The sequence below is a fragment of the Seriola aureovittata genome, chromosome 19 (genome assembly GCF_021018895.1).
Source record: "Seriola aureovittata isolate HTS-2021-v1 ecotype China chromosome 19, ASM2101889v1, whole genome shotgun sequence".
NCBI classification, from domain to species: Eukaryota; Metazoa; Chordata; class Actinopteri; order Carangiformes; family Carangidae; genus Seriola; species Seriola aureovittata.
This window is the reverse complement of record NC_079382.1, coordinates 411,584-547,027: the sequence shown is the minus strand read 5'-3', so window position 1 is coordinate 547,027 and position 135,444 is coordinate 411,584. Positions and strand designations below refer to the sequence as shown.

The 135,444-nt window shown below is 42.0% G+C and overlaps 5 protein-coding genes and 1 long non-coding RNA gene across 8 annotated transcripts; 3 read left to right on the top strand and 3 right to left on the bottom strand.

The window, feature by feature from the left end:
- Window positions 1-32,672: 32,672 nt before the first annotated feature.
- Window positions 32,673-40,315, bottom strand: zfp36l1b (zinc finger protein 36, C3H type-like 1b). The gene is made up of 2 exons (XM_056363397.1): window positions 40,157-40,315; window positions 32,673-36,293 (listed from the first exon to the last, which is right to left on the bottom strand). The coding sequence occupies exons 1-2, from the start codon at window positions 40,208-40,210 to the stop codon at window positions 35,277-35,279; spliced, it is 1,071 nt and encodes a 356-aa protein (XP_056219372.1). The 5' UTR covers window positions 40,211-40,315; the 3' UTR covers window positions 32,673-35,276.
- Window positions 40,316-47,239: 6,924 nt separating this feature from the next.
- On the bottom strand, window positions 47,240-51,019 carry ptger2b (prostaglandin E receptor 2b (subtype EP2)). Its single transcript, XM_056404672.1, has 2 exons — window positions 49,642-51,019; window positions 47,240-49,096 (listed from the first exon to the last, which is right to left on the bottom strand). The coding sequence occupies exons 1-2, from the start codon at window positions 50,515-50,517 to the stop codon at window positions 48,833-48,835; spliced, it is 1,140 nt and encodes a 379-aa protein (XP_056260647.1). The 5' UTR covers window positions 50,518-51,019; the 3' UTR covers window positions 47,240-48,832.
- Window positions 51,020-62,767: 11,748 nt separating this feature from the next.
- On the top strand, window positions 62,768-64,892 carry LOC130160621 (uncharacterized). The gene is made up of 3 exons (XR_008826036.1): window positions 62,768-62,882; window positions 63,514-63,583; window positions 63,679-64,892. It is a non-coding gene; the product is annotated as an uncharacterized LOC130160621 (long non-coding RNA).
- Window positions 64,893-71,506: 6,614 nt separating this feature from the next.
- psmc6 (proteasome 26S subunit, ATPase 6) lies at window positions 71,507-81,871 on the top strand. The gene is made up of 14 exons (XM_056363308.1): window positions 71,507-71,637; window positions 72,007-72,086; window positions 72,628-72,667; window positions 73,215-73,267; window positions 73,970-74,037; window positions 74,839-74,953; window positions 75,196-75,283; window positions 75,517-75,578; window positions 75,658-75,781; window positions 76,759-76,820; window positions 77,850-77,970; window positions 78,058-78,138; window positions 81,350-81,421; window positions 81,514-81,871. Exons 1-14 carry the CDS (start codon window positions 71,553-71,555, stop codon window positions 81,630-81,632), a joined length of 1,170 nt encoding a protein of 389 aa, XP_056219283.1. The 5' UTR covers window positions 71,507-71,552; the 3' UTR covers window positions 81,633-81,871.
- A 4,364-nt stretch (window positions 81,872-86,235) lies between these two features.
- cgrrf1 (cell growth regulator with ring finger domain 1) lies at window positions 86,236-93,159 on the bottom strand. 3 transcript variants are annotated; one of them, XM_056405207.1, is made up of 6 exons: window positions 92,975-93,159; window positions 92,040-92,176; window positions 91,503-91,680; window positions 89,973-90,120; window positions 89,538-89,645; window positions 86,236-87,733 (listed from the first exon to the last, which is right to left on the bottom strand). In XM_056405207.1, exons 1-6 carry the CDS (start codon window positions 92,998-93,000, stop codon window positions 87,416-87,418), a joined length of 915 nt encoding a protein of 304 aa, XP_056261182.1. In that variant the 5' UTR covers window positions 93,001-93,159; the 3' UTR covers window positions 86,236-87,415. The 3 variants fall into 3 exon arrangements, with proteins under 3 accessions (XP_056261182.1, XP_056261180.1, XP_056261181.1); XM_056405205.1 differs by having other exon boundaries at window positions 92,897-93,158; XM_056405206.1 differs by having other exon boundaries at window positions 89,973-90,114; window positions 92,897-93,158.
- A 305-nt stretch (window positions 93,160-93,464) lies between these two features.
- Window positions 93,465-125,762, top strand: ddhd1b (DDHD domain containing 1b). The gene is made up of 13 exons (XM_056405203.1): window positions 93,465-94,540; window positions 95,286-95,462; window positions 95,804-95,932; window positions 96,562-96,709; window positions 96,798-96,907; window positions 98,649-98,755; window positions 99,072-99,328; window positions 100,106-100,181; window positions 102,051-102,200; window positions 102,376-102,440; window positions 102,661-102,839; window positions 120,133-120,390; window positions 121,952-125,762. The coding sequence occupies exons 1-13, from the start codon at window positions 93,808-93,810 to the stop codon at window positions 122,134-122,136; spliced, it is 2,574 nt and encodes an 857-aa protein (XP_056261178.1). The 5' UTR covers window positions 93,465-93,807; the 3' UTR covers window positions 122,137-125,762.
- Window positions 125,763-135,444: the final 9,682 nt, after the last annotated feature.

Here is a 135,444-nt window from a genome sequence, read left to right as displayed (position 1 = left end):
GACGGCCATGAAACTGCCGTATGCTGCTGGGTCCATATATGGTCGGTTTGTTCTGTCACGGTGCAGGTAAGGCTAGACCCAAATTAGGGGTGGGCGGATCGATTTAAATATCGATAGTATTGATACTAACGTTGGTATTGGGTATTGATCGATACTTGTGTGATGAGATCGATCCTTAAGTTTCAGTTTATCTTCTGTAGAACTCCAGGCATTTACAGAGTGACCGACTGGCCGTACAACACCGCTCTTCTCTCTCTTCACTCATGCTCAATTAGCCCCTCCCCTTTCCTCCGCTCCCCGGCCTCCACTGCTACACTCACTCACTGCCTGTGGCTGCATGATGGCAAAGTGGAAAATGAGCGCCGTTTGGAGCTTTTTTACAGTTACAAACCAAACCACTGCAACCTGCAATGTTCGCAAGAAAGAAATTAGGTACTGTGGCAACACCACAAATTTACATAAGCATATTAAAACACACCCCAACCAGAACTCTGAGCTGCAGAGCAAACGAAAGGAGGAAGAGAGGGTAAAAGACCGCCAGCACCGAGACAGAGATCCCTTGCAGAGGCTTTTCAGCATGGGCAACAGTATCCAGGTAGTTAATAGTGAAGTGAAAGTAAGATTAAGTCATCTCCAGCATTAGATAGACTAATGTTATTTTTCAGTGTAATTGGTCATCACAGTAATTTAGCAGACTGATTAGACTATTCAGACAGTCACATAGGGAATATATTCAGCCAGTTGAAATAAAACTAAATTAATTACTTCACTGGAACTGAAAAATAGATATGCTACCTACAAAAAGATATAGCTATGCCTCAAACCTGAAATATGAATATGGCTGAATAAATCTTTTATGTTAATAACCATCCAATACACAATAACAACCAATAATAACAACCAATAACCATCCATGGTATATGTATATGTATATTTTTATCTGTATATATGGAGGATGTATATAGTGTATTATTATGTATACAGTGTATTTATGTATATAGTGTATTTATGTCATGTCTTCTATATTTTATATCTATTTTCTTTGTACTCTTTTTCATATCTGTCTTACTGTGGAGCTGCTGTGACAGTTAAATTTCCCTGAAGCGGGATTAATAAAGTTTATCTTATCTTATCTTATGTTAACTGTCAAAGGAACATTAGTATTCCTATGTTTAGGCTAAGCACATGGTTACAGGTTATAAGGTTATGACTCAATAATTTTTTATTTCACCTAGGGGATTCCCAAAGAGCTATGGATATCACAAAGAGTCTTGCTGAAATGATCGTTAAGGATATACAACCTGTGTCTGTGGTTGAAGATGAAGGTTTTAGGAATTTTGTAAAGACACTCGATCATCGCTACAAGATTCCAAGTAGGAAAACTTTAATGGAAGAGAAAATACCAGCACTGTATGAAGAGTGTCGCTCAAAAGTGAGAAAAGTTCTGGATGCTGCAAACAGTCTTGTCCTCACAACTGATATGTGGACATCGAGAGCCACAGAGGCTTATTTAACTGTCTCATGCCATGTCATTGATGAGAACTGGCAAATGCAAGCATATGTCTTACAAACCAGTAGTTTTTCAGGAAAACACAGTGCTGACAACATTTGCTCAGAACTAAAAAGAATCACTGATGAATGGGGCATAACTGCCAAAGTTCATGCTGTAATCACAGATAATGGTGCCAATATGGTTGCTGCTGTACACAAAGCAGGTTGGGCACATTATCCATGTTTTGCGCACACCTTGAACTTAGTGGTAAAAGACTCCATTAAGGCTCTCCCTGATCTCTTTGACATCCAGCGGAAATGCAGTGCTATTGTAGCTTTCTTTCACCACAGCACAAGAGCAGCAGAGCGGCTCAAAGAAATTCAGAAACAACTGAAGTTACCAGAACACAAACTGATACAGTCAGTGGAACTCTGTCTTCTACATGTTTGAGAGACTATTTGAGCAAAAGGAAGCTGTTACTACAGTACTGTGTCTTTGTGGAAAGAGCTCACTGTGCTTGAGTGAGGAAGATTGGTCCATGGTTAGTCTCTCCATTGATGCCCTGAGACCATTCGAAGAAGTCACAAAAGAGATATCAACAGAGAAACATGCCTCAGTTTCAAAAGTGATACCCCTGGTTACATTACTTCGGAGATCAACTGCAACTCATGAGAGCCAAGGTATCAAGCTAGCTGCTGAGCTGTCATCACAATGCCAGCACCGTTTCAGAGCCATTGAAACCTTTTAAGGTCTTGCTGTCAGCACATTCCTGGACACAAGATTTAAAAACCTCGGGTTCCGTGACATGGCAAATGTTGAAGCTGTGAAAAAACGACTGATCACTGAAATGCAGTCAGTGAACCAGACCTCAGTGTCAGCTCCTGAACCAAGCACAAGCTCTGCCACCAGCTCTGTCTCAGTAGCTGCCCTGCGATATGGGCAGAATTTGACTCCCAAGTCCTTGCATCCCAGGAACATCGCACACCTGGAACTGATGCCTTTATTGAAATGCGCCGGTACTCAGAAGAGAAGCCAATACCACGGTATGGAGACCTACTTCTTTGGTGGAAAACAAATGAGCCAACATTCCCCTCTCTGAGCAAGCTTGCCAAAAAACACCTGACAGTAATTGCAACATCTGTACCAGCAGAAAGGATTTTCTCCAAGGCAGGTCAGTTAGTAAGTGAGAGGAGAAGTTCAATAAAAGGGAAAAATGTAAACATGTTATTGTTTCTGAACAAAAACCTATAAAGCTGTAGCTCTCAACAAGGGGACAGTTTCCCAAAATGGGACCCTCAGGGGATAATTTGTAGGACACAGGAGGGCTAAAAGACAGAGAGCCAGTAGGAGTATTTTCTTTTGTTTATATTTGCACAACTTAATTAGTACATTTAAGAGTTAATTAAGACATTTAGAGTTTGTTCATTTCAAATGCAGATTGCCACCCCAAAAGGGAAATTTAAGTTTTAAGTTTTCTATAGGCCTAAACATTTCTGAGTTACTTAATAAAAGTATTTTTATTTGCCTGAAAACTTTGTCCTGTGTTTTATTATCATCATAAACATGATTAATTAAAGGAAAACTTACAAAATAATCATGAAAATTCAAGTTTTCATTCAAATTTGCATATTGATGATGCATTCACTTAATAAATTATGATACATTGCTCCCCCTACACAAAAGTACATGGTAGTAGTAAAAAGTATCGGTATTGGTATCGGTATCGGCAATACTGGTCCTGTATTTACTTGGTATTGGATCGATACCAAATTTTGCAGTATCGCACGGCCCTAACCCAAATGCAGCCAACACAGGGGAATGAGGTGCAAAAAGTTTATTAACTTAAGAACTTACAAAAACTGGTGAACCAACAGAACAGGAAACCAAAGCACGAGGGCACACAAAGAACAACCGGAGACACGGGATACCACAGCCGACAGAACAGGCAACATGAACAGCTCGAGGACAAACCAGACATGAACAGGTCGAGGACAAACCAGAGATGAACAGATGGAGGAAAAACAAGAGATGAACAGATCGAGGAAAAACCAGAGATGAACAGACGAACTGACACAGACAAAGGGGAGCACAAAGACTGTATAGACACAAGGGAGGCAAAGGTGACTGAACACAGGTGAAACACATTAGGGCGGGCCAGGCAATCACCACACGGAGAAACAGGACCAAGACAGGAAGTAAACACATTGAGACACACAATGAAAACCAACTACAAAATAAAACAGGAAGTGACAAAAGTCCAAACAAACTAACAAAAAGTGTCTGCCATGGCAAACCATGACATTGACCTTAAACCTCTGACTTTTATGTTAAATCACTGGCTCAGTTCAACACTTTACACAACAACACATAACATTTATTGATTCTTTTTTAAATGTTGATGAACATTAGGGTAAATGCAATGATGTACACTAAAAGCCAAAGGCTTAAGGTCTCAGATGGTTTTTATGTCTATGTTTATTTCATGTCTTTATCTGCTGCAGAAGATTGATTGCTGAAGATTTATTCACACTCCTCATCATATAACATCAAATATTTCTAACATTGTGATTTGTGATGGTACTTCACTGTACAGCTGTGAGCAGGGCGTTGTTTCATTCAGACCTTCTTCACCCCTCAGAGTCAAACAGCTGCTGCCTGTGTCAGGACTGGACTCACTGGTCAGGACTAGGATCACTGGTCAGGACTGGACTCACTGGTCATGACTGGACTCACTGGTCAGGACTAGGATCACTGGTCAGGACTGGACTCACTGGTCAGGACTAGGATCACTGGTCAGGACTGGACTCACTGGTCATGACTGGACTCACTGGTCAGGACTAGGATCACTGGTCAGGACTGGACTCACTGGTCAGGACTAGGATCACTGGTCAGGACTGGACTCACTGGTCATGACTGGACTCACTGGTCAGTCAAAATATATAATCATCTGACTGCAAACAGAATCTAACTGTGTGAAGCAGTCCGCCGTTATAATAGCAATACGCCACGGTGCAGCACAGCTTTTAAAGGGAATGGGAGATGACGCTTTGATCGGTTTATTGGATGTTAAGCGCAAAACACTCCCATGAATAATTAAGAGACAAAGTACAACCCTTTTAAACCATGCGTCTGGAGCAGAGACGTAAAAATAGCAAAAAAGTCATGGACATGCCCTAAACACACTTGCACCACATGACCATGAGCTTTAGACTGTTTTGCGGCTAAGACCACTGAAAAATCAAACAAAATACATTTTCCATAATGGATTTCACCTTCCTGACCCTAAACTTCAGTGAATCACAAAGCATTTCATCAGTCAGTGTACACTGTTAAACTGCACCCACAGCCCTCTTTGCTCTGCTGCTTTTGTAAAGAAGTGCCCCCCCGACGACTCGTTCTCCTCTCTTCTCCCTCTCTCAGTCTTGTTGTTCATCTTCCAGTCTCATGATTTCCTCCTCTGCCCTCTGCTCCTTTTTATCATTTTAACATGCTGCCAGTCACAGAAACTCACAGTGAGTGAAAGCTGAAGCTCCCAGACAGCAAGAGGAGAGAGCTGGCAGCAGCTCAGGTGGTCAGTGGTGAGGGAGAATACACTGACAGACTGCCTGACTCATAAATTCACATCAGACAGTGATGTTAGTTTATGAGTCAGGCAGTCTGTCAATAATGCCACACAACAAAAATGAGCCATGATCTACCAGAAACGTCAGACAGGCGATCTGGATACTACCTGCAGTATGGAACAGACCAGAAGTCAGATGCACAAAGTAGATTCATGACTAAAACTCTGAGGAAAAGAACGTGTATGGATATTTCTGGTTTTGTGCGTACACAGAGTAATGAAGCCGTGTGTACACATGGTTCTGCTTTATAAATCTCAGTCATTGAGAAATTCGAGCCTCATTTCCACTCCCACAATTAGCTATAACTGGATGAAGACACTCCCTTAGTCTCCACCATCAGACACAGAGAAGAAATAGAGAGAAATAAACAATTTCACTGATTTTGAAACTGAGGGAAAAACATGCATCAGTTTACTTTAGTATAATCACTCTGATGTAAAGTCCTGTTTTACTCTGAACTTCATTTATTGGGACCAGAGAGTCTTAATGAGGCTCCAGAGGCTCTGACACTGTGATCAGTAAATATTCAAATAGTATCAAAAAGTTACAGAATGACTCACAATAAATAACAAGGATATTAAATGATGATGAATGAGCACAAACACAATTATTTCTGTTTATCAATTGTAGACTTGTTAATGCTGTGCAAATTGTAAAACTTGATGATAATGAATGAAGCTCTGTGAAGCCGGTTATTTTATTTTATGTTAAATTACGTGTCTCTTATTTTGGATTTTCACTTTAACTTGGATCACTTTGGAAAACTGTGTGTACACATGGTCAAAGGAATGTGTGAGGTGACACAGTCTGTGTTTATAAAGACCAAGTTATGTGTGGGGAAATGGTCGTACAGAAAGACGTTGTCCAACAGATAAAGCACCAAATAAACCAAATAATAAATGAACACAGCGCTCAGTGATCAAAACTTAAGATTCGAAGATCAGGATTCTCTAAACAATGCAAGAGCAGTGTCTGTAGCAGCCTTGACCTGAGGATGCGATGTCAAAGACTGTGTGCTCTATCTTAATGATCTAAAGCACATTGTATGAAGTGTGTGGCGCAAGTGCATTTAGGGCGTGTCCATGTCAATATTGCTATTTTTAAAAAAAAACATCTCTACGCCAGCCGCATGGTTCAAAAGGCTGCACCATGGCATATTGCTATTACAACGGCGCAGTGTTTCACACAGTTAGATTCTATTTGCGGTCAGTTGATTATATATTGTGACTGACCAGTGAGTCCAGTCCTGGCACACACATGCAGCAGCTCTTTGACTCTGAGGGGCAAAGAAGGGCTGAGCAAATCGACGTGCTGCATACAGCTCTGAAGTGAAGTAACGGCATCTTTATATGATGAGAAGTGTAAATCTTCAGTTCGTCATGAAACTGTGGTGACAAATTCAGGTGATGAATGTGGAACACTGTGAAGGATTTACCAGGTAGTAAGAAAGAACGCTTCTCTGCAGTCTCATGCAAGAGACATGACCCATGATAGATAGATAGATAATGTCACAAAGAAGCTCCGACCTTCTGAGGCTGTATTCTAATGTTCCATCTGACTTATCCCAACACCTAAGAGCATTTTCAGCTCACTCTGCTTGTGTGTAACAGACAGTGTGTATGAGCTCTGTGAGCCTGTGTATGTTGGGAGCCCTTAAAATAACAATTAAAATACTGCAACACTGACTTAAGACCGGGTTTTTGCTGGTCAATCATGCAATCACTTTCCACTGTCTCAAGACAGCAATGCACCAACAACGCTCCTGACCTCACCTCGTTTTAAGACCAACACACCCAAGGGTGCACAGATAGGCGCAAGTGTATTTGCTATTTAAACAACATGGGTCCTGGACGGAAAAATTACAACTGTGTCAGTCTGAAACGAACAAATGCAGTTGCGTTGTTCTTTGCACCAGGTGTAAGATAGGGCCCTGTGCCTTCCTGCTCAGGCCACACACTTCAGGTGGCATCACCTGTTCTGAACTCCCAAAGGCCCATCCACTGCAGATACCAGCCACTAGATAGGGTTGAATCAAACAAAGGGACACACATGACTTCATGATATTCATCACATATAATTGTCTTTTTAGTTCCTACATCTGCTGCGGCATGAATCTCAGGATAGTTTGGACTTTGGACTTTGGAATGCTCTCTTTTCTGGGGATGGAAGGATTCACTCACCCGTGGCTTTGTGACAATGCTATCAAAGCAGCACCTTTGCGTGTCCCAATATGAGCAGCAAACAAACTACTCAGCTCAACTACAGTGGACACAGGAAGCGGAAGGAGCCTTCCAAGCGCTAAAAGGAGACTTGCAATCTGCCCCTGCACCGGGAAATCCTGACTACTCCAAGCCATTTCATTTATATGTTGCAGAAAAATCTGGTTTTGCAAGTGCAGTATTGATGCAAGTTACAACAACAGGCAAGCAGCCATTAGCTTACTACAGCACCAGACAACATTGAGTCAGGACTGCCACCCTGTTATCAGGGATTGGCAGTAGTGGCCTTTGCTTTTCAAAAGGCTTCTGCGTTGAAAATGGGACACAAAGTGTTCCTATATACATCTCACCAATTACATGCCTTGCTCACAAGCCCAAGGTTTGTTCTAACCCAAGCCAGAAAAGAGGCCGGTGGACAGGAACTAAAGTAAGCGGGCAAGGGAAGGAGCTGGGGATCACGCAGAGCAGGAGAGCACCAACTGATGGCCCAGCGCCAGCGTCGCAGACGGAGCACTTCTGGAGGGTCGACCAGGAGGCCGGCGTTGCAGGCCGAGCCACTCTGGAGAGCAACCAGCAGACTGGCTTCACAGGCGGAGCCCCTCTGGTGGGCGACCAGGAGGCCGACATTGCAGGTGGAACCCCTCTGGAAGGCGACCAGGAGTTGACCGGGTTGGTGACTGGGGAACAAGAGCAGGAGGTGGCCAGACCACCAACAGGAGTAGACTGGAAACCAGAAGCTGGTGTGGACCGGACCGCTGACAGGATTCAAGGAGGAAGTGTCAGCCAGGCCAGTGTCAGCTGGGCTGCCGATGGGACACGAGGAGTATGTGTAATGTCGACCAAGACCCCTGACGCTGGAACAGCTGATGCATCAGCCAGGGTGATCGGCGGAGGCTCATAGTGACAGAGCAGCAAAGGCTCTGGATAGCTGGGCAGCTGGGGCTGTGGCTCGGGCTTTAAGCTGGAGGCCAGGGACTGTGGCTTGGACTAGAAGCTGGAGACCTGGGACTGTGGTTTGGGCTAGAAGCTGAAGACCTGAGGCTGAGGCTTGGGCTGGAAGCTGGAGACGCAGGGCTGGTAGCTGGAGTCCTGGGGCTGAGGCTCCATGACCTGCATTTCTCTCCAGGGGCTCCGACCCCTAGATACCTCCCAGGAGAGGCTAGCCGGGTTCACCTTAAAGGAGACAGTTCAGGGTCCTCCGGATCCGGATCTGATAGGGAGTTGGCCAACATGCAAAGAAGCCTGGGGACCGACAGGGGTGCTGGCTGTGAGGATTGAGGCTTGGGCTGATAACTGGAAACCAAGGGCTGGTAGCAAGGAACCTGGGGCTGGGGCTGGGGCTGAGGCTGACTTTCCTTGTGGTGAGGGGAGTCATGATGTCCTTGTGGTCTTCTGTGGCCACCACGGAACCCTGGAAAAATAGCCAGACAAGTTCCCTTGAAAGGGACTGCTAATGGTCCTCCTGGTCAGAGTCAGATAGCAGGGGCAAAGGGGTCTGGACAATTTTGGCTCACTGTTAGCCAGATGAAAAAAAAATAGGAAGCTGGCATAGGCTGCTGGGTCCATTTCCTGGTCAGTTCGTTCTGTCACGTTTTATGTTAGTTGGACCCAAAAGCAGACAAAACACAAATACTGGAAGGTGGAGTGGAATGACTGAAAACACGAGGAGCAGAGGAATAAGGGATGCAAGGAAACATCAAAAATCCAAACAGAAGTTCCTAGGAGTAAAACAGGATGAAATGACCCAGACAGAGGGGAGCACAGAGACTAAATAGACACAAGGGAGGCAAAGGTGATTGAACACAAGTGAAACACATTAGGCGGGGCAGACAATCAAACGGGAGGGAAACAGGATGAAGACTGGAAGTAAAAACATCATGTGACACACAAGGATAGTAACTACAAAATAAAACAGGAAATTACAATGACCAAACTAATAAGGTCCAAATATAATACAAAAGCTGAAACATAAATTGTCCGTCAAACCATGACACTTCTTTAGAGCTGATGGCACTCCAGTAACAAATGGCAAACATGTCTTTGCATTGTTGGATGCAATGCACCCCCCAAAGCCTATTGCCATTTGTGTCCAGCACATTAGAAACAGACACATTAATCGCCAAAGGTAATAACTTGGGAGATGAAGCTGCAAAGCATGCAGCTGTTCACTCTGCTTGGTAGCTGAAGCTTGTGAGCCTCAACCCTATCTTCACTTATATTGGCACAAGAGAGGACTGATCTGTTTGATAAGTCGATGTGGTTAAAAAGCATGGCTATCGGGGCGTCGTGTGGCGTAGTGGTCTAAGCAGGCGCCCCATGTGTAGAGGCTACAGTCCTCGCTGCAGTCGGCCCCGGTTCTAATCCCGCATCGGACGGCCTTTCGCTGCATGTCATTCCCCCTCTCTCTGCCTCCCCGTTTCCTGTCTCTCTACGCTGCACTGTCCAATAAAAAGCCCAAAAAATATACTTTAAAAAAAAAAAAAAGCGTGGCTATCAAAGTCACACATATGGTGCCCAAAAAAAGAGTTGTGGAGAAGTTCTCATGGTCATTTTGTGTTACCTGTTTCATTGTTGCATTTTGCTATAAGAAATGTGCATGGTTCTGACCATTACGCAAGGGGGAAGGTTATCAAATGCCTCCAAGCAGTCTGGTGGCCGCCATTTTTGGCAGCCATAGTTGTGAAGTGTGTGCACAATATAACACAAGGAAAGCTTTTTCAGCTCCAATTGCGAACATTCCTCAGCCAGGTGGTTCTTTTAGGCAACTAATGATAGATTATGTGGACATGATAACAAGAATAGGGAGAAAGAGATACATCTTGGTTGTGGTTGATAGATTCAATAGATGGATTTGAAGCAAACAGACAATGGATCACAACTTGTAACACAAGCTATCAATATAACGTTCAAGATGCAAGGAATAAAGCAGAGGTTTGGATGTGTGTATCACCTTCAGTCACAGGTAACAGTGGAACAAGCTAATGGTACCCTGAAAGCAAAGCTAGCGAAGATAATGGCTGACAGCAACGGTAAACTTAACTGGATGTAGGCTTTATCACTGGCACTAATGTCTATGAGATCACAGACTAACACACCTAACACCTCACGAGATCTGCACAGGGCGACCAATGCCTGTGCCATATCTTAGAGGGCCGTATGAGGGACCACCGCTTGAACAATTAGAAAAAGAGTTAACCAGTTATGTATAGCATATAACTCAAAATCCATAAAGCCTAGATGAGACGTTAAGGTGTTCAAAAGAAAGTGGGACCAACCCAGGCGTGAAGGCCCCTTCAATGTCGTCTTTGCAACCCCAACAGCTCTAAAGGTTGAAGGTAAGAAACTTTGGTTGCATCTCAACCACTGCTGCAGAGCAGACGACCCAGAAAAAACACTTGAAGCCTACAGAATAAGGGCACATCCTGGACCAAAAGGTGACACCACCCGTCAGGAAGCTAGACGGTCCCAGAGACTGGCTGCCAGTCGGGCTAGCAGCAGCACACAAAGTAGTGGATCATTAGCAGCAAGACAGGAAGGTGAATCAGACACAGAAGATAAACTCAAAAGCCCAGCATAAAGTCAAGTAGGGCAGGAATCAGACACAGCAGCATAGAGAATCTTAAGGACAGAGATTTTGGAGATTAAGGGCCATAATTATGATTGCAATCTTGCTAGCATACAGTGTTTTAATACAAAGCTATGAGAGCCAGCCACAAAACAAGGACATGATAGTAATGTTCAAAGGCTCAAAATGCCAGTCCAAAACACTAACTACTAAATCAGTGAAACTCCATAAAAAACAGCATGTGCGTAAGAGTCTACAGGGAGGGTTACATGGAATGCTTGGAAAGCACCAAAAGAGAGAATAATATGTTTTACCAATGGATGCAGTATTCTGCTAGACAAGTTAGCATGCGGTCTTGTGTGACATGTTACAATACTAAAAGAATTCCCTTAATGAGGCCCTTCCCAGGTTCTGACTCAGAAGACTGTAATGTAAAAGAGACATGCTTTGCATACTGCTAAGAATCTGTCCCAGATACTTATCAGATGAACTTGAGTCATAGATACTACCTGTAGTCAACATGCTAGAAGGGTAAGTATTCCCATTTTGTACAGGACGTGGAAATATTACGATAGGAGCAATAAGACTAGATAAAACGGACCCCCGAGTACAGTGTCAACACAAGATGTTCCATGTATTACATGCAAGAAAATGGATGCTCCAAAGTGGAAAAAATATGCAACACAACTAGAAAGGCAGCTTTTCAATGTAAGCTGGTAGTAATGGACGATTGACGGTGAAGTAATGGACAGTTCTTATCTATGGAAGAGGATAGGGCAAAACAAAAATTGGGTATCCCATATCTCACAAAAGGATCACTACCACTGGCAGATGTGTTTTGGTTGTGCGATAACAATAAAAAGGTAAAAGTGGTACTACCAGGGAATTGCACAGGAATCTGCACACCAGTTATGCTGACAGGGCAAGTGACAGTACATGGTCCTCTATCACAAAATAAAAGTAGAACTGAAAGAAGTCTAAATTCTATATTGAAGACAGATGAACGCATTTATGTTGCCTGGAACCAGGAACCATACGGCATGCCCTCAGATAATCAGGCAGTAGGGGAAAACTGGATCATTTCAGGACAAGTAGTGGGGAGCATAGCACTACCGATTTTAGGTGCAATGACAAATGCACATTACATAGCAGCAGATGCATAAATTACCTATGGTACAATAAAAAATAAATAAATAATAAAATGGCAGAACATCCAAGGGTTTCCATTACTATTACCACCCTATGATATCTGCTTGGAGTTTGCAGCAAAAACTGCAGCAAAAACTGGCAAAATAGCACAATGTTATGCCATTAGGAATGACCATAGAATGTGGTTATGTAACACTTAGTTATGCCTATGATCTGATACAGCCCAGATGCTGTTTTTTCATGCCCTTGCTAACCAAAGGTGTGATAGAAGTTGCCACTTTAAGATTGGGACAGCCCAGACTATTTAGCACTCTCACAAAGAGAAGCAGTTTTCTGACTCAGATTCAGAGGAGGAGGAGTCCTACTCTCCAACCTCCCCTAGCCCAGGTCCTTCACTTATGTTTCCATGGTTAACACAGAATGATCCTGACCTGCAGCCCCAACCCATTGAGGATCCACTCCCACAGCCATCTACCAGTGCTGATGCTGATCCATCCATTGAAGTTGCAAACCCCAACACGGGCTGATATGACACCACAGGAGTTTCACCCCATGCTCACTGGCCACCCCGAGGAAGAGGCACAGGCACTGCGCAGCATGAGGAGTAAGGAGGTGAAACTGCGCTTCTACAGACAGTATCTGATGGACAAATGTTGTCGCTACCAGCAGCTATAACGACAGGTGCAGGAGTTAGCCCCGGAAAGGGATCTTTTTGAGAGTCTATCCAGACGTTCTTGAGTCCTACCGACGTCTGAACCGTGGATCATGCCAAACACCACTCACCATTGACTATATCATCTTGTGGACTTTCACAATTGCACACACATACCACACACGCAATAGCGTTGGAGGCATATATTATTATCTGCATACTTTTTAGTGTGAATGCTGCACCATTCACACTATTTTTATTCAAATCTTTATTATTATTATGTGCCTGCAATGCTATTGCCTTTATACTTTTTAACTGAATATAGCACCTGTTGGCATGTTGCTGTCAGATGCTGATAGTATATCGTTTGTGAATTTTAAAAGAGCAGTATTGGTCGAGAAATTTGGTCGAAAACCAGATTGGTGTGGTGATAATAAGTTATGGTCATTGAGATATTTAGATAATTGATTAAAGATTAGTTTTTCAAATATTTTTGTTATGCTGTTGATAATTGAAATGGGCCTATAATTGTTCATGTCTGTGGTATCACCTCCTTTATGAAGAGGAGTTACCCTGGCACATTTCCACAATCAAGGTGTGTCACAAGTAGCCAGTGATAAATTAAATAAATCAGCCAGTGGAAATGACAGTACATGAGAGTCAAGTTTAAAAAATTGAATCTCCAGACCATCTGGACCAGCACTGCATCCAGAACTTATCCCATCGATAACCTGCTGAACATCAATTGGAGTGATGGTTTTGAAGCAGAAGGATCTATATGTGTTCTGAGTCGGGGTAAAGTCAGAATGAAAAGAAAAAGAAGAGGAGCTGCCAATTGTGAAGAAGTGCTGACTGAAGGCCTCTGCAATTATTAAAGGTTCACTGACAGTTTCACTGTTTATTCTAATATGAGTAGTGGGGCTTTTTGTGGGCTTGTTGGTTATACAATTGATTCTTTTCCAGAATTGCTTTGGATTCTTAAAATCAGTTGATAAACAGTCCTTATAGTAATTTGCTTTGGCATTTCTAGTTTTGGTTTTACATTTATTCCTTAACTCTTTGCAAGCCTCCCAGTCAGCAGAATCCTTTGATATGCGGTATTTTTTCCATGCCTTGTCTCTTTGTTTGAATAAATGTATGAGATCTCCTTTGATCCAAGGTAGATGTCGACCCTTAACTTTAATTGATGTCCAAGGAGCATGTTTATCAATTATCTCGACAAATTCCTTATAAAAAGGTAATTCCATGCATCTTCAGCAGATGGAATTAAGTGAAATCTCTCTCAGTTTATATTTAATATATCTTGGATAAAGTGTTCAGGGTTAATGTTATTCAATTTCCTTACTTTGATTAATTTAGGAGGAAGATGAGGCATTTTAATTTTCCAGATACAAAAAAACAATAGAGTGGTCACTGAGAGAGTCAGGTAGTACCCCAGATTGTAGAATTCTGCCGGGATGGGAGACTAGAATCAAGTCGAGCAGGGAAGAGGAACTGGTACCAACTCTGGTGGGTTCAGTAATGAGTTGGTTTGATTTTATGCTGTTAAAGAGACTGCGATCTTTTTGAGAGGAATGAACTAGCCAATTGGAATTAAAGTCACCTAATGATTTTTTCACTACCACAGTCTAAGGAATTAATGGTGGACAGGATACAGTCAGTGGTTTCAGCAGAAGCAGATGGAGGTTTATAGATATTTCTTATGATTAGTCGTTTGTTTTCATGAAAAATTATTTTAATGAAGAGGCCTTCAAAGTGCAGGGGATTCTCACTTGGCAATATAAGTTCTGCAGTCAGATTTGAGGATATATACGTTAAGAGGCCCCCACCTCTTGAGCCCCTGTCTTTCCTAAATAGAGCATAGTTGTCAAGTTTGACTTCATCATCAGAAATATCATTGTTTAACCAAGTTTCAGAAAGAGTAATTACATGAGGTTTATTATAAGTGAGCCAGGCTCTCAATAAATCAATTTTAGGTGGCAAACTCCTAATGTTCAAATGAATGACAAGCAAACCTTTAGAAGAGTTCATTACTCCGAGATAACAGGATAAATATGCGCATGATGTGACAGCAGAAGTGCACACAGAGTATCATCGCAAATTGTAGTATGTAGCAGTCAGGGACAGGTGAGAGAGGCAGAAGGAGAGCAACACATACACATACACACACACACACACACACACACACACACACACACACACACACACATACACACACACATACAAGGACAGGGGAAGTACATAAGAACAGGCTGCAGCATTGAGGGGAAAAAGTAAAGAAAACTAAAATCAGAAAATAGAAAAGAAGTACACAGCTCAGTCTGCATGACCCCTTAAGCGAGCGTAACAAAATAAGAGGTCCAGGTTTATTAATGCTAAAGTAATAATATAATATAATAGGCCTCCATGAAATCATCTGATGACATGAATACAAGTAATAATAATAATAGCAATAATAATAATAATAACAACAATAATAATAATAACACTGGGTTACAAAAAATATTTTTTGCAAGTTGTCTATGTTTTTTCAACTGAATTAGGACCATTTTGCACTGCTGAATCCAAAAATGACATCCATTTTTCTCAATCAGGTCAGGTTTTTATGCTAATTTGATTTTGAAAAATCCGATCTTCTGACTAAATTGATTACATTTTTGTGACATTATCAGTTGATTTTTGTTAATATTTCTCATCCAAAAAAGGTTTTAGGAGAAAAAAAATCGTTTTCTAACAGAATGTATTAATTTAATGTTACAAACTTCAATTTCTGTAAATTGAATAATAGACATTGATAAAGGTAAGTACATGTAAATTGAACGTTACGTCGTCATTGTGCAAAATTCAGGGCATGAACTTCCGTTTCTTCGAACCCCTCGAATGCTCAGCAGCAGGGATGTCTCTCTTCAGAGTCCAACAGTAATCAGCCATCATGACTGCATCCCAGCGTCCCTGATACCTGGTCTCCATCTCTTTTATGTCCTGATGGAATCTCTCCCCCTGCTCATCACTCATTGATCCCAGATTCTCAGGAAACCGATCCATATGTGAGAATAAGTAATGCATTTTGATGCTCATGTTGCAAGGTTTCTGAAAGCAGTCAGCACATTGGTGACAAGTTCTGCATAGTTCCTGGCCTTGTTGTTGCCAAGAAAGTTCTTCACGACCAGAACAAAAGCCTTCCATGCTTCCAGTTCCACTTCGTTCATTGAGTTTTCAAACTCAGGATCTCTGATGAGCTGACGGATCTGAGGACCATCAAAGATGCCAGCTTTCAACTTCGGTAAAAGGTGATGCGAGCACTGTCAGAGATGAGGTTCTTTTCCTTCAATCTGGATGCCAATAGCTCGGCAGAGGACTTTGACAAGCTGAGATCGCGAACTAGATCATTTAGCTCCTTTTGGGAAAAAGGATGTGGAGCATCATCGTTAAGAACCACTTCTTCTTCTTCTTCTTCTTCTGGAACACTGGAGGAATCTTCGTCACTGATGTCAGGAAGTTCTCCAAAGACAGGTATTGGAATTTCATCACAGTAAGCTACAGGACGACGTGCTGATTCAAGATCAGGATAGTTGAGGCTGCTTCGGTTCTTTCTGTTGATCCCAGTCACATCAATAGCGCAGAAGTAGCAGTCAGTGACATGGTTTGTTGGCTCCCTCCAAACCATGGGAATTCCCAACTTCAGACAACTCTTGCCTTTGGTCCACTGACACAGATACTCAGTGAATGACTTGCATACCATATGTGGCGCCCAAGCTTTATCCTGGTCACCAAGTTTAATACCAAGATAAGCATGGTAAACACGCTTTATGAAACTTGTGACTAGATTCTTGTTATGAACAGTGGTGTATTCACCGCAGATGTAGCAGAATACGTCAGGCTTATTTTTGCATGATCTTCTAGTCGAAGCCATTTCATTCACTTGTAAAATATAAAAAAACAATTAGTCATAAGTTGGCACATGCAAAATCTTCAGAATTCGTTTATTGCAAGAAATATAAAAGAATTTTGCATCATATGACGTGAAAATACCTGTATATGTAAACAAAAACGTAAAAAAACAGATATGTAGCTTAGTTCAGAAAGTTGACCTGATTGAGCAAAACCAATGTGATTTTTGGATTCAGCACATCAAAATGATCCTAAATCAGCTAAAAAATCTTAAACAATAAATTTGGTGTTGACCAGTGTAATAATAATAAAAATAATAATAATAGTAATAGTGATAAGATAAAATAAGATCGACTGCGAATGCTTCATAATTTATTAATTCCAAGATTCAAAGTATTAACTGCCTATAACAAACTATTTATAGGTGTCCATCCTTTCTAGTTTAAGTGATCTGGAACAACCCAACTTTTAGTGGTCCGCCGTTTTACGTTTTCGCGTCACAATATACGGCAAACAGTAGTAAAGCAACAGCAACCCTTGCTGTGCCCAGCAACAATTTGCAAATAGAAAATAAAAAATAAGGCAGCAGCCACCAAAGCAGCGCCTAGGCCAGTGACAACAATGCAAACATGAAATAATGATTTCAATGTCGGTCCGGCGAGGAAATAATTACAAAACGGAGATGAACTAAATAATTCAAAGAGTTCATCAGCAAGCTGAGCATTGTGCTACTGTTAGCTCCACCTTTGATCACTAACTCATGGCGTATTTAAAGTCCCGGTCACGGAGTTTTTTCTTAACCGCATCAAACCCCCGGCGTCTCTGGACCAGACCAGCGCAGAAGTCCGGGTAGATGACAACTGGAACTCCTTTGTACTGAAGGGGCTCCTTCTTCTCCCTGGATAGTTTCATTATCTTTAGCTTGTCCTGAAAATAACGGAACATTACCAGGATCGGCCTGGGACCCTTGGCTCACCTGAACGATGACAGCGCTCGATCACCGGAGGAGTGGAGAAATTCACTTCACCTAGAAGCTGCGGGATCAGGTGTCTCATGAAGCCTAGGATACCTCTGGCCTCGGCCCTCTCAGGTATGCCGATGAATCGTAGGTTGGAGCGTCTGCTTCGGTTCTCAGCATCTTCAGCCCATAATTTCAGGTCAGTGTTTTCCTTTTCGAGCGCTTTTACACGTTTGACCAGGTCTGTTAAATCATCCTCATTTGAGCTGACTCTCTGCTCCAGCTCATTGACCTGCTCTCCAAGCATTTGAAGTGAGCCATCTATTTTGGTCAGACTGGCTCCAAGTGAGTCAATTTTATTGTCCATGTGTGAGATCATATCCAGCTTCATTTGCTGCATCATATCCAAAATACAAAGAAAAGAGTGTGGTCCAGTAACTAGTTGGTTTGAAGCTGAAAATGACTTTAGTTTACGTTTCTTGATAAACCACTAGTAGAACATTAACACCAAAAGAGTTTTAGAGTGGAGAAATATATCACAATGACCTCATTAAGAGAAAGGTTGGGCCAGCAGACTGCAGCTTGTAGCACACCCTCACACCACGGCAACCATTACCCAGCGATAGCCGAATGGATCATGTGTAAGAATGTCACTAATTAGTCCCAAAGGGGGGAAAACTTTCATTAACATGTACTCAACATTATCAATATGTACTCTGCATTACAAATATACTGAATATTAACCATATGAACTCAGTGTATCTGACAAAACAGATTTCAACTCTCCAGCTTTATCGCTAGTCTGCTGAGTAATGAATGAGTGGATCTGGCTGAGTCTTTTCTCCAGCTGTTGTGTTTTTTAATGTCACACATTAATATTTCTAACTCCAGTGGATTCAATTCGAGGCTCTGCTCTTTATTTACCCATTGCCATTGTGAATCATAGTATCAGTGCTCCATTGATGATGGCTGATTGATTGAACAGACTCTGATCAGCTGTTCTGGAACATCAGGGTTTATTAAACCTGCATTCTGAAACAGCAGCAGCAACAGCAGCTACTGGAAGAGCTGGTCTCAGGTGTGATGTCGTGTGAGGTGGGGGAGGTTTGAGGTGTGGGTGCGTCGTGTTAGAATTTCCTTATATTCAGTTTTCTAAAAACAGGCCAACTCACAAATATACAATTCAAACTCTCAAATTTACAGAACACAAACTCCGATTCTCTCTGTTCAACCTCATTCGTCATTCTGTCCCTCATTTCTTGAGTCTCTTCAATCCTCAATCAGCTCATTTGATTCAGCTGGGCAGCACTCATTATCCTGGCAGCCCTGCTGACTATGGGATGGAGTCTTTTGCTGGCAGCCATGATGGGTTATAGTCCTTGCTGCAGCCACCAGGAGGGAATGTATCTCCCTCTCTGACATCACACAGGTTATTAAATCCAAAGGTCTCAGTATGAAAACATGAAAAGTTAGTATGTGTAAATGTCACACAAGAAGAATGCAAATCTAGTCTGAGAATGGAATGAGATGAGATGTCTGTGGTGATAGCAGTTCATAAAATAACATGTGGACCATGTGGTCTGACTAACCACTGCATTGATCTCATGTCACTGGACAGCTTGTTACGGTGAAATGTCAGATGACGATTCAGCTCTTGGAAATTCAGACGTTTATTTCCAGTTTAATTGGAATAAGAGGGGAAGTTCAGCCACTTTAACCTTCAGTTCAGCTTCACCTTTAGTTTGTTGATTGTGGAAAGTGTCTTCATTAGGTGGCTCCCTAAGCGATGTCAGTATGGCCTCAGTGTACACTGGGAGGGGGCAGTGAGGCCTGTTTACAGATCAGCTGCTTCCGCACACAGCAGCCAGAATCAGCTGCTAATACTCATAACTGAACATTACCCATCAGTCCTGCAGGTCATTAACAAGCTCTGACAAGCCGTTACCATGGCACCCGTTCCCATCACTTACATTCCCATGGCCCGTAGCCTTCAGGGTAAGTTTGGCCACTTAGCTGAACAATGGTGTTATTTCTGGTGAGTCCTGCTGGTTTCTCTGACCACAGGACTCACACAGTCTGTTTGCCTGCTGCAAGAGCATGAAGCCACGGCATGCTGCTTGTGTGTGTGTGAGTTTGTGTGTTTGCTTTACAGTACATCATACAAGTCAAAAGGAGACCAAACTGTTCAATTAAGCTAAAACAGAAGCTCAAAGGTCAGGAGATTAGAGGCAGTAAAAACATCTACACCGTATTCAAAAGTAGGTCACAACAACTTCCCACGATCTTTTAGTGAAAAGAACGTCTTTGGATTGCACAGCATATGACCAGGAGGAAAGCAAAAAGGGTATGGATATCTCTTCACTTTTCCTCTTACTAACACCAAGCTGCAAAGTCCCTTACACACACACACACACACACACACACACACACACACACACACACACACACACACACACACACACACGGATCATTGCCCCAGGCCCAGACAGAGCTGTAGTTCGACTGACATGTCCTCGCAGGTCCACTGATGACCTGTCTCAGCTGTATCCTCTGTTCCGGTCAGGAGGTCCAACCTGAACCCGACTGCTCATACCAGACCCTTTGCTTACCTCTGGGCTGCACCTGTTCCTGGGGCAGAGAGGAGTTAGGCTGCACACTGTGGCAGCAACGGCAGGAAGGTGGTGCAGTGCAGTAGCCTAGATCAATCCCAGCTGTGCTTACAAGAGGCTGGAATTAAACTCTACGAACATTTATCAAACAGCAGACTGTTTTGGAAAGAAAATATAAAATATAGGTAATATGAGAAATATCAGTGGGTGTCCCAGAACTGTCTTTCTGGCTGCAGGGAGGCTCCTTTTTATGGATACTAGGGTATTTGCCAGGCCTTTGCCCTGACTAGGGCTGGGTTGTAAAAAATCTATTCTTCAATTAAAATCAATCTTCATTTGAATTGAATTATTCATTTGAATAAGTAATTGAATGTAAACTTGTCACCCTAGTAACAGTGGTTACATAACCTTTGAACAAGCCAAAACTCAACCGTGCGCATGCACATAGGTGCACTCCAGTACGTAAATAAACAGCACTACACCTCTACATGTGAGAGACAAAAACATGGCAGATGAGGTCCCAATGAAGTCAGCGGCAAGTCTAAAGGCAGATGTGATGACAAAGGCAAAGCTATATGCAAAATGTGAAGAAGAAGCTGTGTGTACCTGTTCATACGCCGTGTAGCTGGCGCACTGGGGTATGTTAACAACGCACATTATATCTATTCTTTCTTGAGATTTGTCTAAAATGTTTGTCATGTTAAATATAAAGTGCATTTATGTAACTGCTTTGTGTCCATTCGTAATGTAAGAATTTATGTTTTTAATGATGCACCAGGTTAGAGGAACAATTTACAGCATTAGTTCTCTGAGAATCTCATTCATATCCAAGAAAAACTGATGTTGTAACTGAAATATCTCTAACTGAATCAAATCGAATTGGGACCTTGTGAGTCAAAATCAAATCGAATCAGAATCTTGTGAATTGGGGATCGAATCAGGAATTGAAACGGGACCGTGTGAATCGGAATCGGATCGATTCACAATCAGTCGCCGGTGCAGTGGCCAGTGCCGGCCTTGACCAATTTGGTACACTAGGCAAAATTTTGGCTGGAACCCCCCTTGCATCACAGTCAGTTTCACTACCAGTGTTCATATACTCACACAGAATCTGTATAACTTTATCTTTGAGATTTTGTTGTTTTTTAAATAGAAAATAACCAACAAAATAAAAACCGTATTAGAAACAAGTGACATAAATTCAATTATAAATACAATATAAATAAGGCATTGCACAAACTAGTCAAGTCAATTCTTAATTGTGTAGCGCCAATTCACAACATACGTTATGTCAAGGCACTTTCCAAATAGAGCAGGTCTAAATGCCAAAATGACCTCACAATAATGGTTTTTAACCAAAATTGTCCTCACAATTATAGAAAACAAGAATACAAAGAACCACACATCTATACGCACACACAAGTACATGCAAATACACCGTGTTAATTTATCTTACAGTTGCTCTCATACCTGAGTTAAAAGGGTAAGAAATAATTAATTTAATTAGCCAATCAGAATCAGGACTGCCCATTTCTGCCCAGTAACACCTGCTCCTGAATTTGTATTGCAGTAAATGGGAGAGGTGGAGGCTACTCCCATCACCTCCTCAAAAACTGTAAAAGATGACAAAATGAAACCAAAACTGGGTGATGCAGGACAGAGTTCACAGTTAGCTCTGGTTAGTCAAGTCAAGTCAAGTTAAGTCAATTTCTATTTGTATAACGCCAATTCACAACATAAGTTATCTCAAGGCACTTTCCAAATTGGGCAGGTCTAGACCTTCTCTTTATAATATTATTTACAGAAACCCCAATTCCCACCAAGAGCAAACACTAGGCAACAGTGGCAAGGAAAGACCTCCTCTTAAAAGGCAGAAATCTTGAGCAGAACCCGACTCAGGGTGGGCGGCCATCATGGGGGCAGTAGGTGGTTTGCAGTTGCAGGTCCAGACTCTACAGCTCTGGAGGCGGGAGGACCTGCGGAGAGTAACAGGGGAGAGAGAGGCACAAAGCCTGGGCACTTCATGTGCTTAAGGGAAAAAGCAAACGGTTAGAATGATGCAGTGATATTCAGAAAGTTTACAGTGATCTCATTGGCAGAACAACCTGGACTACACTGTACTGAGTTTACTGATTTGTTGAGACTGAGGCCCATCCATCGGTGGTAAGATGGCAACAGGTCCAAACCCGAGTTTGTAAAAGAATAGGAAGCTAACTGAAAGTTAAGGCATAAAAATACATTTTAAGTTTAGAGGGGCCCTATAGGAAACGGCTCTGCAGCCAGCAGACGTCTTTTTAACTCTGGGAACAGACAGGTGCCCTAAATTCTGGAAACTGAGAGTACGAGATGGAGTATAAGGTTTAAGCAGATCAGACAGGTATGAAGGAGCAAGTCCATTTAGAACCTTGTGTGCCATCAAAAGCACCTAACAGTCTGATCTGATATGAGCAGGATGTCAATGAAGGGAGGCTAAAATCAGTGTAATATGGTCAAATTTTCTGGATTTAGTAACAATCTAGCTGCTGTATTCTGAACCATTTGAAGACTTTTAATATGAGCAAGTGGCAAGCCAGAAAACAAAACGTTACAATAATCAAGTCTTGATGAAACGAAAGCATGAATAAAGATTTCAGCATCAGTCTTAAACAGAAAAGACAGAATGTTACGTAGATGAAAAAAGGCAGTCTTGGTGATATCTTTAATGTGCTGATCAAAGGAGAAGGAAGAATTGAAAGTGACACCCAGCTTTTTGACTGTCAGACTATGAGAAAAATAACACAGTTATCAAGAGTTAATGTTAATTGATCAAACTAGTGTCTATGTCGGGTCAGGCCAATGACCAGCATCTCGGTTTTGTCTGAAATTAAGAGCAAAAAATTATGAGACATCCAGCTTTTCACAGAAGACAGACAGACCTCTAAATTCGTAATCCGAGAGGACTGATCAGCCTTTATAGGTACATATAACTGAGTATCATCAGCATAACAATGGAAATTAATTCCATGACTGCGAATAATTTGACCAAGAGGTGAAATATAGAGAGAGAAAAGCAGTGGGCCAAGAACAGAGCCCTGGGGTACTCCATGTTTCACAGCAGAGTATGTCGATATAGTCTTATTATAGGAGACCCCCACCTTGCTTAGTAGCTCGAGCATGTTTCACAGAGACCAATCATATCCAGCTTATGCTCAAGAATCAAGTAATTTATTAGTGATGCTTTGTTGGACAGTGATCTAATGTTCAGGAAACCAAAATTTGAGTGTTTTGTTAAGGCTGGAGTTGTCAGTAACAGGCTGATCAGTGAGGTAAATGAGGCCTTAATAGCAATAAGACATCTTTTTATCTTATTTCTAAAGAAAAATTTAGAGGGCCTGCGCACATGACGGAGTGAGGTTACAGTAGTGATTTTTTTTTGGAGTAATGTGTCAGATGCTTTGTGAGACACTTCATTGCCATAGGTTATAGGAATGGTGGACAATGTTTGGGGATTTGCATGTTTAAGAAACTTATTAATATGGCAGGGGAGGGAGACAGTCTCAATATTATAAATATGGCTATCAGGCAGATAGTCTATACTATGGGGATTCTCCTCCCTAGACTTAGATTCTAGACTAGTGGTTAAATAAGATATTAAAGAAACGAATGAAGACATTAAAAATGATTGCACACACAAAAAAATGTAACTGTAAATGCAATATGCATAATGTAGCTGCATAATGTGTTCTACAGCACACATGGGCAAGTTTTGTCTGGTGCTGACAGTCAAGTCAGCCAAGCGATTACATGGTTTTTGTCTCCATTTGGTAGGTGAATCTAGTACTGAAACACTTGATGAAACAGCTGTATTCACAGCATGTCTATATGTATTTTATATATAAGATATGTTTGAATTTTGTTATGTGTGTGTTTAGAACTTTTTATTTAGGGTTGGGGTGGAAAATTTGGAGATTTCACCTAGGAATGCTTCTACTAAAGTCTCTCTAGTTTTGCTCTGCTTCACCATATCAATATCAGTTTTGGGATATGTAATGTTCAGATGTTATAGTATGGTATAGTAGAGGTTTTGGGCTGGCCCTGCAGTATCATCTAGGCTGATGCTTACACCTCTTGATGAATCTCACAAGTGTTACCTGCCTTTTGACAAATTAAGAAGATTGAAGATTATACATGTAGCCATCAGCCTAGATGTTACCAGCTAGGAGTAAATGAAGATGGCACACAGCATAAATGAACAATTTCATTTCAGTTTAGTAAATCTGTGTGACTATTACAAGCCGGGCAAACGTTGGCTGACCAGATGTCAATAAAAATGTATGAAACAGCAAGCAGGTAAAAACAACACCTGAATAGGCATAACGTTAATATTTCTAAATTTCCCTGAGGAATTTAAGGTGGGAGTAACATTAACTGACATTAACTCTAGCTATTTATTGATAAGCAAACCACGTTACCATCTTCCATAATTAAACTAGCAAGTTAACGCTCTGCTCCAACAATGGTAACTACCAGTGCAACAGACTATTCATTTCATCACGTTACTGTACCTCTGTCTTTTTCCGTTTTTTCCTCCTCCCCCTTTCTTCTTTTTATTCCCTGGGCACCAGAGAGCTTTAGTAGTTTTAACATGATGAAAGATACAGTGTCTTTTCTGGGGTCACGTAAGATAACTTGCCCGTCCTCCCCAGAGAGCAGGTAAAGTGTAACTAGCCGGGGAGGGCGGACAGGGGGCGGCAGGAACCCAGAAAAAGGCCTCTCCATTTTTTATAGGCTTTGGTTTGTAGCTATGTTATTGTGTGGGCTTATGTTATATTTCAAAATTATAGTTGTAATAGTACAAGTAAATAGTAAAAGTTAAACATTTTGATTTTTTTTTCTTCCCCCATTTACGGTGCCCCCTATGTATGACAGCGCCTCTGGCATTCACCTATACTGCCTATGCCACTGCCCGGCGCTGTCAGTGGCAATACCCAGCCCTGACAGTGTCTGTATAGCTATCATCTGACAGCTTTAGTAGCGCTAACATTTGCTTGCCTGGCATTATCTTAATAACCTTTCAAAAGTTCAAATTTTGCACTTCAAACCTGATCAATGCAATCCTCCATACGAGCCACTGGATAACAAACAAGGTTTGGTGACTGCATTAACCTTCTTGATATCTGTACAAAACCTACCTGATCCATATCTTATCTGCCAGCAGACATGGCGAGGCCCAACTACAATATACTGGTTCTGCCATCCCATGTTCTAACATGTACTCTACTTCATTCTCCATCCGCTTTCGCTTTCCCGTAGGCATTCGGTAGGAACGTTGTCTCACAGGCTGATCATCACCTACATCAATGTCATGCTCAATTAAATTGGTGCATGATGTTGTGTCTGAGAAGAGAGAGAGATGAGAAGTGAGCAACTGCACCAGATCGGCCTGCTGAGTATCCAGCAGATAACTTAACTCACTGTCTAGATTCTTTAGTTACTCAGAATTCTTAAGTTTCCATGTAATAATAGGCTTAGATGGAACATCAAAATATTCTGCAGGCTCAATTGCAACTGTGGCTACTGGTCGTACTGTAGACTCCAATGTGAGACTGTCTCTGGAAAGTGAATCACCTTTTAACCTGCGAGGTAGTCTGAGCAGAATGATATGGCTTCAACAGGTTTACATGACACCGCTGTAATTTCTTCCTCCTGTCTGGTTTATATACTGAATAGTCCCTATCTGACATACTGCTTTTGACTGTGTAAGGGCCACTGAACTTTGCCTGGAATGGGTGTAAAAAAATCGTATTCTGTACTTTGTATACCCATGTTTTGCACTTCATATGGACTGACTTTGTATAACCCTGGACATGAATCTGTCCTCACACTGATAATCCTTATTTGGTACTGTGGATCTGTTCTTACATGTGCACTCCTTATCTGGTACTATCTGTTACAAACTTAGGGGCCTTTTTGTAGAACACGCAGCTGCTTTCTTTGACAGTTAGCTTCCATAATTGTTCACACACACATATCCTGACCATGCCTCCTTCTTCACTCTTCCTATAAAGTTCATTTACACTCTTTGTTTGATATCAGTCTGCAATTACACTCTGTGTGACTGTACACTGATCCTTTGCAAAGCTCTTATTAAAATATATAAAGGCAACTTGGTCATCTTGTCAACCGTTAATTTTCAGATTTCCATCATATGGGGAACCTACAATAGGAAACAAAGCCAAAACCTGATCCTCTAGTTCAAATAAACTGGTCTCTGATTTGCGGTCAAAAAGCTCTTTCATTTTCTCCTGCATACATCTAAGATTTTAATGAGCAATGGTACAAGCAATATGTAGTCGACAGCAAAAATCATTCACATAATTCAGCACATTTTCCGGCAGCTCAGCATTTTTCAACTCCTCCCTCAACACAGCTAGCAGACCCCGGAGTGTGGCCAACTACCAGTTCATTATGACTGAACGCTGTGCTCTCCTGTGACACTTCCTGTACTGCAAGTAGCAACCAAGGCAGGCCCTCTTCCCAATCCTGAGAGAGTTGGGTACAGTAAGAACGCAACATAGACTTCAAAGTTTGATGAAAACTGTCCAGGGCTCCTTGAGACTCAGGACGGTATGAACTGGCCACCTGATGTTTAACATTTAACTGTTTCACCAAAAAAAGGTGAAACACAAGGTGTGTAGTGTACATACGTGGCCTGGCATCAGTCACAAGCCATTAAGGAAGTTCATTATAAGGACACGCAGAGCTACGGACCCACAATTGACACTTTGCGACTCTTCCCACCATCAAACTATCAAATTGATAGGAAACAGAGACCATGGACCCTTATCTCACAAACAGACCATGTTGTTAGCATGTCCGAACGACACAGAACCAGACCAAAGGTCAAAGGGTCAGCTCCAGAGGATCAACCAGTGGACACCAGACAACTGGAGAACATAGGCTAAATCTCCAGTTTGTAACAATAAGACTTTGTCTAAAGATATTTGATTGTTTCTTGTATAGGACAAGTAACAACAAATGGACTGATTAACACTAAGGTGTGAATCCTGCTCTGTCTGTGCCATGCATGAACACACACACACACACACACACTAACCTCCCTTCCTCTGCCCCTCTCTAGATAAGAGGCATAAACTACAACCCACATTCCAATCCTGGGTAGTGACCAGCAGAACTCTCTTCACAGACACAGATCAAAGGATGAATGTAAAATTAAATATCTGACTGTTCTCTAACTCATGAGATGTTCCTATGCAATAGTTTAACCCCAAACTTCTATCCCATAGAATGTTTGAAATGTAACATGTAGATTTTAAGACAATGTCCTTCATGTGACCATACTGTCAGCATCCTTCACACAAGGTAACACACTACATGACCTCCAGAATGTCCATATTATTATTATCCCAGTCGAAGAACTCCTGTGTAATCCATATGTATAGACCATTAGCTTTGGGAAATGTTTATATTGTTGTTTGATCAATTAACCACTTATATCATAATTAATTCCAGGTTTGAAGGATGTAATATGAAATCAACACTCCTATTACTCCTCTCTGCTATTATTAGTGCAAGTAGTTTTATGTTATTTCATTTAATGTTTTGTGGTCATGGTGGAAGATGGATGTGCGAGTTTATAAGTAAACTCTAGATTTAAATTATTCTAAAGTTCAGTAGAAAATTACTCTCTTCTCCAAGTGGAAACACAGGAGAAGATGGGTGACGCCCCTGAAACATGTGCCAGCCCCCAGGGATAAAACAGTCGTGAACAATTCACACATTGCCTATTCAAAAGCCAAAACCAAGCTTAAGCCAATTCCAGGCCTAAGCCTAAATCAGAGTTCACAGACAAGAAGATGTGAGAAGCGAGAAACGATGCAGAAACTAGAAGCTGAGATCTTTGCTCAAAGCTCAGAGTCCCGGCTCAAAGCCCGGCTCTGTAGCCATGTAAACTCTTAGCTCTAAGCTGCTCGCCACAAACTCATGGCTCTTAGTCATTTTTGCACTTTCTGTGTCGTTTATTTTTCTTTGCCACAAGCTACAAGTAACATGATTTTTGTCTACATGTGCGATCTTTTATTTTTATAAGCCAAGTCAAGACCAACTGAACCAAAACAACAGAAGTGCCTCAGAGTAATTTTGTAACTTTTAATCATCATCAAGTTTTCCTTTTTGAAGATTTTGACAACTTTAGAGTTATCTGGTCAACGCCAGTCTCCTCTAAAGTTATCCAGCCAAAGTGAAGAGCATTAGAGTTTATTTCGCATCAACCCGCAAGAGACACCAGCAGATAACATCTGCACGACCTCCTGCAGAGAAGCCTAGCAGAAATCAAGAGTTCCCGAGACAGAAAGTCTCCTGGCAAACTCCACCAGAGCTGAACCGCTGAGACACCGGCAGAATGCGTCATCGTGATAACAGGACACAGCCTCCAGGAGAATCCACCTAGATCCCGCGTCTCCAGGGTTACCACGGCAACCACAGCCACCTGGGTTCCAGCCGAGGGTCTTCAGCTACAGTGCAACCCACAGTATGCCGGTCTTAACACTCTGCTCATGACTTGGTTGATGTTGAAATATAGCAATGTTTAATCATCAAACCTAATTCGTAGATGTAGCATCATTAGCTGTATAGCCATAGTGTATAGCCATAACATATTCTCTCCCACCATTGCCAACTCATCACACTGCTCATTTCATTATTATTTTCATCTTCATGATTATTACACCTTGCATTTACTCTGTATATAGTAGTTTAGTTAATAAACTCCTTTATTTACACCCAGTTGTTGTCCTGTTGTGTTCTTTTGATGTAGAGACTGGAGATCCATTGAATCGAGAAGTCACGGCTTCCGATATGAGATTGATAAATTTGGCAATGAAGTAATTCATTGATGTCCTCCTAGAGGACTGGTGCCCCATTTCAACAAGAGTAAATCATGTGATGTGCTCAACACAAGATTTCAAAATTTTGACGTGAATTAGTTTTTTTATTTTCTGGTAGACCTCAGCTTCCTCAGTCATAGATCACTGTCATAGTTACAGCATTTTTAGTTATCTACACTGGATTGTGGCTGTGGCTATAACTATGGCAACATAATTATAGCTATGGTTGTAGCTGTGGCTGTGACACATGAGCTCACTGAAGTAATACTGAAGACAAGCCGCGTTTGTGCAGGTGTAGTGACCGGGTCGTGTTGAAGTGGAGAAGCTGTTCCAGAACATCATGCCTGACAGAAGTGGCCTCAGATCATGGCTAAGCTTTCATAGGTCGTCTTATCTGCTGTGAACAGTAGCCACACAGACAGGGACTTTAGCTATCTTGGAGACTGGGCTGTGCCAGAAAGCCTCAGAGGGAATGCAATAAAAAAAATCCCACTGTGAGCTTTTGCAGGGTCAGTGAATAGGTTCTCTACAGATGGGTGGTGTGTGAGTTACTGTTCCACCATGATCCTTCAGAGCAGCTTCAGAGCTTCTTGTTTCAGACTCTCCTGGAGGATTTTGTGTGTTGCTGGTTGTGGTGGAGAGCGCTGCCTAACATGTGGCTCCCACAGGTGTTCAGATGTGGTGACGGTGAGGACCAGAACACGTGAATCATCCTCATCAGAACTGAAGGGAAGCAGCTGTGTTAACTGTTCAGTCTTTACTAACAATTTCAGAGAGGTGTTCATTTAATGTGTTTGTTCTTACATTTTACATTACATTTAAATTAGGGAGACTTTGTATCCAAAGAAACTTACTGACGCTTTAGTGCAGTAGGAGACCTTAGTACTACATCTGTTTATTTCAAGTGAAAGAGATCAAGTAAAGAAATGCAGTGAAAATGCACAGTAAGAGCTAGTTAGGCTACGTCCACACTACTATGTTTTCATTTTAAAACTGCGTTTTGAAACAAAAACGATCTCCGTCCAGACTCACACACCTGAAAACACATATATGAGCATTCACGTACACTGGGCATGAATGAGCCAGTGTAAACAGCACGCAGATTGTCTTCTCTGCTGTTGGTTAATTACAGTAAATCTTCTGAAGGAGGAACAGTGTCTACATCGTTTCCAATGGTCTCAGTTTCAGCCCATTAAGACTACAACACATCCTCAGAGTTTTCAAAATAAAATAAATCCAGCATCATTTCTGAAAGTCTGTTTTTTGTCCTAAAAACTCCAGAGTTGTGTGAACGGGAAACGGGAGGAAACGTAGCAAAACAGACGTGTTTTAATATGAAAATGTATGTGGAGGTTGCCTTAGACATGTTAGGGTGTTAGGAGAGGAGGTGCTCTCTGAAGAGATGAGTCTTCAGCAGATTGTTGAAGATAGAGAGGGACACCCCTGCTCGGATAGACTTTGGTAGACCAGAAGAGTCTGGACTGAGATTGTCTTGCGCGGAGGGGTGGTGATGACGGACCACATTCCTTGGAGGAACACGCTGACTGAGAAGGAGCATAAAGCTGAAAGATTGCGTTCAAGTAGATTGAGCAGTCACAGAAATCTCTCTATTCTTATGGCTGCAGTTTGCAGTGTTGTTGAATTGGTGAACATTACTGTCTTTGTAAGGATAGAATTTATGGCTAGGTGTACCAAATAAAGCTGGATTTGGAGTGTGTTTGGATTATAAGGAGGCTTATCTTATTTACCTGGTGAACACAGTTCTCTGAAATCTCACCATTGATGGACTCAGACTGTCTTGGCTTGTTTGGGTGTGAAGCCCACACTGGGTGTTGGAGGGCAGTGTAGATGTCATCATGTTATCGGTGACCTGTAATCTCATATCTGAGCAGATGGAATGTGTTCCAGTGAAGTGTGGCGTCAACAGCAGATACAGAACAAGTCTTCCCTAACTGAAATGTGTCCTCATTTCCTTCATCCTGCCTCTCCAACATGTCCTCTGAGCTGATCCTTCTGGGCTGCAGCTGGGACCGCTGTGTTTTCAATCCACTTCCTCTTCAGCTGGGAGAAAACATCACTAATAGAAGAAGTGTAAAGCTGCCCATACAGATATGTAATATATGACATATTTTGATTTCATTTTCATTTGACCATAGGCGGTCCAGACACATACTAGGTTTAGATCTAGTCTTGTTTGGTGTGTATGTGGCCCCTGGAATGACCTGTATGTATCAAATATCTCATAGTAGGGGGGTCAGTCCTAACAGACATCCTCACAGTGATGTACTGTGTATTTGTTCCTTTTTTAGGCCTAGGACTAAAAGTATGTATCAACTCCCGGTAGTTGGAAGACTTCCAGAGGTTGCTTTGGGAGTACTCTCTCACAATGAGATTATTAGAGAGTCAAAAAGTTTTGTATCATCATCAAATCATTCCCAGTGGGATATTAGAATGAATGAAACACTTTAAAAAGCAACATGAGGCTCCTAGACCCACATGCACACTATACATTAATGGTAATTACATCATGAGCAAAAGATGCACCAGCAGACATATTAGAAAACGTTTCTACAACACTGGGAAAATAACTTTACGTAAGAAATATTTCTGGAACTCACATTTTACAGATATTAAATGGCTTGTTCTAAGTTAAGAGAACAAGCCATTTAAGTTAAGAGAAATACATCTGAAAATATCACAAATAATTTATCCAACAAACTGTACAAAATTTCAAGATTTATAAATATTGATAAGAAATGTACTTTCTGGAAGATCGAACAAAAAACATCTCATTTGTTTCACTGTTGCTCTTATTGTATTACATTCTGGAAAGACTTTGAAAGTTACATATATGCAGAACAACATGTGAGGAAATTATTATGACTCATTTTGAATGTAAGAAAACAATGTATGCAATACTGTTAGCCTCCTTATTTTACTAGGGAACTTTTGTATTCATAAAGTGAAATTTCTTAAATAAAATCCCTCTTTTGTTTCAAATTGATCTTGAATGTTAATTTAAGTGTTTGAAGTGTTTGTCAGTAGTTAATATATACTCTGAAATGCGTGTCTGAAGAAGTCTGTCACTTAATTATGCATTATTGTATATAATAATAATAATTATTATTATTGTTTTTCATCATCATAATTTGTTGAAATTTTTATGTGTTTGTTTAAGTAAAAGAACTGGTATGTCTGACGTTTGTACTTTTTCAAATTTAATAAAAAAAAAACACAAAAAATAACAAAAAACTAAAGTCACCTACTTGTGGTTGTTTCTGCCACCAACCAACTACAGGAAATACGGTCACACTCTCCTTAGTGAGTTAGTGTTGAATAATGATCAAAAGTTCTTTTACAGAACATTATGTAGACAAAATGTCATCACCTCATTTTATTGTTAGAGACATTTGAGTTAAATTGTGTCATAATTAGTGAATGAAATTATGAGTTATGGCCAAAAACGTGTTTTGTCAGGTCACAGTGACATCCTTGAGTCCTAGTGAATGTTTGTGCCACATATATGGGCCAGTAGAAAGGACAGGCCACAAAGGCTGGACAACAAGCAGCAATGATGTCACATGATATTGCGTCATTTCCTGCTCACGACATTATCATCAACTCACACATTCAGTATAAATATGCGTTTTATTTGTTTTAACTTGAAATCTTTCATTAGAAAACAAACCATGAATGAATCCATGTAGTGACATCTGCTGCTACAGAAACATGTCAAGGCAACATCTGGACACCTGGAATGTTTTAGAGGCACTTCTTGGAACAAAAAACATAACCTTTACATAATCATGATCATCATGACTCAAAGTGCTACCAAGTGTGCATGTGATACTGTGGAACAGACACGCTTCCATTGTCCTTTCAAAATAAGAGCAAGTGTGGCTGATAATCAAATGGGAATTAATCTGAGTAAGAGACACTGATGAGGACAGGACTACATTCAGGGTAAAAGAAGATGCTGCCCAGACCTGCAGCAGGAAAGAGAAGAGAGGCCTGGACCCACAGCTGTGAAGCTGTGAAGCATTTTGATCTGAAGTGGTGCATAAAGTAAAGTGCAGGTGGGAGAGGTTTACAGGGTTCCTACACAAGCTGTTTCAACACACTCTCAATTTAATTCTGCAGATCAATATTAATATTGTCACTTCTGAACAACTTTTGTTCAACGTTACTTGTGCAGATGCTCTGTAGAAAACTGTTTCCATAGACATTGGTATACTTGAACATTGTTCTACGTGTCTGAAGAACACAAATTTATTTCCCCCAAACCTCTTGATGAAATCAAACATGGCTGAAAGGCCTTAAAATTAACTTTAATAAATATAGGTATTTATATACATTCACTGTGAATTTCACACTTTAGAGACATGAGCTGCAAGAATAAACCCTGTGTGTAAAGATAGTGCAGTAGGGAACAGAGCTGCTAAACAAACAGACAAACAGCCACATATTAGAAAGGCAGCAGCTGTGACAGATGTTGTGTATGTTAACTGAACCCTGTGAAACTAGCACCACCTGCACCCTGAGTGCAGTCATACTGCGCTGCGCCCACGCCTTCCAACAACTACATGCCACCAGCTTTGTTATCTGATTAGTTTCCAATTAGTGCACGAGCTGTGTTCGTCATCTGAACTTGATTATGGCAGCTGCAGAGTTTGTAGCTCTGCCTCTGGCATGTGCTGGTGCAGTCACTTTCTGTGTCGGAGCCTTCAGACATCAACAGTCCAATATGTGGGAGGAACAAACAATAAATACTAATGCTAAACCTTTGTATTTTAAATTAAGATTCAGTTTCAATATAAATCAAGTGTTACAAATAAATGTCATTGCAGTATATTAACTGAATAAAAATAACAAAAAAAGGTCTTCACAATCTCGCGATTAGTACAGATCATAATTTAACATAAAATAAAATATATAGTCTATTGTTTCATTTAACAGATAAATACAAAATAAAAATGCTTAAGATCAGCAATAAATACATTTTGATAAATAAGCAGTGACAGCCAAAGCCCCAACTCTGAGAGCTTTGGGAAATTATCTAGACAATAATATCATCATCATTATAATATTAAATATGGTGGAATCTATAAGAGCGTTTACACTCATCTGATTTCAGACAGCATACTGACCCCTCACCTCAGACACAGAGGTGAGCTGTGGGGAGGGAACATGTGAGAAGACTGAAATAGTTCAGTTATTGATTTTAATACTCTAAAGGCTGAGGAGGAAAATCAACAGCAGGAACCTGCCAAACTTTGTCTGCTGGCAGTTTGTTAACGAGTCAGTTCACCAAAATTATCAATAAAAACAAACAAAGAAAATAAACATTTCTCTCCTTCCTCGCCAAACTGTTTGGCACTTGAGAAACCAGGCTTTCCCTTTTGCCTCTGACTCCACAGCCTTCAGTGAGAACAGCTGTGTCTGAAACAGAGACAGTCCATAAGAAGCTATGGATAATCCACTGCTGCTGCAGTTGAATTTATTGCAAATTTATTTTTTAATGCTGTGAATAAAAATCAGATTCACCCTCCTCTGGTATTTTGGGACAGAGGCAGAAACCTCAGACACAGAGAAAAGCCAAACTGTACACATTTGGCTGGAGGTAAGTGAAAGAACATAATCTGGGAAAAAATTAGCCTTAACCTCACAAGTTTATTCGAATCCTATTCAAAGAAAACCCAAGGGAATGATAACAGACCACCGCAACAGTGAAACAAGGCACGTAGCTCCAGCACCAGCACCAGGCCCATCACATGACAGAGGCCAGAAAAACAGGGAACTGAGCTCGATCAGAAGAGGCTTACTGTTGGTCATGAAGGCACTTTTAAAGAGACACTGTGTCTTGGCTTCCTATTGTGATGGTCCTTAAACAGTCGAGGTGTAGCTGCTGAAGCACAAACACACACACTGAGCCCACTGACACTCTACTGCACATAAGTCACACTGATTCACTTCATAATGTGATCTCAAAACCATCCACATTCATCCAATGATGGCATCAGTGCAGAGACTTGATCTGACTTTTTTTAAGGGGGCGGGTCCTTAAAGGTAAAACAAATCCTGAAATAAGAGAAGGCACACTCTGTTCTGATGTGACTCACTGGCAACACACAGATTAGTCGGCTCCTCCTGTAAACAGGACTGAAAGAAGGAGGTCCCCATCCTCCACTCTCCCTCCCTTCCACTCCTATCTCAGACCAAGGGATGGAGACACCTTAATCATCAGAGATAGAGAGCCTGCTGAAGATGGGGAGGCGGCGAGAGGCATCCAGGAGGGGGGACTCAGAGCCGCTCTGACTGCCCATGCTGCTCTGGTATCCCTCCTGGTCAGAAAGAGAATCTGGGGGGCTGGGGGGGCTCTCTGATGCAGGCTGAAAAAAGCAGGGGGTGGCTGTGGAAGGCAGGGCCAGATCTTGAGGCTCAGACACAGGCGGGGGCCCCAAGCTCGGGCCGAACAGGCTGGCGTGCTCCTGGCTGGAGTAGATGAAGAGGTTGTTCTGCCACTCCATCAGATCCTCGTTGGAGAACACAGGTGGAGGTGTGACCGAGGTGGGGCTGTCCCTTGGGCCGCCACAGGTGGGGAAGCCAGCGAAGCTGAAGCTATGCTGCAGCCGAGGGCGATCCATCTTGTTGAAGCCAGAGATGGGAGGGGGCCCGCAGCGCTCCTCTGCGTTATGGATGAAGTGGCAGCGGGGGCCGTATGGGCAGAACCCAATGGTGTGGAATGTGCGGCACAGTTCAGTCTTGTACTTTGGGTGACGGCTCAGGCTGCGCAGCTCGTGCATGCCGTGGGCAAACTGGCACTTATCGCTGTATTTGCAGGTACCGTACTCCTCAAAGGGCCGGCACAACTCCGTTTTATAGCGGCTCAAGTTGACTTGGCTGCTTGCACCCACAGATGCCTGACTACCAGGGGACAGCCTGTCTCCCAGCTCGGAGTAAGAGCGCTCATGGAAGCGGTTCTCCTTGTTGTTGCTGCTGCAGCTGCAACCCAGATTCACTGAGGGATCCGTTTTGAAGCCGTTGACAAGATGATTCAGGCTGAACTTTGCACTGGGGAGGCTGGCTGAGTGACGCCGTTGGAACAGGCCTCCTGCAGAGGGGGCCCCCACTACCTTCCTGTCTAGCAGAGATTCAGTTGGGGTGCAGGACGGCTTGGCACTGAAGCATGGGGCAGATGTCAGCTGAGGTCCACCAAGACTGTGGTTGTTGTAGTTCAACATGTTACTGTTCTGTAAAGAGAAACGTGACAGTCAGTTGAAGAAACACACCATTTGATTGGTGTGTGCTGTTTTTTATCAAGCTGAGCCCGCGCCCTTTGCTGCATGTCACCCCCCCATCCCACCACCACACACACACTGTCCCTAGCCCTTCCTGATTCTCTTACTGGCTCTATCAAAAAACAATATGAAGGAATAATAAAAAAGTAGGGTGGGGACCTTAGAGCCAGATTTTAACGCAGATTAATAAAAACTGGTGATTTTAAGAGACATGATTTTTAATCCCACTTCTGCACAGCTATGTTTTATCTTCTTTTTACATCAGCAGTTACAGATAAGTCACATGTGCAGTGTCCAACATGACACAGCATTTCCTGCAGTATGGCATAAGTGTGTGTTATAACATCCCCACTGGGTCATCATATTTCAGAATCAACTAGTGCTACAGTATCCAACACAGATCAAAACAAACCTTAAGATCATCAACTTTAATGGGGCATGACAGAGGTCATGCATATATTTCTTTATTTCACCTTTGAGCCCAAGTCCTTATGAGAAAAAATAATGGCAGTGTAATTCAGCTGAAAATATAGGGGGCTTTTGCCATTTCGACATATTCTGGTTTCCTTCCTCAAAAAGAACCATTACTCCAGAAGCAGAGGGGATAAGCAGAGTCTGAACTGTAAAGTCTGAATGATTACAGAATCTGAATGTAGCTCACTTCTCTATTCTGTTGTTAAGAGAAGAGAAAGGTGGAGGGTGTAAACTGAAAAATCCACCAAACCATGTCCATGAGAAGAGTCCTCCAAGTTTTGATTGGTTGTTTGATCACAGAAAACTCCACAGGAAGTGGCAACACTCAGTCTGTCACAGACAGAGATCACTTACATGTCTGGTCCCTGTGAATATTAGACAGATATGTTACTGAGCATCTTGGTTTGGTCATTAGTCTCCATAATCGACAACTTCAACTATGAAAATGTGTCGATATCAATATTAAGTCGACAAATCGTTTCCCATACGCAGGCAGGCAGACACATACATATACATATACACACACACACACACACACACACACACACACACACACACACACAGCATGGCAGAGGCTGCCCCAGACACAGAACCAGGTGAAGTAAAGATAGCTGAAGATTACTGGAGTTGACGACAACTATGACTAAACTTTACTGTAAGTGCAATAAAAAGTAAAAGGCCAATAAGAACTTCATCCAATCATCTGTTCAATAAGCAACAAACAGAAAAGAGATATTTTCATCTATTTCCCTGGTGACTCCCGGTGTCTTTACGCAACAACATGGCGCTAGTTAAGGTAATAGAGCACTGTTAGGAAATGCTACAACGTAAGCTGTGTCTGTGTTATAATAGTTCCATCAAGCCCATGAGGACTCTGCAGACATTGTGAGCCCTTTATGCACACATTGCATGAGGGAATTACCCACAGTTCATAGCATTGCCATGTTAAAAACAGGGTTACCATGGTGACAAGGGTAAACAAACTGCCATTAAATGAAAAAAGAAGAGAGAAGATCAGTTAACAAACAAGCATGAAAGAATAAACCGTAAAATGAATGTAACATGTGAGAAGACCAGCTGTTGCAGCTGTTTGTCCTGTAGGTGAGCAGGAGTAAAACATGTAAAATCCAAAGTCCCAAAACAACAATAGGACAAAACATGTTCTGACATCATCAAGGTAACGTGATATGTCACAAAGTGCTGTAACCATTCTTCTTTATACCATGTTGAGCCCTTGCAGCCTCTCACACTCAATCACCCACCAGGTGACGTCAATTAAGTCTGTGAGCGTTCAGGACTTAGGCTTGAGGGGGACATTGGGACTGGACCACTACCTCAAATATAGGAACACACACACAAACACAGGGCAGTCTATTAGATACAGGTGTGTCAGGCAGGAAATCAAAGTGTGGGATCACATCAAGAGGTTAAAGGAGGGAGAGGGAAGACCTTTGACTCTGCAGGTAGACATTCACCTCTGATTCATCAACCTTAAATAGGGCTTATTATTTTAAACATGGAAGTATCCAAACATTAGGCACTTAGCATGGCTGCTGGCTCTGATGTTCTCCTTGTTCTGACACATTCAGAATCACTGCCTCTTTGCTGGTGTCGTTAACAGGCGGCTCACTTCCTGCATGTGTCTAAATTTATATTTTAGAGACTCATTATTACGTGTTGTATTTCTCTGTAATGTAGAACAGTGTTAACGATGTCACTTACAACATCAGCCCTGGACTCAAACCATTCTCTGATGCACCCCAAATAGATATATCTAACTAATTAAAGTAATATAATACACAAGAGACAGTAGTCGACTGATGGCTTGAACTAAAGACTACCAGTCACCAGGAAAACCAGGCCCTATGTAAACATGATCTTTTCAGACCATACAAGTTTATAATTTTATAACTACAAGTGTTAATAGCAGTCATTGAGAAATACTACCTTGTCCTAATGCCAATAAGGTTATTTCTGTTATTACCTCCTGAGAGATATTCTGTAAAACTAATTGATTAAGCAATAGCATACTCTTGGGAGTGATATTGTACTGAATATCAGCACGGCTGTGATTCGGTTGTAGACTTTTATACACCAGTTCTACAAGCGTCATATTAGTTAATAGTAATAAGCAACAACAGATTATGATCTGTTTGTTTATTTCATAATTAATTTGGCTATGCCAACAAACTGTTCCGCAACTGGACTGTTGATAAGAAACACATACATTTTCCTGAACCGATGATGTCATATGAGCGCACCTGGAGGTGTGTGCTAAGTATCCAGGCTTCTTTCCTTCTCTTCATCCTCTTCTGACGACCATACATCATTTAATTCAAATGTTATTTCTGGAAATATTTTCATATGTGAAAAGTCTGTTACAATCTAAGATAGATAACAACCGTTACTGTAACACTAATTAACGGTTAATAGAACACCGGTAAAACGGAGTGATACATGTAGTTAAATGTCCCAGTGCTTTTGTACTCTATATCAGCACTCATGGAATGCCTCTCATCCAATCAAATTACTTGGTCGAAACTGACTGTAGTATAATTTTCTTTAACAGTACACTGGTTGCTGTGTAGTCCAGTACACATGTGAACAGCACGGACTGGTTCAGCAATGTCCTCTGTTCTGTCCTGGCCCAGTATCTGAGCCGCAGCTGGACTCTCCTCGGACTAATGAAGCTACGCAGAAACGACTGACTGTCCACTTTACAGCCTCAATAGAAGAGAATGAATAGTTTCGTTACTGCGGACGGATACTAAAAGTGAACAGATACAACGTGGTGGTGAGGTGAGTGTCAGAGTCCATGCAGCTAATTGGCAAATAAAGACTAGCGTAGCTGCGTATAACCACAACAACACAACTGAACTAACCAGTTAACTTCACACTGTGCTCTGGCCACACACTGGGCTGGTAGTTAACGCCGGTTGACTTTAAATTACTAACGTTAGGTGAGTTAGAAACAGGACTACATTCAAACAATTAACCAACCAACCAACCAAGCAACTAACCAACCAATTTCATTTCAGTGTAAGAGTAAGCTGTGCTCAGTGTGCGCCACTCTTTCTTACCCAAATGACTCTAACTGTCCCACAACATTAACCAGTTAGTCCGCAGCACAGACTCTCGCTCTGAATTCCTCTCACTAACAGATTGAAAGACGTTTAACGGTAACACATTTTATTACGAGTCAACAGTCTGCGGGTGACACAGGTCACCAGCCTGAAAAACTTCACACCCAACTTGCTAAGTGGCTAGACTAATGTTAGCATGTTTTGTCCAGAAAAGCCGCAGTGAGCCGGCCGGTCCCCCCCCGGAGAGGAGTCGTTTACCTTGTTGGAGACTTCTTCGTATTTTAGGAAAGGAGAAATGACAATCGCTGTCATGTTTATTGGTAAAGAATGGGAGTTGCTGGCCGTTTGCGGTAGCTGATATTCTGTGCCCGGCGGAGAGCCCCCTCTGTCGCGCGGCAGTGCTGCGCAGACAGCGGCTCTGGCTGAGAGGTGGGCGGACTTCCTGCAGCCGCAGCGCGAGGGCCCACAGCGCCACTACAGGACAGACCTGTCCCGGTGTCTCAAGACCAATTATTAGACGTCTGTTTTCATGAGCAGTGATTAAATCATGAACTGCTCTCTCCTCCTTTTTTCATAAACGTAACTTAAACATACATTGAATATCTCTCCTCTCTCTTTGCATAAACACACACATGAAGTACAATCACCTGATGTGTGGCTGATAAATGACAACCCATACGTAATTATATCTACATGTTTATATACCAATAATACAGTTGGGTCCAAAAGTCTGAGAGCACTTAGAATTCGATGAGACATGTTTAAAATTAATGAGAAAAACATACAGTATATACACATATTGAATTGTTATATGTATGTTGTTTTAATTAATAGCCTATAGCTATATCATTAAGATATTTGGTTGCAACTATATAAAAATTCATCATATAGATGTTTTAATATGTTCATATTCACATTTTAGATGCATATTTCATATCAGTTATAAACTTAACCCCTCATTCAGAATTATCATCGTTTTGAGTGCAAAGGCGAATCGTTTCCTACTATCTCCTTTTCATGTCAGAGGGAGCAGGATTAAGATACAGTCACTTCCACCTTTTAACTCAATCTCCACTCACATTTATTTATGTATGAATCTAGCAGATAAGACTGCAACATCAACACCTAATACAAAATATCAATATCAAGTAAATTAAATACTACAAGGTAAAATAAAACAAAGCAGCCACAGATCTCAGGTTTATGTACAAATAGGCATACACAGTGTACATTTAGTTAACCAATATTTCCAACATTTTTCTTGTTGTGTCGTCATTGCATCATTATGCTGCTGCTAAGCCTGTATGCCTTCTCCAATAAGCTGTCTTCATGCTAACCAACCCTTAATCAGCTAAGGTTTTCTATTGTTAGCAGTGACATGTAACAGTTGTGGAGGCACACATAGATCTTACTGGAGTTACTGGCAGTGCCATCAGAGAGTTGTTCTGAAGGTCAGTTACAAACTATGCATTTTGTTGTTTTATTCAGGACTTGTTAAAAGTCCCGAAGTCTGAGGTTCCTATGAGCACATGAATGAGCATGAGCTCTGTAGATCATGATAACTTTGCACTGTACAGATTCAGGATAAGGATTAGGGACTGTCTAAAACAGTGTATGTTTATCAGGGTGAGCTGTCCTACAGGTTTCCACAGAAGATGATTTTTTATATGAATTATTCAAACTCTTCTTTCTGAGTCTGACCCAAAGTAAACAAAGACAGAACCTTCTTTTCTGGCTGAATACACAGGGATCTACATTATATGTTGGTCAACCTGTTAGTTGACCTGCTCCGCCTGCATATCCATCCGCAATGTTCATGTGTGTGAGGCCGACTTTCAGGGCTCTTATACTACTTTGTTTTCCTGGTTTCAAATGTGTCCTATTCCATCAAGGCAGATATAAAATATTGTATTACAGTTGTCTAATTACAGCCTGTGTTGTCTAATGGAACGTGTCTGTAAATATATTGATTCACTTTGTAAATACAGCTGAATCTGTAGGGGTGAACTGCCATTTTATTTGTCAGCTATTTAGTCACTGTCTTTTCTTTCTTTTGTTTTCACCTCGGGGCTAGCCAACACTTTTTGGGGAGATAGTTTATTTTGTTTGTTGCTTTGGCCTTGGTCGCCCTGAAGTTGTTTTCAATATTTGGTTCTCTGTTCTTGGTGAAAAAAAATTAACTCACTGCAATACAATTCAGTTTTGTGACTTGGTTTTGGGGACCAGGACAGAAAACCTCCTTACACTTATGTGCTCTCATTCCCCTAGACTGGAGCATAACAGGCCCATGTTGGCATTAAATTATTACAGCATCATTTGTAGAATAAAGTCTGTCTGTAGCATATTGTGGATCTGATTTGACTCTGTATTTGATTTCTAATGAGGAGGGCAAAAACCACTTGGTTTGGGTTAGGAAAAGATCATGATTAGAGTTAGAATAAGTACCTCCTCAACATCAGACGATCTTCGTTGTCATGGTTACAATAAAAACGAATGTTCATTGATAATAGAAACAATATAAACTACTGGTTTCACATGGGAATTGAACACCAATCTCCTGTGTCATGAGCCTGTATTTTGTTGTCCCATTCATCCACCCCCCCCCACCTCCTCCTAACGCGTAGTATGACGCTGTTTATACTATGCCACTTCTGTCATAATTACTACAACCACTAGATGTAGCTTAACAACAAAATGTAACTATGGGCCATAATAAGCTGCTTCACAAACTACCTGTGGGCTCATTTCTCACAAGAGGACAGTCTCATGGACACAATCAGCTGATTTCATATCACCATCTGTGTGTGGCCCACCAGTCTGTAGACCTGTAAGTGCACAGAGGGACAGAGAAGAGACACAGTGTCTCTATGTTGGAGGTGACACTTTTCATTTACACAGGGCTGCCCCCTGGACTCCATTGAGGAAGTAGGTGACAGGAGGATGTTAGCTAAGCTGACATCCATCATGAACAATAACTCTCACCCTCTGCATGACACTGTAGGGTCTCTGAGTAGCTTCTTCAGCAGCAGACTTTTACATCCTCGCTGTAAGAAGGAGAGGTTCTGCAGGTCCTTCATTCCAGCAGCTGTCAGACTCCACAACTCCTGCTCTTCCTGACCATGTGCAAACTTGCACTTTTTCATGTACATATCGTGTGTATTGTGTATATTGTATTTATTAGTGTATATTTGGCATATTTTTGTTGTATATTTCCATAGATGTTTACTTTTCTGCTGTGGTAAATGAATTTCCCAGTTGTGGGATTAATGAAGTTAATCTAATCCAATCTAATCTAATCTAATCTAATCTAATCTAATCTAATCTAATCTAATTTAATCTAATCTAATCTAATCTAATCTAATCTAATCTAATCTAATCTAATCTAAGCCTTTAAGATGAAGTCAGAGTAAAGGTTAAAACAGCAGATACAGAGACACTTTTATTTTTGAAAAGTCGATAACCATGTTGATGAGAACAACACAGTTGAAAGAGCACAATGCTGGATTTAAACAGAGAAGTGACCGACCTTTACTGTTGTCTCTGACTGTCTGAGCTTCTACACATTGTTAATGTGGAGTCAACACAACATTTAGTCAGAGCTCAGGTAGAGTTGCTGAAAGCATCTGTTGTCAGGTTCAGTCTCCTCCCAGTGGATTAATATGGAATGCGGATTGGTCCAAACGTCCATTTTGATGTCCCCATTAAGACGTCAAATTTGCACGGTGACAGAAAATGTAATTTTGAAGGTCTTGAGACGTTTGAATTTGAGCGCCACCACTTCATCAATTTCTTTGGGGAAACCACATAGACCTATTCATTTCAAGATAAGAAACAATTATCCATTCAACCTACCTATGAAGGTTAGTAATATTGACATTATTAATAATAGTATTTAGATATATGTAATATTGACATTATTAATATCTGCATTTATTATTGAGAAAAATGTAACTTCAATATCATAACTGACATATTCATTTCATGAGGTGTGTTTGTCTGGGTGCCACTAGATGGTAGTATTAGACTGAAGATGGCAACCTGTTGAATTCTGAGCAGACTGGAGAAGGACAGAGAATTTGGGTTCTGTAATCAATTACAATGTAACTGTTTAAGATCTTTTCTGATTCGTGGTGAGAGTTTTTTCCTGTAGAGGATGTAGAGACAGAGCAGGTGAGGGGGCTGAGCTGGAGTGCAGAAGGGAGCAGATTGGAGGCGCACCTGAAACTCTCACGTATACTTTATACAAACCAATATTTTAACTTAAATACATGTCACTCAAACCCACTCAATTTCACCACTCACGATGTTGCATTGCCTCAGCGTGGGATCAACCCCCATCCCTTCCAGCTTGTCTTTTCTTTGGTGTTAAATGCACTTGAAAAATCAAAGAACATAATCCTCATGTAACCACCTGGCTCATCCAAGTAAAGGACGGCATCATCCACTCCAAAATGTTCTTTGTAGGCAAACTGTAGAGGGTCTAGTGCATGTTCAACCTGTGGCCTCAGAAGGTGGAGAAGCAGCCGCTCCAGGGTCTTCATGATATGTGATGTGAGGGCTACAGGTCTGTAGTCATTTATCTCAGCCAGCTGGGCTGCACAGTCCTTTAACAGCCTCGGACACACATCATCCGGGCCTGTTGCCTTTCCAGGACGTAGCCTCTTGAGCTCCGCCCTCACCTCCTCCACTGTAAAGGAGAGGAGACTTGACCCCAGTGTGGAGGGAGTTGCAGCTGCAGTCTCGGATTGTGGAGGAGACGCTGTAGGAGAAGCTGCAGCTGAAGCAGTGGGAGAGAGAGAACAGGTGAGGCTGGCTGTTCTTGTCCTTATAACCAGTGACGGTCCTCATCCCCTTCCACACCTCTCTGGTGTTGTTGTGCTGCAGCTTCCTCTCTACATTCTTTTTGTAGTCCTCCTTCGCCTGCTTTAATCTTCTCTTCAGCTCATGTTGCTCACACCTGAGCTTCTCCCTGTCTCCATCCCTGAAGGCCTCCTTTTTCTGCTTGAGGAGGGTCTTGATGTCACTGGTGATCCAGGGTTTGTTGTTTGGAAAGCAGTGTACAGTCCTTGCTGGTATTACAGTGTCCATACAGAAGTTAATGTAGTCCCTGGTACATTCAACCATTCTGTCAAGGTCAGGGTCCTTGTTTTTATCATTTTCCTGTGACTCCAACAGTACATTCCAATCTGTGCGCTCAAAACAGTCTTTTAGAGACTCAATGCCCACTGGGGTCCAGTCCCTGAATGAGCGGATGGTTGCAGCCTGCCTCAGTACACAGGGCTTGTAGGAAGGCTGAAGAAAAACCAGATTATGATCTGATCTGCCAAGTGGTGGTAGAGTTGAAGCAGTATAGGCCTCTGACATTTGCATACAACAGATCAAGTGTCTTATTTTCCCACAGTCAACATACGATAATTGCAATGAATGCATCAGGGTGCTGAGTTTTACTCTTGCAATAGTCTCCTGAAGCTCTGCTCATGGTTGAATGTAAACAACAATGGTGACGATATGTGAGAACTCCCTCGGTACATAGTACGGTCTAGTATGGACTTGCTACCACTTGTCTGTGCATCATTTGAATAAGATAGAAAGTACTCAACGTTGCCACGGTTACTATAATAACAGTCAAGGCTTGGTTAGGTTTAGGGGCAAAAACCACTTGGTTTGGGTTAGGAAAAGATCATGATTAGAGTTAGTATAAGTATCTCCTCAACAATAGACGATCTTCGTTGTCATGGTTACAATAATAACAACAAATTGTCATGGATAATAGAAACAATATAAACTACTGGTTTCACATGGGAACTGAAAACCAATCTCCTGTGTTGTTATCCTTTGTTTTGTTGTCTCATCCATCCACCCCAAACTCCTCCTGATGTAGACTCTATTGCTCTTTACACTACATAACCACACTTTCCGCTTTGTTCCTGTCATAGTTATTACAACCACTAGATGTTGCCTAACAACAAATGAAGCACTAAAACCAGACAGCTAAAGAGGTCTACACCTTGGCTTAGACAGGAAACATGAGCCCTAAAGCAGGCCTGCAGGAGATTGTAGCGCAAATGGTGAAAATCAAAATTTGAGTGTGTGTATGGTGTGTGTGTATGGCCTTGCTCTGTCATACATATTTGCATCAATTTTAAAGTGATTTGATTGAAAACACTGATGCAATGCAGGACAGTATCAAAGTATCAAAGACTCAGTACAGACTGTTTTCATGAGTTGTCAGAGTCAGATGAGAAAACGTCTTTAGTAGTGAACTATGTGTGGACACAGTGAAAGTTTGTACAAACACAATGAGAATGAGGAGATTACACAAGTAGTGTCCTGTGTTCCTTTGAAAGACTGCACTGTGGTTACAGAGCGGTTACATCCTGTTCTTGTCAGTGTGTCTGTGTGTGTGTGTGTGTGTGTCTGTTTGTGTGTGTGTGTGTGTGTGTGTGTGTGTGTGTGTGTGTGTGTGTGTGTGTGTGTGTCTGTTTGTGTGTGTGTGTGTGTGCGTGTGCGTGTGTATGTTTGTGTTTGAGATAAATATATCTGAAGATTAAATCAGAGGTCATCTCATCATCAAGTGTTGTTTTCACCAAACTGCTGAGTCCAAATCTAGGACACAGACACTACTTGGTTTAACTTCCTGCTGTGGTCAGTTTATGTTGACACATTTTTCCCTCTGACTACCACGCAATCCCCACTTTCATTCTAAATTTGACGTCACACAATGTCAATAATTCACCATCACAAAAACTGAGGAAAATTGTGAGTGAATATTGTTATGTCACTACGCCGGCGACAGTCAGGGAAAGAGGCATCATGTTGTCAGGTCGTCCGTCCGTTTCATTCTTGTGATATCTCAGTAACACCTTGAGGAAACTTCTTCAAATTTGGTAGAAACTTTTGAACTCAAGGATGAACTGATTAGACTTTGGTGGTAGAAGTTGGTCACTGTCACCTCACAAAATGATAATACAGCTTGTATCCTGAAAAGTCCTGTCCACAAAATTATAATGAATCATGTACCAGTTCAACGACATCTCCCCTCCACATCCTTTCTAACAGCAGCATTTTGTAGGAGGCTTTGTCAAAGTAATCTGCAGGGCCAAATCCTAACTGACATTGCCCAACACAGATGTTCCCAAACTTTTCCATGCCAAGGACCCCCCCCCCCCCAAATAACATTAGCTTCTGGCCGGGGACCCCATCTGCAAACCGACTGACAATACAAAGGCAAATGTAAAAAAAAACAAAAAAGAAAAGAGAAATGTGTATATACATATATATAAATGTGTAACTTTTTTTCTCCTTTTTTTTCCTGATATTTTTTTCTTTTGTTTTTTTTTTTCAAACATTTCTTTATTGAATTATCTGTTTAAGCAAAGGAACAACACCAAACAATACAACACATATAAGTGCACAGATACAGCATATATGATAATGAATAAACAATGATGAGTAAAATTAAATAAAAATCACTAATAATAACAATTACTGAAAATAAATAAGATTTTAAAAGAAAGGGGGGGGGGTACAGCCCTGTACAACAGTCAGTTCAGTTCCATTCATCATTCCAACTTTCTACTTCAATATTATTACATTTCAGGAAGTTACAACATCTTCCAAAACCTGTCAGGGTGGTTTTTTATAATTTTTTATAATGCAACAAACACATGTTTTCCTAGGAAAAGTAAAAGGTCATTCCCTTCAGTCATTGTGAAATTGTTCCATGATTAGACTGTACAATGCTTTGTTTCCCAGAAGCAGATGTTGAGAAAGGACCTGACATTTAGAAGTCACAAAACCATGTGGGTAAATATTCAATGTACACAGTTAAAAATTTAGAGGAACCTCTTTGCCTATGATCACCTGATATCATCATTATATTGTCTGTGACACTTTGGCAATATTGTCCACCTGAATTCATGTCAATAAAGCATATTGAATTGAATTGGCTTGGTGGCTCCTACACAGTTTGTCAAGCCTGCCTTAATGTCATGTCACTGTCCACATGTAGATGTGCTCTGTGTTTTGTTGATACTTTTAAAGTTGAAAAGCCTCGCAAAAGTAGGCTGTTGCAAAGGGGAGAATGCAGGTCAGTGTCCTTTCAGCCAGAACGGTAAAGTCCTGGGGCGTCGAGCAGCTCAGTTGGTTGAGCATCCGCCACCATGTGCAGAGGCTAAGGTCCTCGCTGCAGTTGGACCCGATTCGAATGACAGCCCTTTGCTGCATGTCATTCCCCCTCTCTCCGCCTCCCCATTTCCTGCACTGTCAATAAAGGCATAAAAGGCCCCAAAAAATAATTAAAAAAAAACAAAGAACCTACACCAGGGGCAAAGGGGTCCCTAACCCAGTTTAGATGGGTGTTTAAAAGGTCAGGGGAAGGTCTCTGAAATATACATGGAGGTGCTCAAGGTGGGACTGGATTAGTGGAGAGATGGGGCCCAGCTCTTTTGTTACTCCCAACTGACCACAGCGTAATCTTCTTGGATAAAGCATGCACTTTGTTTTGCACCTACAGTGTCTGCGTATCACACCACTTAAATACATTTAGATGTACAGTACATGTATTGACATGTTTGCAAGTTTGTGAATCATCAATGCACCGTAAATTGATCTTCCAGTTGATGATTTTCTGATGAGAGGAACTCTGCAACTTCCCTCCACAGCTCATACACGTGGTTCAAAACTGTCCCCCATGATACCCAGCGCACGTTAGAGTGAAGCAGCAGCCCCTCAAAGCAGGTGCCCATCTTTACTAGTCGACTTTGTGCACAGTAGCTGAGTCACATGACCTCCCACTCCCACAGACTGTAGAGCACTTCCTGTTGTTAAACCGTGCCATCTTAGACGTGGCAAGCTCAGCTCTGTTTATTTTTCAGCCTTTCTTCACTCCACACTCAGACAGAGACTTATCCACATCCATGTCCACTGTCATCCTCATTTTCCGGCTTCTGGGGTTGCACCGCAAGCCCCCCCTCCCCCCCCTCTTTGTTTGGACCGAGCATTCAGGGTCTTCCCTCGCATTAATGTGGACTCTTGTGGTTTGTGCAACTTCCTCCAAAGGATTTTCAGCAGGGAGGGGCGGAGGATGATGAAGACCCAGGGGTTAAGGATGGAGTGGAATGACAGTAAACGTAGAGCTCTGAGGTCAGCGGCGTGACGCTCCTCGTGGCTGCCTGTTAAGTTTACGTACACTCGGAGCTGGGAGGGGGGTGATACAATGTTGTGCAAATACATAAACATAAGGTTTAAGAGTAAGGACAGGATTCTGTGGCACACAGCAATAAAGAAACCAACTGAACTACCTAACTAACTTGCTAACTAACTAACTGACTGACTGATTGAGTTTTATTATTCTGCTCAAATGTCCTATCATCAAGACAGTAACTAACATACTTTGCTCACACACACACACACACACACACACACACACACACACACACACACACACACATACATTTCACCCCTGTGTACGTTACAACTAACCCGGACTATGAGGTGAATTGTAACATTTCACTCCTTGTGTTTGAGAATAAACTAGACATGTTCTGTTTGTGATGTAGACATGTTACAACTATCCTCAGTCTCCCCTACTGTGGCTTCAGTCGCCCAGGATGTAGAAACAAGGTTGCTCCTTGTTCCACAGTTTCACTGGAGTCTGATTCAACAACAACACTGTAAACCACATGCTGGATTTGCCACTAAACTGATGTCAAATTTCAGCCATTTGGAGGCATAGATCTTACCACTAAGGGGAGGGTGCAGCAAATGAAGACCACAGTGATGGTGGCCAGCGGCAGCAGATGCTCCACTTCCTCCGTCATGGATCTTGACGCAGAATGCGCAGACACTCTCCTCCTGTACATCATCACCAAGAGGAGGAGAACAGCTATGTTGCACACCACCGTGGTAGAGGTAACGATGAGGATGAAAGATGCGTAAAATCCGATGTAAACTTGGCCCTTTACCTCCGCGTGGCTCATGTCCAGGAAGCACCAGGTTCCAGGGCAGTACTGCACGTATTCACCAAAACCCAGGAAGGGGGCGATGCAGAAAATGACGCAGGCCAGATAGATGAGCGCAATAGTGATGTAACCACAGCGTTTGCTCAGGTGCCTCTCGTAAAAGTAAGGGTGACCTATGGAGAGGTAGCGCTCGAGCGCCATTACGCACAGGATGGCCAACGTGGAGAGGCTCAGGAAGGTCATGTTGAAGCCAAAGTAGGAGCACACCTCCGCGTTGGCGCTCATCCCCACTAGGGTTTTCCCCTGAGCATAAGCTGACAGCACAACAGGACTGACGGAGACGGAGCCGAGCAGGTCCGTCATGAGCAGCGCAGTCACCAGGACATGGTGCAGGGACGGGCTGGTCCTCCTGCGCCGGACCTCCAGCAGGACCAGGGCCATGATGTTGCCCACGACACCCGCCGAAAACATCACCGCTGAGGTGATGGGCTGTCCGGACTCCACGTCCACAATGTCATGGCATCTGTAGTGATCCGTGGAGTTATTTTCAGTAGACATGAAAAGTACAGGAGCCGGGACGAGGCCAGTGAAAATAGGTGGTGGTCTGCTGGCGCACACGCTGTAGCCACAGAGCTCAGGTTTGGCCCCTCCCCTCATCCTATCACACACAAGCACACACACACACACACACACACGCACACACACTAATAGCCTACTGTATGTGGTGTGAATTCACTGCACTATAATTGATGCTATGTTCCAAGTTTGTTCATACTTTTCTTGTGTCTGTCTATTTTTCAATGCATAGTTCCATGTATATCATTTTGCTTTCCTCAGCTGTGTAAATTTATATATAACATTTTTCACACATTTTCTAAACTAGGTCTCATTTTTTTCAAAACTAAACACAAAGCACACAAAAATGCAAAGTGCCACATATCTGCTGCAAAATGAAACACTCCATTGAAAATCATAAACACATCTAAAAATCAAATATTTGTATCAAATGCCAAACACTTTCCACTTTCCACTTTTCCATTGCCAAACACTAGCGTGAATTTTTGGATAAACCATGTTCTAAATCTAAACCTCTTCTCCTCTTCCACAGGCTTGTGTTTACATTTCAATACAGTGTTGTAAGGTGACAGTACAGTAATCTGTTGTGAGGCGTTGAAATGTTGACAGTACAGTAAAAACCAATGCAATGTTGAAGCAGAATATAGTTATTTTTCCGAAATGTTACTGTTGTAACTGTAGTACATTATTGTGTCTGAATATATTTAACTCTATATTTTCTGCAGTTCTCTTTTTCTAAACTCAGTCACGTTTTTATCAAATTATAAAAACATTTGGTGTCTAAGTCTTGAAGCTCTGGTGAAAAGGTTTTATTCACTGGTGACATTGTTGACGTGACATGACTGACTTTACATGTTCCAACATGTGAACAAGGTTTTGATTGTTTCCAAGGCTTTTGCACAGGTGAGACAGAGTTGTGATGGTGGATGACCGTTTCTTAAACATGATATTTTGGTCATAACAGGAACTACAGCCCGAAAGAAGGAGCAACTTGTGTTAACACAGGATGGAGATATATAGTTATCACTTTTCTGTTTGCTGTAAGCTGCATGTTGGATCTTTTTCTTTTCCTCCTGTAGACCACATGTGCCTTCACCTTTTGTGACTCATCCGTTATCAGTAAAACAAACACCAGCGCCTCTTCCATGCAAAGTTATTGATTGCGGTCCAGAGACTTGGGACGTGGACCTGCAGTGGCTCAGAGCTCTCCCTGCTTTCTAAGCCTAAACCTAAACTCCACTCGATTTTGGATTCAGTTTATAACTCAACTGTAAAGACACGCTGACTGCTACTTAAGGACTGAATTCTTGGCCAAATACCTAGATGATCTATAAAAGAAGAATAAGAGATGGTGAACTTTCACACTGGAGGCATGTGAACAGTAAAATCTCACTTCCTGTTGCGCATTGAGGAGCTATTTACATCCAGACGCTCCTCAGTTCAACTAAGATTACCAAATGACAGGGGTGGACAGTAACAAAGTACATTTACTTGAGTACTGTACTTAAGCATATTTTTCCAGTATCTGTCCTTTTTTGATTATTTGTTTGTGTAAACGTATGACTTTTACTCCACTACACTTGAAGACAAATATTGTACTTTTGACTCCATTACATTTCTATGAACAACTTTGAAGCTGAGCTTTAAGTCAGAGTAATGAATTGTCTTTTTTTTTTGAAAATGCGATAGACCATACACTGTGTTCATCAAAGGAGAAAAAACAGTCACAGTCAACTCCTCCTGTTTCTAAGGTGAAAGTATAGGGCTAGCTCCTTTTAGGTATTAGCAGTAAACAGGATGTTTTATTGGTCAGGACACAGGAATGAAGGTGAGGAAAAGAAAGTCCATTAGGCACTGGCAACATAACATAGAATAACTACTGTAAAACATTATAAAAGAAATGTAAATATTTATATGTGTATCAAATACACTAATAATATTCATTCTGATACAAACTGTATGAATATGCAAGGTAAGGCCCTCCTTTAACATAACAGCGACTTAGGGTTACACAAAGTAAGAGTATAATAAAAATAGTGACCCAGAGTTACAATATGCAAATGAGAATATGATAATATTCAGAGAAATAAACAAACTTTTTACATTTAACCAGGTTGCATAGTCCAAGGGCGACATTCGCTGGTCAAACAGGGCATTACACAATGGCGTGCACACACACACACACACACACACACACACACACACACACACGGGGTGAAGCACCTACCTGGCCTGGGTGGAATACTCCCACAAAGTCTTGACCAGCTCAGCTTCAGGTATGTCCCTGTTTAAAGCCTCATAGGTTCTCAACCACTTCTGTTTCCTTCCCAGGAGTCCAAATTATCGTTTCCTTCAGTCCAGCACCATCTCCACTGTTGAAAACTGGATTTTCAGATAATGAGCTTAAGTTCCTGTTTAATGAAATCCCCAAAATTGTATCCTTTTATCTACTCCCTAAGGTGCACAAAAATCTGGAAACTCCCCAAGGAAGACCAGTTATCTCAGGCAATGGCAGTCTCACAGAACTTGTTTCTAAATACATTGACTACTATCTTAAACCCAAATTTACCATCCCTTCCAGCATATATTCAAGATACTAAGCTGTCCTGAAAAAGACTGAACAATTAGGCAACATAGGACAAAATACTATACTGGCTACTATGGATGTTGAATCACTATATACAATTATAAAACACGAAGAAGACTTAACAGCATTAGAATGCTTCCTGAATGAATCAGAATATCCTCCTGCGCACTTTATTTTGTCTTTGACAGAATGGACCCTAAATAACAAAATTTTTGTCTTTCAGGATCACTTATTCAGACAAGCTAAAGGTTGTACAATGTGGGCATGCTACAGTCCATCTTATGTGGATCTTTATATGGGTAAATGGGAAAGGGACTATTTGATTCCTCCAAACATCGATAATATACTGGGGTAGGTATTTGACAATGTTATTTTACTGTGGGTGGGGTCAGAGCAGGATTTATTGACTTTTCATCAGTATCTTAATAATACAAACAAAAATGTCAAACTTTCTTTAGAATATGACAAAAGCTTGATTCACTTCCTGGATTTGGAAATATATAAACTCAAAGACGGATTCTTGCATTCCATCATCTACAGGAAACCTACATCCCGCAATACAATACTCCATGCATAAAGTTTGAAACACCTTAAAGAGAATATACCTTACCGTCAATTCCAAAGTCATACAAGAGTATGTGATGAAGAAAGTGATTTTGATCAAAAAGCTGAAGAAATGGAGAATTGTTTCATTCAAAGAGGCCATGAGAGGACATATGTTCAAAGGCTAAAAGTAAAGCTAAAGACAAACAATGACAAACCCTTCTATGGAAGGGGACACCCAGACAGGCATCTGAGAGAGTGTTTTTCTCTACAAAATTTAGTACAGAGGCTTACCACATCAAAAATATTATCAGAAAGAATTGGAACATACTACAGTGCAATGCCTCAATACAACACATCTTCTCAGAGCCTCCTCTTTTTTGCTTTAAATGCCCACCTACTCTAAATGATAAGCTTGTACATAGTTATTTACCTGCAGACCCCAAAACTACCTGGCTCCCCTCAAAACCTCCTGGTAATGTGCTAAAATGCAATAGCTTTCAGGATATCCATGGGGATAAAAGTTATGAAATAAGACACTATTAACTGTAAGACCACATTTGTCATTTGCAAATTGGAATGTCCTAATGTGTTTTATATCAGAATAACTAAATGCAGACTACAACATGGACTGTCAGAGCAAAAATATGCCATGTGGACACAAAATGATGACTATCCTATGGCTAGACATTTCAAAGACAAACACAACAGCAACCCATCTATCTTGAAAGCTATGGGCAATGTTTTGTAAGTGAAGATGTAGATATATTTTTTGCATATATGTCCTCATCTTTCTTTAACTGTATATATCCTTTATCTAGAGAGGCTACCCCCTGTTGACCTAATCACTTTACTTCTTGAGAGGCTGCCCCCTGCTGACTCAAATTTATTAGAAAGGGATGGATGAAGTGAACACTGATTTATACTGATTGACCCTGATTGCTGAGTGTTTACACCTGTTAATTTGCTCACCCTGTGTATAAGTTGTTTCATCACATATTTCTCAGTAACAAACTAACACCAAAACACGTCGAAGTGAATGTTTTTAATCATGTTCTACACATAGAACTTGCCAGCTCATTAAAGGCATTTTAAACCTTATTCTAAAGATGTGTGCCTTGGTTTTGGACATCTAATGTGAAGGTCATTATCTTGATGCTGCCATGTCATTCTGTATCATAAAGGACCTGTATGTACACATTACAGGCACATGACATTACACTGACATTTCCAGCAGTTGCCACATCTATTTAACTATTATTATTATTATTATTATTACTAATAGATAGATAGATAGATAGATAGATAGATAGATAGATAGATAGATAGATAGATAGATAGATAGATAGATATTTAATTTATCCCCAAGGGGAAATTCATGTGTCCAGTAGCTCATTGATAATAATAATAATAAAAACAGTTAATAATTAATAAAAAATAATAACTAAATTAATCCACTTCCTTTGGTTGAGTTGTATAATAATTATAATAATAGTTTATTTGTATAGCACTTTTCAATACAAATAACAAGTGCTTCATATGAATCAAATAAAAACATTAAAAAAAAATCAAAGTGAAATGCAAATGAAATGAAAAGACACAATAAAAGCACATTTATAAAAGTGTGTTTTAAGAAGTGAGGTAAAATGGGGAACTGACTCTGCAAATCTGATCTCCTCTGGTAGCTTATTCCAAAGTGTAGGGGGCCTGATGGCAAAGTCCCTGTCTCCTTTGGTTTTTAATCTGGACCTTGGAATGTTCAGCAGCGAACTACCAGAGGATCTCAGACTGCGTCCTGGTCCATAAAGGGTTAAAAGTTCAGAAGTATAAGGAGGGGCCAGCCCAAGTCTGGCCTTAAAAGTAATCAAAAGAATTTTAAAACCTATCCTAAAATAAACGGGCAGCCAGTGAAGAGATGCGAGGACCGGACGATGACCTCAGATTTTGACTGATTCAATTGCAGCAAGTTGTCTGACATCCAGTATTTTATTTCGGCAAGACAGTTGTGGAGGGTTGCTATATTGGACTTATTACCAGGTCTGGCTGGTAGGTAAAGTTGTGTATCATCGGCGTAGCAGTGAAAATTAACATTTAATTTAAGGATGATTTCGAAGAGCGGGAGCATGTAAATGGAAAATAAAGTACAACCCAGAATTGAGCCTTGTGGGACACCGTAGGGTGAGTTAGTGGAGGATGAGACTGAGCCAGCCATCAACACAGAAAAACATCTATTAGATAGATAGGACCTGAACCAGTTTAAAGCCACACCACTGATTCCTAACCACTTCTCCAGTCTGTTGATCAGTATATCATGATCTACTGTGTCAAAACTGAGGTCCAACAGAACTAAAAATGGAACAATCACCTGCATCTTCAGCCAATAAAAGGCAATTGAAAACTTTAACAAGAGCCGTCTCAGTACTGTGGAATGATCGGAAGCCTGACTGGAATATTTCAAACAGATAATTTGTTAAATGTTCTAATAACTGTTAGAACACAACTTTTTCAAGAATGGAATGGAAGGAGTGGTAGGATCCAAGTTGGGTTTCTTAAGAAGAGGTTCAATAAGAGCAGTTTTAAAATAGGCAGGGACAGAAACAGAAGTCAGGGAGCTGTTCACAATTGCTAAAGTAGAAGGACCAATAGCAGGCATAGTATCCTTCAGTAGTCTCGTAGGGACCACATCCAAAAGGCAACATGACAACTTAATTTGTTCAACCATCGCAGTGAGTGTAAACAAACACACTGGTGTGAATGAGCTGAGGGAGGAAGTATGAAATGATCCGTGAGTTAAAGGCTCTGGGACAGGTAGATCGTGAGGGTGTGAGCTATCAGTCTGGGATCTGATTTTTTCAATTTTTCCAGTAAAAAATATCTTAAGCTGTTCGCAGCAGTCAGGTGAAGAATGCATGTTATTGTTAGAGGGGGCATTCACAATCAGGTCGAGTGTTTAAAACAATACTTTTGAGTTCTGGGCATTCTGGGATATCTGGGTGGAGAAGTAAGTTGCTGGAGCATTAATAACTGCAGCATTGTATCTCTATATTAGGTCTTTCATAAGTTCATAATGAACATGAAGTTTGTATGCCTTCCATTTTCATTCTACTTTGCATACCTCTCTCTTTAGAGAGCAGGTGTGGTCATTAATCCACGGGGTGACTTTGGTTGTTGATTTGATTGGGGCAACTGAGTTCAATGTTGCCAGGCAGAGGCAGTTAAAGGAGTTCACCATAATGTCAGGATGAGAGAGGAGAGGCAGATCGGGTGTGGAGACCAATGTAGTTGTAGGAGGCAGAGGAGAATATAAATTGAACACAATGCTAAGATGATCAGATACACAGAAATTAATAAATTCTAAACAATCGATCTTCAGGGCATATGATAGGACAAGATCAAGAGTGTGGTCCTTATCATAAGTAGGTCCTGAGTGTAAAACAAAATCAAAAGACTCTAAGAGATTAAGAAATTCCCCAGCAAGTTCATCACCAGGACAGCATATATGAATATTAACATCACCAATAATACAGACTCGGTCATAATTAGGTAAAAGCAGGTCAGAAAATTCAGAGATAAAAGTGCCATTAGGTTTTGGAGGGCGATAGACTTAGAGGAATAAAATAGGCTGATGTTTGTTTACATAAAATATTAGGCTTTCAAAGGAGGAGAATTCCCCATAGGATAACTTACAGAAAAAATCCTAAAAATGACAGCGACCCCCCTGACAACCAAGGTTTCTGAGCATACTGAAGGCTGTTGGGGTTGCTTCATTTAAGACACTGTATTCCTCTGGTTTTGACCATGTATCAGTCATACAGAAAATAAATAATAAAATCATTGCATAATAAGAATTTGTTCTTCAAAGATCTCACATTTAAAAGGGTGATTTTTTACAGGTGTGCTTGGGGGAGCAGGAAGTTAGTTATTTACATTGACTTTCCTGCCAGTGTGGTATGGGATATATTTTTTTGGTCTGCAGTAGTTCATTTTAATAGGAGGGACGAGTCCAGTATATGTTGTGACAGAGGTAGCAGGTGTATGGAGACTAGCATACAGGAAGGGGGAGCTAGAGGGAGGAATAACATCAAATGGCTGTGTAGGCAGGAACTGATGTCTGGTGAAGAAGATTGGGGGACCTGAGTAGGGACAGGTGTGTTTGTGATTGGGAACATTCATGCACGTTGAGACGTCTGGACCGCATGCTGAATATTGGTCGACAGCTTACAGCTGCCCCGCTTGTTGGGGTGAATCCCTTCTCTACTGAAGAGAAAAACACGATCCTGAAAGTTCAAATTGTCTATAAAATTCATGTTGTGAGACCTGCATGCTGACTGGAGCCAGGTGTGCAGGCTGACATTTTGTGGCGCTTCATCATGGCGCTTCATCATGGCTCGTTACTCTGTAGAAAAGGCTTATATCTCCATCTCCTAGCCTTTAGCTTAGCCCCGGCTTCTTCGGCTAAGCCGGTATGGGAAGTTTAACTCCGTATCTGGTTCACTTTAATGGCAGGAGTTCTTCCTTCTTCCTTCATGTACATTATTTTCTCTATCATTGGACAAAACAACAAAGTAGAATAAAAAATGTCAATCAACATCTATCTATCTGGTGCCATAGCTACTCCTCCTCTCGGCTTATTGGAGGGTCAGACTGTGGAAATTACAAATACATTGAGTCGTAATAATGTATATAGCAAGCACTGTATGAATGTATGCGTGAATGTGACTCGAAGTGTAAAGCACTTTGAGTGGTTGTTAGGACTAGAAAAGTACAATATAAATGCAGTCCATTACCTGCCAGCCAGCTCCCCCCTCTCCAACATCTTCACCCAAGCCCCGAAAACTCAGCTCAAACAACTAGTTCACAATGAAGAACTCACATTTTTTCATTCAATCTGTTGTGTTCTGCTTTGTGGGTCAGGAAAAAAAGACATTCAAAACTTTATGTAATCTTTGCAGGGAAAAGTCCATTTTCAAAAAGTGATGAGTCTCTCACACAAACTAAAGTACGGTTGAGGTAATTCTGTTGACCACATAAAATTCAGCAGACAGTGCAACATGAACACTCACATTATTTATTAATGCAGTATTTGTAAAAATCAGTGTTCTACTGCAGATTTTCAGACATGAGCTGCTGTGGAGGAGGAAAAGGGCGAAGACAAGTCCCTGTCTCCTCAGAGTTTAACTAAGCAACAAAATGCTTCCGTAATAAAATTCACACAGCTGTTCTTCCACTGCTGCTCACCATGCTGCTCAACCAGGCCCCAGTGATGAGGTCAACATCACAAATGCACCAAAAAAGATTTATTTACATTTCAGGCTGCTGTTTCCCTGTGCCTTTGGTGTTATGATAAGAGAGTAAAATGAGGGAATGTGGATCCGTTTCCACGCTCAGGAATAGGATATGATGAGAACAAGACTTAAGATGTGTTTACATGTCACTTTGACTTAGAGCTGTTGGCCAGCTTCAGTTTATACACCCCTGGGAGAAGAGCTGCTGTTGTAAACAGAAAGGCCATTATCCCATACTCAGAGTGGAGTCCAAGTATAGCTACTATTTTACGGCCTGAGCTATGAAACAGGACTAGACAGCGAGTCCACCCTCCAGATTGACTGACTGGTCAAACCATTATTATTGGATGGGTCCTGGACTTGTTCATCTCTAAAGAGTAAGAGGGAATGGACTCTGCTCTCTCTCCTCTTGTTATCTCTGTACTGTGCTCACTAATGACTGTCACAGTGAGTTGTAGGTTTGGTATGGAGGAAGGAATCATGAGTCCTTTAAGTACCTGGGCACTACAATAAACAGACGACCTTCAACAACAGTGACGTGATCTTTATTTGAGTTTCATGTGGGCTGAGTCAGTTTTATCTGTTGGTGTGTGTCAGCTGTGATAGATGTTTGAAGCACTGACTGTCTGTCTGTCATTTTGAGCTGCTCCTTGTAATGCCACCTCCCCAGGACAGATGTTGTTTGGGCACTGGAAACTTCAAATGGGATGTTCCCCAGGAAGTGGGTCAGCAGGCTGGAGTACTTGCTCAAAATGTGATTTTATTAACAAAAATATTACCAAACAGAAGAAAACATTAATCAGATTAACCAAATTCCCCCCCCCCCAAAAAAAACTTAAATCTTAACGTCAGAAAAAATCAAATCTGCAGCCTCACAGCAAACTACCACCTGCTCCGTCTGTCTCACATACCCATGCCCCCGTCTCTGGTTCGGGATCAGGGCTGGCAAGTGCACTCCCTGTCACCAAGCAGGCAGCCATCAAGCTCTTCTGTAATTATACAGAGACATTTAGAGGTTGTTACCGAGGGAGACAAGGACATCATGTTGGTATTAACATTTACCTTCCCTGTACAAACCTGTTGATCAGGAGTCCTGCACTGACACTAAGACATTGGACTTCAACACTGGCAATCATGTGTGTGTCTGATGTAATGATGCTTTGTGATTTTTCCAAATGAAATCAAAATATAGTTTGTTCATTTCTTTAATAACCTTGGGAGCTAAGGAGTATGCTGGATGTATCAGTTAAATGTTCATTATCAGCGTTCTTCTAAACAGTGTCTCTTTTTTTGTATTTTCTGTCACTTATCAACTTTATTTTGAATATTGTTTTTTCCCTGGTGTCTGAACATGTTATTGACAGGTCTATGATATAATGAAGAAGAGGAGAAGCTGTGGATGAGTTCACATTCATCATATTTCAAACACAAACCAGAGGCTTGAGAGAAAGTATCCCTGCTGTTTGTGAGGCTAAAGGAATTGGTGTTTCTCACTCATAGTTAATTGCTGACCATTTATATTTAACCTTTTAATGCTCCTGCTCTTTAGAAGGGCAGTGATTCGAAGACAGCAGTGAATCAAAGAGGAAAAACACTAAGTCCTTGTCACAGTGAATCTGAGACGTGTTAGTAGTGTCAGTGTGTAACGTCATGATCAAATCCAACGTGCTTTAGTGTGTCAAAAATAAAAGTCAAATGATTTATAGAAGTCTGAGGAAACCATCACCCTGGATGAAATGACTGTAATCAATGAGCTCCAAAACTGAGTGGGTTTTATTGTGGATAGATCTTCCTTTGAAGATGTAATGTACGCAGCTAAGAATAACATGAAGACTGGGGGCTGGATCCTTAAAGTGTTAACAAGAAGAATTCAAGCTATTTTTTTGCACTAGACAAAAGGAATCAAAAGAAATAATTTCACATATTTAAAAATTGATAACGCCATAATCTCTAACCCTTCTGATATAGAGAATCACACCCTCAACTTTTAATTCTGATTCATATAAATCAAACTACAACCAGTCGGAATGTGAAAAATGTATCTATGTTGTAAAAGAATTTATCCCACAAATATCAGATGAATTTAAATTGGATTGTGACAAACTTATTTCCAAGTCAGAAATTCTTGAAGCTGCTAGTAAAATGAAAAAAGGAAAAATCCCCCAAAATGGATGGTGTGCCTATTGAATTTTATTTACACTTTTGGAATGTGATCGAATCTCCTCACAATATGATAAAAGAATGCATTGATAAAAAAGAAATGACAACAACTATGAAGCAAAGCATAATAACATTGCTTCCCAAGCCTGATAAAAGACCATCTTCTGATAGATAATTGGAGACCAATAACATTGCTCAACATAGACTATAAAATTATTTCATTAATCTTTGCTAATTGTTTAAAGAAAGGTTTAAATCAAATCAATGTCACTCAAACCGGCTTCATGACCAATCATCACATCAGTTGCAACATTAGACTTATCCTTGATTTGTTAGATTACACTGCATATGTAGAATCAGATGCTTTATTTCTATTTTTGGATTTCTATAAAGCACTCGATACAGTTGAACATCAATTCTTATTCAGGTCACTACAAACCTTTGGTTTTGGAGAAACATTCGTTTTCAATGTTAGGATGCTTTAGGAAGATATCAGCAGCTGTGTCATGCTATATCCAAACATTACTAAAAGATTTTCAGTCTGCAGATCAGTCTGCCAAGGATGCCCCAATTCTCCATTTCTCTTTATTATTATTATTGTTTTCTTTACACATTGCCATCATTTTCAAGGAGATTTTTCAAAAGAGAAATGATGTAACTCAGCTAGCAGATGACACAGTTCTTTTTTAAAAGACCAACTGCAAATTGATAAGGCAATTAAAGAAATAAATTCCTTTTCTTGCATCAGATGAACCTAAACATATAAAAATTTGAAATTTTAATTATTTATAACACTAGGAAAACGGTAATGTGTAATATACAAGTTCTTTTGAGTAAGGCTTACATAAGGCAATGTTTTATGTGGAGAAAAAAGGCACAAGAAGAAACTACATTCTTTGTTAATGGAATAAACATTTTAAGTCCTAAATGTACTAATAAGCATATTGGAAATTACCTCTATAGCAAAAGGAAAATTTTTCCACAAGGAAAATTTGTATGGAACATCCATTTCTCCAATATTCAGTGGGAGTATGGCTTCTACCTTACAAATTTGTTATTCCAAATAAACTAAAAGAAGTTGAATACAAAACTATGCATATGATTAACCCACTAACAAATATGTTTCAATATGTGTTGATATTGATAAAAAATGTGAGTTTTGTAAAGAATTATACATCTATTCTTTGCATGTCAGTACATGTCAGGATTCTGGAGGAAAATGGAAGATTATTTTGACACTCAAACCAACTATTCAATTACATTAGATGCCAAGGTTATAATATTATATTATGTTATTAAAATAAAGAAGGTGCAGTGGGTTGTTAACTTAATGATCCTGCTAGGGAAGTTTCACACTCATGGGGCCAAGTTCTCAAGGTCTCGACCATCGTTTGAGCCCTTCAGGATGGAATTTAAGAAATACTTTGAGTGTATCCAAATTACAAATGATAAGAAACGTGCTGATACAGTAAGTGTTTAAAGGGGACATATTATGCTCCTTTTCAACAAGTTTGAATAAGTCTCAGAGGTCCCCAAAACATGTCTTTGAAGCTTCTTGCTAAAAAATCCGCTCCGATCCTTTATTTCAGCATGCCTGTAAACCCCTCTTTTTCAGTCCTGTTCAGAACAGGCTGTTTCTGTGTCTGTAGCTTTAAATGCAAATGAGCTGTGTCTGACCACGCCCCTCTTCGGAAGGCGATGCCGTTCGGGCTTCTGGCACCGTGCTCTAATGTTTACAGTGACCGTGACCGGTGACCTGGCGTCGGTAGCGATTTGGTTCAACCACACGACTTTTATCCAGAATCTGACCCAGAGGGAGAGGCTGCTGAAGAAGTTCAAACTCTACAACTGCAGCAGGACGTTTCTGAATGGTTGGTAACCAATTTTGTGTATTTTGACATTTCATTTTCAGTTTGTTGATGAGTGCTGGCACACAGTTACTAACATGTAGCTAGGTCGCTAATGCTAACTGTCACTGTCTCGTCATTACTGGGAGCTCTTTTGGTAAATAAGCACTATTGTGAATAGTGTAATGTAGTTATCTGTCAAGCCTCCTTAGATATACTTTTACAGTCTGAAAATGTTTGTTGTATGTGGACTGCTACAGATGTTCAATGTCAGTACTAGTCAGATATTTTAATAGGTGCTGACAAAGTAAATCATGTTTCTCCATGTTTTGAGCAGAGGTGCTCATCATGACATCTTCCTTTATGAAGTAAATTTATTTTGTGTATTACAATGAAAGCTGTAAATCAGCATAAACATGTCTGACAGCAACAGTAATCTTTAGTCAAAGACTAAACTGTGCAGTTTTCTACACTACACTGTTGTCAAGCTCCACATTATATGCAATAAGTGACATGTTATAAATTACCTGTTATATGCGCCTGATATGTAGCCAAGCTTACTTCTAACCCACCTTAGCTCCACTGTCTGTCAGTGTTTGAATTTCATAAGCTTTATATTTTGGTGAATGTTTCCATTTTTCTCTGTTTTGGACAGGTGCTCCTGTGGAAACTGTGCAACCATGCCCACAGAAGCTGAGAATATCTGCTGCTAGGAGATACCACAGGTAGCATTCTCACTGGACAAACTAATCAGTAATTTGTTTTGATTACATTACATTTATAATCAACCATAGCATTTACCATTTGCAATTCACTGTAGGTTACCAGACGGCTATGGGAGATGGAGGAAGATTTACCATGTATAGTAGACCGTCCTGGGTTGGAGCCGCTCTGCCTCATTGTGTTCTGCCTGCAACATGTACCGCATTGACTATGGTCCTTCACGGTTGAGAGGAATACACCAGTACGTTTTGCTTCTTTGTAAAAACATATAGTTTCAATCTAAATAAAAGATGTTAGACAGTCTTCTTTTACTTCAGTGCACATCATTTTACAATGGTAATAACACACCACAAATAGAGTAACACACCCTCAAATAAATTAGTTTAGCTGCTCTTTGATTTGTAAAGTTCTTCTATCAGCAGATAATGTGCATATAATATATGAATTCAGAGGAGTCATTTCTTTAGTAACAATCAAGCATTTATTTACATCAAATGAGGCATTTATAATCAGTGATAATAAAAAAACTGTAGGATTCACTGGATCCATAAAGAAAATTGTGAGACACAACATAGATATATGTTTGCAAGACTAAATGCCCTGTCCAGTTGTTTTAGTCAGTACAGGTATCTAGCCTATAGGAGCTTTGTGAGCTGGTGCTGGGGCTTCCTTGGTCGCAGAATCTGGGTCGTCATTCCAGCCTGGTCCTAGGCATCCATGCCGTGTTTCCTGACGCCACAGGCCAGTACGTGGGTTTTAGACTGGACCATGATAGAACCGGGACACAGAGCTGGATATGACCTCCTCCTTCTCAGGCCGCTCCAACTGTGCAGTGAGGTCCTCTGGGATGGGGATGGCCAAAGCAGCTTCTGTGTATGGTCCCGGGTCAACAAAGACTTTTTCAAATATGAGGTCCACCACATTCCCTGTTTGATAAAACACAAAAGATTTTGTTTACATTTTTCACTTTTTTTTTTGTTGTATTTTTACAAAACTATGACTGAAAGTCTGTTTCTAACCTCCTGACATTTTCTTTACTGTATTTTGTTGTTGATGGAACGGTCATAACATTATACGTGCAATACTTAATACAATGTGTACAAAACATTTTTTGGTTGAAATATAAAATAATATAACACTTATAGAATGTCGGCTCAGTCTTAACTGGTTTAGCTCTGCATTCTCCCTTCATGGCCTTTATATTGGACCTTGAACAGTGGTTCACCTTCTTTTGTTTGGGCTTGTGGTCGGTCAGCATTTTCATTGTAGGACATGGCAGCCAGGTAGAATCTGGAGGTACAGTAAAGAGAAAATCAAAGATGTTAATATTGACAGAAACCTTAGCCTACACACTCTCACAAGTTCTAAGTAACCACAGCCTCATTTACCTGCACAGTATTCCAAGACTGATAAATGATGACAACAAATGCACTCAATTATGTGTAAATTGGGTTGTCAATAGCTTGTAAATAGCTCACTGTATGTGCAAAATGCAAAAATGTGTATTATAGACTATCCCCTTGGACATATCCCCTTAACTCTGCGCTTATCTAGATATTTCCTACAGGCACTGTATCTGTAAACATGATATAAAAGTTAAAACGGCCATCATAAGGCATGACTCTCAATAATAACTTTCACAGCACTAGTACACAAGCCCGGACACCTACGCTAATCACTGCAGAGCCTATTTTTAGTCCGAATTCTCCAATTCGCCAAATCTCCAATTCGCCTGTCTGAGCACACATTTCCTGAAAGGTGGAGAAAGCAAAAGACGCAGAGGATGGACTTTTCTCATGTTTGGGGGGGTTCGTAGACATGCCAGAGACACATACTACTGATAGAAAACCATGGAATAGTGCATTTTGCATAATATGTCCCCTTTAAGTGAGTTCTTCAAAGAAATCTGACTATTATGTGTTTTCCTTAAGATCTTTGTTTTCTCACATGTTTTTATTCATTTATTGTATTGTATTGATACATTAAAAAAAGCCATATAATGTTTGCCAGTTATATTATTATGATGCCTGTTTATGTGTTCATTATACTACATTGATTGATTGATTTTGCAATTAAACATTTTTCAATAACCGACCCTTACCGTGGCAGACCAAGGCGGGGGCCTTGGCGGTCCGATCCTCGGTTACGGAAACTGGTTTTTGGAACATGGAACGTCACCTCTCTGGCGGGGAAGGAGCGGAAGCTTGTGGAAGAGGTGGAACGGTACTGGCTAGATATAGTCGGCCTCACCTCAACACATAGGGCTCCGGAACCCAAGTCCTTGAGAGGGGCTGGACTTTCCTCTTTGCTGGAGTTGCTCTGGGGGAGAGGCGGAGGGCGGGGGTGGGCTTTTTGGTGGCCCCCAGGCTCTCTGCCTGTATGTTGGGGTTCACCCCGGTGGACGAAAGGGTTGCGTCCCTGTGCCTCCGGGTCGGGGATCGGGTTCTGACTGTTGTCGGTGCTTATGCGCCGAACAGCAGTTCAGACTACCCGCCCTTTTTGAAGTCTGTGGGACGGGTGCTGGAAAGTGCCCCGAAAGGGGACTCCATTGTCCTATTGGGAGACTTCAACGCTCATGTGGGCAATGACAGCGTGACCTGGAGGGGTGTGGTGGGGAGGAACGGCCTGCCCGATCTGAACCCGAGTGGTGTTCAGTTATTGGACTTCTGTGCTAGTCACAGACTGGCCATAACTAACACCAAACATAAGGATGTCCACAGGTGCACATGGCACCAGGACACCCTAGGACACTTTGTAGTCGTATCATCAGACCTGCGGCCGTATGTTTTGGACACTCGGGTGAAGAGAGGAGCAGAGTTGACAACTGACCACCACCTGGTGGTGAGTTGGATCAGATGGCAGGGGAAGACGCCACGCAGACCTGGCAGGCCCAAACGGGTTGTGAGGGTCTGCTGGGAAAGCCTGGCGGAAAAACCCGTCAAGATGATTTTCAACTCACGCCTCCGGCAGAGTTTCGATCACGTCCCGGGAGCAGTGGGGGACATTGAGTCCGAATGGGCCTTGTTCCGCTCTGCTGTTGTTGAGGCGGCTGTTGCGAGCTGCGGCTGCAGGGTAGCTGGGGCCAGTCGGGGCAGTAACCCCCATACCCACTGGTGGACACCACAGGTGGGGGAAGCCGTCAGGCTGAAGAAGGAGGCCTACAGAGCGTGGTTGGCCTGTTGGTCTCCGGAATCATCTGACTGGTACCGGCGGGCCAAGTGGAGCGCGGCCACGGCAGTTGCTGAGGCAGAAACTTGGGAGTGGGAGGAGTTCGGTGAGACTATGGAGGAAGACTATCGATCGGCTCCAAAAAGGATCTGGCAAACCGCCCGGCGCCTCAGGGGTGGAAGGCGGCAACTCGCTCACACTGTTTACAGTGGGGGCGGGGAGCTGCTGACGTCAACTGAGGATATAATTGGACGGTGGAAGGAATACTTTGAGGAGCTCCTCAATCCCACCAACACGTATTAGATTCGCCCTGGGTATCTCAAGGCTCTGGATGTTGTAGGACTGTCTTGGTTGACACGCCTCTGCAACATTGCGTGGACACTGGGGGCAGTGCCTCTGGAGTGGCAAACCGGGGTGGTGGTCCCCGTCTTTAAGAGGGGTGACCAGAGGGTGTGTTCCAACTACAGGGGAATTACACTCCTCAGCCTCCCCGGTAAGGTCTATGCCAGGGTACTGGAAAAGAGGGTCCGGTCGGTAGTCAAACCTCGGATTGAGGAGGAGCAATGTGGTTTTCGTCATGGACGTGGAACTGTGGACCAGCTCTTTACCCTCGCTAGGGTGCTGGAGGGCGCATGGGAGTTTGCCAATCCAGTCTACATGTGTTTTGTGGATTTGGAGAAGGCTTACGACCGTGTCTCCAGGGGGCTCTCTGTGGGGGGTGCTCCATGAGTATGGGGTGGATGGCCCCCTGTTAGCGGCCATCAAGTCCCTGTACCAAAGGAGTGTGAGTCTGGTTCGCGTAGCAGGCAGTAAGTCGGACCTGTTCCCGGTGAGGGTTGGACTCCGTCATGGCTGCCCTTTGTCACCGGTTCTGTTCATAACTTTTATGGACAGAATTTCTAGGCGCAGCTGGGTGGTGGAGGGGTTTGGGTTCGGTGGCGGGAGGATCTCGTTTCTGCTTTTTGTGGATGTCCTCCTAGTTTCATCGAGCACCGACCTTCAGCTCTCGCTGGGGCAGTTCGCAGCCGAGTGTGAAGCGGCTGGGATGAAGATCAGCACCTCCAAGTCTGAGGCCATGGTTCTCAGCCGGAAATGGGTGGATTGCCTGCTCCGGGTCGGGGGGGAGGTCCTGCCTCAGGTGGAGGAGTTTAAGTATCTTGGGATCCTGTTCACGAGTGAGGGTAGGATGGAACGGGATATCGACAGGCGGATTGGGGCGGCGGTCTGTTGTGGAGAAGAGGGAGCTAAGCCGGAAGGCAAAGATCTCGATTTTCCGGTCGATCTAAGTTCCAACCCTCACCTATGATGTGGCTGGGCTCAGCCTTAGAGATAGGGTGAGGAGCTCGGTCATCCGGGAGGGACTCGGAGTAGAACCGCTGCTCCTCCATGTCGAGAGGGGCCAGTTGAGGTGGTTCGGGCATCTGGTGAGGATGCCTCCCAGACGTCTCCCTAGGGAGGTGTTTCGGGCATGTCCCACCGGGAGGAGGCCTCGGGGCCGACCAAGGACACGCTGGAGGGATTATATCTCTCGGCTGGCCTTGGAACACCTCGGGATTGTCCCGGAAGAGCTGGTGGAAGTGGCTGGGGAGAGGGCTGTCTGGAACACTTTGCTGAGGCTGCTGCCCCCGCGATCCGGATAAGCGGGAGACGACGAGAACTAGAACGAGAACGAGAAAAAAAGATTAGATTAGATTAGATTAGATTACATTAACTTTATTAATCCCAAAACTGGGAAATTCATTTCAAGAAAGTGGCTGAGTGATACGTGTCGATTTTGGTTCAGACTGGCGGAAAGTTTGTCTCAAAACTGTGAAAAATTGAAATCCACAAATGCTTTTTTGCTTCACAAGATCATTGATTCACAAATGTCTTCTTTGAAAGTTGTAAATGTTAGGAAGATATTCACAAATGCTTTTCATTTATTTGTTGATTATTGAATGTATTCACAGATATTTTTTTTATTTGTGGAATTCTTTTGTGTAGTTGCAGATCCATTTTATATTTGAAAGATATTTTTGGGAAGTTGCTCATTTATTTTTTGTATTTGTGGAAGGTTTTTTATATTTACAGATCACACATTTATGCATGGATTGTCGATCTGTTAACACAAACAATACTGAATAAACCTACCTCCATACATTGTCAATTTTTCCTCCTTCATCCCTGAGATCAAGCAATATACAAACAATGCAACAGTGATATCTAGTGATCACATGTGAAAACAGCGAGACAGAAAATTAATAAATGGCTAGTAAGTATCACATTAATTCGCAAAATGGAGAAATCACAAACCCTCAGTTACTTTGTTTAGAAATAACTCGAGGAGAGAAAGAAAAGAGGAGAGAAGAAGTCAATGTCTGATGAGTCAGTCTGACTGAACTGTTCAATTATAATGATGGAAATTTTGAACAGTGTGTGGATCATTGTTGGTTTAGTTTTTATTTCTCCTCATGTTATTCTGAGCGGCAGTGATGAAAAAGAGAGTAAATGCTTCAAACTGTCAGGAATCCTGTCAGATTAAAGAATCTGTTCAGTCCAAATGAAGCTAAAATAGTTATTATGTAGTTATTTAGTTTGATAAACTCTCATGTGGTTATAAAAGAGAGAAACTTCTCTTTATCTAAAGTCAACAGCTTTTTGCATGGTCATTCATTTCTCAACATTTCACAATCCGCATATTCTTCAGAAAAATAAATCTTCTTCTCACCAAACAAGTTCAAGAATAATATAATTCTAGTAAACCAGTCATTCAGTATTAAGGGACAGCTATTGAGCTACTCTGAATCTCTTGATAACATGGTTTATCTGCAGTACAGGTGCCCCCCAGGGTACGGTGCTCTCCCGTTTTCTCTTCACCCTGTACACCTCGGACCTCACACACAACACCACACACTGCCACGTCCTGAAGTTCTCTGACGACACAGCCATTGTTGGGTGTGTTTCGGAGGGAAATGAACTGGAATATAGGACAGTCATCAGGGACTTTGTCAGCTGGAGCAAGATCAACCAGCTTCAGCTTAATGCCAGCAAAACAAAGGAGATGATTGTGAACCCCAGGCGGAAGACATCCCACTTCACACCAGTGAACATCCAGGGACTGGACATCGAGGTGGTGGAGAACTACAAGTTCCTGGGGGTTCACCTGAACAACAAACTGGACTGGTCCACCAACACCCACGCTCTCTATAAGAAGGGTCAGAGTCGCCTTCACCTGCTGAGGAGACTGAGGTCCTCCTGTGTGGGGCTCTCCTCAGGACCTTCTACGACTCTGTGGTGGCCTCAGCCATCTACTTCCTGTGGTCTGCTGGAGAGGGGGCAGCACTGACAGGGATAGGCAGAGGCTCAACAAACTGATCCGGAAAGCGAGCTCTGTCCTGGGCTGCCCCCTAGACTCCATTGAGGAAGTAGGTGACAGGAGGATGTTAGCTAAGCTGACATCCATCATGAACAATACCTCTCACCCTCTGCATGACACTGTAGGGTCTCTGAGCAGCTTCTTCAGCAGCAGACTTTTACATCCTCGCTGTAAGAAGGAGAGGTTCCTCAGGTCCTTCATTCCAGCAGCTGTCAGACTCCACAACTCCTGCTCTTCCTGACCATGTGCAAACTTGCACGTTTTCATGTACATATTGTGTGTATTGTGTATATTGTATTTATTAGTGTATATTTGGTGTATTTTTTATGTATATTTCCATAGATGTTTATTCTATAGATGTTTATTTTTCTGCTGTGGTAAATGAATTTCCCAGTTGTGGGATTAATAAAATTAATCTAATCTAATCTAATCTAATCTAATTTACCGCAATTATGGAGATTGGTTGATATGTAACTTCTTAACAATAAAGTAAGGGAAGTGAAACATTATCTTTTTCAGTTTAAAAAATACATTTGTGTTAACTGTTTAGAAACAGTGCTACACCGTTTCTGGCTTGAAACATAAATCCTGATATATTGTTGACAACACTGACTGACTTTTCTCTCTACTGGGAAAATTTACTGTTTGGTCGATGATAATAATCTTATATAATTATGTATATAATCAATTTGGTGATTATTTGAATGAAATGTCATATCCATGAATCCAAATTGAGCCATTCTAAACCTTTATTTCTTATTTAGTAATTAAATTTAAACATTTATATATTAGGCTACATTAAAAATATTTAAACTCAAAAAATAAGAAAGCTGCAAAAAGCGTCGATCGGTTCTTTGCTGTTGTGTTTGCAATGTTTTTATTTGGATCATTCCCCCTGTTAAATCTGTTAAATCTTAATAGTCTGTTCTGTGAGGGTTTTATTATCAATAAAGATGTTTAAAAAAAAAAAGCCGGAGGAGAGAAGGAAACTGCCTTTTTTTTTCTCACAAAACTTTATTGAACAACAATAAGTAGAATATACAGACAGGTGCTCAGTATCTCAATTTCTGTTAATACAATATCGAGTAGGTAATAAACAATACAATATATAAAAATAATTGGAGGATATACAGTATAAGTATATTGCAAAATTCTGAATCATACATTAAATCAGTGAATAAAACAAGCAACAAATATATATGACAAGGGGAAAAGGGTTATTTCTCTTTGAATAGTTCTTCATAAATTTTGACAGTTTTGTTACATTTAGCTGAGTTTAAGAGTTGTAGTGTTTTAATGTACTCTAAAAATTCAATTGAAAATCTGAAAAAATTTGGGGAAGTTTTGCAAATCTGCATTTGTGGATATGAAATTTGAGAAGGAAACTGCCTCTGGAGGAAGCACACATCGTAGTGACGTTGCAATTTCCCAGCATTCATTGGGGCATCATGGCGGACGGCAGAGAGAAAGCGCTGCAGGACTACAGGAAAAAATTATTGGAACATAAAGAAGTTGACGGGCGATTAAAAGAATGTAAGGGACGATTTAACTTCTGTTTCTGTGGGGAGGCAGACATCTTGTTCGCTTCGATTGGAACCCATGTTATTGGATAGTTAGTATCAGCTAGCTGGACAGGTAGCTAGTGCTTTGTCATGCAGTTAGCATCTCCGTAGAAATGAATTGAAGTGAAGCAGTTAGCGTTAGCAGTGCTAACTTAGCTTGCGAGGATGAAACAGACAGTAGCCCTGTGCCAGACAGTTCGTTGGTTAATGACTTGTTAAAGTCAGTTAACGATAGCCTGTGACATACATGTACGTTAAGGCTATCGAGAGCTTTAGGCTAAGCTAACTTTGGACAGCTAACGTTAACTCGGCTAGTGAGCAATGTTTGTCTGTTTTTCAGTGAGAGAGCAGCTGAGAGAGCAAACCAAACAGTACGAGAAGTCAGAGAACGACCTGAAGGCTCTGCAGAGTGTCGGACAGGTAAAGGTTTTTCATTCCCGCTCTGTGGGCCGTATATCAACAGTATTACAGACAGTCATCACGAGACCACTGAATACTTCTGAAAACTCGGTGTATTATCACTGCAGGACAAACGTTGGTGACACTCGACTTGTATTTTCAATTGTCATTTGGCTAACCAAGACTGACTGTGCTGTTTACTACCCTCTGTCAGATCATTAGAGGACAGACTAAATTGACTGTAAAACATTTTTATGGTAAGAAATTATCAATACATTTTTGATACAGTACAGTGTTTTTTTTAATCTGATGATGTTTAAAATGCATTGGAAACAGTTTTACAGTTTACTTCATTAGTTAATATTTTACAGTCGACTCAGGATCAATACTTTTATACATGGTGATGTTGCCATCATTATATCCACAGTGTTTATCACACATCACACATTTTGTCTGAGTGCCTTCAGTGGGTGGAGATCGTGGAGGGACAAACAGGAGGAAGAGGATCACAGGCCGATTTCCTCTTTCTTTACTAACATCATCTGTTCCCTGCTCCCTGCAGATTGTTGGAGAAGTGCTCAAGCAGCTGACTGAGGAGAAATGTAAGTGTCATGTTTACAGGTTTCATGTAGTGCTGTGACATGGTTTTGTTCTTACCTCAGTGAAAAGGCAACATTTCCCCACAGTTTATCGCCGATGTTTGCCAGCCACAGTCTAATATGTGTGTAGAATTATTTTTACACTTTTCATAATAACATATATGATCTCTATAGTAGTGTTTTGTGCCATTGTGCCTTCATTGTAGAGCTCTACAATGAGCGGCATGCAGCTCAGCCACACACACACACACACACACACACACACACACACACACCATACTGGCCCTTGAGAGCACCTGTGCACCTTGAGAGTGTGCTGTGTGCATCACTGAAAACACTATGCCATGTTAGATCAACCCTTGCCTACAACATGACATTCTCACATTTCCACATCTCTGCTCTTCTCTGTTTTTCTTCTCTCCTCACTTTTTCTTGCATCTGTTCTGTCAGGCTCATATTTTAAAATATTAAATAAGACCTGCCGTCTTGAAGCTTGGTAACCAGTGTTTCACTCAGACATGTGATGCTAATGTTTTGTGTTTAATTCCAGTCATTGTTAAGGCCACCAATGGCCCCCGATACGTGGTTGGATGCCGCAGACAGGTAAGTAACAAGAACACCATGTGATTCGTGCACTGCCAGGATTCAAGTGTGGCAGATTTTGGTCCAAGGACATTTATATCAAATAAAAACATTAGAACATCCTGAATAGACTGGCCAGGTCAAAATAATTAATGTGACTTGTATTTGAAGGTGAGCTGTGTGTATATAAATTAAATGTGATGAAGGACACTAATTGCTTTTTTACTAGCAAAGGTTGTGTTGACACTCACACAGAGCTGTGATGTAGTTGTTGTCAGCTCCAGTAAAAGAAGTTCACTCCTCACTGGTCTCCACCACCACCTCTGTGCTGTCCGCTGTGTGTGAGGCTGCAGCCTGACACAAAAATGCAGTAGAGTTTTTTTTTCCCAGTTCATTTGGCTCAGGCGCTGCGCCTTGAAAACTTGGTGTGACTAAATGATTTTTTCTATGTTATTGCACATGCTCATATTGCGAAGACAATGAAAATACGATTTATCGGTCAGAGATAATAAATACCTGTCAAAAACATAGTACATGAATTTATACACACATAATGTTCATTTATTTTATTTATTTTTCATGATATGTTGATTTTTTTTAAATAACTTTTTTTTTTCTGATACAAAAAGTTCAACCTTTGCCAACACTGAGCAATCTCAGTAAATACTGAGCTCAGTGTTCAGAAGGTAAACTCGAATCAATACTTTTCATCATCTTTTTCAGTTGGACAAGTCACAGCTGAAGCCAGGCACCAGAGTGGCTTTGGACATGACCACACTAACTATAATGAGGTAGGCTGGATGTAATCATGAAACTGTTTCACAGGCTAGCAATGATCTCAATGTGCAGGTGTTTTTGCTGAAACCCGACCTTGATAGTCTGCATCCTGGTGTATGTCCTCCTCCCTATGGCACTGAGTCAGCCTCTTGCTGCATATTCACATGGGACAAATCAATAATCAATTATTGTTTATCACAGCAGATGTGCCTCCAGACTCTGTTGTAAAGAATGTGGAATTCAAGCTTCTGCCATTATGATTCGTCATGTGTGAGTCAGACTGAGGTGGTGAACTACCCAGATCCTGACGCATCCTGTCCTGTGATCAGTTTAATTCATAGAGAGGACCTCACACACTCATTAAGTCTCTATTAAGTCATTGTCCTGGGTGAAATGTTGCCACTTCTCCTTTTCCCTGAAGGAAAATGTTTTATTCTGTAACAGGGTCTTTATATTTTATGATGTTATCAATAATCACCTCAAACACTACATGAAAGTTGCAGTAATACTGTCCTGACTAAATTTTAATCACCATCCTAGAACCATCTTGAAAAACAAATTTAACTGTCCCAAAATTAATGTAAACTGTCAACGGAGGGGACAGAGCAAGACTCTTGCTTCATAGTAAGATTAGATTAGATTGTTAGATTTTTGCTTCCTACTGCACTCCTGTTTTTGAAATGAAATAAATTATGAATTTACATATAAAATCCTTTTTGTTCCAGGGAAGATCTCTGCTCTGTTAGTCCTGTTAACTCCTGTTAGTGTGGTGCCTTGTCCTTACAGAACTCTGCATGTCTCCTGTTCTTTCAAAGGTACCTGCCCAGAGAGGTGGACCCTCTGGTGTACAATATGTCCCACGAGGACCCAGGCAGCGTCTCCTACTCTGAGATTGGAGGCTTGTCCGAACAGATCCGTGAGCTGAGAGAGGTACAACAAAGTCTACAGCAACAATCTGAAATCATGCAAGGCACACTCTTCATGTGTGGCTGCTTTGTGGATTGTATTGCTCACACTCTGATACATGCACTGGCACTATGTGTTGTAGTGAACCAGAGGCTCTCACAGTATGTGTTTTTATGGAATGACTTTGTATGGTTGGTCTTTGATTGGATGGATTTTGTTTTAGATGAGAAAGCAGATGATAAATGTTGGTTATTGTTATGGCGCAGGTGATCGAGCTGCCTCTCACCAACCCTGAGCTCTTCCAGAGAGTGGGCATCATCCCCCCTAAAGGCTGCCTGCTCTATGGGCCTCCAGGTAAGTGACTCAGTGAGAATCTTTCATCACACACCAAAGACATCCATCAGTGCTCATCACGTTTGTGTGAGTACAAAAAGAGATTTAAGCAGAGATTAACTTCTGAGACACTAACACATTTGTGAATCTTATTTGGGTGCTTCATATTATTCATTTGAATTTAATAAAACAAACATAATAATCAGTGTTGGACCAGTTCATTTGGTATTGATAGAAATTCCCCTCTCTGACAGGTACTGGGAAGACTCTTCTTGCCAGAGCAGTGGCCAGTCAGCTGGACTGTAACTTCCTCAAGGTGTGTATCAGCAGCACGCTCAGGGTGTACTGCCACACTGCAGTGCATTCAGTCAGCTGATGGTGTGTGTGTGCTGTAGGTGGTGTCCAGCTCAATCGTGGACAAGTACATCGGTGAAAGTGCCAGGCTGATCAGAGAGATGTTCAACTATGCCAGGGACCATCAGCCATGCATCATCTTTATGGACGAGATCGATGCCATCGGTGAGTGGCTTAAGATTCTGTTTTCTCTCTCCTTGAGTTGAAGCATTTAAATTCAGGTTTTCAAAGGGTGTGTGCTGCTTCTCATCTGCTCTACAATGTTTTTAGCAGTTTTCTGTGGAGCAGCTATAGATTCCTGTAGTCTTTGTCACAATGAGTTTAATGTGGCTGTGTAAATATTTGAAAGTTCAGTAACAAATACACCAAAGCTTCAAGCAACAGTTTGCAAGTTTTAATCCTGCTGCTGAAAAGAAGGAAGCCGCTTTTTTGATGTTTTTGATGTAAACTGAGACAGACCAGAGCAATCAATTCACATCCTGTTCTGAAATAATAGTGTGAGCTGGATCAATAGGTGTATGAATAAAATAAAGATAAAATCAACTGGATAATTTTTGACTTCACAAGCACATGAAGGATTACTTTATTTAAGTGTTTTCTGTTCATTACTAGACAGAGCTTTTTAATATCTTAAGTCCTTGTAGCTGATAAATACTTTCATAAAGTCTGCTGCTGCCTGAGAATTTACACTAAATAAGTGTTTGAGAAATGTTTAGGCCAGAATCTGTGCTTATTGATCATGCCAGAGTGTCATTTAGATAGTCGAAAGATTGGTCATTAGAAAAATAGTCGTTAGTGGCAGTCCTAAATCCTGCTAACAAACAGACAGTAGGGCTGTCACTTTTTCCAAAAATCAAGATTAAACAGATTTGAAATGACCCGCAATTTTTTCGAACAGATCATTACAGTTTGAATATGAAATTTTCACCCCACATTTGAATGGATGTTCGAATTTCGAATAAAAAGTGACAGCCCTACAGACAGCTCCCTGACAGAGGTCATAAATTACAGTTAAAGTTTTTAATATGACTGCGAGCTTCACAGTTTGTCTATGTGGGGCTGAATTACTTGAGGACCAGGCGTCTGTAGGTTTGGGTGAATCTCTGAATCCTCACGTCATGCTTATGTGTCGTTCCCTTTAGGCGGCCGTCGTTTCTCTGAGGGAACGTCTGCTGACAGAGAGATCCAGAGGACTCTGATGGAGGTAATGGAGTCACTGTGATGCCCCACTAACAGATGTGGTATACAACACAACACAGCCACCACTGTTATTTCCTATGTAAACCCACACATATGCTTTTCTCCACGCTATTAATTATTTCATGATGGAAGGATCATTCATGCTCCACTGGAAGAATGATGTCACAGTTTACAAGTATATAAGTAATAATTTAATGTTAATAACATAACAGAGGCTTGTCCACAGCACACACTGCTACAGTACCAGTCAGTGATGTTTATTCAATGTGTGTTGCAGTACAATATAGAGTTTTTTTTTTTTTCTTATGTCAGCTGTGTGTTTTTATAGCTGATAGAATTTCAGTTCATCAGTTTAGTCCAACACAACAGAGTTTTAGGGTCTGTGAGGAGAAAATACTCAAAATATTATCATATAGAAAATAGTCATTTTAATTTGTGCTGACATATACCTTGAAACTCTTCATGGCTAACGCTGTTCTCAGTGTTTGGATAGGTTTGTGTAGCTTGACTAGTATGCTGATCCCTACATCACACCTCTCCACACTAAGGTCACAGTTGTACTGGATGTGTACACGGACAGCTGCAGGCAGCTGTGTACACCAGACACTTAGTTGTTTTTGTTTATACTACTGGAGGACTATAGAGAACATGAAATAACTTCCCCTACAAAAAGAAAGGAAATGGCTCAAAGTAACAAACATCAATCTCCCTCAAACTTAACATGTTTAGTAAGAGTCCTGGTCCGAAGACATCTACAATATTCATTTATAGTCATAGTGCCACCTACTGGCTACAGGAGATATACTTTGATGTGCCCCTCCTAGTGGGACTATGTCCGCCTCAAATGAGGACTGAAAAGCCTTGAAGTGACAGTTGAGGTTATTTGTGGCGGGGTTGAGTGAGGTACTGGTATACAGTGGGTGTGTTACCTGCAGTCGGTCTGGTCGGCGCCCCCCAGCAGCAGGAGTACCAGCTCAGAAGCACAGCGAAGTGCTGCTGTGTCAGTGTGTTGTGTGTGTGTGTCTCCTGTCAGCTGCTGAACCAGATGGACGGCTTTGACACACTGCACAGAGTCAAGATGATCATGGCCACCAACAGACCTGACACCCTGGACCCCGCCCTGCTGCGGCCCGGCAGACTGGACCGCAAAATCCGTAAGATCTGCAGTTCCTTTTGATCATGTGTTTGTCAGCTCTGTGTGACCACACGCAGCAAAACCAATGTCCTCTTGTGTTCTTCAGATATCGAGCTGCCCAATGAACAGGCTCGTCTAGACATCCTCAAGATCCACTCCAGCCCAATCACCAAGCATGGAGAGATAGGTCAGTCAATCGTCCTCTATCCTACATGATCAGCAGCTTGTCACAAGGGATGGGTATTGTTAAGATTTTTACGTTGCTACTACTTTACAGATACTGCTTATCGATCCAGTACCTCAACTGTATTCTTATAGATTAGTACTGCAACGGTTCTCTTATCGATCCAGTACTTTAACTATCCGATACTTTAACGGAACTGTTATTGATCCGGTACTTTAACGGTATTGTTATTTAACAAAAGTGGTATCAATCCGATACTTATACAGAACTGTAATTTAACAGAACTGTCATCGATCAGGTACTTTAACAGTACTGTTATCGGTACTTTTTTGTTATTTTGTAAGGGAAAACAAATTAAGAACAGAATTAAGATTGCTTTTCTCACATGTACTCAATTAATATAGAGTAGCAAACTTCAAAAGCATTTTTTTTAACAAGTCAGTATTAAAGACTGATTTTGTGTTGATGGAAATGTAAAACAAATGTAATACACAAACAGAATTTTTTCTTTGACAGTATTTTTACTGTGCAGTAGTTCAGCAGCAGCCCCCACATCACACACGTCAGACATTGTAGCCTGGTGTAAGCATCGATCTCACTGATGAGCCTTCTGTGTGAACTCACCACCTGGAAACAGACAAGCAGTTTCAGTGCAAATGTTATTGCTTATAATAATTATATTATTAGCAACTGTCAGGGACATTGGTAATAATATAATAAATAATATAAATATATAAATCTGTTCTGTATATTTCTGCAAATGAATTATTGATTAATCTGGATATTACTTAAGAGCAGCCCTGTTATTAAATTTATTTCTGTGCATTATCAAAGGTTTCCCTCCAACAGTGTCAGCGATAGCCAGAGCATATTGTTTTTGGGTTGTCTATATGTACGTCCCATTCTCATGGACATGATATCTCAGTAACGCCTTGACGGAACTTCTGCAAATTTGGCACAAACATTCACTAGGACTCAAGGATAACTGAGTAGATTTTGGGGGTCAAAGGTCATGGTGACCTCAGATCACTTTTTAGCCATTACTCAAGACTTTACACAGTAATTATGGCAACATTTCACACAAATGCTTATATTTTATATGATTCTGGATAAACAGGGATGTAACCTGAAACTGGAAGGAAGCAGACAACCGTGAGGGTGGTAATTCTAGTTCACCATTTAACTCAGGGTGTGACAACATGTACATTTACAAGGCAGGAAGTTACACCAGCTTAGTCCATGTGATCAGCTTATTAATAAAACCATTGTGATTTATCTGGTACATATTTCAGCTCAGGCCCCAGCACTGTTAACGTCCTAATGACTCTGAAGTGGTGACTCATTAGTTTGCACATTGTGTGTTCGAGGGCTGAACAATTTGGGAAAATAATCTAATTTAACCATTATGATTGCAATTTAATATGCGATTATTAGTTCCTAATCTTCTGTATTATTCAACAAACAGAAGCAATAAATCATTCTATATTATGACTAACACAATATTATATAGATGAAACATAAACTGTTCTTTCCTGTAGGCCAGGCCTATGTGTCATGTTGAAATTAGATGATGCATGAATTGATATGAATTACATTTTTATTTAACTACTCCATCAGTAGTATATTGACTGATTTGTTTACAACCCTCTAAAAATATAAAATTGTCTGTCGTTATGCAGACATGGTTCTCTTCATGGAGATCCCAGCTGGTCGAAGTCTTCATTAATGAAATGTACCGTAAAACTCTGATAGGGCTCTGCTGTACGGCCTGACCACATGTCAGTTGTAGTAGCGAAAAACTCAGCTGCGACTCTCAGCGTGCATTTTTCATATAGCTCCGGTATGACAACCTGGCTAAAATATATGCGGGAGGGCGTGCTGTACCGCTTATCCAGTGTATTTATCAAAGCCGTAAACCCAGTCTTGGTCACTGTGCTGAGAGGCATCATGTCTTTCCCTATGAACTCTGTTATTGCCTGAGTAATTTCCCCGTGCTGTTTTGAATTATGTTCATATGGAGTTATGCTTTCTAACATAAGGCAGGTTCTGCAAAATACCTGACGCTGTTAAGCATCTTTTTTTAAAGCCAAAATAGTTCCACACAACCGACGTACTGCTCCTCTTAGACACTAAAGTTTTTGCAGTGCCAGGTTCTGTCGAGCCTGAGGCCATTATACAACAGGTCGAAATGTAGCGTGCCAAGTTGTTGCTCCCTCTTTTAGCCGACTGCTCTACTCCCGCTTGCATGTCATGTGACCAGAGTGTAATCGCAGCCATTGAGGTTAGAAAATCGCGTTTTATCATATCGAGATATTATCGAAAAAGCAATTAATCGTTCAGCCCTAGTTTGTAAATAAAACATTTTTGCTTCATTAATGAGGTTATGAGTCCGAAACATCAGATCCATCAGAACATTGATCATCAGATCCAAATGGCACCTATCCAAATCCTCATCAACACTACCATGCTGCCCTTGAGCAAAGACCTTAACCCCCAACTGCTCCAGTGGAGCTGTTCAGTGGTCCGCAGGTCGGGCTGTGGTTGTACTGGGCAGCTGTGTGACTGTGTAACTGTGTGAGTGCGATCAGGGCGATCCTGTAAAAGAGAGGCTGCCTCAGTGTAACTACTCTGATTAAATAAAAAAATAAACTGGTAACTTAATGAGGAATGATGATTGTTCAAAGGAATGAGACGACTGTGGAGTCAGTTGTGTGTTAGTGCTGGTACAATGGGCCCGTGCACTCTGACGCTTCACACTGCATTGAGAGGAGCTGACTGAGTGTTTAAATGGGACCTTACATTATGCAGAGTGGCTGATGACCTCAAACAAGACATAATACAAACCCTGCATGAATACAACCTGGAGGAGTTTAATAGATCTTACAGGTACGGGTCGGGTCAGGTTGCAGGTCCAGACCTAATTCAGATCCAGATAACTGTGGATAACTACTGAGCTCTGCTAAACTGGACTCTTACTTGTTGCGATTTGCTGCTTCTTCTGAGAAGCTGAGAGCTGCTGTTCACACACTGGTAAACCGCCAGACGAAGTCATCACTGTGTGTCTTTGTTTGTGGGTGTGTGGCAGGACCTCCTTCGTCTCACATCAGATGCAATGTAGAGCATAAGTTGTGGTGAATATGGATAAAATGAAAACAGGGGAAGCAGAGGTTGGACAGTCCTGTGAACATAGAACCTCTCCTGTGCTTGTTTTCAGATTTCGAGGCCATTGTGAAGCTGTCAGACGGCTTCAACGGAGCTGATCTGAGAAACGTGTGCACAGAAGCAGGTGGGACATGAAGCGGTCTTTCAGTATCATCTTTACAGGACATGTTATCCATGAACAGCTGTGATCATGTGAATCTGCGTGTCTGTTTGCAGGTCTGTTTGCCATCCGCTCTGACCGTGAGTACGTCACTCAGGAGGACTTCATGAAAGCTGTGAGGAAGGTGGCTGATTCGAAGAAGCTGGAGTCCAAGCTTGACTACAAGCCCGTATAAAGCCTCTTTGTCAGTGCTTTTCTCTAGCTAATGTTTTTTATTGCTTTGTCATGGATTTGCTGTGTTCTCTGCTTTAAGGTCAGAAACAACATGTTATGCTATGTTTGTGGGAGGCAATATTAGAATGAGCACATTGTCCCAACAGTAACTCCTGTTTCCACTCGTTAGTCTGACTCTGGCATCCCACACAACACTTGTATAAATAACTTCATGTACTGAAATATACCTTCATGTCGTAAGCTCTGTGTTCTTCAGTTTCTTCTGTCATTACCTGCGGCTGAGTGTGGTGACGAGCAGTCTGCAGGGCAGGCACATGCACATGCTTCAGAAACATGACATGTCATTTAATTACAGTATTCGTGACACAAGTTGCAATTACAAGCTTTTTCAGGCCTTTCAACCACTTCCAGTCCTCATCAACAGATGACAACTTACAGCTCAATCTTCTGATGAAGCCTGTGGATGGTTGAAAGCTCTGAAAAAAGCAAGTAAGAGGGTGTAGAGTCAAGATTATTTTGTATAAATTTTGTTAAAGGTTAATGTTTCTCTCCGCAACTAAATGAGCAGTCACTGAATCTAGACCAGGATGACATAAACCCTGGTCCAGTGACGGTATCTGGTCTGTAACAGACCCTTTTACACTGAAATTAGCCGATAAATACCTGTAACTACCGCAGAGTCATTTGACCTGATTGTACTCTTTCACATAGATGACAAAAGCCCGATGTTAGTGTATGTTAGCAGGTGTCTTTGTCACTGTACACAGCTCTACAATGAAATTTCAAATAGTAAAGAAAAATAGAAAATCAGTATGTGGTGGTCAGTGTTGATAATGTGGCAGGAAACAGAAGCGTAAGAATATTTTCTGGGGGGACTACGTCTCTGATGTTTGCAGAACTTCATTGAGAATCGTTTACATATCATATGCCAAGTTTATTGCTTCCACTACCCCGTGCGAGAGAAGCTGACAAGATAGAGCCTTCCCTCTGTGAGAAGGTGCCCAAGATACAAAGGGCTGGTTACTCCTCCTGGGCGGAGGGTGAAAAGCAAGTTCCAAAGTACAGCAGCTATAAGATGACACACTAACCAGGAGAAAACGGCAAGCAGGATGCGTGCACAGACAAAGCCTGTAATTCACTTAACCTATTGGCTGATGTCAAAGCCAGAAACAGGATGGTCTTGAGAGAAAGTACCTTTATGTCAGCACAGTACAATGGTTCAAAAGGCAACCCTGAGAGTTCCTCTAAAACTGGGCAGATCCCACGAAGGAACTAAAGGTTTACATACAGATCACAGACGTCGGGCTCCCTTCATAAACCTCTTTTTCCAGGAATGCTGACCAATTGGCACATTAGCAAAACCCACGAAGGGCTGATAAAGCTGCCAAATAGACCTTAACAGTGAAAAAGGCCCTTACCATTATCCAGTAAATTCTACAAAATCAGCTGCTGCTCTCTCACTCTGATCAGAACCGGCGTCATGAGATGCAGATAATTTATATGAGCAACCCACAGTTGCGGAGTCCAGGTGCCAGTTCAGCCCCCCATCCCGTCAACGAGGCATCTGTTGTCAGGGTCTTTCTCATTACCACCATTCCAGGGAACATGCTCGGGTCTCTCCAGTAACGGAGAGCTAGCAGACATTCTGAGGAAAACCTCACCATCCGCCGGAGATGACATTGTACATCCAGGTTTAAAGGTGTAATGTGTAAGATCATGCTACTCCATAGGGGGCGGCATTTCACCTCTTCGCTCCTGTCCAGTTAATCATGTTGCTTTCCCCATGTTCCTTATAAATTATATGTGCATTTATTGTTGATAGTTAAAACTGTTGATAGCACTTAAACTTGTAACTTGTAATACAAACAGTATGTTTTGATTTACCTATAAAAAATATGAAGGCAAGTGGATACTGCACGACACATGATTGTCAGGCTAAAGCAGCATGAGGAAGGGATGATGACATCATCAAAAAGGCAGAATAAGAAAATAAGGTTTATTGCCAGGAAGGTTTTTACTTGCAAGATATTTGGAAGGGTGTTTGGTGCAGTATACAATAAACATTTTAACAGGAAATAACAATAAAATTCTAAAATACTGCAACAGTCAAAAAGATAGATATACATAGATACAGTCATTAAAAAAATAAAACTATGAAAAAAACTAGAACTGCAAAAGATCACAGTATACACAATATGTGTTCTGTGCAGGGATAATACTCTAAGGTGTTACTGTAACGTGTTTGTTGATGATTGATGAGGTCAGACACAGAAGAAAAGGCAGGTGCTGGTCCATCACTGGGGAGGACTGGACTGGAATTCTGGTCCTGATATATATATATATATATATATATATATATATTCAAACATGTTAGGTCTGTTTTGTGTGTATAATAAATAGTAAGGATAGATATGAATGTGCTAAAATAAATACAGTATTAGGCAGTGGATCATGAACCTGCTGGTTCTGGACCAAACAGTCTCTTTGTCTTACTTGTTAAAGAAAAATTACTGACGCATCTAGTTGGACAACAGCCGCAGGAAAAGGCCAAATATTACTACATTGCTAAAATGTCTGTTGACATCATCAATCATACTTTATGCTGCTGAAGTGTTTGTCAGTACGGTTTGTCATTTGCACTAATGATACTTTTCGCTTCAGACCAACAGATTAGATGTTACTCACCAGTCTAAAAGTTGCAGCTCAGCATCAAACCGCATGTCTTTAGTTGGAGCTGTCTCCAGCGGTGGGAAGCCATACCAGGATTCACTAGTGTTTTGCTTCTTTGCTGTTGAATGTGGCTTTTGTTGGAGCGGTCCTTTGGGATGCAGACAAAGATCTCTTTCTATGCGCTTCAGCCATCTCTGAATTTCTGTGATGCTTTTTTTTTAACCGGGAGCTGTAGCATAACTTCAAGCCCTGGAGGGAGTTGTTCTTCTTCGTGGTACTGTGCTGGGGGCAGACTGGACGCTACACTGACTCACACAGCATCTAGTGCCATAAAGTGGTATTATAACACGAACCCGGGACGCAGCTAGTTGGTTAGCATGCTCATTTCAGTAGATATCTCTGAAATACAGTAGATGGAGGTCTTGGTCATGACATCATCAAAATGTTCAAAGAATTAACCAACACTATCAATAGTATGTGAAGGAGCCACAGTGTTAACGAGTTAGCATCTTTCAGATCAGCAGAAACTCTTCTGACCTTGTTCATTTTCACACAGGTCACATTTCACACTTAGCTGATGAAGGGTAGATAGGCTATTTATCCTTAAGTCAGCTGTTAGAAAATGCTTTCTGCTCTCTCATTAAGTATGTCCGTTAATATTTCAGCCTGGGTTCATACAGTAAACTGGAGACAGCTGTGTTGTGTTTACAGCTGCATGTGTTGGCCTGAGGTCTGTACTACAAAGCAGGATTTGAGGTTAACCAGGTAACTTCAGGTTTAACTCTGGGTAATCAGTCCGACGACAGAGGTTCACTTGTGACCGGGGTAAATCACCATGGTAACTTATGCTGAATTCCTAACCTGCTCTGGAGCAGGTTAACTTCAGAGGATCAAACCTGTCAACAATGGAACTACTGACCAATCAAATTACTGGAAAAACAGATTCATCATTCCTACAGGATCCTGACAGGGACAAAAGAGTTCACAATAAAGTGATCAATAATAGGGAGCAGTAAATATGAAATCAGTCGAATAGTTTTCCATGTGTCCACTCTGGTTTTAAAACAAAGCTTCTAAAAAAAAATGCATTGAGAGTTTATCGCTAAATACACAGCCTAAATAAAAAGCCTAAATAAAAAGCCTATATAATAACTATTACAGCTTCATTTCAATTGAACAAATATTCTTTAATCCGACAGGATTCCCGACCGTGATGAAGCTTTTACTCTCTTTTTCATCACTGCAGGTCAGAATAACATGAGGTCTTTGTTTAGAAAAATTAGCCACACACTGTTAATTATTTCCATGATTATAAATGAACATTTCAGTCTTTCTCATCAGACATCAACTACTTCTCTTTGCTTTCTCTCCTCTCTGCAGCAGCAAGTCTCTGACATTAACTTTAACTGTTTTATCTGCATCTCATGTTCAGAACAGTTTGTTCGTTAGACAAGAGAGAAAATACTCAAACGTAATGATAATTCATGCACTTATTTACATTATATATTTAGTCTGACTTTAATAGAAATTATATCTAGACAAGGAAATAATATTTCTTTATTCCAGTCATTGTTTACATTTCAATTTGAATATCACTTTTGGACGTTGCTATAACAATTATAATAATTTACCGTCAAGTATCAGCGTCTCTTCTCATATCATATTAAGTACTTCATTCATGGTTCAGGCGTTGTTGCTTACAATTAATAACTGCGCCTCTTTCACATGAACGCGCCCGTAACTGGATAGGTAAACCCAGGGTTAGCTGAGCCAGTTGATAGTACAGGTTATCCAGGACAGCCAATGTTAAGTTCAGTTAACCCAGATAACTAAAAGTTATCCTGGATATGTTGAACTTGCTTCGTAGTACAGGCCTCAGAGGAACTAACATAGAGCTCCAACATGGTTGGTGGTGCTAAAGAAAATGTCATGGGGTCATTACAATCAATTTTATTTAATTAATTGTAATTTTATCAATGTTCAGCTGTTCTTCACACAAACAACTCACACTCTTCACTTATGCTCAATCAGCATGCACACAATAAAGACACAAAATACACAACTACAGTCTGTCTGAAGACCCACATGCACCATCACCATGGTCTCCAGTGTGGTGCCTTCTGCTGGATGCCAGTCAGTCCCCAGGCTCACAGCTGCTGGTGTGTCCTCACTCATTACAACAGGAGCAATTTTTCTACAGTTTACAGTCACCTTCATTTGCACTGAGTCCGGTTAATGTAGTCTGGATACACCGAGCCTGATTACTTAATAGTAACATAACTCGTCTCCATATAATCAAGGGACAAGCTGAGAAAAGTGTAGATGTAGAACTTTCACACAATATCTCATTTATATCAGTGGGCCATAAAACATTGAAATGAGAGAAATTCTTTAAACTGTAAATTATTAATATTTAACATCAACTTTCAATGAAACAGGCATAGAAATGAAATTAAATAAAATCACTTTTCATGTAAATAAACTTAATTACAGTTATAATTCTTACATTTTTCTGTTGTATTTGTGTGTATAAATTGGGAAACAATATCTTTTTCTCTATAGTAATATTCTATATATCTGCTCTATAGTAATATTTTCCGAGATTATCACTCATTGTTTGTAAGTTTTCTTTGGTGCCTATATAACTTTTTTGTATTTTGTCAACTTTATACTTTGTTAAACTGAGGAGTCATTATTATAGCTGAGTTTGTGCTGAAACAATGTACACCATGTAGGTGTCCTAAACGGTTTTAAGAACAGTTTAATATTTTTGTGTTTGCATAGATATAGCCACACTACATGAAATGGTGCATTTATGACTGTCTACCTGCCATGCAGCAGAGCTGTTACAGATCTCAGGTCCCTGTTAAACAGCATCAGCATCCACACTGCTCTGATTCGGTGGTTTTATGACTGTGCAGTTTGTGTTGTCTGCAGCTGATGTTACAGATGCTACATCTCTACAGTCCAGATGAATGGTTCTATCCATGGAAGCTGGATGTAAAATCACTCCACCATCCAGATGGAGTCAGGGAGCTGCAGGGCATTTTCAGCAGTGATGACTGAGCTGCTGCATGTTATATATAACATGACATTCACTGGGTCAGTGTGAATTCAATGCTCTGCAGCTGGTCCCTGCATCAAGGTGAAGGACTCCAGGACAAAGGCCCTGCAGATGGGGCAGTGCTGGAAGTGTGACGCACAGCTGTCACACACACAGGCGTGTCTGCAGGGCAGCAGCACCCTGTTCACTGCTGCGTTCTGACAAACCACGCAGTCTCTGCCCACCCCCTCCGACCAGCTCTCATCCTCCTCCAGCACCGGACTCTGCTCCTCTCTGCGGGTCTCCTCGGCAGCTTCACCGGGTGTGGAGCTCTGCTCCGAGTCAGGAGGCCAAGAAACCCCCCCGCTGTCAGCTGACATAAAGAGAGGCTGCAAGAGACAGGAGGCAGAGCTGTGACACACGACTACAACTCAAACATAACCGTAATGTCATTGTGATTTCATCAAGGTTACCTCAGGTCAGACTCTGATATTAGAACAGGAAGCCTGGATTGCACAGTTAACAGACAGAGTCTAATGAAAAGACGCCTTCCAGTGGTATTATGGGAAATGTAGCATCCAGCTTTTTTGGAGCCTGACCCACATGATGGACTAAAGGATACCTCAGCCTCTGTCGCACATTTTAAATCTGTCCCTCATATAGTCCCCTAAATCACTGGAATATGTGTCCATCAGAGGCCCAGAGTTAAAAACATTCTTATAGTGAAAAAGAAGAAGAGTGTTTGCTGTCTCTCTCAGGTTGCATCACTGATGGACTGGACTGTTGAAGTCTAATTGAATGACCATGGTGAGTGTGATGGACGCACACAGTTTTAACTCAGTGTTAGATTCTGCTGTCTGTTTAGGTCTGACCTGCACACTGAACAGTTTTAGTGGATATTCATCTGTTCACTGTTTATTCAGCATGAATACAAACTGAGAACATAGAGAGGGTGTGTGTAGTAGGATATACTGGGCTGGAAACAAGCAAGACTTCAGATATTCACTCCTTTATCTGAATCTGAACATGTGGCCCTCAGAGCTCAACGCACTGCACATGCAAAGACACAAACGCGCTGCAAATTCAGAAAACATCATCGATTTGACAACACATGCTGCAAATACTCACAACACAACGGAGGTGTTTCCAGGGGACACAAGCACGGGAGTGGGGGGATACCATGAAGGCGTTCTTTCCAACCCATGGCCCCTTGTGCCTCTCGCTCTCTGAACAAAGTCTAAAAATAACTTAAACTTGTTATTCAATCCTTTTAACTTCAAAAGTCACAGTTTGAACAACAAGTGCGTCCCAACCAGGTTCATCACTTTTTACTGTGAAACATTGTCGTGTTGTGAATTTGAACTGATGAAGATGTTTTCTGAATTTGCAGTGCAAAGAAAATGAAATAATTAGCCGTGAAACTCTGAAAGATCAGCTCAGTCCATTAGAAAAGTTGTGCTAATGTGCTAATTAATGGCTTTACTAATGGTTAATAAGTCATTTACAAATGTTCCACAGATCAGTTATAGGCTGATGGCTGATTAGAAGGTGAGAGACACCGCAAAGCTCATTATTGACCACAGTTGCCTCAGCAGATGGATTTCATAGAGGGTCATTAGCTTCTGAATGCCTTGCCTGTTTGGAGTTCACTGACAGTTTTCACAGCAGCAGAAACCAAATGAATTCATCTGAACCAATCTGGTCAGCGTGACAAGAGGAGAAGGTCCACAGTCCTGGTCCTGCATTTCACATTTGAGCTAAAGACAAACCAGGCTTCAGGGGTCACAGTCTTTTTAGTTCTGTCCTCCCTCTGAGCTGCAGTGAAGTGAAGATGAAACACTGAGGGACTTGAAGAGGCTCTGATTTGTCAAACTCAGACTGAAGCCTCATTATCTACAGTCAGACTGTGGATCTGGTCCCCCATCACTTACAGAGAAACACATCTAATCAGGAATCAGCTCACAGTATGAACAAGAGCCAGTAAAGCCTTCAGTGTAATATGGGCCTATGACTGTTATCTGTATGAAGACTAGTAGACAACATGTGAACCAGTCCTAATGTGTAGAGCCCTTCAGAGCCACAGTTCATGACTGCTGAGCTGCCCCACTCTGTGCAGTTACCTGGCTAAACCCACTCTCTCCTCCACCTAACCACAAATTCTGACTGTGAGAGAAAAGGCAGGACATGTCCTACCTTTAACTCGTACATGTTCCCCTGTGAGGTGAGAAGGTACTGAAAGAGAAGACGTGCAGAGAGGCTGTATTTGGCATCAGGAACATGAATAACTGTCACACTGGCCACCTGAAAAAAGAAAGACAGCACAATGACTTCCTCTCTGCTTGTTGTGCTGGGGGATCTTTCCACAGACGATGAGTGAGATGGGACTCAAGCTGTAGTTTCAGTCTTGATGAGATGCTGATGGGAGTGTGATCATTTGACTCCGCAGCCACGACAGGTCAAACTGCTGATGAAGATGACTGAGACCTGACTGGGATGGAACACGTGTGGGCTGGAGTCAGTACACAGACGTGACTGTTTTCCCTGATGATGCTTTGGCACCTCTGTACACAATCACACTTCTTCATTCTCATCTGACTCAACAACAATCAGACACTCAGATTGACTCACAATGTTGTATGTGTCTCTAGCTTCTGGCTCCGCCAGCGTCAGCACAGCCACAAGAGGGTAGCGTTCCCTTGGCATCCGTCCAAAGTCTGTGATCCCGTGTTCAGCAGGAATCTGTGTGTGGCGTTCTTCGCTGTCTTCACTGCTGACACTGGGTGGGCGGGGTCAAAGAGGCTAACCAAGTAGCTATTTTAGGAGCAATAAATGTCAGCCAAACAAATGAAGGTCTCAGCCATCAGGAGAATGTCACTGTAATAATATGACAGCACTGCTGTTGCTATAGTAGTACTGTGTCAACATTATTAAGGAAACATCCACCACAAAACCTCCAAGACTGTTACACCAACACACACTGGGGACCTGGGCTGCAGTGGAAAAGTCAAAATAATCTCCTCTCTAACTACTTCTCCTCGACCCTTGATGGAAAACGTCATGAGGTCAAATATGTGAAGGAGAATTCATAAGGACTTGGGAAAAGAATCTGACTGCACTGACACCATTTTTTTTTTAACTAACTTTATTTATAACTCATGGAGGATAAATCCTTCTTTCCTAACCACAAAACACAACAAACAGGACTGAAATAAGAAAAAATGAAATGAATATACAAATATAGAAAGTTTAAATTAATTAAATCGAAATAAGGAACTGAACAAGAGATCAGAATAAATTATATTCAGACAGAAGGATATAGTTTTCTGTCATAGGAATTGTTTAGTAGAGAAAATTCATTTTTAGTGTTTTACACAATGAGAGAGGATTTAGTGAAACAACATTTATGTATAGACTATAGTAATTAGTTATGATGATGATATTGTTAACTATAAATTCAATCTGCTTGTTCTTCATGACGACTCCTGACTGATTTAAAGAGAATTAATCTACATTTATGGATTTGGGCTTCAATCGATCAGAAAAGGATTTTCATGTTCTGGATTGTGTCACAAACATAAAGCAGTTGTTCTTATGTTTCTACATTTATGTGGCTCTGCTGTGGTGAAACTACAATGGTGCATCACTTTAAATGTTGCTGCTGCAGGAATTCTGGCGCAGCATTTCGCCTTTCCTCTCATAAAGGAAGGTCCAGTGTTTCCTATGCAAAGGAAATAAGATAGGAAGCACTGAAGCTCCTTTCCTCATCACTTAGAGAAGTGGACCAGTTGTGATCATGGTTGTTGCTCAGGTACTTCAGCTCATTTCACTCAGTTTGAACCTTCCTATAAAAAAATACTTTTTGACCACAGTCCTGTTCCCACAGCCCTGGCCAAACATGAGCATGACATCTCCTCAGGATATTTCAAGAACAGAAAATCAGCCATGTGCTCGTCTGCATGGAGAAAACAGAAGAAGATGAACTGACCCTGTAAGGTAATAATAATGTACTCAGAGACACTGTTTAGGACAAAAAGAAAACAAGATGAAAAAGATTCAATATGTTAAAAAAGAAAGGGCGTTCATGGAGAAGGTGAGAACAGGGGATATTCTCAGATAAACTGCTTTCCCGTGATACTTTGTTTGGCAAGTAAAGGATACTGGAAGCTCTGGTAGTGGTGGTAGTGCAGGTGCAGGGCCTCCTGGAAATCCTGGGGGGTCCTGAGCCTCGAGCTGTGCTGGTGAGTCTGCAGTGCTCCCTGCAGGGCGCTGACCTCACAGCCCCAGAAACAGCTCAGGACACAGGGCTCAAGGCAGCAAAGCCTCACTGATGTGCCATCTGAAAGGGTACGTTTGCTCATGTCACTGTGGCTGGGACGTAAAGAATGAGGGTACGACTGATGGTAATGATGGATATTATATACAGACTGGGTTTCACAACCCTACATATTTACAGCTGTTCAACTGGTTCATTAGCGATTTTCAAGTGATCACCTGAGCGTGTCCAACTCCACAACAGACACAGAACAGATATGATGTCTGTAGTGAACTGAGCAACACTTACTGTGGCTTTACATTGTACCGATTCATTTACAGTCAGTTGTACACTGAAACAGCGGAGATGATGACACATCCCCACACTTTAACTCCAGGTTGGGCTAACTCCACCCTCCTATCACTGAGGATAACTGTTCTCACCTGTGACAGATGCCGCTCTAGAGCCCAACTCCAGGGCGAAGGGATTGATCACCTGAACCATTTGCTTCTCAGGGGTTGGTAGGGCAGACTCTGTCTCATCAGAGCTGCGAAGAATCACTGGGACATCAAAGCCAAACCTGAGGGACAGAGACAGTGTACAAATGTTCTGCATCACTCTCTTCTCCCTCAGTCATCTTTATCTTCTGTTTATCAGACCCACTGACTTCACTGATCTGATCTTCTTCACAGCAGCTGTGTTCCAGTGTTGTGAGATCTGGTGTGTGGACCTCTGTCAACTTTACACCACATTCAAAGTGAGGGAGCGGCTGCCACTAAGTGTAGTGGGGCATATTCCTAAACCCTCTGCACGTGATGTCTCATAGGCTAACCATGTTGATCGATCCACAATTTATCAATAGTCCCAATATAAAGTCTGGTTTAGTCTTGTAAATAGGACTGATACCAAAATAAAACAAAAGGATTCATCACGGTAGACCCACAGTGCATGTCTCTGCTGCTGCTGTGTGCAGTGGTCACCTCTGTAGCCCAGACAATTCACAGCAACATCATTTTATTTTTTAATAGAAACATAATTCATGTTCAATCATTGTATCTGAACCCGAATGTACTTTAGTGATAAGCAGAGAATAATGCTTGACGGTTCATTTCGAAGCCCGTTAATGATTCAGCTCATTAATCCCACATGATAGAACACTGGCTGCTGATGACATCCCTGCTCTTACTTTATAGGGTCATTATGACAAAACGGCGAGGAAAAGCAGTTTAATGTATGAAATCAGGCTGCTGCGACTGCTGCAGGGGCTGTGGCTAAGCTAACTTGGCTAAATGTAACTTACCAGCCGAGCACCATGGCAGCTGTAACAAGGAAACACAGAGAAACCACACTTATGTAAAACAGTGGGGAGTACTCATACAGGGTCACCAGGAAGACGGCTGCCATTTCACATGATCTGTTCCGAGAGTGAGCAGTTTATTAAAAAGTGTCCTGGTAAACTCGCTCCATGGCGGCCATAACACGAATCCTCAGATACAACTACGGTGGCCTAAAAGGTACAAGTACACGACAAACACTGGGTTTATTTGAAATATTTTACATATTTTTAAATTCCAACAAACTGGAGAACCGCTTTAGGCGAACATTTTGATTTTGATATATTTTCCTGACTGAATTCAGTTCGTATCGTGTTTAGGCTAAGAAATAAAAGAGTCAAGCTGCGGTGAACAGGCCAATTTCAAAATAAAAACCCGTCTGGAGAAGTGAACTTGAAAGAGCGGTCATGTTGCTGTGCTCTGAAAAATACGAGTAAAACCTGCGTGGACATATTGTATTTCCATACAATATATACTTTTCTCTATTCTATATGTGTGTGCTTTGCATTGTATTGTAATATTTTTTTAAATTCGCCATGGTCCATACTCGTGGATGTGGAGTTTATTTTGAATGTTTGAACAGGAAGTTGACCCGACAGCGCAGAGCAGCTGAGATTACATCCTAGCTAGTATATTTCATTGAGCATCCCAGCAGTCATCACGAAAACCGGGGACGGCGTTGTGTCCTGGCGGGGACACATCAGCTTCATGTGCAGTTTAAACGGTCTAGAATTATGTTTTATTTGTAGCTATAATGTTGAGGAATATAGTAGGAATCAGAACAGTTGGGCATACAGATGTTAGCAGCTGTGGAGGAAGAACCCGTTAATCCGATGTAACAGTTTGACGGTGGGGGCATCGCCGGACCGTGAGCAACATGACGGAGAAACCGACTGTCCGCCAGCAGAGCTCGGAGAACAACTCTGTCAGCAGCAGCGAGTGGGACATGGCAAACGATGTGTTCGTGTCTGGCTACGACGACAATCTGCTGCCAGACAGTGCTGCTGTCGGGGACCCGGACCCGGCGCAGCCCGGCTTGGACAGACACCTGCCACTACTGCCCCAGGATGGCATGATGCTGGGCCTGGCTGGGGAGGAATACTCGGGCTCATCGTATCTGGACATCGAGCCAAACTACACCGAGAGTGACGGGAACGTCACAACCAAGAAGCGCATACGGTCCAATAGTTCCCGGCACCGCGGGGACATCGTGACGGAATTGGGACCAGAGGAGGTCCGGTGGTTTTACAAAGAGGACAAGCGGACGTGGAAGCCATTCGTCGGACACGACTCGCTAAAAATCGAGATCCTCTATCGGAGATTCTGCGAGCAAAACCCCGACAAGGTCAAACGCCCCGTCGATCCCACCGAGGCCGAGGGGAGAGAGGCTGCCAGGTCCGGCGACGTCCAGCCGGAGAGCGGGGCCGTTGACAGTGTTAGTGTTCGGGCGGAGCCGTCATCACAGCGGGGAGGAGGGCAGCGGCGCTCGATGTCAGAGGAGACGAAGGACCTGGACGACACCAGCATCATCGTGGAGGCAGTGTGTGTCAGAGGGGGGCTCTACGAGGTGGATATCCGAGAGAAGGAGTGCTACCCCGTTTACTGGAACCGTGAGCAACATTCATGTCCTCAATGATAATCATCGTTTTATTAGCACAATTAGCATCACCCTGCTGCTAACACCAGCTTTACTGCTACAGAACACTGTTAGAAGCAGACCTGGTCCTGTACTGGTAGACCTGCTTCAGTCACACCAAGCTGGACCACCACCAGACTCTGGACTGTTACTAGTAACAACACTGCAAGCCCCACTAGACAGCAGATACAGCACAGTCATTATTACGCAAAGATGTTCTCAATACATGAATATACACTTGGTCACATAACAGTTGATGTAGAAAAACTGAAACACTTTTCATCAATGATGTATTTGGTTTTTTTTCCATTCATAGTTTAATGCACCAATATTTCATACTTTCAGACTTGAGGCAGAGGAACAGGAGGAGAAGCTGTTTCTAAACCACTGACTGACTGATCAACCATGTCCACATAGATTCATTAAAGGCCAAGATAACACATACATCACTGATGGTGACACTTGTAGTTCCCTCACTTCATCTAGCTCTGCTTCACAAAAGTAAACTAAACCATTATCTGATTATGAAAATGTTGCCAATTAATGTTTTGTTGATTGATCCAAGTAATCAAATTATGTTCTATGAACATGAAATGAAATTTGTGTTTGTGACACACACACACACACACACACACACACACACACACACACACACACACACACAGCAGAGTGTGTTCACTGTGTTTATCTCCTTATCCTTGATGTTAATTGTCCCTTAGAACAAGACCGTATTCCTGTGATGAGGGGTCAGTGGTTCATTGATGGGACGTGGCTGCCCCTGGAGGAGGATGAGAGTGACCTCATCGAGCTGGAGCACCTCGCTCGTTTTCGGGGGCAACAGATGAGGGACACCTACGAGATGGAGGCAGTGACCACCACAGTGGACAGCAAGGATGGTAAGGAATGGAAGAGACCCAGAAAGGTGTCTGTGTGTGACAGACAAAGAGTAACCGTGTGTGTGTGTGTGTGTGTGTGTGTGTGTGTGTGTGTGTGTGTGTGTGTTTAACTGCCATTGAGAACAAGGCCACAAAACAAGTCAGGTAATTTTATTCTAGCTGAGTGTGGCTGTACCAACAGGATGCTCACCTGAGTGTGTGTACAGTCTAAATCAGTGGACTGTAGTGAACTGGACTTTCACACACACACATACACACACTATACACTCTGATGGGGAATGGTGAAGTAATTATGCCGTCTTGAGTGTGTCCCTGTTAATCACAGTGTGACTGTCTCCCAGCCGTCCACAGTCTGAAGCTGAGCAGGAGTCACGTGGACTGGCACAGTGTGGATGAGGTGTACCTGTACAGCGACGCCACCACCTCCAAGATCGCACGCACCGTCACGCAGAAACTGGGCTTCTCTAAAGGCATGTGGAAAAATGTCACATCACACATTAATATAATAGAATACAATATATAATAATACTAACAGCTGAAACATGTCTGTCTGAGCTGACAAATGCCTTTAAAGGGTCAGTTCACCCAAACTACAAACAGTAATAAATAAACAGCTATTTTTATGTAGCACAGTCTCAGAGTCCTAACATCAGTATAACAAGCTGCTGCCTTCATCCTCAGCTTCCCTCATCATCATATTTCATCTCCTCAGCACCCACAGCAGAGCAGCCCTGAGCTGTTTGGTATTTTAAATGTAATTTTACTGTCATCTCCTCCTCTGCACTGGTTGGAGGTTCAGAAGGAGGGAGGAGGGGAAATCTGTAGTTGTGTCATTTGGGTGAACTGACCATTTATTTATTGATGCAGGACTACATACAACAGACTCAGGTGTAGATTTTCTCACAGTCATTACACACTGAGCTCTAAAGGGTTGTTCTGTGCATCGTGGGCCTGTATTGACCCATTGGAATATAAGGGGTCATATGTACAGTTACATGATTTGCTTGCTGATGTAGATGGTTTCAGAAAAAAGTGAAGTTTGGCCACTTTAGTTAGCACATGGCGTGCTGGCTAGTAATGTTCTCTCTGGTCTCCTCAGCCTCCAGCAGCGGGACACGTCTCCATCGGGGGTACGTGGAGGAGGCGGCACCTGAGGACACCCCACCTGAAACCACACATATTGTTTTCGTGGTGCATGGCATCGGCCAGAAGATGGACCAAGGCCGCATAATCAGGAACACCAGCATGTGAGATATGCAGGTTTGCAGTGGGAACACATAGAGCTGACTGGAACCACAATCATTGTTGAACTGTTTTATCTTGGCTGGTGTGCAGGATGAGAGACGCTGCCAGGAAGATGGAGGAGAAGCACTTCTCTGATCGCACCACAGAGCACGTCGAGTTCCTTCCTGTGGAGTGGAGGTCAAAGCTGGCTCTGGATGGAGGTATGCTACACTTAAGCACACACTGACCCACCTCTTCATCCTTTAAAACAGCTGCATTCAGTGTCAGGTAAAACCAGACACACGCAAGGTGATTTGATCATAAGTTCAGGTGTGAACACACCCTAGACACATTGAGGACGCATTTGAGATCGGATCACTTAGACCACATTCTTTTAGCAGTGTGAACGTGAATTAAAGAATTGTGTCACCCTCTCATCCTCCTATTGTTTTGATGGAAACTTCACCACAGTGTTCAGCAGATAGTCAGAGCACCTGACACTCGGTGAATGACACAGCACACAGCTGATCGATGGACATAAAATACTTCACCAATAATTGACTGGAAAGATCCCTTGGCATAAAACCACACCAGCATCATTAACTGTAAAGGAGCTGGCGAGCACAGCTGAGAAAAGTGTAGTGATGAGCTCTAAACAGTCGGACAAATCATGAACTGACTGCTGATCAAATCTATAGAGCAAAATCAATTCCTCTCTTTGAGGGTCCATCAGGTTCTTCTGATTGTGGAAAGCTCTTGTTGACATGTTCATCCTCTTCATTTATCACCATAAAATCAGACATGTTGCAGTTAAGACAGAGTCAGAGGTAACTTACGTTTTTTATTTCCTTAGTTTGGTCAGGAAGGTCTTCTGTGCAACAGCTTAACTGACTTTAAGTGATCCCTTAAGCATAAACTAAGATAAGGAGAAATCCTTAAATACTTAAGTGAACATTTTAAGGAAACCTTAAATTGTACATTTTGGAAAAATCTTAATTTAAGATGCTTTTTGCAACTGTTCCCTGGTCCTTTCTTTTTCTTTGCTCCCTCTTGGGCATATCTTCCAAAAGCACAGGGTGATTTATCATAGCTACACAGACGACAAAGATTTATTTTTAGATCTTTCACCAAATGATTTCAGCCCCATTCTATTTGGGAACAAAGAAGAAAGGTTGTAACTTAGTGCCTACCTGGAGTCTAGAGCATCAAAGACTTCAACCCATGTTAAACATCTGGGTGTGATCATGGTTGGGGATCTTAGTTTTAGTGACCACATAATAGCTTTAACTAAATTTGTGTTTTGGCATCTCAGAAACAGCTAGGGTCAGAGACTGTGTCTTACCAAAACTTAGCAAAACTTGTTCATCCCTTTTATATTATATCTTCCAGAGCTGATTACGGCAATGCTGTCCTCACTGGTTCACCAAATAAGACTATTAGACAGCTGCAACTTATTCAGATGCTGCTGCTGGGTTCTGACTAAAACTAAGAAAAGAGAGCATGTTATTCCAGTTCTCAGGTCTGACTGGCTTCCAGTCAGATACAGAGTTGACTTTTTGTCTACTAGTTTCTACATAGTCTGGGCCCTAAATATATTTCTGAAATGTGCCAGCTTTATAAAAAATAAACTAAGTTCTCTAAAATCTGCAGCAGATGGTCACTTGGTGGAGCCCTGCTGTGTTTAAGATAAACAGTGTGAAATGTCTTTCAGCCACTGTGCTGCCCCCTGCTGGAACCAGCTGGAACCAGCTCCCACTGGATCAAATCAAGTCACAGGGCACAGCCGAGACGCCCGATCACCAGGTTAATAATGACACTGGAAATACTGAGTTCAGGCAGGAAGTTGAGAGGTGGAGGATTGTGGGAAACTGAGCCCATGTGAAGTCTGTACTTCAGAGTCGGTGTTTTATCAGAAGAAGAAACAGACGGTTGTGTTGGTGTATTTTCTGTATTGTCCTGCAGACACAGTGGACTCCATCACTCCAGACAAAGTGCGAGGTCTCAGAGATATGCTGAACAGCAGCGCCATGGACATCATGTACTACACCAGCCCCCTGTACAGAGACGAGGTGAGCCTGGCACTACACACCCAGCCTGAGGTGGCGCCTCGCTCTGACTCCTCACAGCTATGGTGCTAGTGCTGGTTTGGGAGCAATAGTCTCATGAATCTGAATCAACTCCGAATCCTTAATCCTGACTAAGATGTTTTAATTCCACATGGTTGTAGCTCTGAATTATGGCTGTGAAATAACAGATGAATGATGGAGACTCTGAGGCAGCAGACATGACTTATTACGTCTTATTAACACAATTCAAAATGGCAAGTACCCCACCGTGTGTGTATGTGTGTTGTTGTTGTGTGTCTTTGTGTGTGTGTGTGTGTAGATTACCAGGGGTCTGACTCTGGAGCTGAATCGTCTGTACTCACTCTTCTGCTCGCGGAATCCAGACTTTGAGAAGAACGGGAAAGTGTCGATAGTGTCGCACTCACTGGGTTGCGTCATCACCTTCGACATCATGACAGGCTGGGACCCCGTTCGCTTCCATCACCAAGAAGCGCCAGACCCAGAGGAGACGAAGGTCCGCTGGCCGAGTGACGAAGAGCGCCACCTTCAGGAGCAGCTGAGACTCACACACCTCAGGTACTGCATGATACTATTCTGGAACAGGTGTGGAGTTTGATTCCATCTGTGTTGTGGCATAAAATGCACCTGAAGGTTTAAGTGACTGATATATAAGCAGAGGTAAGATTTACTAGTTTTCAGAACCTGGAGTGGACGAAGTTCACCTCCAATCAAACCATTGGAACAATTATAATTTCTATCAGTATTAACAGAACTGTGTGAACATGGTGCCTGAGGCGTAGGGGTTCACAAGTAACTGTACACTCATTTCTTTGGCAGACGTGAGAGTGTCCATTAGATTAAGGTGGAGTTGTATGTCAATATGAGGAGTGAACAGGTGAATGTGTTAGTGAAGAAGAATATTGAGGCTCAAAACAATCTCTCAGATTCTCTTTCTAAACTTGAATCACCTCCTTGTGGTTGTTTACTCCACTAACCAGCCAAGTTACATGAAATATGAACACAGTCTCTCCTTCCTGAGTTACAGTGTTGAATAATGACCAGAAGTGTTTTGCAGAACATTATGATGTCATGGTGAAGTTGACCTTTGACCTTTTGGATATAAAATGTGAACACTTCGTTTTATCCTTATAGACATTTGAGTTAAATTGTGCCATAATTAGTACATTAATTCATCAGTTATGGCCAGAAATATGTTTTGTGAGGTCACAGTGACCTTTGACCACCAATATCTAATGAGTTCATTCTTGACTCCAAATTGTGCCATATTTGAATATTTTTTTTAATTGACACCTAGTAATTAATGATTTTAATTTCTGTGTATCATCCGAACAGGCTAAGGGACCTGGAGGATCAGTTCCAGGGACTACAGACCTCGTCATGTGTCGCAGTGCCAGCCTTGAGATTCAAGGTAATGCTGAAAAGTTGAATTCTACTGTATCACCGGCACATGTTGTAGATGTGATTCTAACTACTGACCTGATCTAACGTGGACCTTTTGTTTTCAATTACAGACCTTCTGATTTAAATTACAGACCTTCTAATTCTACCTACACACTTTCAGATTCTAACTACAGACCTTCTGATTTAAACTACAAACCTTTTGATTCTAACTACAGACCTTCTGATTTAAACTACAGACATTCTGGTTCTAACTACAGATCTTCTGATTTCCATAACAGACCTTCTGAGTTAACCAACAAGCCTAACCTTCTGATTTAAACTGCAGACCTTCTGATTCTAACTACAGACCTTCAGATTTAAACTACAAACCTTCTGATTCTAACTGCAGACCTTCTTATTTAAACTACAGCCATTCTGGTTCCAACTACAGATCTTCCGATTTAATCTGTAGACCCTTGATTCTAACTACAGACATTCTGGTTCCAACTACAATCTTCTGATTTAAAGTACAGACCTTCTGATTCTAACTACAGACATTCTGGTTCCAATTGCAGACTTTCTGGTTTTAACTACACACTTTCTGGTTCTAACCACAGATCTTCTGATTTAAACAACATACTTTCTGAGCTCAACAGCAAACCTTGTGATTTAAACTGCAGACCTTCGTATTGTAACTACAGACCTTCGTATTGTAACTACAGACCTTCTCATTTAAACTGCAGACCTTTTGATTTAAACTGCAGACTTTCTGATTTAAACTGCAAACCTTCTGATTATGACTGCAGACCTTCTTTATTTAAACAACAGCCATTCTGGGTTTTAACTATAGCCTTTTTGATTCTAACTACAGACCTTCCGATTCTAACTACAGACCTTCTGATTTAAACTACAGCCATTCTGGTTCCAACTGCCGATCTTCTGATTTAAATTACAGACCTTCTGATTTTATGTAAAAATCCTCTGATTCTAACTAGAGACCCTGCGTTTCTATCTACAGACCTTCTGATTTAAACTGCAGACCTTTTGATTTAAACAGCAGACATTGTGGTTCTAACTGAAGAGCTTCTTATTTCAACAACAGTCCTTCTGAGTTCAACAACAGACCTTTTGATTTTAACTACACACTCTGAGTCATACTACAGATCTTCTCATTCTAACTGCAGACCTGAACTAACCACAGACCTTCTCATTTCAACTACAGACCTTCTGATTCTAACTACAGACCTTCTTATTCAAACTACAGACCTTCTGATTCTAACTACACACCCTCTGAGTCTAATTACAGACCTCCTGATTCTAACTACAGACCCTCTGATTTAAACTACAGATCTTCCAATTCTAACTACAGACCTGAACTAACTGCAGACCTTCTGATTCTAATTACATACCTTCTGATGTCAACTACATACCTCCTGATTCTAAATACAGACCTTCTCATTCTAACTACAGACAATCTGATTTAAACTACAGATCTTCCAATTCTAACTACACACCTGAACTAACTATGGACCTTCTGATTTTAACAACGAACCTTCTCTTCTCTGTCCCTAGAAGCATCACAATCACACAGTATGGACACAGACTGCTGCAGAGTACTTAACAGAGGGTTTCATTTCTTACTGTGGTGTAAATAATTACTTTTCAACACCTCCTGAGCAGGTGGTAGTGATGCAGACCTTCCCGTCTGTTTTTATTTTCCACTCATTGGTTTCAGTTGTTCCCACTCTTTGTTTTATAGTAGCTTGAGTGGAGAATGAGTTGAAATCCATGAAGCAATCACAGACTTTATTCAAATTAATAACTGTCCTCAGAAGATTTGGGGTGGGGGTCTCAGTCGTTTTCTCAAGTTGGATCTACCCCACTCTCTGTGCTGCAGGTGGAAAATTTCTTCTGCATGGGCTCTCCTCTGGCTGTGTTCCTGGCACTGCGAGGGATCCGGCCTGGAAACAACAGTGTGCAGGACCACATCCTCCCCACAACTATCTGCAAACGCCTCTTCAACATATTCCATCCCACAGACCCTGTGGTGAGAGCCACTACCCAGAGATGTGTGTTTCATTCATGTCACATTTGGATGCAGCTCTGTGGGAATTTTCTATTATACTACAAAATAATGAAAACTGAAGGACATGCTGACAGTTACATTATACTCAAATTACAAAAAGAAAAATACCCTCATCAAGTGTTTATCCTCTTTTCAGGCATACAGATTGGAGCCTCTCATCTTAAAACACTACAGCAACATTGCACCTGTTCAAATCCACTGGTATGTGTTTTGGTTTTATATGAGACATAATGTGCTATTTGTATACGATTTCCTATGAATTTAGCAGATCAGTAGAGGCTGTGATGTTGTCCTCTTTCTCTCTGTTATCAGTTTACAGTAAAAGTAATGGTATAATGAGCTGGTATAAACTAAGTCACAGCTTCAGACAGAATGAGGACTAGAGTCAGTGACCTGAGCTTGATGTGGATGTGATGTGCAGGTATAACACCACCAGCCCAACACCGTATGATCAGATCCGGCCCACACTGATAAACCCCCCAAAGGAGACAGCGTCCGTCTCAGACTCAGAAAGCATCCCCAGCCCCTGCACCTCCCCCCCACAGGCTCGTCGGCACTACGGAGAGTCTATTACCAACCTGGGCAAGGCCAGCATCATGGGTGAGCACACAGAGAGGGTCACGGCTGTGTGGATGGCAGATGCAGTAGGACATGATACAAGTGGCAGAGCTCTCACTTTTTATTTCAATTCAAACTTTGGTAATTTCCTGCAAATGTAATAGCCATTAGCTGAGACCCTGACAGGCTGAAAGTCTCTTTTGTCACTCTCTTTTGAACATTCAGTTCAAACTCGTGCAGGGTGGGTGCAGGTCTTAAAAACCCTGCCTTTGATACTCAAAAGCTGCTTTCCCATTCATCTGCTATGATGATTTGTGACATCACAAATAGTTTAGAAGTCAGTTGTGGTCCGGTATTCAACTTACACAAGTGTGATTTGGAAACTCGAAGCCTCCAGTGCACATACATTGAGAATGGACTGTTCAGTGAAGTAGGAGACATATTGTGTCCTTCTATTAAACTTTTAGGGTGACATGAATATTTCTTTGATTATGGAATTTAATTAAATTAATTTTAATTTAGGCTTGGATGTCATTTTAAGGATTTTAACAAGACACACTTTTTTTGTGTAAAAACTATATCAGACACATTATTATTCAAAGAAAAGTATTTTATATACATCTATAACATGCCTTGAAGGAATCTTATGATTGAATTGTGTTTGTCATAATTTCTTTACATCAAAAATTGATAACTTAATTGTGATAATAATCACAACTAGAAAATACCTGGAAAAATTTTTAATGTGCCTGCTGCTTGGTGCGTGTACTTCAACTCACATTTAAATCTGTACAAAGGACGTTACTTTCCATTTCATTCATGTTGTAGAGACTTATCCTGACACTGACCTCAGTCACTGCAGGTGTCCCTCAAAAAGCCTTTTGAAGCTGTCACGACTGGCCAAAATAACCTCACACTGATGGTTTCAAACCCAAATTTGTCCCCACAACCGTAGCAAGACATGTATACACACATGTACATGTCCTAATAGAAGTTGATCTGCAATAAAGCTATACCACTATATCCCCATATAGACGATAGCTTCTAAGAGAAGCTTATTACCTACCTTACAGTTTATGTTTGAGACTCTTATTTTGAAAGTGTCTGTGCTTCTGTGTTTGGCAGTATAAATTGCATAAGGTTTTGTACAATAGAGCCAATAATTCCCTTTTACCACATTGAGACTTTTGAACATTAATCCAAAATCGTGGTGATTGTGTCAATATATGTGTGTTTGTGTTTTTGCAAGTTTTCGTGTGTAGCGGTAGAGCTGCCCACAGAACCTCCAGTAAGTTCTTGTTACCCGGTTGAGACTCTTATTTTGAAGGTCGCATATCCAAAAAATAAGATGGTGGTCTGTCAATGTGAGTATTGTTGTGTATGGCAGTAGAGCCGTCTACCATAGAGCCTCCAAAAAGCTTGTGTTACCAGGTTGAGACACTTATACAATTATATCCATATGGTGGTGATGGTGTTTGTGTGTCTTTCAATGTATGTGTGTGTGCGTGATGTTGGGAACTGCCAAAGCTTAACCTCCAACAGCCCTTTGAAGTTGTCAGGACTGGCCAAAATGACCTCACAATAATGGTTTTGAAATGGGTATAGTATGGACCCAAGTGCAGCACACAACTTGACGTAGTTTGTAATGACCTTTATTTATGAACCAGCAGAGATATTGCACACAGGTGGGTATTGGGGATAGAGGAAGGGGTCCCGGGCCGGGGCTGGAGATGCCGTGCTGCGGAGCAGGTGAGTGGAGTGGGTTGGGGAGGCTCACCTCAAGGAATGCAACGGTACCGATGTTGTCGAGGAAGCAGGAGGATCAGAACCAGGTAAGCAGTCAGCAGGGTGGACGAACCAGGCTGGGAGTGGACGTGAACCGGGCGTTAAGGGTCTGGAACGCCTTGTCAGCATCGGGGGACCAGCAGAATTGCACCTTGGAGGACGTCAAGGTGGTGAGGGGGGCGACCACGGAGCTGTACCAACGGATGAACCTCTGGTAAAAGTTGGCAAACCCCAGGAACTGTTGCAGCTGTTTACGGGAACCAGGAATGGGCCAGGCAGTGACAGTTGAAACTTTGGTGGGGTCTATCTGGATGCTACCTCGGCCGACAATGTACCCCAGGAAGGAGACTGAGGAGGCATGGAACTCACACTTCTCTGCCTTAAGGACGCCTCCAGGAGCCTCTGCAGTACCACTTGGACGTGGTGGACGTGTTCCTCGCGGGACTTTGAGAAGATCAGGATGTCGTCAAGGTAAACAAAGACATGTTTGTTGAGCATGTCTCGGAGGACGACGTTTACCAACGCCTGGAAGACTGCTGGGGCGTTGGTGAGACCAAAGGGCATGACCAGATACTCGTAGTGGCCTGTGGGGGTGTTAAATGCCATCTTCCACTCATCTCCTTCTCTGATGTGAACCAGGTGGTAGGCGTTGCGGAGGTCCAGCTTAGTGAAGATCGTGGCGCCCTCAGGAGTTCAAGAGCAGAGGAGATGAGGGGCAATGGTTACCGATTCTTCATAGTGATGTCATTCAGTCCTCGGTAGTCTTTTTTTCTCCACGAACACCAACCCAGCACCAGCTGGAGAAGAGGACAGACAGATGATGACAGCTGCCAGAGAGTCATTGATGTACATCTCCATGGCGAGCGGTTCTGAACCAGAGAGGGAGTAGAGGAGGCGAGGACCCAGGTAGAGGATCAACAGCGCAGTCATAGGGGCGATGAGGCGGCAGAGAGGTGGCCTTGCTCCTACCTGATCTCTCTGGTGTTTTTCCACTCACCCCGCCTCTGTCTCACTCTCCACTCTGCCACACCTCCCTCATCAGCCTCACCGTCCCCACCTGTTGCTCCCAGCTGCATTCCATCTCCTATTAAGCAAGTATTTAAGTAGCCTTGGTCTACTTACTCATGGAGCGGGTTCGGGAGGCTCACGAGTTGGAAGGAAGGCAACAGTACCGTTAAGGAGCAGGCTGCAGATGTTGTCGAGGAATAAGGAGGGTCGGAACCAGGTAAGCAGCAGGGTGGACAAACTGGGAAGGAGCAGGTAATCAGGGCCAGACAAAGGATCAGGAAACCAGCAGGGAAGTACTCACAAGACAAACCCACCAAGAAAGACTAGACGAGGCAGGAGTCTCTGATGGTAAAGATCCCACAGGTAAGACAGGTGGGAACCTCACATAGCAACGTCAGAGCTGGGGAATGCCAAACAGCAGACAGGAACCAGGAGGGGTAAAGGCAGAACTCGTGGTTGGGGACAGAAGGCTGAGGCGTTAACCGGGGCAGAGACGAGGCAGGATAGTCAGAGACGAGCAGGGTCGATAACAGGAAGTCGGTCCGGAGATGAATGCTGGAAAGTCTTGCATAATACAGAGACAAATTGGCAATGAGTGAGTGGACCAAGGCTGCTTAAATACTGGCTTAATAGGAGATGGAATGCAGCTGGGAGTAACAGGTGGGGACAGTGAGGCTGATGAGGAGGTGTGGCAGAGTGGAGAGTAAGACGGAGGCGGGGTGAGTGGAAAAACACCAGAGAGATCAGGTAGGAGCACAGTCAGATTGTTACAGGTTTTTCACCAAAATTGTCCTCACAATTGTAGAAACACATGTGCTGATTTGCTTTATAGATGCTCTCATACTTGAGAGTAATAATGGTAAGAGTTAATGAGTCTAATCAGCCAATAAGAATTAGCTTTCTGTGCGTGTGCGCATAGAGATCAAAGAGTCTCTTAACGGGCTGTTTCGAACATCTTTGTCTAGCTGGAAGACAGAGCTGACACAGAGCTGAATGAGATTTTGGCTCTGCGAGCCACTCAAACAACTGCTATTTCTGAAAAAGCAGTAACTCTTATCAAAACCATGGGCAAATCATGAGCAGGACAAGAACTTCAGGCACGGATTATCTGGCTTTGGTGTATCTAGAGCCAAAAATGTGGACACAGGAGCGAGTTACAAAAAAGGGTCACTTCTGTGGAGGGTACTCCCATCACTTTGAGGCTCTCTGTTGAAAATCTAAATCTCTGTGCTTAGGTAGACACTTTCTATGAAACAGCACAAATTTGTCTACTACCAAGGAAGCCATGATTTGTCAAGAATGAATTATGTGGTCAGAAGGACAAGAATTTTTTCAGAGGAGTTCTAGAGCTTCTCCCACTCTAGCTGTGATGTCATCCACTCTAGCTCTGAACATTCCATGCAATACACACCCATTATAAAATCTGAAATGGTGTAGGAGCGGTCAGTAAATCAACGCGCATTCACTCTTTCGTGGTGTCACAATAATACTTTCTTTTATTGCATAACAGCAACAGCAAAATAAATAAAGATCATCTTAAACAGAAAACTCGCTTTATATTGAAATGCGGTTGAAAAATAGTTTGCCCTTCCGCTCTCTAGCCAAACACACACCCCTTACCTGTGCTCAGGTGACGTCTACTTATAGAGTTAACACCCCCTGACATCATCATTGCATCATCATAATCACTTTAGCAATATCACGTCAACATAAACAGCAGTATTTCATCATGATTTGATATGTAGGTGGCAGCATGATTATAAATGACTTGCATGAATATGATAAATATGATATGGTATAGGTAGGTAAAACACAAATTAGTGTATTGGCTTCAACACTCCGGCCCCTAATTGACCGGTATAGGGCAATTCATACATTCATACAATGAAGCATACACTCAAGATTCCTTTGTGGCAATATTCAGGATTGTCCATAGAATTTCAAAAATAATTAAAAACAAAATAATAATAATAATCCAGTTAATTCCAATAGTCCATTTGTGAAATAAGTTCATAAAAATTCAACCAAAAAGATCAACGCAGATCCTCGTTTGAAAAAGAGAAAAAAGAGAGAAAAGGTTCAACTAAAGTCCTTTCAGGGGTCAAAATATTTAAAAAAAAAGTGTATAGGTCAGACCTGTCTCCTCAGGTCATGTCTTGTAGAAGGCACAGCTTAGTAATAGGCCTTTCCAAGGTGCCATTTTGTGTCCTGATCTTGACCCAACGTACATGTCCTTTTTTGTCGGGGAAGATTTCTGTGATTCTGCCCATGGGCCAGGAGTTGCGTCGTGAGCTTTCATCGATAATCAGCACTATGTCTCCATGTTTTAGATTCTTTTTAACCTTATTCCATTTCTGCCTCTCTTGTAACAATGGGAGGTACTCTCTTGTCCAGCTTTTCCAGAAGAGATCAGCTATGTATTGGGTCTGGTTCCATCTTCACTTTCACTTTTGTCAAAGAGTCCAGGTGGAAGAGTAGGCATTCTCTTCATTTGGAGCAGGTGGTTGGGTGTTAGAGGCTCCGGATCTTTCGCATCCTGAGATAAGACTGTGATGGGCCGGTCATTCATGATCGCCTCTACCTCACATAAAGCTGTTTGGAGGCTCTCGTCATCCAGGGTCTGTTCCCTTGTGATGGAATAGAGGATCTTTTTGATTATTCGGATGAGCCGCTCCCATACGCCTCCATGATGAGGACCATAGGGTGGATTGAATGTCCATTTGATACCTTCAGCGTGAATCAAATGCTGGATTTTACTGAGGTTAAGGTGAGTAAGTGCTTCTCGAAGCTCCCGTTCTGCCCCCACGAAATTTGTACCGTTGTCAGAAACAATCTCCTTCACTTGGCCTCGTCTGCAGATAAATCGTCGGAGTGCAGAAATGCAGGAGTCTTTGTCCATTGAATGACATCTCTAAGTGTACGGCTCTACTTGCGAGGCACGTAAACAAGGCTCCATACCTTTTTACTTTGCTGCGGCCACGCTTGACTTCTATTGGACCAAAGTAGTCTAGTCCAGTGTGGGTAAAGGGTGGCAAGTCAGGTGTTATCCTGTGTAGAGGTAGGTCAGACATTTTTTGTGTCATTGCTGTGCCATACCATCTCCTGCAGAGTACACAGTCCCGTGTTATCTTTCTCGCAGCAGAGTTTGCTCTTATGATCCAGTATTTTGTTCTGAGTTTTGCTATCATTTGATTTCTTCCACAATGACCCACCAAGGCGTGGGTATGGTGTAAGAGTAGCTTTGATAGGTGGTTGTCCTTGGGCAAAATGGCTGGATGTTTGATTTCCGCTGGCATTGCCAGTTTACTTAGTCTGCCTCCAACTCTCAGGATTCCATGTTGAAAGATGGGATCTAGTTTATAGATCCTACTGTTTCTCTTTATGGGTAAGCCCTTTTGTAGAGAGGTCACCTCACCTTGAAAGGATTGTTGTTGGACATAGGACACAAGTGATTGCTCAGCCTTGGCTAGATCCTCCACAGACAGCTGTGGGTCTGAATCACTAATTTTCTTTTTTAAGTTCAATTGTCTCAGAGTTTCTTTGAATTTTAGGAGCCAGGCTGCCGATCGAATCAATTTGTCCCATGATGAAAAGTGCTCAGTCAGCGGACTTTGATTCTGCAACGCACTTGTAGTGAAAGCCACAGTCACCTTCTTGACCTCTGGGTCTTTGTCGGACAGTGTGGGTGGTACTTGGATCACTGGCCAGTCTGTTTCAGGTTGCATCAGGAAATCTGGCCCTCTCAGCCAGTGTCCTTCTTGAAGGAAAGTCTCAGCTTTCATGCCTCTTGATGCACTGTCTGCGGGATTGATTCCAGTCTTTATATGGAGCCATTGGGATTTGTGTGTCAGATCCCGAATAGTAGACACTCTGTTCGCCACGTAGGTCTGAAACCTTCTGCAGTCATTTTGGATGTGTTTTAAGACTGGTGCTGTCGGTCCAAAAAACTGAGTCTCCGAGGGTTAACTCAAGCTCTCTCTTCAGCATCCTGTCTATCCTAGCAGCAAGGACTGCACTGGCAAGCTCCAGCCTTGGGATTGTCACCACCTTTAAAGGTGCCACTCTTGCCTTCCCAATCATAAAGGCAATGTGAGGTAATCCATCATCACTAGTCAGTCTTAGATAGCTGACTGTCCCATAACCTCGCTCGCTTGCATCGCAGATGTGAAGCATCTGTGCCCCAGTGGCTTCAAAATCTGGTGGCCTAAGACATCTCCTGATTCTTAAGCTGGAAATCAGGTTAAGATCTTTCAGCCACGCCTTCCACTTATCTGTGTAAGCAGTTGGTATCAGTTCATCCCATCCACAGTTTAGCTTGCACAGGTCCTGCAGTATTCCTTTCCCGGTCAGCATAATTGGTGCTAGGAACCCTGGAGGATCATATACTGAGTTTAACACAGACAAAATGCTTCTACGGGTGACTGATGGTTGTTTTGGGGTGATCGAGAAGAAGAACATGTCTGACTCAGTGTCCCATCGCATGCCAAGAGCACTTTCTATGGGCAGTTTGTCTTTGTCAAGGTCTAGATCTTTGACCTCTTTTGCTCTATCTTCAGCTGGAACCGAAGCAAGGACTGCACGACTGTTACTGGTCCATTTGGTGAGCTTAAATCCACCTGTGGCGCATACTGATCCGAGCTCTTTCACCAGAGAGATTGCTTGGCTCTCATTTGGGACAGATTTGAGACAGTCGTCTACATAAAAGTTGTGATGAATTGTTGAGAACTTCAGTGCGACATTTCCCTTCATTATCATCAGCTGTCCGCTTCAGTGCGAAATTGGCACAACTCGGGGATGAGATTGCTCCAAAGAGATGCACCATCATCCGGTACTCTTCTAACGGTTGGTTGGTGTCGCCGTCTGGCCACCACAGGAATCTGAGGAAGTCCACATCATGTGTAGGTATCCTTACTTGATGGAACATTCCTTCGATATCTCCCATCACTGCTACTGGATCCTGTCGGAATCTGAGGAGTACACCCAACAAGGTGTATGTAAGGTCAGGACCCTGCAGCAGCTCAGAGTTCAGTGAAATTCCTTGAAATGAAGAGGTACAATCGAACACCACCCGGATTGTCTTTTTCCTTTTGTGATAGACACCATGGTGAGGGATGTAGCACAATCTTCCATCTATCCGGGGAAGTTTTTCCTCTGGTACTCTTTCTGCATGCCCTTTCCTCAAGACATCACTCATGAAGCCAATATTGTCTTTCCGAAAGGCTTCGTCTTTCTGGAATCTGCGGGCAAGACTTAGTGCTCTTTGTTCCGCCACCTTCCTGTTGTTTGGCAGGCTGATGTCATCCCAACGGAACGGAAGTCGTATTTCATAGTGGCCATCTTTTTTTTGACTGAGCTGTTCATCACATGCAAGAATTTCTTGTCTTCAAATGACTGTTCTTGTTTTTCATTGTAGGCCAACTCTGAGAAATCCTGGTTGTATTGATGTATAAGGAGCTCTTCCAGCTTGACCACTGATATCTTATTGGAAATTATCCGTGGTCGACCATGCTCATCCATAGGTGCAGTACTGCTGAGAGGTCCATTTATAGTCCAACCTAGGCGTGTTAGGACTGCGTAGGGCCCCTCATCTTTGCTATTGATCACTCTCAGTGGCTCCATAGCCTTTGGAACATTTACACCGATCAATAGGCCTACTTCTGACTTGATGGATCTTAAATGGACATCCTTTAGGTAAGGCCCTCCTTTTATGTCTATATCTGTAGGAATGTTCTCTTTACTGACAGGAATGGCATTTTGTGTGAAGACCTCAGGAAGCTCTATGAAGCTGTTGCCATCCAGGCTGCATACTTCCAGTCCTCTCATAGCATGGGTTTTCACAGGTTTTTCATGACCCATCGTTCGGAGTAGGATCTCTGATTTCTTTCCTCTGACAGACAACTGTTCCATCAGTTTCTCCGTGACAAAAGTAGCATTGCTTCCGGGATCTGCTGAAACTTTAGCAATGCAATTGCTCCTGGTGTCTGAATTCTGCTTAGCTGCTGATTTGGTATTTCCTGGAGTAAAGTTCTCTATATGCAAGACAGTGGGGTGTCTCTTCTCACAAGCACGACACGTTTGACGTTTCTTGCATTCTTTACTCATATGACCTTTGACCAAGCAGGCAAAGCAGAGTCCATTTTTCTTTAGCAGCTCAACTTTCTCCTTGTGGGGAATCTTCGCTATTGCTTCACATGTTTCCATCACATGATCTCCTTTACAGAATGTACAAGGCTTGACAAAAGCATCCATGGCCGTCTGGATGCCCTCTGGCCTTTCTCCCCTTTTCCATGCATTGATGTTCATGTTGGTTTCTGCCTTGGGAACGACCGTTGTAGCAAAGCTTTTCTTGCTGCTTGATCTCATATATGGTAAATCCTTTTTAGATTTCCTCCCATTTGTGCTTCCAGCAGAATCCTGGATATCCCCAAAGACAGGATCTTGAATGATTCTGGCCTGTTTTTCGATAAACAGAACAAGGTCATGGAATTTAGGTCTCTGCTGTGTTCTTTCAGTGATGTCACACACAACAGACCGCCATTTCTCTCGAAGTTTAAATGGGAGTTTGGAAACAAGTCTTTTCATGTTAGATGGTGAGTCCAGCTCTGACATATATGGAAGGTCCTGAACTGCATTACCACAGCCTCTTAGATAGAGGGCGTAGTTATGAAGTGCCTCTCCATAATCTGTACGTATTTGGTTCCAGTTTAAGGCCTTTTCAACATATGCGGATGTGACTTTGAAATCATCGCCGAAGTGATATTTAAGTAGGTGCTTTGCTTCCTCGTAACCAGTCGTGGCGTTCATGTCAAGGCAGCTTTGAACTAGTTCTTTTGGCTGTCCGACAGTATACTGTTCCAGGAAGTACAGTCGATCCTCGTTACTGTTGGTTTTGTCCTCAATGTTGTGCTTAAAAGCCTTCATAAATGGCCTGAAAGTGAGAGGATCACCGTCGAACACCGGAACCTCCCTTCTTGGGAGTTTAGATTCTTTCTGCTGTATCACTAGCAGATCCGCCAAGTCTGTCTGTCTTTGTATAATGTTTGTGAGATCAATGCTCTGAGCTATCTCACTTCTGGGAGTGGATTCACCTCGTCTATGTGGTCCATCAGATACAACAACTCTAGGTGTGTGAGTGTTTGTTGTAGCCCTTGGTGGTTGCTCAGACCCTTTTGTGATTGCAGTTAGTGGTGGGTACTGAGTGTGTATCATTTTTTGTAAGGGTGTCTTAGGTATGGTTCCTATCTGTGCAAACTCCAGTTGTGTTAGGCTTCCTTCTGTTTTGTCAGCCGCATTTATTTGTTCCATTTCTTTTCCAGATTCTGATGCTTCATCATCTTCAAATTTCTCCAGAGCCTTTAGCCTCGCATCAGCTGCAGCAATATCTGCTTCCAAGTCCAGGGATTCCATTTTTAAACCCAGCTGATGCTTCTCCATTTCCAGTTCATGTTTCCTTTTGAGAGCTTCAGCTCTGGCCTGCAGAGCAGCTTTGTCTGCAGCAGCCTTCATGCGTGCTGAAACAACAGATGAAGATTTGGAACCTTTAGAACCTTTTGAAGCCTTTGAACCAGTCTGTGAGACACTATCCCCAACATCCACAAGAGTCTGTAGGTCAGGCTGAGGTTTTATCCATTGACCCACTTCAGTTAGAAAAGCATCATAATCAGCCATTTTTGGCTCATACCAGTCCAAAGTTTCATTCATTCTCACATCCTCAGGCAGCAGTTTCTGAACAGATTCATGACACCTTTTAAATTCATCCAGCAGTCTTAGCAGTTCATTTGCACCTTCATTAATCTTGTCAACATCAGCACCCTCTTTCATCATTGTTTTTATTTCATTCATTTTCCGTGTACAGTGCGAGAGTTTCCCTCTGCGTGTTGCGCTGAGTGATTTGAACGCTTTCCTTTGTTGCACAGCGTCCATCTCAGTAATATCAGCTTCAGTGACTCCACATTCTGTTCCTTCTGCCATTGTTTCAGTTTTCATTTTCAGCCTTTAATATTCGTTTGTAGTAAGTAAAACCGACAGCTTTTGTTTGAATATTCATTAGTATTTCGGTTATTGTTTTATTTATTTTTACTCCTTCATGCGCACAGCCGTGCTTTGTTTAGGTTTCAATCCGTTTATAGGTCATTTAAGTTACTTTATTTCCATTGAGCGTATATCTTTATTTTCCGGGCCTTTTCCGCAGTTTGTTTCGTATATTATATTTTATTTCCATCTGCTTGTAATATTTTCATTCATATCTTTGAGATCTTCGCATCACCTTTAAAGTTGTCCGCTTTCCGTGCAGCGATATTAATCCGTGGCCTATAGTTTCAGTGATTTCGTAATTTTATAGGCAGTTTATGGATTCATTTGTCTGCTCGTCAAACAGTTCCTTCTTTTCATTTGTCACCTTTTAATGTTTGATCGTAGCCAGGTTCAGAAAACAGCTCATCCGCTCGTTTACTCACGGTACCGGTGAGATCAGATTCTGGCAGCAGCCCAGATCAATCCAAACAGACTCCGGTCTCTTTCATTTCCACGTTGACTGGTGTCCTTTCTGGCGTTCAGATGGGCTATTTTTCAACTTGATTGTAGGAGCGGTTAGTAAATCAACGCGCATTCACTCTTTCGTAGTGTCACAATAATACTTTCTTTTATTGCATAACAGCAACAGCAAAATAAATAAAGATCATCTTAAACAGAAAACTCGCTTTATGTCGAAATGCGGTTGAAAAATAGTTTGCCCTTCCGCTCTCTAGCCAAACACACTACCCTTACCTGTGCTCAGGTGACGTCTACTTATAGAGTTAACACCCCGTGACATCATCATTGTATCATCATAATCACTTTAGCAATATCACGTCAACATAAACAGCAGTATTTCATCATGATTTGATATGTAGGTGGCAGCATGATTATAAATGACTCACATGAATATGATAAATATGATATGGTATAGGTAGGTAAAACACATATTAGTGTATTGGCTTCAACATGGTCTAAAAATTACGCAAAACGTAAACTGCGATTTTGTGTGAACTGTAATAGTTATCAAAATACTGATTTATCCCAAAAGAGTCTCAAGTCTTGTGACCCGTTTAACGTTTCAACCATTTCTCTACATTGAAGTATGACGCAGCAGTAGAGCTCCAAAGAGAGCTGGGTTTGGTCGTTTTCAAGACGTCTCCCCATTCATTCTCTTTAGTCATATTTATTTTTATTGAAGCAGTTTCGGCCATATAGATAATACAGGTAATACATTTCAGTCGCTTCATTTTCTATAACAAAAATAAGAACAAATAGTGAATGAAAGCGAAATAATTATAAGATAAAATAATTAAGAAAATAAACAAACATTTTAAAAAAAAAAAGGGGAGGGGGTGTAGGGTTAGGTGCATGTGTGCAGCCAAATCAAACGGGTAAATTAGTCAGATTCAAATTCATATGGAGGGTAGGATGGACATAGTCAGATTCAGTGTGGGTTTTGTCCAAAAACGTTGCAAAGGACGACCAGATCTTATTAAAAATAAGCCAATCTGTGTTTCAGAGCAAACCTGATTCCTTTCAGGTGGAGTGGTTTGCCAGTGTTTAATTAAAGGGGTTTCTGGTTTGCTGTTATGAGGCCATAAGCAGTAAAGTATTTCTGCGGTTTCCTGAGTGTGTTCAGTGCCTCTGATGTGCCCAGTATAATCAACTAGGGGTTATGATAGTGTCCTACCCACTACAATGGAAAGGATGTTGAAGATACAGGGTTTTTCCTGCATAGATAATTGCGAGGTGGTCGCCTCTGTCAAATTTCGTGCCTCCTCCGCCTCCCGACAAAATTCTATTACTTGTTTTCTCGTTACTGCATTGATTGTACCAATCAAGGAGCTGGGCAAAGATTTCCAAAATGGAATTTTTGATTTTAACTTCTCAGTCAGAGGGGTGAAATTTGCACTACATGAAGAAGAGTATTTCCTGGTAATATCAACTCCCAAATATGTAAACCTCTCCATTTGGATTGTTGTTGTTCCAGCCAGAGGTATCCTGCACATTCAAGTTCTCTCCTTGTTCCAGTTTATGTGTTATCCAGAAAAGGAGCCAAATTCAGTGATTAAGGCCAAGATTTTAGGGAAGCTTGTATGGGGTTTAGTAATATAAAGCAAAATTTCATTTGCATATACGTAAATTTTATTTGAGTACTTTTGGGTGACATAACTGTGAATCTCAGGATGGGTATGGATTCTTTCAGCAAAGGGTTCGAGGACTAGAGCGAATAGCAAAGGTGAAAGTGCGCATCCCTGTCTTTTTCCTCAGTAAAGTCTGAATTTTGAGGACAGACTCCTATTTGTGAGGATTCGGGCAGTTGGGAATGCATATAACATTTTAATCCAATTAATGAAAGCTTCCCCCATGTTAAATTTTTAGGAACTTCAAAAAGATAGGCCCATTCAACTTGGCAATTCAACTTGAAATTCCTGGACAGAGGAGACCCCGCTGTTGTGTGAGAAGTATATAGAGATTAATAGAACCGTTGAAATCAGCTGTTGATCTCCTTAGTATCTCACCGGGTGCGGTGACAATAATTTGTGCGGTTTATCAACAAATTCGAACAATCTTTGCTTTGCTAATTGGAGATATTTACAACTTTTGACAGAGAATAATTTGTTCAGTTTATATTTTAAGAGCTAAGATCCTATTGTGTTTTTCCTTAGATGGTTGTATGGCGTTTTCCTCATCTAATTGTTGGATTTGTCTTTCTAGATCTCTCTGTTCCGTCAGAGCTTTTTTCTTTTTGGACGCTTGATAAGATATAATACTGCCTCTGATAAATACTTTGAAAGTTTCCCAAAGCAAGGATGGAGAGGTTCCTGCATTCTAAATTCATTTGATAGAATAGCTCTATCTCTTTTTTTAAGAAAGTTGACAGTCTTTGTCTGCCAGTAAGAAGTGAGTCCAGTCTCCAAATCCTTTTCCATTGAGTCTAACCGTAAATTAAATGTAACTGGACAGTGGTCTGAAATGATTATATTGTGATATTTGGGGTCAGAAGTATATGGGATGAGATTTGAGTCCACCAGGAAGTAATCACTCCCAGTGTAGAATTTATGGGCTGGTGAGTAAAATGAGTATTCTCTAGCCAATGGATTAAATGCTCTCCAAATGTCCACCAAGTTCATTACCCATGGTTGCGTTCAAAAATTCACTGGAGTTAGAAGGTGGAGCTCTATGAGAGGAGGATCTGTGCAGGTACTGGTCGAGAACCTTATTAAAACGCCCGTCAATCATTAGATTAGTTTGTGAAGTATCAGTGATAAGATCCAGTACTTGCCTGAAAAAATGTGGACTGTCAATATTAGGGCCATATTAGTTGACTAAAGTTAAGGCTACAGAATGTAATTCATCCAATACAATCACAAGTCTTCTTATCTGCAATAGCTTTCTTATTAGAAAAGGGGACTCCCTTATGGATTAATATCGCTGTACCTCTAGTGTTAGTGCTGAATTTTGAGTAATAGATTTCCTGTTGAAGTCTGTCTCAAGTTTGGAAATGTCTTTTCTAAGGAAGGATATAGCTTCTTCAATTCGTGAATCGATTTTTGAACAGATGTCTTGCTTAATTTTGTGAAGTTCTGTATGGAGTGATTCAATAGCCGTTAATACGGAGTCTCTGTCAACGCCTGCCGTAGTAGCCTCGCAGCGGTGTGGGGAAGGTTCTTCTTCGTCAACCATTCTTCCCTTTTTAATATTCTTGGATTTTGGGGCCATCTCTGAGTTGGATGTGAGGATATAAGGAGGCTATAGTGCACTTACAGAGTTTCAGAAAGGCTGGGAGCAGTTTAGTCTAAGTTTAAAAAAAAATCAAATTATCAGAAGAGTCACGGATCCACTGGAGTTTGCGTCTCTACCTGGTCAGGGCTTAACCGGAAGTCCCCATTCATTCTCATGGGAATTCTTTCTACCTTTTATCGCCATCTCTATGGTTACATCACTCAGAAAAGTCACAGCACACCATTCCCGATCGACCCGCGTGTGTGTGTATATATGTGTGTGTATATATATATATATATATATATATATGTCCTGATTTTCTCAAAGCTGCTAGTTACGCGCCGAAATTTCGATATGGAAGGTGAATAACATAACTAGAAATTTCCTGGAGAAATTTTGAATGTGCCTGCTGCTTGGTGTGTGTACTTCACTCCTCATGTTTCAATCTGTACATAGGACATTACTTTCAGTTTCATTCGTGTCATAGAGAAAATAATGGTTTTTAACCAAAATTGTCCTCACAATTATAGAAACCATGTACACACACGCAAAGAACCACACATCAACACGCACACACAAGTACATGCAAATACACTGTGTTGATTTACCTTGGAGTTGCTCTTATACATGAGTTAAAAGGCTAAGAATTAATGAGTCTAATTAATTAGCCAATCAGAATCAGCTTTGCCCCTTTCTGCCCATTAACACCTGCTAAGACACTGGTTGCCACTGGCAACTGTGGCCACCAGGGGAGGAGGGAAACACGCACACACAATCCCCTCCCTCTCCCTAGGCAGACAACAGCTTTTAATCTTTTTCGGAGGGAAAGCTACAAGTCCTATTGAAAAGATCAGCTCACCACAATGCTAAAATGGTTGAAAAAGTAGCTTATATTAATTGAAAGACAGTGCTTTGAAAAATTAGATGCCAAAATTATGATTTTTTTTTTTTTTAGAAGGTGAATATCCAAAGGTGGAGATGGTTTGTGTGTCTTTCAATAAGTGTGTGTGTGGCTTTGTTTATAAACATCACAGAGATCAAAGGGTCTCTGTGTCTAGCTGAACGGCGCACAACTCACATAGCTGAGTGAGCTCTTGGTGAACTCTGAATGCTGGAGCAGAACTAGTCTAAGTTTAAATGTACAGCAGGTAGTTAGACACTGTGATAAAGAAAACGGCAACATTAACTATGTTAAGACAGAGCAGCAATAAACTCTACCAGTAACCGAAACTGTCAGTCAGTTCCCAGGTGAGAATAGCAACGAAATCAACCAATTCATTGCAGTTAGGCACTTTGGAGCCAGAGCATATACAGGTGGCAATTTATTATTAAAATAGTTTTAGACAGTTGTTGATTCAGTTGATCACTGTGGAAGATGTAATGTGTATATAATATTATACAGAGGTGTTTCTGTTATTTAGTCTATCTTCTGTGAAAAAATGGGGACTGCAGTTTTATCACATCAGTATTGGCTTCATTTTTCAGCCTCAGAGATTTAGTCGGTCATAGGTCAAGCTGATACAGAAGTTACAGAGCGCCCTCTGCTGGATCACAAGGTAAACTACTTCACATGGTCTGTTGGTCTTCTAGGCTTTAAACAGCTCATTAGAGTTCAATAGAAATAAAAAGTGAGAGCCCTGGTTTCTGAGGAGCTGCTCCCTCTGCTGACAGACCAGCGGGGGTCACTTTTCCTTCACCCATCAGGTGTAGAGTGGAGAATGAAAGCACAATGATGACAGATGTGAATATAAATACATCCTCTCTACTGAGCTGCTTCTCCACAGATCAGACAAGTGTGGTATATGATAATCCACTTTATTTACTAGAACTTTTCTGCATCCTCCATTTTCTAACTCATTTATCCTGTTGTGGGCCAGCATGCACTGGGCGAGAAGCCAGTTGGCCTCTGGACAGGATTACAACACATACATAAACAGCCACTCACAGCTTTGTGTACTTAAGACTTTCCAGTTCACCTACCCTGCAGGGAACAAGTGCAGACTCAGGAGGAACATGTGAACTACCCAGAACCTTCTTCTCAGCACTGAGCCGCCTTCCTGCCTCAGCAGTTATCTTTAGACAAGACCATAGGACAGGAGCCTAGCAGCTGTTACTCTGGATATACTGAAAGGCAATTTTCAGCTGCACCATTTTTGGAAATTGAAATGTCTGTTCTGATTCCACTCTGCACAAGAAATATGAAGCTACAACCAGCAGCTTGTTAGCCTAGCTGAACCACACAGTCTGTAACTTCTGCCTCTAGAGGCCTCTAAAACAAAACAATAACGAAATTTGTGAAGTAGCTTGGGATCATGGGAGTTGTTGATATGGATCCACTTCATCCACCTCCACCTTCATCTGGTTCAATATAATAATTCAGTCAATGTTGAGCTTTTGTCAGACAAACACAACACCGACACATGATCATAGAGGATATGATGTCATTGACACACGACCAAATGACACAGAGCGTTACCATGATTAAAATCACAGATTTTTATAAGGTAAAGAAACAGTTGTTCTGGCTCTGTCCACTCACCTCCTTCATTAACATGAGAACATAACACAAAAACCAAAATGCACCAGACCAAGATGTAGTCCACATGACCCCTGTACCGATCCCCAGTAGCTCTTACCTTGCTGCAGTAGAAGTGTACTCCCTGTTGTGTCTGTACACCGTGACATCACTGGTGGTTGTGGTTACAGGTATAAGAGGATAGTCAGTCTGGATTCAGTTCTGATGATGAATGAATCAGGCTCATTGATGATTTAAATGAATGAATTATCTGATGCCCCTCAGGTGCTGCCAGTCTTGGGAAGGGAATAGGAGGAATCCTGTTTTCCCGCTTCTCACGTTCTAGCAGCCAGGTGGGTGGAGTTGAGGAGGAGCCGTCAGATTGTGAGGGTGGAGCCTCTGAAGTAGAAAACGTGGCGTCGGGAGAAGAAGGAGTGGCGGTGGCAGACAGCGAGGAGAAGGACAAACAAACAGAGGAGGAGAGGAGGGAGGTGGAGGCAGCCATGTCCCAGTCCACCTCAGCAGTCATGGACAGCACCTCATGTAAGTACTAGGCTCTGGTGAGGGAACAAGGATGACTTACCTGCTGTTGGGGTCACCAGTGAGTGGCAGCTGGAGCCTGTCCAGACAAGGGAGCATTGGAACTGGGTCGCTGTCGTCTTTTTCCCAAATTGGACTTAAGGCTCAGTTTTATCCAATCTGGACTGAAGTCCAACTGGTTTCTGTTGTTGCTGTTTTCATGGTGCATTCACTAACATGTCTGCATATAATTAGAGTTAATGAAACTTTCATAAAAAAAAAAAACCATAACCAGTGAATTGAGTACGATTTCACTTCAGAGAGACAGTAACAGTAACTAAATTTAGTTGCGCGGTAATTGATCGACCCACAATAAAGTACCTGGTCAGGGGATAGTACTTTCCAAAGGTTCAGGAACTTTAGGGGGTGTTGTTTGCAGTGCTAAATATTTCTGACTGGTGCAGTACTCTGCATTTTATTTCATGTTTAAAAGTCAGCAGGGAGCGAGCACCAAGTGAGAAAACACATTTTCCACACCGCAGAACAGGTTAGGGAAGAGGTGAAAAAACTGTAACAGGACTTCAAATAAATAAAGGACCACAACAAGTGGAGTGGCTAGGGTTGCCACCCGTCACGTATAGTATGGGATTGTCCCGTATTGTAAAGTAAAATGCTGTGTCCTTTATTGAATGAATATGGGACGCAATTTGTCCTGTATTTTCGTTCATGTTATGTCTTCAAAGTACTGTGAGATGTAATAATTTTGTATAACCTTCCCGAACCTTTTAGTTCCTGAAGAAAAGTACCTGGAACTTTTAGTTCCAGGTCGAAACGCGGCAAATGTCCAGATCTACAGTTCAAGGGTTCCTATCTGTAAGGGGGCTCATGTGGATTTATCTGGACTTCCAGAGAGTCCTCTTTGGTGCAGACTTCACCAGACCAGCTTGGTACCAGATTGGTACAATGAATCATGGTACTAATGATGAGACAATGTGACAAACGTGTAGTAACAATAATAATAGTAATGATAATGAATAGTTTTTTAAGGAGCTATTTTTAAGTCCCAACCTTTTCCACCTCATGGTGGTCCCCGGCCCACAGGTTGGGGACCACTGGTCTCGAGGAAATATTGTGAGTTCAGTATCAAACTTCATTCCTTTACACACCAGCTGTCTCCAGAGGTGGAACACACACCAATGTTAACTCTTGTCTCTATCACGTCTTTCATCTCCTTAAGTTAGCATGCTAACCAGCTAGCCTTAGTTCTGTCACTTTCCGATACCGACTCACTGTAGCCTCCGGCCTGCACTGAAGACGTAGCTGCTCAGAGGACGTATTATAACCTCTGGTCTTGTAAACACAATGATGGCCGCAGCTCTTGTCAAGCAACAATCATCACCACCTGCTCCCAACAAGAAACCATGTTCAGCAGCAGAGAAAACTTAAAAAAAAGCCACTTTTAAGACCTACATTCGTCAGAGTAGTAGTTCATTCAGACCGACTCATCTGTTTTGGGGGGTCAGTGTGAGACCCTGCCTTTGGGATTGTACATGTTGCTGATGATCTGTCCTTCTCTCTGTTGCAGTGGAGCTGGAGAGACGCGTCGACTTTGAGCTGCGGGAGGGCTTGGTGGAGAGCCGCTATTGGTCAGCGGTGACCTCACACACGGCCTATTGGTGCTCTTATGACGTGGCTCTTTTCCTCCTCACCTTCATGTACAGACCCCAAGAACAAGCTGAACCTGCAGAGGACAACCCAGACACCTCGTAACATTAGCAGGGGTCCACATCGGAGCCGGGGTCAAATCAATTTCTATTCATGCCTTCTGAAATACAAACTGAAGCTCAGCTCATGGAGCTTCACATCATGTTTACATGTTTTTATCAAGATGTATTGCAGGTTAACTTATTATTACTATAATCCAGATGCTCATGACTGATGCCGCTTCATGATTTGTTACCACTGTTTGAGCTGAGCGCCCACCGCACTAAAGGTCATTGTCAGCAGAGTTGACCTTTGAACTTTGGCAGTAACCAAACATGAGACTGCAGGTTGATTTGACATCATGCTGCCACAAATTAACGGCAAACTAAACCGACTGTTATAACTGAGATAACTGAAAATGATTTGACCCAACACACACACATCACATGACTCCTAAACTCCTCCCAGTTTACACACTATAACCTCCACATGACCTTTGCTCCAGACTGAGCTCAGACCTCAGAGAGCCTGTTGTCTGGTCTCTGCCATGCTCACCTGTGCTGCTGTCATCTGTCTGTGACCGTCTGAAAACATACAACTTACATGTGATGATCATGTGACTAATACTGTAGGAGGAGGCTGACACAGATAGATCTTAAAGCTGGAGTAGGTAATCCTTGAGATACTACTTTTTTAGTTAAGCCGCGTTTCCACTGCAGGAACTTTCCCCAGGAACTAGGAACCTTTTGAGGAACTATGCACATTTCCACCGCAGCAGCCAGGGTCTAAATTTGGTTCTGGAGTAAATGATCGACCCCCAAAAACGTCGGTGGTCGGGGTAGCTCTTTCCAAAGGTTCAGGAACTTTTGGGGCTGTGGTCTGCACTGCTGAACATTTCTGACTGATCGAGTACTCGCTGCATTTTATTTCACCTGCAATGTTTAAAAGTCTGCAGGGACCAAATGAGCAAGTACCGAGCGAGCGAATACATCTTCCACACCGTGAAACAGGTTCAGGAGAAGGTAAAAAAAACTGAAACATGACTTCAAAAAGATTAAGGACCACAACAACTGGAGTGGCTAGGGTTGCCACCCATCACGTTTAATACGGGATCGGCTCGTATTTGAAAATAAAATGCTGCTTCTGCAACTTGTCCCATATTTCGTTGTCCTCAAAGTAATAATGTAATGTCAAGTAATAATTTTTCATGCACTTCCTGGGCCCTAAGGCTGCAGTGGAAACAAGGACAACAATGGGCCACAGGAACCTTTTAGTTCCTGGAGAAATTTTGGTTAAAGGTAAAATAAAATGCAGCGAGTACTCCACCAGTCAGAAATGTTCAGCACTGCAGTCCCCACCCCCCAAAGTTCCTGAACCTTTGGAAAGTACTACCCCCTGACCAGGAACTTTTTTGGGGGGTCGATCAATTACCACGGAACTAAATTTAGATCCTGGTTCCTGCGGTCGAAACACGCATAGTTCCTCAAAGGTTTCTGGTTCCTGGGGAAAGTTCCTGCAGTGGAAATCTTTTTTCTTCTTTTTCTTCTTCCTCTTCTTCTCCTTCTTCTTGTTCTTTTCCTTCTTATTATTCCTCTTCATCCTCTTCTTTTTCTTCTTCTTTCTCTTCTTCTTAGTTGGAGGTATGTTGACAGACAGGTACATACTTAGCCTGAATGAAATGATTGGCCCTGTGGCTGTCACAAGGACAAATTTCTTTCTGTTTATTGTCAGAGTGTTTCATTTCTTCACTGCTACCAGGACGTGAAGAGAATTTAAAGATACATCACAAAATGTTTAGAGATCAGTGGATTACCTGCCTTAGATTTAAGACTCTACAGAAACAGCTGATCCTTGAGTAAAAGCAACATGAAGTCAGATCAGCCATGTCATCCCCACACCCTCAGTTCAGTGCTGTGGAGCTACACCCACACCTAGTTACTGCAGAGCATGTACAGGTGTTAGTTCCCTTATTACCTGCGTCACCCAGAGTCTCGTGTGCATGTAAAGATACTGAGTATCACTCCTGGCTGTAGCGGAGGGATCAGAGTTAGTATTATAAGCTACAAGACGTTTGCAGCACGGGTCACTTCAGGAAGGGATCCCTTCCTGTCCAGAGCCTCATCACCTCATGGAGCTTTAACTCTCATATTAACCTATGTGGCTGCGTCTGTGAGCTGCCAACAGCCTGTGTTTGTAGCTCTTATTCATTGAGAGGTGACGTCCCGACCTCTCACTGCTCCGTCAAACAGTCGACATGAAACAACAGCTGGTGTCAGAGCATCTTTAGTGTGTGTCAACATGTGGGTATCCATGACGACAAGGTGCCATCAGAGAGCCGTTGTTTCACATTTATTTGAAATCACACTGTGGCTCAGACAAAGCATGATGTGGATATGTGCCATGTACATAGCTCATGGGCTTTGATTTATTGTGACTAAGATATTTAGAAACCTTCACACCTACCATGACTGAATCTGTTCACCCTCATGTTGCTTTCAGTTGATGTACATGCTCACAGTGCTGTTAGATGGATGGATTTGAGTCTTTATGGGACAGCGTCTCTGGACACAGAGATAGCCATAGTTCTCAGAGTAAGGAAGAGAAGCAGCCTTCACTCCAAGGTTGAGCTCTGACACTGAAGTGGTTTCTGACTCCAGTTGTGCTATTCTGATCTGACTTCTGCACTCCAGCCACCAGCTGATGGACAGCTGCACCTCGTCTAAACTTCATTTAAAAGTCTCCACAGCTACAAAGCCACGTGTCCTGTTTCCCATTCAGATGTACCAGCTCTGTGTCTGCTGCATGTTCACTGACTGTTTTATTTATACTCCTGGACTAAAAAACTGCATTATGTGTCATTTCTTTTATGGTTTTCTTTGAACATTTAAAAGAAGTCAAATATCAGGTGAATGATGATAAACAACATGAACTCATATACATGTGTTATCAGAGATTTTGCAATAATAATGATGACACTGAGGTGTGTGTGTGTGTGCGTGCGTACGTGCGTGCGTGCGTGTGTGTGTGTGGGGGTTTTTTGTCAGTTATTTGATGTTTGCATCCGTGTGAAGATCCTCCAACTGATTCAATGATCCAACAACAGTTTTTCTCTCTGATTTTCACTGTTGGGTGAATAATAACCATGTGAAAGTATGAGTCTGCACAGGAAGTCATGCAAACTACATGAAAGTCACTAAAAAAATTCATTACAAACCACCAGGATAACTAATGCATATGACTAAACTGAGTTCAGGTGCTGCAGCCTGGTCCAGTGTCTGTCCTGGTTTCTGTGTCCTTCTGGTAAACTGGATCACCTCAGACTCACAATTACCTGTGCCATATCTCTGCAACATGAAGGGTGGTCTGCAGAGGACTGAGGTGGTCCTGATGGATCTTCTTGGATGTAGCATGTGTTTGGGGGCCAACCATTTGCAGAGTCACTGTGGTCTGACATGACAGTGTCCTGTTTATTTTGCCATTTTGTTTTTTGTTGTTAATTATTCTGATGTTGCAAGTGATCAATGTCATGAGGAGAGGATCCTCTTCCTCAGTTCAGTGTATGACTCTGTCAGTCTGTTGTCATGCTCTCCTTTCTCTCTGTTCTGCTCCTCCTTGGATGATGTGGTGCTTTACCTTCATAGGTCTTTGATTTTTCATTAAAATAAAGGGGACCTGTGCCTCCCCACACCACCCCTTGTCTCCATTCATTCAGTCTGATCTCAGTTCTGGTTCACTCTGGAGGCTTCTTTATGAAACAGTCCTGGTGAAAAAAGGTGAATGAGCTCAGTATTATTGATACTCATGGACTTAATAACTGACAGAATAAACTTTCCATCTGTCCACACTGGTTTTAAAATAAAGCTTCTAAAATGGTTTACCATGCTAAATAAATAGCCTATATAATAACTATAACTTTTATAGCTTGTTGGGACTCACCCAAGAGAACAGATGTTTCTTTGCTCCACAGACAAAGGAACTCACTTCCCCACAGTTCCTCACTGTTCACACCTGGGGACGACCCTCCCCCAGGGACCTCACTGACCAGTCAGTGTGGGTCAGTATGTGACATGTGACCCCCCAGGTTGTCACCAAACAAAACCAGATATCCCTCTTTGTTCTCTTTTTCTCTTAGCTCCTCTATTCTTGGCTTGCTCAAGAGAGCAGCTCCTGCTCTCCCCTCTCAGCTCTTCAAGGAGTACCAAGGCCCCAGCCCGGTCAGCCCTGCTACCTGAGACAACAACTCTCTTCTCTTCTTGGCTTGCCCAGGAGAGCAGCTCCTGCTCTCCCCTCTCGGCTCTTGCTACCTGAGACAACAGCTCTCTTGCCGGCCTGCACACAGTAAATGACAACACTCTTCTCCTCAACAGCAGTGACCTGCTTATGATTAACTGAGAGTAAACCAAGTTCTCTTCAGAATCAGTGGCTACAACACAAGGCCAGCCAGCTGATTTTCCAAGCAATAGGAGTCACAGCAGAGTTAGCGTGGAACATTTAACTCTGTGAGGAGAACAGAGGCGATAACAGCGGTGGAGTAAAGTCCTGTCTGGCTAGACAGGACTTTACTCCACCAGGAAGCCACCACACTTACTGGACTTTACAACAACACTGGAAAGGAACTCTTTGTTTTGTTCCAAGGACTGGGTAACGTTAACTGACTGGGCCTAACCTCAACTAGCACAGAATAGCACAGCTATGCAGCCGAAGTCTTAACTTTATTAATGTACCTGTTGTTTAATGTCTTGTTGTTGAAATGTTTGCTTAGGTTGTGGTTAGTCACACAGTTAATTGAGTACTTGTATGTTCACACACATAGTAGTACGTCTCAGTTCTTGAACCTGCATGCAGCTAACTTTCTCCCTCTAACCTGGTACATTTAGATTACATGAGCTAGGCTCACAAAGTAACTTACACCTTCCGTGCAGTCTTATTTGTTCGGGTCATGTGGTCACAGCGACCACTTTGAATCAGCCATCTTGCCTTTGTCTGTGTCCCCCCATATAGCAATACACACAAACACACACACCTGTATGTACTAGATTAGACATTGTGTTTTTATTCTGTTCCATTGTAAATAAATGTCTTTCCAAATTAATAGTAATAATTTGAGACTGAAACAATATTGGTTATTTTACCTATTAGTTTAGGCTGGTGCCCCCAAGGACTTTAATTAGTGCCACGAGTGCTCAGCTCCGAGGCACTCCTCTACAGCTAGAATAGCTGAGAGGAGTGCCTCGGGGCGGGGCGGATATTAATATTATTTCGGGCTTATTATTATTCTTCCGCCAACTTGTCCCGCAGCTTTGAGAAAACCCCGGTAATATAAACATCAAAACGTGCGTCTTGATCCCGAAAGAGGGGCTATGACTTTTGGTGTTAAAATTCCAATTTTTCCCAAAGTTATTCCCAAAATACTGGGAATAAATAATACATTAGGAATGCATTGGAATTTTTTTCTTTAAAATCCCAGAAAATCTCACCTTTTTTCTACAAAATTTCACCTTTTTTCTGAGTCACCCAGCTCTCTCATACCTGCACGTAGAAATGTGATTCAAACTATAAAACGGAGGAAAACTTCTGCTCTCTCTTTTCAAACTGTGAGCACTCAAAGTAGGAGTGGAAATCACTTTTTCTTCAAAGTTAGAGTGACAGCGTCAGTTGGCTAGAATGCGTGAAGCAGTAAAAAATAACTTATTTATTTATTTTTATTTTTAACTCGAGCTCACAGCCAAACCGTAAAAAGGAGACAAATAATTCTTTCTCAAAATGTAGACATAGTTGTTGGGATTCATAAAATGTAACTTTGACAGGCAGGGTCTGCACAAAATTTAAACGGGGGTGCCGAGTCCGGCAGCAATACCTGTCTCACTCTCATTGACACCTAATGTAATCGTCTTTTTTTTTCAAAAGAATCTCACTCTGTCTTCGCACTGAGCTTACTCACTCATTTTAAGGAATATCTGAATAAAATAGAGACTGTAAGAAACTTCTGGCTTCAGTGTCTGTCACGGTGTTTTCGGTTTTTGAAAAGAAGTAACGGTTTTCTCATAATTTGCAGTTGTTTGAAGCCATGTAGAAGCCAAATTCTGGGCAGATTTTCACATTGCCATGGCAACGGCAGCTCCTGACCTGTGTGCGTGCCTGCGTGCGCCTAGCAACCAGATAACCAACTCTCCAAGCTCCGCTAGCTTTACATTAGCTGCATGTTAGGTCTTAAATTACATTTAGTTAGGTCTTAAATATGTAAGTCCATTTACTGCTTCCTTCGTTGCTTTTTGTTTTGTTTTGTTAAAAGAGTGAATGAAGTTGTGACGGTCTCCGCTGAGACAGAGGAGAGGAGAAGCTACTAGCCCTCTCTCGCTGTCACTTCTAGTCGCGTTGCTCTCCTCCCCAGTAATGTTAAATTTAGCACCGAAAAAAACATAATAGTGGTAATTTAAATAGCGGTTCATGGGATTTGTTAACCCTCAGGGGTCCCTCTGTCCTTTTTTGGACATTTTCTTCACTTTTCTTTTTTGATTTGCTGATCATTTTGGCTGTGTTACAGCTGAAGGTATGGATTTCTGCAAGAAAGTGTCTTTTTTTACATATTTTTAAAATCTAATGTCAGTTACTGTTACAGGTCTATTATACACTGGTAACACATTTTGTACCCTCTGGGGTTCCTCGCGTCCAAACAAGGACACACAAAGAAAATGCTATAAAATCATCATATATCAATATTTTGTTCCTGGGGGTTCACCTAAACAACAAACTGGACTGGTCCACCAACACCCACGCTCTCTACAAGAAGGGTCAGAGTTGCCTTCACCTGCTGAGGAGACTGAGGTCCTTTGGTGTGTGTGGGGCTCTCCTCAGGACCTTCTATGACTCTGTGGTGGCCTCAGCCATCTACTTCCTGTGGTCTGCTGGAGAGGGGGCAGCACTGACAGGGATAGGCAGAGGCTCAACAAACTGATCCGGAAAGCGAGCTCTGTCCTGGGCTGCCCCCTAGACTCCATTGAGGAAGTAGGTGACAGGAGGATGTTAGCTAAGCTGACATCCATCATGAAAAATACCTCTCACCCTCTGCATGACACTGTAGGGTCTCTGAGTAGCTTCTTCAGCAGCAGACTTTTACATCCTCGCTGTAAGAAGGAGAGGTTCCGCAGGTCCTTCATTCCAGCAGCTGTCAGACTCCACAACTCCTGCTCTTCCTGACCATGTGCAAACTTGCACTTTTTCATGTACATATCGTGTGTATTGTGTATATTGTATTTATTAGTGTATTTTTGGTGTATTTTTGATGTATATTTCCATAGATGTTTATTCTATAGATGTTTATTTTTCTGCTGTGGTAAATGAATTTCCCAGTTGTGGGATTAATAAAGTTAATCTAATCTAATCTAATCTTTTATATCAAGACATTTCTCAAAACCAGAATATGATCAGGGTGACTTTTGAACACTGGAAATAAATCATGTACTCATCCCGGCGGTAGCCCCCGTGGCACTCAAAATTTCCCTGGAATTTTCTTGTTCGTTTTAATGTTAATATTTTTAATATTAATATTTTCTTAATTTATGAATATAGCTTCAATTTTATTGAACAGATATTCTTTAATCCAACAGTATTCCTGACACTGGTGATGATTTTACTCTCTTTTTTATCACTGAATAACGTGAGGAGACTGTGACCACAACTGGAAATAAAGACTAAACCTCTGATGTCTTTGATTAGAACAATTAGCCACACACTGTGAATTATTTCCATCATTATAAATTAACATTTCAGTCGTTCTGACTCATCAGACACTACTACATCACAACTACTTCTCTTTTCTTTCTCTCCTCTCTGCAGCAGAAACAGTCTGACATTAACTTTAACTGTTTCATCTGCATCACATGTTCATAACAGTTTGTTTATCATTAGACAAAAGCGAAATTACTCAAATGTAATGATAATTCATGCACTTTTTTACAAGATATCTTTAGTCTGACTTTAATAGAAATTATATTTAAACATGGAAATAATATTTTTTTATTGTAGTTATGTGATCATATTGTTTACATTTCACCTTGTTGAATATCACCTGTGGACGTGGTTATAACCAAACTTAAGAGCAAGTATCAGTGTTTCTTCTCATATCATATTAAGTACTTCATTCATGGTTCAGACGATGTTGCTTATAATTAACAACTTCAACAACAGGGGGTGCTGCAACAGTTCATATCTTTCAAATTTCCCCATACATATTAAAGTTTGACTGTGCACCACAGGTCAAACTTTAACACACTGTTGAAGGAAACTGAGATGTTCATGTCATCAATATTTGATATGTACGATGGCTATAAAGTGCAAATCACAATGACAAGGATTGTCGCTGATTGGACGGAGCTGGGAATAGTTCTTTCTTCTATACAACCCTCCTTTTTTAAATGTGTCTTCAGAGTGCACATACTCATTGTGAAGTTGTTCAAAGGTTGACAGCATATCAAGTATCACCCAGTCCTGCATCAAAATTAATCTCTAATAATCACAACATTGAATCAAAGGTAGTGCTCATGTTTACATGTGAAAGCATTTTCTTCCTTGTTTCCTTCCTTCCACTAGAACCGCCAAGATGGTCTGATAGACCGTTTGAGCTTTTATTATCTAAATAACTTTGTTTAAATAAAAAGTACAGTTCTCTCAGTCCATGTCTTTTCCTAAATATATGCTTTTGATGTTGAAGGTATGAAAATAAAAAACACAAGATTTCTGAGCATTTATTCCTCTGACCACCAAAGCAGTCATATATATGGGATGCCTAATGTAAAAGTGGCCTCAATTTTTTTGCTGATATATTTTGAAAATTTAGCTCACTTTTCTCACATTTAGCTAATATTCCTCTCATTCCTCATCAGACAGAAATTCATGTAAAACATCATGTTATATTTAATTGTTAAAAACGTGTATATATGAAAAAATTTTATCTTAAATCTAATCTAAATCTGCACAATTTCAATGTCCTTCCCCTCGAATGTTGAATGGCTGAAGGGTGGGCCCAGACCTCCGAAAGTCGATGTGAGCAGTGTGTGTGGCTTGTTTTAGTTATAGAACATGTTTTTTGTATGGAAACATGGAGCCCTCCAAAACAAAATGTTGTGTGTTTTGTAACCACTGAAATGATAACCCTTAAGGCCTTGACCTGTTAAGCCCTAGGTATGCTAGGGGGTATGCCTCGCCTAGACAGACATACCCAAAATAGATCAAGAGTAGCTCCACAACTATCAGGTCCATTTGCAAGAGCTTGGTCATTATGGATAGGTAAGATCTAAGAGAATGTATTCCATGTGTGAGTAACATTGTATCTGTTACTATAGTTGAGTAAATTGTGATAAACCAAAGGAAAGATTTAATTTTTTGTCCTCACCTAGAATTTATTTTAAATTAGACAGTGGATAACACCATGATAACAATGGTCCAGTGCACTCGGAGGCCACTGATTTCATTCAGAAACTTCATGACTACAACTGTCACAATGTAGGTTTTGTAGGGATGGGGCCAGGCAGACTTTCCATTTGGAAACTTGGATAGCCAAGGTACCCAAAGTGTGCCAAAGGTTTTTTTTTACCTCTTGAAACGAAATTTGGCTACAGAATACTAATAATTTCCACCACAGGGCTATGTACACACAATACAACCCTTAGCTGCTTCATTTACCCTGTGCTCTCATTTACCCTGTGTATAATTTTGTCTCAATTTTGCCTCTGAATCTCTTCTAGGGCATCGAAATTGCTGTATTATGTTGATCCACTTCGTAGACATTGTAAAAAGTTTAAAATACAATAAAAGTTGAATCGGCTGTGCGTCACGCATAAAATCCCAATCTGCTGTGAAATTCTCTTGTATTTATGCACGGGTGTAATATGTTGTAGAAAAGTCTAATTGGAGTGTGACATACCGTTCGAAATGTCGCGAGATGTAGAAAACAATAGCGCTGTGTTTTTAAACGGCAGTACCACCAAATGTGCGCTAGATGGCAACAAAAGACTGTGTATGAAGCATAGGCTTGGGGCTCAGACTCTGCTATCCAGACCCCCATCACAGCCAACTTGACTGGAAAATCACATGGGTAGACACAAAATGACCACAAAGGGGTAAGGAGACAATATTCGTTGCTTTTGATTAGAACCGCTTTGGAATTCAATGGAAACTCAAGTTTGGCCCCGTGTTTGCTTTGGGGCTGTATTGAGCTGGTTAGCTCTATGCTATGCTTGCTGTCAATAGAAAAGAGTAGCTTCTTTAGTTTCATACGACAGCCAGCATGGTGGGAAGGAGCGAGCAGTTTACATGTTACTGTCACGAATGTCCGTTTACATTGATATGGGTCTTATTTTGAAATAGAAATATTGAAATTATTGTCAAACAAATATTCTTTGGACTAAATACACTTGGACAACTACTGCTGTTTTGGTAGCGTTAAAGCCTCGTCTTTTAGAAGCATAAAGAAAGAGACCACCACAACGTTCTATCAGCTTTTTCCAGGCAATTTTGTATCACACCGTTCTGCCCGACCCAGTACTGGGTCTGTATGGGGAAATACACATTGTTAACGATTAAATATAGAATGATGTTTTACATGAATTTCTGTCTCAAATGATAGCTAAATGTGATGTAAGTGAGCTAAGTATTCAAAATATATCAGCTAAAAAATTGTAACCAAATTTTTACATTAGGCAGCCCATACATATAGACCGCTGTGGCCAGCTGAGGCCATAGGAATTATAACAATGTTTCCATTTCGCGGATTTTCGCGCATCTATTTTTTTTTTCTCTGTTTATTGTTTTCATTTAACATTAGACCTACATTTTTATCAATCAGTCAGTACCAATCAGTGACCTGTGCAACTGTGACTCAGCAGGAATACAGGACTGAACCAATCAGAGGCTCCCGTGTAACTGTGACTCAGCAGGATTACAGAATTGAACCAATCAGAGACTCCTGTGTAACTGTGACCCTGCAGTATTATAGGAATGAACCAATCGAAGACCCCTGTTTAACTAGGGTCCCTCAGGAGGAGCATGGGGCCAGAGGGTTCAAAGAAGCTGTCAGAGAAGATCATTTGGATTCCACAGAGTACATGTGCTCTGTGCGTTCCAAAGAATAATATTGTGTATCAAATTATGTATTAAATGTTGTCCTCTGTCTTTGATTTGGATCCTTCCTATGAACCCAGAAGTCAATCATGTGGTGAAGACCTGAAGACGACAGAAGAAACTCCTCAGCTAATCGACACATGTTGTTACTGAAGCAACATCAGCAATAAACAGTGTGTAGTCATTTCTGTCATGGTTTGCTATGGCAGACACTTTTTGTTAGTTTTATTTTGGACTTTCTCACTTCCTGTTTTATTTTGTAATAAGGTTTCCTTGTGTGTCTCAGTGTTTTGCTTCCTGTCTTGGTCTTGTTTGTGTGGTGATTGTCTGCCCCGCCCTTTCACCTGTGTTCAATCACCCTTGCCTCCCTTGTCTATATAGTCTTTGTGCTCCCCTTTGTCTGTGTTGGTTCGTCTGTTTAGTTCAGGGTTTGTTCACGTCGTCTGTTCATGTCTGTAATTTTGGTTAATAAACCCGTCTGCACCGTTCCCCAAGTTTTGGATGCATTTGGGTCCTACTTAACTCAAAACCCTGACAGAACGAACCAACCTTAGAAATGGACCCAGCGGCCTACGCCAGCTTCATGGCTTTTTTGGGGGTGCGTCGATCCTCCCAGCCAGCACCCCTGTCAGTTTCCAGGCCCCTTTGTACGCTGGCTGATCCTTTTGCTGACTCTGACCTGGAGGAATTTGACCTGGAGGACCCTGACGAGTCCCCTTACAGGGGAACTCGCCTTGCTATTTTCAGGGAATTTCGTGGAGGCCACTGAAGGCATGGGAATCATGGCTCCCGTCGCCATGGGGAGGCTCGGCCTCAGCCCCATCCCCCGGTTCCTCACTTCCGGCCGAGGCCAAAGTCCAAGGTCCCCAGCTTCTAGCCTAAGCCCCAGCTACCCTGGTGAGCCTCTACTCCCCTGTTGGCAGGAGCCTTCACCAACTACCCTGGCTGACGCATCAGCTGTTCCAGCGCCGGGGGTTCCAGTTGGCAATTCGTCGGCTCCTGCCCCACTTCCCGGGTCGACCATCCCGGCCAGCACATCAGCTGTCTCAGCGTCGGGGGTCCCGGTCGATTCCTCTCTAGCTCCTGAATTGGGCGGGCTGGACAAAGTCTCCCCTGCTCCTCGTGTCCTGTCGGCAGTCCAGCTGACTCCTGTCTCTGGTTCCCAGTCAGTGGTCCGGCCGACTCCAGCTCCTCGTTTCCTGTCGGCGGTCCGGCCGAATCCTGTCCCTCCTGTCCTGTTGGTGGTCCAGCTGACTCCTTATTCTGGTTCCCAGTCAGTGGTCCGGCCGATCCCTGCTCCTTGTTTCCTGCCGGCGGTACGGCCGAATCCTGTCCCTCCTGTCCTGTTGGCGGTCCAGCTGACTCCTGACTGTGGTTCCCGGTCAGTGGTCCGGCCAACTCCTGCTCCTCATTCCCTATCGGCGGTCCGTCCGAATCCTGTCCCTCCCGTGGTGTCAGCGGCCGCTGCTCCATGTTCCCCGGCGGCGTTGATAACTGTTCCCGTCTTTCCTGTGGTGTCAACGGCCGCTGTTTCGTGTTTTCCAGCGGCATCGACGACGGTTCCTGGTGTGACGTCACTGCCTCTCCTGGTTCCTGGTGTGATATCACCGCCTCTTCTGGTTCCTGGTGTGACGTCACCGCCTCTCCTGGTTCCTGATGTGACGTCACCACCTCTCCTGGCTCCAGCTGTGACGTCACCTCCGCTCATGGTTCCTGCCAGGGCGCCACCCCCATTGATTCTTGGCCTGACTCAGCCCACGTGGCTCTTGGTGTCGTTGACTCCTGCCGGGGCGCCGCCTCCGGTGGCCTCTGCCTCCGTGCTGCCTCCGGTGGCCCCTGACTCCGTGCCGCCTCCAATTTCACAGTTCTGTATAGTGGCTCCTTTACGCTGCATCACAATAGGAAGCTACAGTAGAGCTGCACACTTCTGATCAGTGAAACTAACATGATCAGTTGTCTGTCAATGCACAAACTGATCTGTACTCGTGTTATCACCTACCACCTTTTACATTTATCTGCAGGGAAACAAACCACTGAGAGCTTCGAATACATGGCTCACTGTGGTCGTAGATCACCAACCAGCTAAAAGTAAACTGAGAGCTCAGAGCTGTCAGTGAGCTGAGACTTTAATCCTTCATTGTTTTGATGTTTGTCACTGCTGTTGTAAAGTGCCTCCATGTTATACACTCACAGTCGTGTTTAATAATGATGGATAGTCTCACCTTGTCTCAGGTAACAGCAACAGATCTGCCTTCA

What these genes read in the sequence shown, in the direction of transcription:
- ptger2b (XM_056404672.1), bottom strand. Translation starts at nt 50,517, where the DNA reads ATGAGGGGAGGGGCCAAACCTGAGCTCTGTGGCTACAGCGTGTGCGCC. An exon ending in GCTGCACCCTCCCCTTAGTG is followed by an intron (nt 49,097 to 49,641) that starts GTAAGATCTATG and finishes CCCCCCTCCCAG; the next exon opens with CTCCGAGTGTACGTAAACTT.
- ddhd1b (XM_056405203.1), top strand. Translation starts at nt 93,808, where the DNA reads ATGACGGAGAAACCGACTGTCCGCCAGCAGAGCTCGGAGAACAACTCT. An exon ending in AAAGCTGGCTCTGGATGGAG is followed by an intron (nt 96,908 to 98,648) that starts GTATGCTACACT and finishes ATTGTCCTGCAG; the next exon opens with ACACAGTGGACTCCATCACT. An exon ending in CTGAGACTCACACACCTCAG is followed by an intron (nt 99,329 to 100,105) that starts GTACTGCATGAT and finishes TCATCCGAACAG; the next exon opens with GCTAAGGGACCTGGAGGATC.
- psmc6 (XM_056363308.1), top strand. Translation starts at nt 71,553, where the DNA reads ATGGCGGACGGCAGAGAGAAAGCGCTGCAGGACTACAGGAAAAAATTA. An exon ending in ACCACACTAACTATAATGAG is followed by an intron (nt 74,038 to 74,838) that starts GTAGGCTGGATG and finishes GTTCTTTCAAAG; the next exon opens with GTACCTGCCCAGAGAGGTGG. An exon ending in CACCAAGCATGGAGAGATAG is followed by an intron (nt 78,139 to 81,349) that starts GTCAGTCAATCG and finishes GCTTGTTTTCAG; the next exon opens with ATTTCGAGGCCATTGTGAAG.
- zfp36l1b (XM_056363397.1), bottom strand. Translation starts at nt 40,210, where the DNA reads ATGACAGCGATTGTCATTTCTCCTTTCCTAAAATACGAAGAAGTCTCC. An exon ending in ACGAAGAAGTCTCCAACAAG is followed by an intron (nt 36,294 to 40,156) that starts GTAAACGACTCC and finishes TTCTCTTTACAG; the next exon opens with AACAGTAACATGTTGAACTA.
- cgrrf1 (XM_056405205.1), bottom strand. Translation starts at nt 93,000, where the DNA reads ATGGCAGCCGTCTTCCTGGTGACCCTGTATGAGTACTCCCCACTGTTT. An exon ending in CTAGAGACACATACAACATT is followed by an intron (nt 89,646 to 89,972) that starts GTGAGTCAATCT and finishes TTCTTTTTTCAG; the next exon opens with GTGGCCAGTGTGACAGTTAT. An exon ending in GGAACATGTACGAGTTAAAG is followed by an intron (nt 87,734 to 89,537) that starts GTAGGACATGTC and finishes TGTCTCTTGCAG; the next exon opens with CCTCTCTTTATGTCAGCTGA.